General features: G+C 41.7%; 1 protein-coding gene across 1 annotated transcript; it reads left to right on the top strand.

Annotated features, from left to right (window-relative positions):
• Nucleotides 1-37951: 37951 nt before the first annotated feature.
• On the top strand, nt 37952-124561 carry PLPP3 (phospholipid phosphatase 3). Its single transcript, XM_002750869.7, has 6 exons — nt 37952-38620; nt 82226-82383; nt 95703-95980; nt 96374-96431; nt 106704-106880; nt 122638-124561. The coding sequence occupies exons 1-6, from the start codon at nt 38482-38484 to the stop codon at nt 122761-122763; spliced, it is 936 nt and encodes a 311-aa protein (XP_002750915.1). The 5' UTR covers nt 37952-38481; the 3' UTR covers nt 122764-124561.
• The last annotated feature ends 19618 nt before the right edge of the window (nt 124562-144179 follow it).

Below are 144179 nucleotides of genomic sequence, written 5' to 3'. Positions count from 1 at the left end.
CAAATATTTAGGAGCCAGGCAGTAACCTATGGGTATGTCTGTGTGTCTGTATATTTGTGTGATTAATAGCTGTGGATCTGTCATGACAGTCTTCTGTAGTACCAGTGACCACAAAAAACAAAATAAAATAAAAAAGTATTGTATGACTACAATGTTACATAACTATACACCAAGGATATTGTGATAACAAAAAGAACAAGAATACCAAACATGAGTAATTTCCATCATTTGTAGCAAGATTCTGTTTCAGTGAGAAAGATTTCTTGTTCAATATTGTACATTTGTAATGGATCCCAAAATTTTAAAAGCATCTATGACTAACATTTATCCTGGATATATTTCTGCTATTCTCACTATACTATATTTGCAATATTATAGGCAGTTGGCTGTCTCAAAGCAGGCTAACTGTTCTAAAATTAATTATAATGTTGAAGATTTGTATGTGTGAGGGGAGAAAACATAATTGTATAAACCAAGATGATGTTATGCCATTCCCAGGGTGGATAGTTTTATATACTCTAAAATCATGCAAGAAAGCCTACTTTTATAAGTTGGGAAAGGTTTTATAAGTACCAGTGGGATATAAACTTCTTTCCACAAAGACATGTACTCATTCCTTAAGTATCTGCTATTTGTGATCTAAATGAAAAGTATTTTTACAGCTGATTTTTTGCAACAGTTTTTCATTGTACCCTGCAGATGTATTAAAGTGTTTTTATCATGTTGACATCTTATTATAAACAAATCCATTTTATGTTAAACTTAGGTGTTTCTGCCTTGCATGTATTAAGAGGAAGCTAGGGGCTAATTTGCATCAAGGAAGCATCTAACAGTTCCTCCGGGAGTCCCTGTAGACTTTTTTTTTTTTTTTTTTACCAGTTTGAGACCAAATATTTGAGGGGGAGGGGGTCAGAATATAATAATCTAAAATGAAAACAAATTTTTTTTCCTAAAGTTCTCTGAATCAGAAAGAAAATAATGTGTTTAGGATACACTACGCAAATGTATTTGAATTCCTTTGCCAATTCCAAGTGAACCCACAGTCAAACAAATGAAACTTATGGTTGCACAGCTGGAGACTTATTACTTCTTCATTTTATAAATATAAAACCACAGGTGATTGTGAACCAGTTGGTCTGAATTTACACTTATAGCAAATAAGTATGAATTACTTCCTCTACTTTCTCTAGGTACTGAATGGAAGCATTTGTCATAAATTCATCATAGAGTGAATGTATGAGACTGAATATTAAGCCTGAAAATACCCTTTTAAAGGGTCATTTTTGCCCATTCATTCCTTGATGTGTTCCTTTGTCTTTTATTTATTCAGTCATTAAGCAATAAATATTTATTGAGCTCTTTCTGAGAAGTAGGCACTGTGCTAAGTTCTGGGAATACAGTGGCAAATAAACACAGGAGGAGCTCCAAAGACAGTTTCAGATCTTTCTCAGATTTACTCATCCATTTATTCCTGCTTATTTCCAACACATAGTACAATGAAAACAGTCAAACAGACATGAATTTAATTTGCATTTCATCTTCGGTGAGATGTTTAAATTCTCAGAACCTCAGCTTTTATATCTCCTATCAACTGCAAAGAATGATGGATAGTGAATTACAAAGATAACATATAAAACTGCTTGACATTTTGTTCTTCATCTCACCCCAAAAATTGCTGTTCCCTACATATGTTGGCTCCTGGGGGTATAAAGGGATAGGATACAGTTTCCAGCACTGTGCTTAATCGTAGCTAAGAATACAGAGAAAAAACAAATGATGTCCCTACCTTCTGGAAAATTAAATTTATAATAATAATGACTAACATTTGATATATACCAAGCACTGTTCTGAGCACTACAAATGGATGAACTCACATATCCTCACAGTAATGTACGAGACAGGAATTGTAGGCATCATATTTTCTGAATGGGGAAACAGAAGCACAAAAAGTTAACTTTACCAAAGTCACACAAATAGTGAGTTGTAGGGTAGAAGTCAAACCTAGGCTCCCATCTCTGAAACTTGTGTCCTCAATTACCATACCTCACTGCCTCTCAAGGTGAGGCTGTTAAGTACAAGAAACTTACTGACAACTGTTTTGTGAATAGTTTAAGCAGTCAGTGAATGAGAGAAGAAAAATAAGAGGATTTAGTCCATAACATGAAAAACTAATCACATTTTAATAGAAAGAAATGTAATGATAAAGAGAGAGATACTACAGGGCATTTCAGGAAGGTTTTATCGCTCTAGAAAATGATTCTTTCATACATATAGCCCAAACATATTATGTTGGACCTTAAATTATTCCATTTAGCAGAGATACAGAACATACATTTAGAAAAGTAACTAAAAATATTATTGTTTCTGATTTATAAGAGTAATACATACTAATAATAGGAAAATTAATACAAATAGAAAACTATAAAGCAGAAAAATTTTAAAAATCATTCCTAATTTCATCATCCAGAAAAGATAATAACTTCAATATTTAGATATTGTATTGGTCTGTTTTCACACTGCTATAAAATACTACCAGAGACGGGGTAATTTATGAAGGAAAGAGGTTTAATTGACTTACAGTTCCACATGGATGGGAAGGCCTCAGGAAACTTACAATCATGGTAGGAGGCAAAGGAGAAGCAAAGCACATTTTACATGGTAGCAGCAGAGAGAGAGAGCATGCAGGAGAAACTGCCAGATCTCATGAGAACTCCCTCACTATCATGAGAAAAGCATAAGGGAAACTACAAACATTACTGATAAAGATAAGAGACCGGATTATTGAATACAAACATTTAGAAGGAAAACTAAGAAACAGAAAGAAATAACTTCATTATCAACAAAAAGGACGTCCAGAGACCTCATCTGAAAGCCACCAACTACAAAGACCACAGGTAGATAAATCAACAAAGATGGGAAGAAACTAGCACAAAAAGGATGAAAATGCCCAAAACCAGATCGTCTCTCCTCCTCCAAGGGAGCTCCTCACTAGCAAGGGAACAAGGCGGGATGGAGAATGAGTCTGATGAATTGACAGAAACAGGCTTCAGAAGGTGGATAATAATAAACTTCTCTGAGCTAAAAGAACATGTTCAACACAATGCAAAGAAACTAAAAACTTTGAGAAAAGATTTGATGAAATGCTAACGAGAATTAATAGCTTAGAGAGGAATATAAATCAATTGATGAAGCTGAAAATCACAACATGAGAATTTCATGAAGCATATACAAGATTCAATAGCTGAATCGACCAAGCAGAAGAAAGGATATCAGAGATTGAAGATCAACTCAATGAAATAAAATGAGAAGGCAAGATTCAAGAAAAAAGAGTAAAAAGAAGTGAACAAAGCCTCCAAGAAATATGGGATTATGTGAAAAGACCTTATCTACGTTTGATAGGTGTACCTGAATGTGATGGAGAGAATGAATCCAAGCTGGAAAACATTCTTCAGGATATTATCCAGGAGAACTTCCCCAACCTAGCAAGCCAGGCCACCATTCAAGTCCAGGAAATACAGAGAATATTACAAAGATATTCCTCAAGAAGAGCAACCTCAGGGCATATAATCATCAGATTCACTAGGGTTGAAATGAAGGAAAAAATGCTAAGGGCAGCTAGAGAGAAAGGTCAGGTTACACAAAAAGAGAAGCCCATCAGACTCACAGCGGATCTCTCCACAGAAACCATATAAGCCAGAAGAGAGTGGGGACCAATATTCAACATCCTTAAAGAAAAAAACTTTCAACCTAGTATTTCATACCCAACTGCACTAAGCTTCATAAGCAAAGGAGAAAAAAAGTCCTTTATGAACAAGCAATTGCTGAGAGATTTCATCACCACCAGGCCTGCTTTACAAGTGCTCCTGAAAGAAGCACTAAACATAGAAAGGAACAAACAGTACCAGCCACTCCAAAAAGATACCAAATGGTAAAGAGCATCAACACAATGAAGAAACTGCATCAACTAATGGGCAAAACAGCTAGCTAGCATCAAAATTGTAAGATCAAATTCACACATAACAATATTAACCTTATGGGCTAAATTCCCCAATCAAAAGACACAGACTGGCAAATTGGACAAAAAGTCAAAACCCATCAGTGTGCTGTATTCAGGAAACCTATCTCACATGCAAGGATACACATAGGCTCAAAATAAAGGGATGGAGGAAGGTTTACCAAGCAAATGGAGAGCAAAAAAAAAGCAGGAGTTGCAATCCCAATCTCTGATAAAATAGACTTTAAACCAACAAAGATCAAAAGAGACAAAGAAAGTCATTACATAATGGTAAAAGGATCAATGCAACAAGAACAACTAATGATCCTAAATATATACACACCCAATACAGGAGCACCTAGATACATAAAGCAATTTCTTAATGACCTACAAAGAGACTTGGACTTCAACACAATAATAGTGGGAGACTTTAAGACTCCACTGTCAATATTATACAGATCAACAAGACAGAAAATTAACAAGGATATCCAGGACTTGAACTCAGACCTGGGCCAAGCAATTCTAATAGACATTTACAGAACTCTCCATTCCAAATCCACAGAATATACATTCTTCTCACCACCACATCACATCTACTCTAAAATTGACCACATAATTGGAAGTAAATCACTCCTCAGCAAATGCAAAAGAATGGAAATCATAGCAGTCTCTCAGACCACAGGGCAATCAAATTAGAACTCAGAATTCAGAAACTAACTCAGAACCATACAACTTTATGGAAATTGAACAACTGGCTCTTGAATGTCTACTGAATAAATAATGAAATGAAGGCAGAAATAAAGATGTTCTTTGAAACCAGCAAGAATGAAGATAGAATGTACCAGAATCTCCGGGACACATTAAAAGCAGTGTCTAGAGGAAAATTTATAGCAGCAAATTCCCACATGAGAAGCAAGGTCAGATCTAAAATTGACACCCTATCATCAAAATTGAAATAGCTAGAGGAGCAAGATCAAAAAAACACAAAAGCTAGCAGAAGACAAGAAATAACTAAGATCACAGCAGAACTGAAGGAGATAGAAACACAAAAAAACCTTCAAAGAATCAATGAATCCAGGAGCTAGTTTTTTGAAAAGATCAACAAAATAGACAGACCACTAGCCAGATTAATAAAAAAGAAAATGGAGAAGAATCAAATAGATGCAAGAAAACATGATAAAGGGGATATCACCACGGACTCCACAGAAATACAAACCACCATCAGAGATTACTACAAACAACTCTATGCACATAAACCAGTAAGCCTGGAAGAAATGGATAAATTCAGGGCTGGGTGCGGTGGCTCAAGCCTGTAATCCCAGCACTTTGGGAGACCGAGGCAGGTGGATCTCGAGGTCAAGAGATCAAGACCATCCTGGTCAACATGGTGAAACCCTGTCTCTACTAAAAATACAAAAAATTTTACTGGACATGGTGGCTCATGCTTGTAATCCCAGCTGCTCAGGAGGCTGAGGCAGGAGAATTGCCTGAACCCAGGAGACAGAGGTTGCAGTGAGCTGAGATCGCGCCATTGCACTCCAGCCTGGGTAACATCAGCGAAACTCCGTCTCAAAAAAAAAAAAAAAAAAGAAATGGATAAATTCCTGGACACTTGCACCCTCCCAAGCCTAAACCAGGAAGAAGCTGAAACCCTGAATAGACCAATAACAAGGATTGGAGTTGAGGCAGCAATTAATAGCCTACCAACCACAAAAAGCCCAGGTCCAGATGAGTTCACAGCTGAATTCTACCAGACATACAAAGAGGAGCTGGTACCACTCCTTCTGAAACTTTCAAACAATCCAAAAAGAGGGACTCCTTCCCAAATCATTTTATGAGACCACCATCATCCTGATACCAAAACCTGGCAGAGACTCAACAACAAAAAAAGAAAATTTCAGGCCAATATCCATGATGAACATAGATGCAAAAATCTTCAATAAAATACTGGCAAACTGATTGCAACAGCACATCAAAAAGCTTATCCATCACAATCAAGTAGGCTTCATTCTGGGGATGCAAGGCTGGTTCAACATACACAAGTCTATAAATGTAATTCACCACATAAACAGAACCAAAGACAAAAACCACATGATTATCTCAATTGATGCAGAGAAGGCCTTTGACAAAATTCATTAGTCCTTTATGCTAAAAACTCTGAATAAACTAGGTGTCAACTTAACATATCTCAAAATAATAAAAACTATTTACAACAAACCCACAGCCAATATCATACTGAATGGGCAGAAAACTAGAAGCATTACCTTTCAAATTTGGTACTAGACAAGGATGCCCTCTCTCACCACTCCTATTCAATATAGTATTGGAAGTTCTAGCCAGAGCAATCAGGCAAGAAAAAGAAATAAAGCGTATTCACTTAGGAAAGGAGGAAGTCGAATTGACTCTATTTGCAGATGACATGATTGTATATTTAGAAGACTCCATCATCTCAGCCCAGAATCACCCAAAACTGATAAGCAACTTCAGCAAAATCTCAGATATAAAATCAATGTGCAAAAATCACAAGCATTCCTATACACCAATAACAGACTTATGGAGAGCCAAATCAAGAATGAACTGCCATTCACAATTGTTACAAAGAGAATAAAATACCTAGGAATACAACTCACAAAGGATGTAAAGGACCTCTTCAAGGGGAACTACAAACCACTGCTCAACGAAATAAGAGAGGACACAAATAGATGGAGAAACATTCCATGCTCACGGTTAAGAAGAATCAATATTATGAAAATGGCCATACTGCCCAAAGCAATTTATAGATTCAATGCTATTCCTATCAAGCGACCAATGACCTTCTTCACAGAACTGGAAAAAAAACCCTTAAACTTCATATGGAACCAAAAAAGAGCCTACATAACCAAGTTAATTCTAAGCAAAAAGAACAAAGCTGCAGGCATCACACTACCTGATTTCAAACTATACTACAAGGTGACAGTAATCAAAACCGTAATCAAAAAAAAACAGTAATCAAAATAGAGATATAGACTAATGGAACAGAACAGAGGCCTTGGAGGCACCACCACACATCTACAACCATCTGATCTTTGACAAACCTGACAAAAACAAGCAATGGGGAAAGGATTCCTTGTTTAATAAATGGTGCTAGGTAAACTGGCTAGCAGTGTGCAGAAAGCAAGAACTGGACCCCTTCCTACACCTTACACTAAAATTAATTCCAGATGGATTAAAGACTTAAACATAAGATCTAACACCATAAAATCCTTAGAAGAAAACCTAGGCAAAGCCATTCAAAACATAGGTACAGGCAAGGACTTCATGACTAAAACACCAAAAGCATTGGCAACAAAAGCCAAAATAGACAAATGGGATCTAATTAAACTCCAGAGCTTCTACACAGCAAAAGAAACAGTCATTAGAGTGAACCAGCAACCAACAGAATGGGAAAACATTTTTGCAACCTACCCATCTGACAAAGGACTTATATCCAGAGTCTACAAAGAACTAAAACAGATTTACAAGAAAAAAACAAACAAACCCATTCAAAAGTGGGCAAAGGATATGAACAGACACTTTTCAAAAGAAGACATATATGAGGTCAACAAACATATGAAAAAATGCTCATCATCACTGGTCATTAGAGAAATGTAAATCAAAACTATATTGAGATACCATCTCATGCCAATTAGAATGGTGATCATTAAAAAATCTGGAGACAACAGATGCTGGAGAGGATGTGGAGATATAGGAACACTTTTACATTGTTGGTGGGAGTGTAAACTAGTTCAATCATTGTGAAAGACACTGTGGCAATTCCTCAAGGACCAAAAAATAGAAATTCCATTTGACCCAGCAATCCCATTACTGGGTATATATCCAAAGGATTATAAATAGTTCTATTATAAAGACATATGCACATGTATGTTCATTGTGGCACTGTTTACAATAGCAAAGACTTGGAACCAACCTAAATGTCCATTGATGATAGACTGGACAGGGAAAATGTGGAAAATATATACCATGGAATACTATGCAGCCATAAAAACCATGAGTTCATATACTTTGTAGGGACATTGATGAACCTGGAAACCATCATTCTCGGCAAACTGACACAAGAACAGAAAATCAAACACTACCTGTTCTCACTCATAGGCAGATGTTGAACAATGAGAACACATGGACACAGGGAGGGGAGCATCACACTCTGAGGTCTGTTGGGGGGTACTAGGGGAGGAACAGTGGGGGGTAGGGAGTTGGGGAGGGATAACATAGGGAGAAATGCCAGATATAGGTGATGGGGATGGAGGCAGCAAACCACATTGCCATGTATGTACCTATGCAACAATCCTGCATATTCTTCACATGTACCCCAGAATCTAAAGTGCAATTATATAATATATATGAGGGCTGAGCATGGTGGCTCATGCTTGCTCCAGCACTTTGGGAGGCTGAGATGGGAGAATTGCTTAAACCGAGGAGTTCAAACCATCAGTCTCTATAACAAAATGGAAAAAAATAGCTGGACATGGTGAAGTGTGCCTGTATGGCCCAATTACTTGGGAGGCCAAGGCAGGAGGATTGCTTGAGCCAGAGAAGTCGAGGCTGCAGTGAGCTGCTGGGATTGCACCACTGCACTCTAGCCGTGGCAACAGTTCTCTCATCTTTAAAAGACCTCCCTTAATCTCACATTGTCCTCTAGCTATTTCTACACTTCTGTATTTCCTTTCCCAGTTAAATACCTCTGAAGGGAAGGCGTATCTATGTTCTTATCTTCTATTTTCTCCTCAACTGACTTTGAGACCCTGTCTCAAAAAAACAAAACAAAAAAAAACACCTCACATTCTCCTCCAGCTATTTTCTATGCTTCTGTATTTCCTATCCCAGCTAAACTTCTCTGAAGGGAAAGCGGTCTCTATGTTTTCACCTTCTATTTACTTCTCAACTCACTTTGAGACCCTGTCTCACAAAAGAAAAGAAGGGGAAAAAATAAAGGAAAGGGAAAGCAAAAAACCATTAAGAACCCATGAGACATTTCTGCCCTGCTAAGATAATAATTTTAAAATTGTTTCCCTCATGTCTGTCCAAATAAAATCTGAAATTCTCCTGCTATGTAGAAAACATTTTTAAATCTCTGATCACCTCCCCAGCCAAAGAGCTGTCTGTTAATGACTTTAGAAATAGATGAGCTGATTTCCATTTTATCTGTGTTTCTAAAGTATTACTCAACTTCAGTCAAATCAGGTAAGCCATATTCCTAGTTGTAAATTGTATCAGATATTTCTTTGAATGTAGATGTTCTTTGTTCCTTTGAAGGCCTAAGCACTTTTCTGTTGGCTGTTCATTATACTGGTCTCCATTCATTTCAGGGCTTCCTTTGCCTTGCAGCTCGTTCTAGACCCTAGTACAGGCAAGCATCCAGATACGTGCAACCTGGAAGCCCAATAGGTGAACTTACGATCTCATAGACCACAACCAATGAATAACATCTTCCTCTTTTCTATTGCCTCGACCACTAAGTGGGTAGTCCTGAGATACAGCGTGTTCTGGTTCTTAAGAGCATAGCAGTTGGCAGTAACTCACATGACCTCCTCACTTTGACTCTTCCTCCTTCCTTGTCCTTAATTATTCTTTCTTGGGATTGTACTCCCTAATAAAATGAAAGAACATAAACTCACTGCTTCAGACTCTGCTTTTGGAAGATCTGGGCTAAGAGATATGTGAAGTCTTTATTTTGTTGTTTCAGACCTATCTCTTGCAGAGATCAATTTGGATTAATTTACAACACAGGGTGTTAAGTACATAAGAACAATCCTATTGCCCACTGGCAAGTAAAATGAGCCATCAGCACTGTCCAACCATCATACTACATTTCTCCTATAAGCTCACTTTCCTATTCATTGAGATATCTGTTTCACAGAATCTCTATCTCCATCCCTATTACATTCAACTGACAACCACTTTTCAAATTAAATTGAGAAAGTAGAAACCATCAAATGGGCACAGTCTCATAATCTTATCACTAGATCTATGAACCCATCTGTATCTGCCCTCACCTTCTTCTCTCCTGTTTCACCTGATGATGTGTTCTTTCTCTTATGGCTGGCCAGTTCTTCAGTATATATATCTAAGTCCCTTTGCCCTCCTCAGGGGGTTGGTTCTTTGTTTTCCACTTTTTCTCTCACCCTTTCACTCCATTGAATTGTTCCCATCTATATTCAAATACTCTCTCATCTGTAAAAGACCTCCCTTAACCTCACATTCTCCTCCAGCTCTATAACAAAATGGGGGGGAAAAAGAAAAACCTGGACGTGCTGACATGTGCCTGTATGTCCCAGCTACAGTATTTCTATACTTCTGTATTTCCTATCCCAGGTAAACTTCTCTGAAGGGAAAGCTGTATCCACTCTCTCACCTCACTTTCTATTTACTCCTCAACTCATTTTAATTAGGCTTCTGCCTCTGTCACTTCACTGAAACTGCCCTTGCTGAACTTACTAATGACTTCTCTGTTGCTCAATCTAATGGTAATATTTTATGGCTTCATTTTAACTCAGCCTCAAGCAGCAATCAACACAACGATGCACTCTCTCACTTGTATACTTCCTTTCACTGGCTTCCTTTTCACCCCCCTCACACTCACGTGCTGTTATTTCTCTGTCTCCTTTGTGTGCCCCTCCTCTTCTCTCTATTGCTTGCCTCGTCAGTCCTCGATGCTTGGTCTAGGCCTCTCCTGTCCTCATTACATACTTAGGCATTCTGATATACACACATGACTTCAAATTACACCATTTGCAGATGACTCACAAATGTATGGCAACAACTGAGACCTCTCCCTTGACCTTTATTTCCACATAGTGCTTACTAACTTATCTTTGACTATCAAATGCACCTCAGTCTCAGCATGTCTAAAAAGCCAACTCAACCCGGGCAACATAGGGAGACCCTGTCTCTACAAAAATAAAAAGTTAGCTGGGCCTGGTGGCACGTGCCTGTAATCCTAGCTACACCAGAGGCTGAGGCAGGAGGATTGCTTGAGCCTGGGAAGTCAGGGTAGCACTGAGCCATGATCATACCACTGCACTCCAGCCTGGGTGACAGAGTGAAATTCTATCTCAAAAGATTTGAAAAAAAAAATTAAAAAGCCAACTTGGCCAAGTGTGGTGGCTCATGCCTGTAATCCCGGCACTTTGGGAGGCCAAGAAGAGCACACAACCTGAGATCAGGAGTTCTAGACCAGACTAGCCAACATGATGAAACCTTATTTCTATTAAAAATACAAAAATTAGCCAGATGTGGTGGTGGGCATCTGTAATTCCCAGCAACTCAGGAGGCTGAGTCAAGAGAATCCCTTGAACTTGAGTCAGGAAAATCACTTGAACTTGGGAGGCGTAGATTGCAGCGAGCTGAGATTGTGCCATTGCACTCCAGCCTGGGCAACAGAGTGAGACTCCATCTCAAAAAGAAAAAAAAAGAATTATTAAATGGTTTTGTCCACAATACTGATAATGATATAGACAATAATGTCCAGGCTGAGGTGGTCTCAGATGGAGATGAGGAACTTGTTGGGAACTGGAGCAAAGGTGACTCTTGTTATGTTTTAGCAAAGGGACTTGCAGCATTTTGCCTCTGCCCTAAAGATTTGTGGAACTTCAAACTTGAGAGAGATAATTTAAGGTATCTCACAGAAGAAATTTTTAAGCAGTAAAGCATTCAGTAGGTGACTTGGGTGCCGTTAGAGGCATTCAGTTTTATAAGGAAAGCAGAGAATAGAGGTTCAGAAAATCTGCAGCCTAACAGTGCAATAGAAAAGAAAATCCCATTTTCTGAGGAGAAATTCAAGCTGGCTGCAGAAATTTGCATAAGTAATGAGGAACCAAATGTTAAGCTTCAAGACAATGGGGAAAATGTCTCCAAGGCATGACAGAGGTCTTCACAACAGCCCCTTCCATCACAGGCCCAGAAACCTAGGAGGAAAAAGTGATTACAGGGGCTGGACCCAGGGTCCATATGCTGTATACAGCCTAGGGACTTCACTCCCTGCATCTCAGCCACTCCAGCAGTGGCTAAAAGGGGCCAATGTAGCACTCACGCAGTGGTTTCAGAGGGTGTAAGCCCCAAGACTTGGCAGCTTCCACATGGCATTGTGCCTGTGAGTGCACAGAAGTCAAGAATTGGGGTTTGGGAACCTCAGCCTGTATTTCAGAAGTTGTGTGGAAATATCTGAATGCCTGGGAAGAAGTTTGCTGTAGGGGTGGGGCCCTCATGGAGAACCTCTTCTAGGGCAGTACAGAAGGGTAATGTGGCATCAGAGCCCCCACACAGAGTCCCTACTGGGACACTGCCTAGTGGAGCTGTGAGAAGAGGGTCACCATCCTCCAGACACCAGAATGGTAGATCCACTGACAGCTTGCATCTTTGCCTGGAAAAGCCGCAGACACTCAATGTGAGCCCATGAAGGTAGCCAGAAGGGAGGCTGTACCCTGCAAAGCCACAAGGGCAGAACTGCCCAAGGCCATGGGAACCCACCTCTTGCATCAGTGTAAGCTTGATGTGAGATATAAAGTCAAAGGAGATTTGACTGCTCTGCTGAATTTCAGACTTGCAAGGGGTCTGTAGACCTTCTGTCTTCACCAATTTCTCCTATTTGGGATGGCTATATTTACCTAATGCCTGTACCTTCATTGTCTCTAAGAAATAACTAACTTGTTTTGATTTCATAAGCTCGTAGGCAGAAAGGACTTGCCTTGCAGAAAGGATGAGACTTTGGACTATGAACTTTTTCATTAATGCTGAAATGAGTTGAAACTTTGAGGAACTTGTTGGGAAGGCATGACTGGTTTTGAAATGTGAGGACATAAGAGTTGGGTGGGGCCAGGGACAGAATTATATGGTTTGGCTGTGTCCCCACCCAAATCTCATCTTGAATTCTCACATGTTATGGGAGGTTCCCAGTGGGAGATAATTGAATCATAGGGGCAGGTCCTTTTCATGCTGTTCTCATGATAGTAAGTCTCACAAGATCTGATGGTTCTATATGGGGGAGTTTCCCTGCATAAGCTCATTCTTTGCCTGTTGCCATCTATGTAAGATGTGACTTCCTCCTCCTTGCCTTCCACCATGATTCTGAGACTCCCCCAGCCACACAGATCTGTGAGCTCTCTGTTAACCGTTTTCCTTTGTAAATTGCCCAGAGTTGGGTATGTCTTTAACAGTGTGAAAATGGACTAACACAGGCTCCATCTAAAATAAATGAGATGATGGCAAAACACCGAAAACAACACAATGTCCACAATAGGGGATCACAGAAAATGCTATGGCACATTGATATAATAGAGTACCTCACTGATATTTTTTAAAAAGAATAAAAATGTGTCTATATTACCATGCAGTTATCTCCAGGATATATTGATAAGTGTATAAAACAAAATAGAGAACATGTATATATACATATACAGCTGACCCTAGTACAACTTGAGGATTAGAGGTGCTGACTTCCTGCACAGTCAAAAATATGCATATAACTTCTGACTCTCCAAAAACTACTAATAGCCCACTGTTGATCAAAAACCTTGTTGATAATATAAACAGCCAATTAACATAGTTTTTATGTTATATATATTATATACTATACTCTCATAATAAAGTAAGCTAGAGAAAATAAAAGGTTACTAAGAACATCAAAAGGAAGAGAAATAATTTACTATTCACTAGGTGAAAGTGGATCATCATAAAGGCTTCCATCCTGTTCATCTTCACTTTGAGCAGGCTAAGGATGAGGAGGAAGAGGAAGAGTTGATCTTGCTATCCAGGGTTGGCAGAGGCAGAAGAAAATCCATGTATAAGTGGACCCACACAGTTTAAATCCATGTTGCTCAAGGGTCAAAGGTAGTATGTTACTATCTATATAAGAAAAGAAGAGGAGGATTCAAAATACATTAGTATTTGTTCACATTACAAAACGAAATACCAAACCACAGACATTTTGAAGGACTACCAACATAGGAAGGGCGTAAGACTACAATGTAGGTCTGACAAAGTTTTAACCAACCTAATGGGGAGCTCTAGAGTGAAGATTAAGAGTCCTGATTGACTATTAACTGGCCAGGTTATAGTATATTGACTTAGTCTGTTTGGACTGCCATAAGAAAATACCATACACTGGGCAGCTTAAACAACAGAAATGTACTTTCTCACAGTTTTGGAGGTTGGAAAGTTCAAGACTGAGTTCCAGCAGGACTCATTTCCTGGTGAGGGCCCTCTTTCCAGTTTACAGACATCCACCTTCTCGCTTATCCTCACATGGTCTTTCCTCTGAGACAGAGCTATATCTCCAAATACATTCACAGTTTTGGTAGATATGGAATGAGTAACTACAGGACACTAAGTGCCCAGGTGGTAAGAGCAATCCATCATGATCTGGCTCTGTTAGATGCCTCCAAGTCATAAAGTGGGGGTGTCTACCAAATTGTATGACCCAAGTAGCAGAGCTGCTTGGGAGCCCTAACACATTAGGGCTTTAACATATGAATTTTGGGGAACACAAATATTCAGTCCAATACATACATACACTATGTTTAGTCATTTGCTTGAGATTGCCTTGAAAAAGCAGTCTCAGTTCAAAATCCAAAGTGAATCCTGAAGGTGCTGAAACAGGAGACTGTCAACTGACTTTACTCTTTGCAGCTACAGCTGAACAGCAAGCTCTTTCTTGAAGGGAGAGCTGAGTAGTGCACCTTTACGGCCACTACGATCTACCCCTTGTACCATGCAGTCCATTTCTTCTGAGAAAGTATCTGCTCCAGGGTTCTTTTAGAGTTTGAGATATCTGATTATGCAATTTACTTGTGCCCTCTGATCTGGCTTATCCTTGATCCCAGGTGTAATATTTTCCATCATATGATGGATTGCAACTGGGACTGCCCAACTTCACGACTTGGGGGTCTCACAGAGCCAGCTCGTGATGGACTGTTCTTACCACCTGGTCACTTAACCCCTGTAATTACTCATTCTGTATCTATGAGGACCCCGTAACATGCCAGGAACTGGTTTTCAAAAGGCATACAATTCTTTGCTGTAGATGCAATTTCTTTGGTCCGGAAGCCCAACCACCTGAATTGTGATTCTTCTACTAGATCACAAACTCTACATAATTGTTTCCACAATTGGTACTTCCAACACCATAGGGTTTGCCAAACTGTGTGACCCAGGTAGCAGAGCTGCTTACATCACAGCCTGGATCTGCTGTGGAGCCCTTTTCCTATTCCAGGCTCCACTCCAAGCTGACAGGCTTTCATGATACCCCATATGTGATCAGTATTTCTAGGTGTGAAATGTATTGCCTTCAGAACCCGAGGAAGCCTACTAGGCATTGTGCTTCCATATTTATGAAAAGATGCAAGATGCATCAATTTGCGTTTTGCTTTGGAGGACATGTTCTGAAATATGCCTGACCACTGGAGCTCTAAAGACCTTATTGAGGCTGGGTGCGGTGGCTCATGTCTGTAATCCCAGCACTTTGGGAGGCTGAGGCGGGTGGATCAACTGAGGTCAGGGGTTCAAGACCAGCCTGACTAACATCGTGAAACCCTGTGTGTATTAGAAATACAAAAATTATCCAGGTGTAGTGGCAGGTGCCTGTAATCCCAGCTACTCGTGAGGCTGAGGCAGGGGAATCGCTTGAACCCAGGAGGCAGAGGTTGCAGTGAGCCGAAATCACACCAGGGCACTCCAGCCTGGGCAACACACGGAGACCCTATTTCAAAAAAAAATTTTATTAAAATAGCAAGACCCTGAATTATCATAGATTTTATCACCCACCCACTGAAGTACACATATCATATCAGGGCTTCCAATGTGATAGCCACTTCTTGCTCATCCCTCCAAATCAGTATGATGTTATCACAGATTGATGTGATGTTTTGCAGAACATCCAGGAAGTTCGAATCTCTCTGGATTGTTAATATTCAATAGCAGAAGATAATAACCATGGGGGAAAAACTGTGAATGTATATAGTTGTCCATTCCATGTGAATAGATTCTGATCCTTTTTCTTGATTGGGGTAGAAAATAATACACCCTTCAAGGTAATGGATATATGCCATGCACCTGAAGTCATATTAATCTCCTTTAATAAAGATACCATGTCCAGCATTTCAATTGCAATTGGGACTGTTACTTGGTTGTGCTTGCAGTGGTCTATCATCTTTCTCCAGTCCTTAAGGATGCTACAAGTCCGTTCTATCATCCTCACGATATAGTGTTATTATATTGACACTGGGGATAAGGGGAGCAATTTTAGAGACTTCTACTTGGCCTTTCTTACTATTATATTTCTTTGTTTTCTTTTTTTTTTTTTGTGAGATAGTCTCACTCTGTCACCCAGGCTGGAGTGCAGTGGCAGGATCTCAGCTCACTGCAACCTCCGCCTCCAAGGTTCAAGTGATTCTCCTGCTTCAGCATCCCCAGTAGCTGGGATTACAGGTACCCACCATGACACCTGGCTAATTTTTGCATTTTTTAGTGGAGATGGGGTTTCACCATGTTGGCCAGGCTGATCTTGAACTCCTGACCTCAAGTGATCTGCCTGTCTTGGCCTCCCAAAGTGCTGGGAGTACAGGTGTGAGCCACCACGTCTGGTCTATGGATAATCTTTTCCTTCTTCCTTGTATGCCCAGACATTTTGATTGGACGTTAGACCTCGTGATTTTATGATCTCCAATATCTAAATTTTGATGTCTCTGTAAAAAGAATGCTAAGCTGTTTTAAGATCAGCTTGATACTTTTGAGGCTTATTTTAAGTTTCATTAGGGTAAGCCCTGTACTCTGTAACCTTTACTCTAGGACTCGTTGAGTTCTACCACTATGGTATGAGCCTCTTACTACTGTGGTGTGAGCCTTCCCAGGGTTCTATAGTATGCTATAGGTGTTTAATAATATCTCTGTTCTTTAGCTTTTGGTTACTTGAATATCTCTCCACTCTTCTGTGGGTTTTGAGAATCGTTCAGCTTGCAGTTCTTCAGTTATTGTTTTCCAGTCTTATGGAGTTTTACTCTATGTATTCAAAACTTAGTATTCAACAACAGACTCAGTTGGTTCCCATGCAGTTTACTAAAAATCTTTTTCTGTGTGGTCCCCTCTGCTTTTAGCACTCTGCTCTGAAAGTTCCAGCCAACTCAGCCTTCCTAACTTTCTATCTCTTTCTCTCTTCAATTCAGTGAGACATCTGCACTCTATCTCCCTGCATCATAGTCTGTAGACTTCCAAGTAAAAAAATGGGGCAATCATAGGGCTTTTCTCATTTGCTTCCCTCTCCTTAGGGGTCAGAGATTTGTTATGCTTATTGTCAAAATTCTGAAGACAATTGTTTCACATATTTTGTCCATTTTTCTAATTTTTTTAATGGCAGGAGGGCAAGCCCAATACTAGTTATCCCATTATGATGGAAGTAGAAGTTTTGCATAGTAAGTGTTTTGATAGATATAGGCAAATAATCCAACCACAGAGTTCTTAGAGTAGTCTTGCAAATAATACTTTCTAGAGAAAAGAATGCCGCCTCTAAAATAGAAGCCAAAAGGAGAAGGGGAAAAGGATATTTTAGGATATTTTAGATAAGGAAAAAGCATACACAGAGGCAAAGAGGTATCCTAGAAGTATCAAAAATATAGCTGAAGCCTACAGTAAGACTTGCAGAGAAAGGGGGAGAGGAATAAAGAGATTCTTTAGAAGGAAATCAATCACGAATGTTTTCCTTGGTATTTAATATAGCAAAGAGGACTAAAAAAGGATGCTTAATTAAGATACAGGCACTGATTTGAACATTGTAATTTCTTAATCACATTGGAATTGTAAAGTGATGGTTATGACAATTATATAGTAGTGAGGCATATTTATATGTTAAATAAAAATGTCAGAATATAAACATCTGTATATATACTAATATCATAATTATTTTTTAAAACCAGATGCAGAGGAAATAATATCATAAGGAAAAGTACTAAAAAATAATTGGACAAATGTGGTAGAATATGAATAATGGTTGGCCAGGAGTGGGCATGGTGGTATGTGCTGTGATCCTAGCTAATTGAGGGGCTAAGGTGGAAAGATCACTTGAGCCCAGGGGCAGAGTTTGCAGTAAACTGAAATTGCGCCACTGCACTACAGCCTGGGTGACAGAGCAAGACCCTGTCTCAAAATAAAATAAAATAAAGAATAATGGATAGTGAATATCCACTAAAATAAATAAAAATAAAAATAAAGAATAATGAATAATGGTATGATCCTTCTCAGGAAAGAGCACAGACAAAGCACTGAAGTTTCATTGAATTGAAGAGAGAAAGAAATCAGAAGTTAGGGAGGCGGAGCTGGCTGGAATTTTCAGAGCAGAGTACCAAAGCAGAGGGAGCTACACAGAAAACGATTTTCCCTTACTTTTTAATTTTTCAGATACAGACACACTTTGGAGATATTGTAGACCACTACAATAAAGCTACATTTCATTAAGGCAAGACACACAAATTGCTTTTCAGTTATGTTTAGACTATCTGGTAGTCTATTAAGTGTGCAATAGTATGATGTCTAAAAAAGGCATACCTTACTTTAAAAATACTTTATTGGTAAAATCTGCTAATGATCATCTGAGACTTCAGCAAGTTATAATCCTTTTGCTTGTGGAGGGTCTTGCCTCAATGTCAATAGTTGCTGACTGACCAGAGTGGTGGTTGTTCAAGGGTGGGGCGGCTGTGGCAATTTCTTAAAGGTAGACTAGAATGAATTTCACTGCATTGGTTGACTCTTCCTTTCATGAAAGATTTCTCTGTAGTGTGTTATACTATTTGATAGCATTTTACCCACAGAAGAACTTTTAAAACATTGGTGAGATGGCAAGCTATAGTCTCATAAAACGTATTTCTTAAGTAAGACTTCCAAGTCAAAATTACCTCTTAATCCATGGACTGCAGCCTGGATGTTGTATTAGCAGGCATGAAATCAGTGTTCATCTTCTTGTACATCTCCATCAGAGCTCTGGGGTGACTACATGCATTGTCAATAAGAGTAATACTTTGAAAGATTTTTTTTTCTTTCTCAGCAGTAGGCCTTAACAGTGGGCTTAAAATATTCAGTAAGCCATGCTATAAACAGATATGCTGTCAATTAGGCTTTGTTTTTTCCATTTACAGAGCACAGGCAGAGTAGATGTAACATAAATTTTAAGGGCCTTAGGATTTTTTGAATTATAAATGAGCATTGGCTTCAACTTAAAGATACCAGCTGCATTATCCTCTAATGAGAGAGCCAACCTATCCTGAGAAGCTTTGACACCAGACATTGACTTTTCTTCTTTAGCTAGGAAAGTCCTAGATGGCATCTTCTTTAAATAGAAGACTATTTTATCTACACTGAAAATCTGTCATTTTGTGTAGCCACCTTCATCAATGATCTGAGCTAGATTTTCTGAGTAATTTGTACAGCTTCTCCATTAGCACTTGCTGTTTCACCTTGCACTTTTATGTTATGGAGATAGCTTTTTCCTTAAACCTCATCAACGAACCTCTGCTAGCTTTGTACTTTTCTGCAGTTTTCTTACTTCTCTCAACCTTCAAAGACTTAAAGAGAGTTAGGGTCCCGTTCTAGATTAGGCTTTGGGTCAAGGGAATGTTGGAGTTGATTTCCTATTTAGATCATTAAAATGTTTCCTAAATCAGCAATAAGGCTATTTTGCTTTTGTAACATTCGTGTGTTCACTGGAACAGCATTTACAATTTCCTTCATGAGCTTTTCTTTTGCATTTACAACTTGGTGTTTGGTGCAAGAGGCCTCACTGTCAGCCTGTCTCACTTTTTGCCTTGCCTTCCTTGTTAAGCTTAATCATATCTACCCTTTGATTTAAAGTGAGAGACATATGACTCTTCCTTTTGCTTGAACACTTAGAGGCAATTGTAGGGTTATTAACTGGCCTAATTTCAATATTGTTATGTCTCAGAGAATAGGGAGGCCAGAGGAGAAGGAGAGAGGAGAGGCAAATGGCTAGAAAGTGGAGCAGTCAGAACATAATGCAGTATTTATGAAGTTTGCTATCTTATATGGGAATGGTTTGTGGTGGTCCCAAAAGAATTACAATAGTAACATCAAAGATCACTGATCACAGATCATCTTAACAGGTAATAGTAATGAAAACATTTGAGATGTTGTGAGAATACCAAAATGTTACATGAAGACACAAAGTGGGGGCATGCAGTTGGAAAAATGACAGCAATAGGCTTGCTTCCTAGAGGGTTGCCACAAACCTTCCACTGTGAAAGTGTCCCATCTGTGAAGAACAATAAAGTGAAGTGCAGTAAAATGAGGTATGCCTGTATTTGGTGCTTTGATACTAAAAAGGAGGCATTGGAGGAAAATGCCAGTGCATATACATATGTGCATATCTACATTCATACAGGTCTTCCCCTCAGGGCTTCAGTTTTCTCTCTGTAAAGTGGAAATTTTGATAGTATGTCTCTTATTCAGTATGTGAAGTAAATGTAATATAATGTATTTATATAAGCATTTAGCAGCACAGTCCCTAAACCATATTCAGGGCGTTTATTAGTCCATTTTCACACTGCTGAAAAAGACATACTTGAGACTAGGTAATTTATAAAGAAAAAAAAGTTTATTGGACTCACAGTTCCATGTGGCTAGAGTGGCCTCACAATCATGGCAGAAGGTGAAAGGCAGTCTTACATGGCAGCAGACAAGAGAGAATGAGAGCCAATTGAAAGGGGAAAGGCCTTATAAAACCATCAGATCTTGTGAGACTTATTAACTACCATAAGAACAGTGTGGGGAAAATTGGCCCCATGATTCAATTATCTCCCACTAGGTCCCTCCCATAACATGTGGGAATTATGGGAGCTATAATTCAAGATGAGATCTAGGTGGGGACACTGTCAACCCATATCAGTGTGCCACTTTTTTTTTCAACAGGATCACTGTTGCATTCATGTGGGATATTTATTATGCTGTACTATGCAGTATTCCTGGGTCCCAATCACTATGTACATGTAGGAAACCCCAGTCATAGTGACTATGAAAAAATGTTACTTTTCAATAGTTTTAGTTGAAAACCACATGTGAAAGAGTTATGAATTAGAAAGTATAGGAATAGATATATGAAGGTAAGTGTTCTTTCTTGCTGTCAATTCTTTGGTAAAACAGAATCCTTCACATACAAATCAAGATAAAAACAATGTGGTGGTGTGGAAGATGCACAGAACTGGGAATGAGAACACCTGGGATCTTGGTTTTTCTCTATCGTAAGCAAATTCCTTCGTCTCTCTGGGTTAGTTTTCTTCTTGTAGAATGAGGTTGTGGTCCAAGCTACCACCAAGAGTCTTTCTAGCTCCAAGAGTGAATTATTTTTATGCATTGAAGGAATGATTTTTCTGAGGTGCCTTTTTTCTATGTGGCAAAGGTGGACATTCAGACCGGTTTTGCAACTTGTAAGTCACAGAGGGGAGGAATTTAGATTCTATCACCCTTCCTCGAATTTAGATGCAATCAAATAATCCAGAAGTCAACATGACAAAGCCTAGGAAGAATTTAAACAGCCTCTTGAACTTTCGGTTTCGTGTTCTCCTCTTTAGCCCTTTCTGTTTGGAGGAATATGTTTCCTTGAGATAGATGCTACACATCTTTTCTCATCTGTCTGTATTTTAGAAATTTGAGTTTTTAAATAGCTACCAAACTTGAAGAGTTAATCCTTCATTACAGAATAACATTCCTAAAGAGTAGTCAGTCCCATTACGTTGCTGAAATATAAAACACTTACCAAAATTGAGCATTTTATTTAAAACTGTATATGCATTGTTTAATCTGCCAGTAACACTGTAAAACAAATAGTGCTCTCCTCATCTAACAGATGGGGAAAGTCAGGGACGGGGAGCTGAAGTACCTTGCCCACAGTTATCCGTGCTAGTAAGTGGTAAAGTCTGTTTGACTCCAAATTCTTTTTTTTTTTTAATTTTTTATTGGATTTTAGGTTTTGGGGTACATGAGCAGAGCATGTAAGACAGTTGCGTAGGAACACACATGGCAGTGTGCTTTTCTTTCCTTCTCCCCTTCACCCACATTTGGCATTTCTCCCCAGGCTATCCCTCCCCACCTCCCCCTCCCACTGGCCCTCCCCTTTTCCCCCCAATAGACCCCAGTGTTTAGTACTCCCCTTTCTGTGTCCATGTGTTCTCATTTTTCATCACCCACCTATGAGTGAGAATATGCGGTGTTTCATTTTCTGTTCTTGTGTCAGTTTGCTGAGGATGACGTTCTCCAGATTCATCCATGTCCCTACAAACGACACAAACTCATCATTTCTGATTGCTGCATAATATTCCATGGTGTATATGTGCCACATTTTTCCAATCCAGTCTATTATCAATAGCAAAGACCTGGACTCCAAATTCTTAACTGTAACAATGTCAAGGTTAATCAAATGAATCAGTTTGGTACTTCAAGGAGGACAGCCACTCCCTTCCAATAGAGAATTAAAAAACATGCCTATTAAATGTGAGGAAATGTCTAATGTCCTGAAGCATTTTTTCTCCTCTCTCTCTCTCTCTCTCTCTCTTTCTTTCCTCAGCCTCCTAAGTAGGTGGTAAGTAACTGGAACCACGGGCACATGACACACTCCTAGCTAATGTTTTGTGTTTTTGGTAGAGACAGGGTTTCACTATGTTGCCCAAGCTGGTCTCGAACTCCACCCATGTTGGTCTCCCAAACTGCTGAGATTATAGGCTTGACCCACTGTGTCTGGCCAAGATACAGACCTACGTTAATAAAATGACATGAAGAAACTAGGTCAAGGAGGGATGACTCCATATCTAGAGGTATTGCTCTCTCTGTATCTAGTTAGCTGTGCCCTCTCAACTCAGTCTCTTTGGGCAACCTACAGAATGGGAGAAAATTTTTGCAATCTCTCCCTCTGACAAAGGGATAATATCCAGAACCTACAAAGAACTTAAACAAACTGTTTCAGATCACACACTGTATAACTCTATTTACATGAAATGTCCAGAATAGGGAAATCTATGGAGACATAAAGTAGATGAGAAACTACCTAGGGCTAGAGGGTTTGGAGGAAACAGGGAGTGACTGCTAATTGGTACAGCAGTCACTGTGGTTTTTTTAGAGATGATAAAAGTGTTCTAAAATGGGTTGTGGTGATGGTACTCTCTCTGTGCATATACTAAAACCATTGAATTGTATACTATAAGTGGGTCTATTTGATGATATCTGAATTACATTTCTATGTTACATTGCTATAAATCTGTTTTTTAAAGAAGAGAGTAAAGTCATAGAAAGGAGGGGAAAAGACTGGGTGCGGTGGCTCGCACATATAATCCCAGCACTTTGGGAGGCCGAGATGTGCCGATTACAAGGTCAGGAGATGGAGACCATCCTGGCCAACATGGTGAAACCCCATCTCTACTAAAAATACAAAAATTAGCTGAGCATGGTGGCATGCACTTGTAGTCCCAGCTACCCGGGGGGCTGAGGCAGGAGAATTGCTTGAAACTGGGAGGCAGAGGTTGTAGTGAGCTGAGATCGCCCCACTGTACTCCAGCCTGGGAGACAGAGTGAGACTTTGTCTCAAAAAGAAAAAAGAAAAGAAGAAAGGAGAGAAAAAAATAATAAATGGAGTAGTGTATGTTGAGGCCCCATATTGAGAAGGAACTTAATATCAATGAGTTGATAGATATCATATGATATTAGGGAGAATATCCTTAAGGTGTATTAAAAAGTTGGAAAATAAGTCGCAGTTAGATAAGGACCACAGTATGAGCATTTTACATGTTATCAGAAGCCCCCCCCCAAAAGATTTAGAGGGATTTAAGCTAACAAATAACATAATCCAATTTCCATTAAAAAAATTCTGTGGCTGGTGTGGGGAGAATTAGAAGTAGGAAAGTGTAGAGACTGGGAGAACAATTAAAAGTTATTGCAGTGGACTAGGAAGAAAGGATAGTTGAAGCAAAGGCAGATACAAGAGATGGACTTTGGTGTCTATTTTGGGAAAAGAATCAATGAAAGTTTGCAGACTGAGTGGACGTGGACGTAGGGCATGACGGATATGAAAAGATGGCGAGATCCCACTTACTTAGATTGCGAAACCCTGGGGGAAGAGTCGTTTTAGGTGTAGTTCTGGATAAGCTAAATTTGAGATGCGTTTGAAAATAACCAATTAGACACATACATCCATAGTTTGATATATGGTTTAGATTGGGTTTAAATGTTGGCTCTACCATTTACTAGCTATGTGACATTGAAAACCATTATTATTTTTCCTGATTCCGTCATCTGTAAGATGGAAATAACATAACCCACAGTAGCCAACTAATAATCTACTGGCTTATCACAGCTTGTTGGTTAAAGGCACAGGCTCTGAACCTCCAGCTGCCTGCATTTGGAGCCTGGCTCTGTCCTGAGTACAGTTGTATGATCTTGAACAAGTTACTTAATCTTCTTAAGTCTCATCTTCTTAATCCCAAAATGGGATGATAATAATAGCACCTATCTCACATGGTTGTTAAATAAGATACCCATTAAATAATATATGTAAACTGCTTGGGGCTGGCACATGGTAAACAGACGTAAGTGGTAGTTAATGCTATTATCTCACTGGGTTGATATGAAGAGATAATACATATGAAAGGAACCAGCATGTATTAGATATTCAAAGAATGTGACTAAGGTTTCCTTCCTTATTTTTCCCTGAATTTTGTCTTAATTAAACTTTTCACTTGTATTTGAACCAGGTTAACCTGGATATTTTCTCAGTATGGTAAAGCCCAGTAAATTGCCCACCAGTTTAAGATGCAAGATAAAAGCCAATGAATATTGCCACAGGAGGGGAGAATGGAGAAATGGGATGTCTAAGTGGGGAGGGACAATCCAGGTTGGGGAGACAGAAAGCAATTGGCAAATATGAACAGTGAACCAGACTGTATAATTCCTGAGAACAGTGGGGTTGGTTTGGAACATGGGCTGCTATGAGGTGAACTCCCCACAGCTGACCGTTTTGTCTAATGAATAACAATGAAGCAGGCCTCCTCAAATGAGGACACAAATTCAACAGTATCTAAAAGCATCATGCACTCTGCCTGAGACCTTTGTGTGTGTGCCATCCCCACGAGTCCTTGATTCATTCACTCACTTGCTCATTTATTTATTTTCTAATTTATTCAACAAATATTTACCAAGCACCAAGCATCAGGGAGATAGAAGGAGGGAAAAGATGAATGTTCTTAGCTCAGTAGAGTGTGAAAGATAGTGGGGGAAGACAGGAAAGAAACAAACAAGTAGATATATAGTGTCTGATAAATCCTATGGAGAAAAAGAAAGCAAGGGCGTCAGGGGAGATGCAGACATGGTGAGCACAGTAAATATCTGAAGAAGGGGAGCACACCAAAAGAGGGAACATTTCGTGCAAAGGCCCCGCTTATTATGTCTGCATCATTCTTGATTTCATTTTCCCATCCTGCAAAATTTAAGGAAACAGAAACGTTTCATTGGGCTGAGGAAGAAAATGTTCTTAGTATTAGTTTCTAGGGCTGCTGTAACAAATTACCACAAATTGGATAACTTACAACAACAGAAATATGTTAACTTACAGTTCTCAAGGCCAGCAGTCCAAAATCCAGCAGGGCTACATTCCGTCAGGGAGCTTCTGGAAAGGGCCCATTCCTTGCCTCTTTCAGCTTCTAGGGGTTCTATCAGCATTTCTTAATGCATTTCCTTAATCTCTGCCTCTGTCTTCACATGGTCTTCTCTGGGTATCCATGTCTTCTCTTCTGTCTCTTACAAGGACATTTATCCTTGGATTTAGGGCCTATCTGAGAAATTCAGGATGATCTAAAGATCCTCAATGTAATTACATCTTCCAGGACTCCTTTTCAAACAAGGTCCCAGTCACAGATTCTGGCCATTAGGATGTAAACATATCATTTTGGGGGCTACCATTCAGTCCACTACACTCAATAAAGGTGTTTTAGTTCTTGTTTGTCCATGTTATGAGCTTTCTCACATTCCTCATCTTTTTTCTCCAAGTTGAAAAGTTGTCTTTTAGAAGTGTTTTTTCTTTTCCTTTCCTTTCTTTTTTTCTCTCTCTACCTTCCTACCTCCCTCTCTCTCTTTCTCTTTCTGGGAGTGTCTATACAGACATAAGTGAAGTAGATGACTGAGAATTATCTGAGATAGAGACATTCATATGGCCATAGCCATTAATGCAGTTCAAGGGCAAAATCATGTTGGCATTTGTTTGGGAACTGCAATGAGTAAGTAGGTTAAAATTTCAGAATAATTAATTATTTATCTGTTGGCCAAACAGCAAATGGATAACTATAACCAATGTTCACAATTTGGAAAATTGAAGAAATTCTTCTATTTATCTCTTTTCGCATTCATACTCTACGTAGTTAAGTTGCCATTCTTATGCATACCTTCATTTATACTTTTTCTACTTTTTTACAGTTTAAGTCTTTGTTGCAGTATAACATACGTGCAATAGGTACAAAAGCTTTATGTTCACATATTAATTTCAAACTGTTAATTTTTACATATCGGCATACCCATGTAACCATCACACAAATCAGATATTCAGAAGGCTACTTCCCACTTAACAATCCCCTCCCCAAAGATGAGCACTATTCTATCTAGTTCTATCACCATGGACAAGTTACCTGTGTTTGAATTTCTAAAGTGATATAGCAAGCACTCTTGTGTGAATTTATTTATTTATTTATTTTGACATAGGTCTGAAAGATGCATCCAAGCTCTTCTGTGTGGCTGTGGTTTATTTTTTCAGTACTGCATACTATTTCATTGTGTATGACATATATTTATTCTAATTTGTGCTGTTTCCATTTGTGTTATCATGAATAAAGCTGCTATGGACCTTATTGTACAAGTCTTTTGGTAGACATGTGTCCTCATTTTTGCTAGGCATACCCCTAGGAGTGGAATTGTTGGGCCATCAAATAGACATAGGTTTAGTTTTAGTCGATTTTATCCAAGAGTTTTCCAAAGGAGCTATGGCTATTATGTCTCTGGTTGGCCCATAACCTCACTATTTGATATTGTCAAGCTTCTAACTTTTAGCCATTCTGATGGGTATATAGTGGTATGGAGTGGTATTTCACTGTGGTGTTAATTTGCATTTCCCTAATGACTAACGATGTTGAGCACTTTGTCATTGTGTATTGATCATATTGGTCATTTGTGTATCCTCTATTGCTAACTGCCTATTCAAGAATTTTGTCCCCCCTTTTTTTTAAAACAACAACAACAACAACAACACATTTTTGGTTGTTGTGTGTCTTTTTCTTATTGATTTGTAGGAGTTTTTTTATATGCTCTGGATATATGTTCTTTTTTTTTTTTTTGGAGACAGAGTTTCACTCTTGTTACCCAGGCTGGAGTGCAATGGCGCGATCTCGGCTCACCACAACCTCTGCCTCCTGGGTTCAGGCAATTCTCCTGCCTCAGCCTCCCGAGTAGCTGGGACTACAGGCATGCACCACCATGCTAATTTTTTGTATTTTTAGTAGAGACAGGGTTTCACCATGTTGACCAGGATGGTCTCGATCTCTTGACCTTGTGATCCACCCGCCTCAACCTCCCAAAGTGCTGTGAATATATGTTCTTTTAGGGAATATATGTATTGTTCCAATTTGTGGCTTACCTTTTTATTTTCTTAATTTTATGTTTTAGGAGTCAGCAAATTATTTTGTAAAGGGCCAAATAATAAATATTTTAAGTTTTTCAGGTCATGTGGTCTCTATTGCAACTACTCAGCTATGCCATTGTAGTGCAAAAGCAGCTATAGACAATAAGTTACTGAATAAGCATGGCTGTATTCCACTCGAATTTTATTTATGAACACTAAACTTTGAATTTTATATACATTTCACATATCATGAAATATTCTTCTTTTGATTGTTTTTCAACCATGTAAAAATTTAATAATTATTCTTAGTGCACAGATTGCACAAAGAGACTTGACAGGCTGGACTAAGTTTATAGTCTGATATGGTTGGGCTGTGTCCCTACCCAAATTTCCTCATGAGTTGTAATTCCCATAACCCCCATTTGTCATGGGATGGACCAGGTGGAAATAATTGAATCATGGAGGCAGTTTCCTCCAACCCGTTCTCATCATAGTGAGTTAGTTCTCACAAGGTCTGATGGTTTTATAAGGAGCTTCACCAGGTCCCCACTCGATCTGTACTTCTCCTTGCTGCCATCACGTGAAGAAGGATGTGTGTGCTTCCCCTTCAGTCATAATTGTAACTCTCCTGAGGCCTTCCCATCACTGTGGAACTGTGAGGCAATTAAACCTCTTTCCTTTATAATTTACTCAGTCTTGGGTATGTCCTTATAGCAGTGGGAGAACAGACTAATACAAAGTCCATAGTTTGGCAGCTCTGGTGTATTTTATAAATATAAATTATGAATTTTAATGAATTTCAGTGTATCAATCTCTTCTTTGTCATCAGTGTTTTTTTATTCCTATTTAAGAAATGTTTGCCTATTCCAAAATCATGAATATATTATCTTTCATCTTATTCTAGAAGTTACATTTTATTATCCATGCTTATGTCTATGATCCATCTGGGATTAAGTTTTATGAATCATGTAAAATAGAGGTTTCACACATCTGTTTCCATGTACTTAAGTTATTATGCATCTTTTTCAACTTTGCCATGCAACTATGACTTATCTGTTCATTGAAGCTTTCTCTGATACCCTTACCTTGAGCTTGCAACTTTCCTCTAGTCATTCTTTCAACAACTACTGTTTGAATCATTATGTACCATGTTAGGCACATGTTGTGGTTTGTGCCTGAAGAAAATTAGATTTTTCAGAAAACAATTTAAACTTTACAATGAAATATGATAATATTGCAAGTATTTGTTCACATGTTTTTCTAAAAATTAGTTATTTGAAGAAAGAGGTCATAGCATTAATTTGATTATCTCTAGTACCTAGCATAAATCCTAGCAGAGAGAAAATGTGATTATGAAATTTGATGAATGATTAAATGAGCAAATAGATATACATACATATACACTGAATAAATATACACATATATATGGAGTGAGTGTGCATATATATATATATATACACACACAAACATATCACACACACACCCTTCCACTTTTTCCTCCCAGATGCACACAATTAAAGTACCACTTCAGAAACCACTAATCTTTCTCCTGTGCACCTTAAACCAGGTGTCCCCAACCCCCAGGCCACAGATCAGTAGTGGTGTGTAGCCTGTTAGGAACTGGGCTGCATAGCAGGGGGTGAGACACCAGCCAGCAAACAAAGCTTCATCTGTCTTTACAGCTGCTCCCGAGGGCTTATATTACTCCCTGAGCTCCGCCTCCTGTCAGATCATCCATGGCACCAGATCCTTATAAGAGCACAAACCCTACAGTGAACTATGCTTGCAAGGAGGAGAATCCAATGTTTGATGATCTGTCACTGTCTCCTATCACTTCCAAATGGAACTGTCTACTCACAGGAAAACAAGCTTAGGGATCCCAATGCATAATAATAGAAATAAAGTACACAATAAATGTAATGTGTTTGAATTATCTTGAAACCATCCCCCAGCCCCTTCCCTGGTCCATGAAAAAATTGCCTTCCAAAAAACCAGTCCCTGGTGCCAAAAAGGTTGGGACTGCGGCCTTAGACAGACAAAGTTTATTCAGTATAGATTAATGACTAACATCTTAGCCTTTTCACAAGATGGTACCGAAGATGAAGAAGGAAGCTCTTGCCCCTTCTGAAGCTGATGCCAAAGCAAAGGCTTTGGCCACAAAAAAAGAGAAGATCCATACGCCACCCTCTTTCTGGTAGCCCAAGGCGCTGTGGTTCTGGAAGCAGCCCAAATGTCCTTGGATGTGTGGTCCCAGGAGAAACAAGCTTACTCACTCTGCCTCATCAGTTCCACTGACCACGGAGTCAAGAAAACAGAAAACAACATCTCAATCAAGATGGATTGATGCATAACATGATAGATATGTGCTCAAACAAGTATAAGAGGGCTGGGCACAGTAGCTTATGCCTGTAATCCAGCACTTTGGGAGTCCAAGGAAGGCAGATCATGAGATCAGGAGAGAGAGACCATCCTGGTTAACACGACAGTGAAACTCAGTCTCTACTAAAAATACAAAAAATTAGCCAGGCATGGTGGCATGCACCTGTAGTCCCAGCTACTCAGGAGAATTGGGTGGATGTTGTAGTGAACTGAGATTGTGCCACTGCACTCCAGCCTGGGTGACAGAGTGAGACTCTGTCTCAAAAAAAAAAAAAAACAAGCATAATAAAGTATTAATGGTGGATTCTAGAGTGAGCGTATGAATGCTCATGGTAAATTATTTTCAATTTTTCTGTATATTTGAAAATCTTCATAATAAACTATAAAGGAAGTAATGTGTAAAGAGAAAAAAAGAAAACAATGATACACTTGGGTTCATTGTGGATGTCAAAGCCAAAAATAAGCACCACATCAAATAGGCTGTGAAGGAGCTCTATGACACCGACGGGGCCAAAGTCCACACCCTGGTCAGGCCTGCTGGGGAGAAGAAGGCGTATGTTCAATCGCCTCCTGATTTACAATGCCTCGGATGTTACCAACAGAACTGGGACCATCTAAGCTAAGTCCGGCCAGCTAATTCCAAATATTCACCAGAAAATAATAATTTTAAAAATCAAATAATAGGTAATAGGCTGGGCACAGTGGCTCATGCCTGTAATCCCAGCACTTTGGGAGACCAAGGTAGGCATATTACCTGAGGTTGGGAGTTTGAGAGCAGCCTGACCAATATGGAGAACCCCCATCTCTACTAAAAATACAAGATTACCAGGGCATGGTGGTGCATGCCTGTAATCCCAGCTACTCGGGAGGCTGAGGCAGGAGAACGGCTTGAACCTGGGAGGTGGAGGTTACAGTGAGCTGAGTTCACGCCATTGCACTCCAGCCTGGGCAACAAGAGCAAAACTCCATCTCAAAATAATAATAATGATAATAATAATAATAATAATAATAATAATAAAGACTTGATGGCTCCTATCTCAGACTGCCTGGGTTCAAATCACCTGCCTAGGCTCTGTCACCTAGCAGTTAAACAGTTACTTAACTTTCCTGTGCTCCAGTAGCCTCATCTGTAAAATGGAAAAACCTTCCTCACAGGGTTGTTTGGAATTCTAAAGGAGTTAACACTTACAAAGTAATTAACACGTGGCCGGGTGCGGTGGCTCAAGCCTATAATCCCAGCACTTTGGGAGGTCGAGGCGGGTGGATCACGAGGTCAACAGATCGAGACCATTCTGGTCAACAAGGTGAAACCCCGTCTCTACTAAAAATACAAAAATTTTTATATTACAAAAAGCATGCCTGTAACCCCAGCTACTCAGGAGGCTGAGGCAGGAGAATTGCCTGAACCCAGGAGGCGGAGGTTGCGGTGAGCCGAGATTGCGCCATTGCACTCCAGCCTGGGTAACAAGGACAAAACTCCATCTCAATAATAATAATAATAATAATAAAAAACAAGTAAAGCTTCATTGAGTACACACATTTTTGTGTTTTATTCACTGCCTTATCCCTAGCTTATAGAAGAGTTATACATAGCAGATGCTCAATAAATTTCTATTGAATGAATAACCAATATGTGGATAGTCAAAAATCTACTAACTGTTGTCTATTTATTTTATGTGTGCTATAAATTTTCTTTTCTTTTCTTTTTTTTTTTTTTTTTGAGACAGAGTCTAGCTCTGTCGCCAGGTTCCAGGCTGGAGTGCAGTGGCACAATCGCGGCTCACTACAATCTCTCCTCCTGGGTTCAAGTGATTCTGCCTCAGCCTCTCAAGTAGCTGGGACTACAGGTGCAGGCCACCACGCCCAGCTAATTTTTGTATTTTTTGGTAGAGACGGGGTTTCACCATGTTGCCCAGGATGGTCTCGATCTCTTGACCTCGAGACCCACCCGCCTCGGCCTCCCTAAGTGCTGAGATTACAGGCGTGAGCCACCGCGCCTGGTCTATAAAAGTTCTTCTCATTTCAGTCATTCCCATCCCCCAATTACTGCCATTTTCACTTTGGGAGCCATGGCATTTTCCTACGATGACACAAGGTGGCAGCATGAGTCTCCTTTTAAGTTATCAGCCAAGCTCTAGCTTGACCAGTTTTGGAGATTCTCTGAATCATCTTTATTTGCAAGTTCCTCCATCCATTCTAGATTCGTTTTTTTTAATGAACATTATCTGTTTGAATTGCCTAATAAGATCAGCTGTTAATGGCTCTAATTTCTAGCTAAGAGAAGATTACTACTTGTAAAAAGGTACAAAATGTTGACATGAATCCGACTGCTTTTCAGTACTACTACAATTTTGTGTTCTTAAGGCTCCCTTTTTGTAACAAAAAACTGCTTGACAAACTATGAAATCAAATGTGTTTCAGAGACACAAGGTGCAACAATATTGTTCCCTTCCAAGCCTGTAAGAAATTAAAACAAAATACAGCTTCATCTCTGTCTCTTTATTAAAGATATGAAGCTAATTCTTCAGTCCCTCTAAGTTACTCTGTGAATTCACTGTTGAACAGCAGAAATTTCTGAGCACTTTCAGTGTGAGACCTTGTGGGGTAAAGAAAAGAATCGTACTTTAGAAATTAAGAGATCTGAATTCTAGTGGTTCTTGAGGAATCTCCTCACTTCCAACTTTAATCAAATCTCCTATCTTTCCAAGATTCAGTTTTCTTATTTCAAGGATAATAATCTCCGCCTTATCTATTCGAAAATGAGGTCAGTGAATGTAAATAGCATTATAAACTGTAAGAAGTATAACTGTATCATATAAACTGTAAAGCATTATACACTTAACCCTGCATGACCTAATGGCAGAATCATTTTCATTTTACCTATGGGGAAAACCAGTTCTATCCAGTTAAATGAGCTTGCCTCAGTTTTCTCATCTGTAAAATGGGACTAATGATAGCAACTCCACCTACTTCAGTGAGTTGTAAGGATGAAATAAGATAATAGATGTGAAAGTGCTTTTAAAATGAAAGTACTCTCACTTGTACTCTCATGAGATTATTAGCTTAAGCAAATGGCTTTTCTTGGATTTCACAAACAGTTCTGAAGAAAACAATGTATAAGTAAATCGTTCAAGAAAATAAGTATTTTGAGTTATTATTTTCTGAAACCTCAAGAAATTGTATATTTTTTAAAGACAGGAGTTGAGAGGCTGAAGACGTTATTTTATTTAGGGACGGGTGACTACAATTAAATGGTATATTCAAGGTGGTACTTGATACATGCTCTTTAAACAGCTGTATTTAAATGAGGTATTTTGTAGCAATAAAGTGTTCATTGAAAATATTAACATTCAACTTGGCCAGATGCAGTGGTTCACGCCTGTAATCCCAGCACATTGGGAGGCCAAGGTGGGCAAACTGCTTGAGGCCAGGAGTTCAAGACCAGCCTGTGCAACATTGTGAAATCCTGTCTTTACTAAAACTACAAAAATTAGCCAGGTGTGGTGGCCATGCTTGTAATTCCGGCTACTCAGGCGTCTGAGGCACGAGAATCGCTTGAACCCAGGAGGGTTGCCTTGAGCCGAGACTGCACCACTTCATTCCAGCCTGGATGGCGGAACAAGACTCTATCTCAAAGAAAAAACAAAATTAACATTCAAATAATATTTATTGACTGCCTATTGTGTACCTGGCATTTTCAAATGTATTATTTCATTTATAATTTTTAACCTGCCTAAGAACTAGAGAAAAATGTCCGCTCCATTTAAAAGCTGCGGAAACTGAGGTTCAGGGAGGTCATGCAGCTTGCCTCCGGCCAAACATCAGAACCAAGATTTTCCCTCCAAACCCCTGCCCCTTCCTGCCTTTTCTCAGGAGTATTACTGTAGCTGTCTCTGTTCAGTCCTCTGGAAGCACTCGTGATATCAAATCCAACACTTGTAGCAGCAAGCCAGCAATATTTGTTTAGTAAAAACTAGAGGTGGAATGTATATATAACAGTTTGGAAGAATCTGGATAAACAGACGCTTCTTAGCCAAAACATCTATGTCTTCTTAAGTTAATTTTAACGGCTAAGAAACATGGGCTCTTACCTTTTGACTGTACAATTTTATATAAAGGGACTCAGCAACTTTTCTTTCTTTCTATTTTTTTTTTTTTTTTTTTAAGACAGTGTTTCACCATGTTGGTCAGGCTGGTCTTGAACTCCCGACCTCAGGCGATCTGCCCGCCTTGGCCTCCCAAAGTGCTGAGATTACAGGCATAAGCCACCACACCTGGCCTTCAGCTACTTTTCTCTTAAATATTTTCAGATCCAGTTCATACCTTTTCAAAAATAAAAATTATTAATTATTAAATGTTAGGCGTCAAAAGGAGAGAGGAAGAAAATTATGAGGGAACAAGAGCTCTTAGAAATGAAGGCCATTTAAATCTGTTGGGAGTTATCAGGTATTTAAGAATGATGTGCTGTAGTTGCCACACGTAATAAGTTATCTTAAAAAGGCATTTATCCCTGCTGATGTTATAGTGCTTATACAGACCAATTTAATCACTGGATGTCATTTTAATGTGTGAATTTTGGTAAGTTTGTTTGCCAGAAATTCTAATTACTTAATTACCTTGAAATGACACCATTCTAAATTATCAAGTCTGTTCTGTTGCATTTTATTTGGTGGCAAGATTATGCAAGTTTAGGGTTTAAGGCAAAGGGGCCTTCAAATTTATACGTTTGGTTAGGCAGCTTTATTTCCCATTATCTAAAGAATGATATTGACACTATATTTTATTACTTGCTCAAATCAGTTTTATAATAACAAGTATTTGTAGCGGTCCCTTGAAGAGTTATCGAAACATAATACCTGTTTGCATTGAACTACATAAATCAATTAACATTATGATCTTTTAGTTTAAATCAATTAACACTGATCTTTTTTAGCCCCCAGAGCCTTATAAATGAAAATATAAACTCTTATTTAAACATTCGTTTATTTTCTCTTTTATCTGCTTTTAAAATAACAGACATTTTGAGAGAGTCTCCCTCTGTTGCTCAGACTGGAGTGCAGTGTCGTGATTTGGGCTCACTGCAACATCGGTCTTCCCAGTACAAGTGATTATCGTGTCTCAGCCTCTGGGAGTAGCTGGGACTATGGGTCTGTGCCACCACACCCATATTTTTAGTAGAGGTGAGGTTACACCATGTTGGCCAGGCTGGTCTCAGAGGCCTGGCCTGTCTCAGCCTCCCAAAGAGCTGGGATTATAGGCGTGAGCCACCTCGCCCAGCCAGTCTGACTTTTAAGAATATGTTTATTCTTAAACTAATAAAAGTCATTTCACAGATAAGGAAAAGCAGACAGGAAAGACACAAGGAGGTACCTACACAATTCATGTAGTCACTATGTCTTTCTTTGGCTTAGGAATTCACCACTATTTCTTGCAGTATCACGGTCAAGGCTCTCCCCTCAAGGAGTTAACAATCTTTGAGGGACAAATTATGACCACTTGCAAGTAAGAAGAGCCACTATATTCCACTGCACGCGACCTGTCTCATTATTTCACTTTGCAAGTAGTTTCATTATTTGCAAGGTGAATTAATAAAATAGGGTTGTGTCCAGTGGAATATAGTGGCAGTCGGAATGGCACAGATGCTCAAGGTCTTTTAGTGCTCAAAAGAGGAAAAGATCCGCGAGGACTGAAGTTTCAAGAAAGCTTGTTTTTACATTGAAACTCCAAAAGCATGGTTTGGTGACTAAGAATTTCAAGGTCGATTATAATTACAAAGAGGGTTGAGTAGGCAAAGACCCTGGAATCCTGAATTCTTCTTAAAATGTCAATAATTATGACACGGGCCTTGTTTTGTTTCCGCTCTTTTAACATTTCAAGAGAAGGTGTTTCTCAATAAAAAGCTATCTCAAGACTCTGTCTTCTGAACTACCCTGGCTTTTTTACCTGTGCTATTTGAATTGAGAGTGCTGTGTCTGATTTGTGATGCTTCAGCTCCGAAACTGATTGGGAGAGTCAGAGCTTCTTGCTTCCAGAAAATAGCAATGTTGTCTTTCTTCACAAGCCCCACTTACTAACCCGTCCCAACTTGACTTAATTCAGTATGCAGCAAATCCCGTGCTATATACTAGAGAGATGCCGTGGTGCTGATAACCTACATGGCTTGCTAGTTTTTACCATCTAACATCAAATCAGACTGAGATAAGTGTTACAAAAGAGTTACAAGCAAAGTGTTGACAGTGAAGTTACTTCCGTGCAGCAGTCAAGAAAGGACTGAGAGAGGAGGTGACATTTCAGAGGATATTAAAGCAAGACAAGCATTTCTCTAACTAGAGGAGGAAAGGGTATGCCTTATAGGCAGAATGTGTAGGAGAGGAGGGGTGTGGGGTGTGGAGTGTGAAAGGATTGTACCAAAAAGGGCAAGTGGTTGACGGTGGCTGTGTATAGTTATCAAGACCCAAACAAGTCAGTGTAAGAAAGAACATGATTCATGTGATGTATCAAAAACCTACAACTATTTCTATTTCTGGATGCACACAAAGAGGTATCTGGAAAAAAAAATCTATTATTGTCCACTGTGCCCAGCTCCATGCTAGACACCATAGAAGATACAAGGGAAGGCCCTTGCCCTGGAAATGTTTATTCTCTATCTGGAAGAAAGATTAACTCACATACAATAATTAAAAATAAGATGCCAGCCTCTAAGGAAAAGTGTTAGACTGTCTGAAATTCAGGCAGGGAGCATTTTGGCTGCCCTGGAATTCTCCATAGTAGTACAAGTACTCTTGGGGCCAGCAGAGGGGTTGGATGGCCTGGGACTTCTTCACCCAGAAAAAAGGTAATGGCTAACCCTCACGGTGCACTTTCTATGTACTGGGCACTGTTCCAAGAGCTTACACAGATTAACTAAGTTTTCACAGCCACCCTATATGGGCAGGAACAGTGATTATCTCTATTTATGTTTGGGGAAACTGAGGCACGGAGTCACAAGATTCAAATCCAGGAGAAGTGGTTCCGCAATTGTGCAGTCTGTGCAGTCTTTTTCATTTTAGTATTCTCCAAAATCTAGCACAGTACTGGGTGTTAATATCTTAAACAAACATACAAACAAAAAGCCAGTTTCCCTTGAAAATTCTATTTTCAGTGGTTCGGCGCTGTGGCCCACTCCTGTAATCCAGAACTTTGGGAGGCGGAGGCAGGCGGATCACGAGGTCAAGAGATCAAGACCATCCTGGCCAATATGGTGAAACCTCGTCTCTACTAAAATACAAAAATTAGCTGAGCGTGGTGGCGCGCGCCTGTAGTCCCAGCGACTCAGGAAGCTGAGGCCGAAGACTCACTTGAACCCGGTAGGCGGAGGTTGTAGTGAGCCAAGATCGCGCCACTGCACTCCAGCCTGGAGACAGAGCAAGACTCTGCCTCAAAAAAAAAAAAAAAAAAAAAAAAAAAAAAAAAATTAATTAATTAATTAATTAAAAAAAGAAAAGAAAAAGAAAATGATATTTTCAGGATAATTCAAGTCACAATAAAGACCTGAAAACCTCAGTTTGTACGGGAGAAAAAATGCATTTTAGCTGTACAGCCCTAACTTTTGCTTGACCCAAGGCCAGCAAGAAAATGTTTCTTTTTATTTACATAGTTTTTTCCTTTTGCGACAATTTAGTGTTTCTGAACGCTAGGGGCTCCCGGATTCTCTGGTTTGAGAGTAACTTTTCCTTTTATGACTGTTTTTTTTTTTTTTGAAGGGGTGGGGGAAAATGTGGCCTTATTTATCCTACGTCTTAGGCAGCTTAAGGAAGGGGCTGTGCTTTCTGAATCCCATCCGAGCCAAGTAAGGAGGTCCCTCTCTCTCTCTCCCCACCCCACGTCTTCTCTTTTTAAAGGACCTCGTGAAATAAAAGTGCAGAAAACAAACCCAGGCGATCACAGCAGCAGCCGCCTCGGCAGCAGCACCAACAGCAGGAGGAGCAGGAGGATCGGGAGGAGGAGAAGGAGGAGGAGGAGGAGGAGGAGGAGGAAAAGTTGGAGTTAGGGCAGGCGCTCCGGAGTTGCTGGACTCAGCGCAGCTCCCATTCATTAAGGAACCAGCTGCGGAGGAAGGTGGCGGAGCGCCCGCGCTGCCCACTCGCTCGCTCGCGCACTCAGACGCGCGACAGCCAAGCGCGCCCCAAGCAGCGCAGCTCTGCAAAAGTTTCTGCTCGGGATCTGGCTCTCTTCCCCTTGGACTTTCGAACGATTTAGGGTTGAGAGGAAAGCAGAGGCGCACAGGAGGAACAGAAAACACCACCTTCTGCAGTTGGAAGCAGGCAGCCAGGGCTGCACTCTCGCCGCCGCGCCCGGAGCCGGGGCCGACCCGCCACTCTCCGCAGCAGCCTCGGGCCCCTGGGTGTGTGGCTGCGTTGCGGGACGCGAGGCTCGCGCCGCAGCCAGAGCCATGCAAAACTACAAGTACGACAAGGCGATCGTCCCGGAGAGCAAGAACGGCGGCAGCCCGGCGCTCAACAACAACCCGAGGAGGAGCGGCAGCAAGAGGGTGCTGCTCATCTGCCTCGACCTCTTCTGCCTCTTCATGGGTGAGCCCAGCTCCGCTGTCCCTTGGCCCCTCGGCCCTCAGCCCTCGGCGCGCGTCCCAGCCCAGCCCGGGGCCGCGCCGCGCTGTCAGCTCGGCTGGGCCCCCTCAGCCTTCCTGGGGAGCCTTCGCGCCGCCTGTGCCCGAGGCCCCCGCCCTCCTCGATCCCACTGACTTCCAGGCCTGTACTTGAGTGGGTCTGGGCGTGCTTATGCGTTCGTGGGCAACTGTAAACCCCCTCCATAAAAGTCATCTCCAGGCTGGAAGCCCGGGCGGAAACCCGCGGAAGGTGTGGGTTCGTCCTTTTAGCGTAGGGGAAGTTGGTTGCGCCGTGCTCTGGAGCCAGCTTACAGCTGGTCGCCCTCCATCCGAGTGAAATGTATCGTCCGGAGAGCCGGGCTCCTGCCGGGAGCCTAGCTGCCTTCCCGCAGCTCTATGTAAACATCCAACCCTTCCGCCTTTGCTGCCCAGGCTCGCCAGACTGGCAAGCCAGCCTTGTCACTTGCTTCCCTCGTGGAGGCTCTCTCCTCCCCGGGCTTGGTGCTGGGCACGGCTTCAGCAATCACTTGAGTGCCTACTGTGTGCCAGGTGGAGGCTGTTTCACGGGCATCAGTTTTAGCTCGCCCCCGCCCTGACTCGGTGCAGCAGGGGTGAGGAGCCCCATTTCCCTGATGGGCACACTGAGGCACTGGGAAAGCCAGTGCCGTCTTGTTTGGGGACCACACATTTAATTGCACTCCCACAAAGTTGAGTGGTCCACTTCTGTTTTCCAAAGTCGCTGAAACCACAGCTGAAACAGCGGTGGGAGTTAAAGGAATTGGAGTGGGAGGGTGAGGAGGATTTAAGAACTCGGTAGGGGAGGGAGAAAGCGATTCACTCGAATGAACAGGACTTCCAAGGTTGGTGTCAGCCTAGGATTTCTTTTTAAGCGAATCATGGTGTAATGGAAAGCGCACAGTACTCGTCATCAGAACACTACCACTCTTGCCACTTGCTGGGTGTGCCACCTAACTGCCTCAGGGGCCTCAGTTTCCTCAGCAGTTGAATGAGTGGGTTGAAGTAGATGCTCTCCAAGGCCCCTTCCTGCATTAAGAACTCGGATTTGGTCCAGGAGCTGTTCTGCCAGCTCTGCTAACTGAAGAAACATCTGTGTTCCCAATTCAGCTCCCTTAAAAATAGAACTCCTGCACGGAGACTTAAGTCCTCTTTGAAATGGATTTGCCCATGCAGATTTTGCAGACCAGAGACTTCTTAGACTGGAGTTATACCTCCCTGGTGTTCATGACTCTTTCTGTAGCACTCTCTTTACTGTGCAGTGTCCTCTTGATGGTCCATAGCAAAAAAAGATAGGATTCTTAGAGATTACAAATCAATAAGAATGGCCCCCTTCAGATAAGGAGAGACAACTGAAGGTATAATTGTGCTCTGTGGAAGGGAAGAGAGGTCACTACAGGTGGCCCATCCCATTTGCACGTCTCTCAGTATTAATTCAACAGTAAGATGCTATGTAAAGGAATTGTCACTGGGGGGCCTACCTTCCTGAAAGCAGCTGGCTTATTATCATGCGCAGTGGGACAGATTCATACTTATATTAAAGTCTTGTAACCAAGCTGTTGAATTTTTAAAAGACCTTCCCTGGTCCTAGGGGAGTACAAGGAAGCACAAAACACATGGAAGCTGTTTGCTGTAAACTTGCCTGGGAACTCCCAGTGTTTACTCAGTTTGTTTTGTTGGTGGCAGGGTCTTTCTAGACTGCCTGTGCAGGGTACCCTCCTACCTCCTACTTTGTGATTAAGAAAGCAGAGCTAGAACATGCTTGATAGCCTTTGTACAATTTCCTTTCCACCCTTGTAATTTCAGAAGGCAGTCCCAAGAGATGGTGTCTCATGAAAGTGAAAAGGAAAGAGATGTAAAGGAATTTGCAAGAAGACACACCCATCAGCTGTAGTTTAGCCAGGGATGTAAAAACCCAGGATACTCTGTTGTACATTGAAGGTGTAAATAAGGGGTGTGTGTGTGTGCGCATGTGTGTGCACACGCATGTTTCAGTTCTTCATTTGCCCCAACTATCCCATCTCCCCAAAGCTAGTATTCTAATCTGTTTATTATATTTATTCACTGCCAGTCTTATGTTTGAACAAAATGATTTTGTTTATCTCAGAAAAGCAATATGCTGTCAGGACCATGTATTTTTTTATTTTATTTTTTTTGTGTGTGAAACCCCATCTTTAAAAGAAAAAGAAAAATTAGGTTGGGCTCTGCAGCTCACGCCTGTAATCCTAGCACTTTGGAAGTCCGACGTGAGTGGACCATGAGGTCAGAGGTTCGATACTGGCCTCAACTACAGAGTACAACCAGAGGACCATGTATTTTATTATAGAGGCACATACCTCCTTGTTTTAAGGGGTGCCTTGACATTAAAACCATGGCAACAGTCATTTTCAAAGTGACTTGTTGATCAGTGTCTCCCCTGAGCACAGGCCAAATTAAATATCACTAATTAAATGTCTCTCAAACACCTTTAATAGGAAATTTTTTTTGTAGGAGAAATATTTAGGTGAGGTATTTATGCATGAGAATTCTATTTAGCTTCCAGAAGAAAAATTAATAGCACGACATGTGATTTTAATATCCCACACACCACAGTCCTAAAAAAAATTGTTTCTACTTTTTGCCTAAGACCATCAGTATGATTTAATTTTGGTATAGTTTATTGATCATATGGTCTGGATTACAGGGCACTAATATATTTAGAAGAAAGACAGTTTTCTGTTTATTCTCCCACAGGAATATATACCAAGCTTCATCTAGTATCTGGAAAAAATAAAAGCTGATGTGCTGTCAGTGTTATGTAAGTGGAAATATGCAAGTAGTCGAACTTGTTTCATATACCTTTATAGAATGTTACATTCTTGGTGAAAAAAACAAAGGTCCACTCTTGTTTGAAACCAAGAGTCTGGTGTTAAATAACACCAGTGGGAGCTTACCTTTCACTGGACAGCTATTTTTGCCAATTAATTGCTTTTAAATATAGTTACGATCTTTGGCGACAGTTTTTCTGAAATTGATTTTGTTTTCCTTTCAATTAAATAATGTTTATCACCTCCCGGTTTTTGTGCATTGATTGTGGTATGTGGGGTTATGGGAGAAGGACAGACGATTCCCAGGTGAGAAGGGAGGAATAACTATTGTCTTTCTAGGCTCTGTTAGTCCCTTTTTAATATAAATTCATGCATGCACTCTTTAATGCAACCCTCATGAATGATTATCTCCATTTTATAAACCAGAAAACCATGTCTCAGAACAGGGAAGAACAGATTAACACTGAAGTAGATTTGAGTTGATCCCCAATTCTCAGTTTAGCATGAGTGGGGTCCTTTCCCCACCTGAAGAATCTTGAAATTCAGGTTCTCATCAGAAAATTCTGAAGCTCAGTTTGCAGACAGTTCTGCCTCTCAGGATTTCCCAGTTACCCATTTGCACCAAAGCAGGTAAATAAAGTTGGTCCCAGTGTTCTGGTCAGTAACCATGCTATTTAATTTGGTTGCTCCACCATGTTTTGGGATGTTTTTTGACTTCCAATTAAATGGTTGAGGTATAATTCTAGAACTGGTTTTACATATGGGATACATAGAGTCATCATTAATTATTTACTTTTTTTTTTTTTTTTTTTGAGACAGAGTTTCGCTCTTGTTACCCAGGCTGGAGTGCAATGGCGCGATCTCGGCTCACCGCAACCTCCGCCTCCTGGGTTCAAGCAATTCTCCTGCCTCATCCTCCTGAGTAGCTGGGATTACAGGCACGTGCCACTGTGCCCAGCTAATTTTTTGTATTTTTAGTAGAGACGGGGTTTCACCATGTTGACCAGGATGGTCTCGATCTTTTGACCTCATGATCCACCCGCCTCGGCCTCTCAAAGTGCTGGGATTACAGGCGTGAGCCACCATGTCCGGCTATTATTTAGTTTTAATAGTGAGAAAGAGGCAGCATGGTATAGTGAAAAGAGACACTTAGAGTCAGAAGCTTCAGGTTCCAGGTTGGCCAGTGCCACTATCTAGTTGCATTGTGTGGACGAATTGGTTTTCTGTTGGTCTCAGTTTTTTCCCATCTGCAAAATGACTGATTGTGTCTGATGTTGCCATTAAACATGCAGCGACCAATTTCTAGTAGAGGCTTGACATTAGAGACTTGACATATGCTGAACGTCTACCTTATGCATCTGCTCTTCTAAGCTCTTCATTACATATTTTGGCTCTGTGAATCATCACAACTAGAGATGGGAATTATAGTTTTGTACTGCTACTGTACTGTACAGCTTTGGAGAAATTAATTTGAGTTTTCTGAATCTCAGTTTCTTTACCATTTCAAAAAAGGGAAGGAATTAGATAATCTTTCAGTGTCCTCCTAGCTCTAACAATTTTATAAGTCTGGGCTAGCAGATACCGTGATGTGGAAACCTATTCATTGCCTCTCTTGAACTATTTATCACTAATTGAATTAATGTTGAAAATTAGCTTGAGTTGGTGTTAATTCTCCAGACGAGGTAAGCACTGCTTTTACTAAGATTAAGGCAATAGATTGAGAAACTGAGTAGATTTTCCTTGGCTGGATGTGTCCTCTCACCTGCTTCTTGAAATTTACCTACTTTCGTTAATCAACTGGTGAACTGCCTAGCCAACTGTCCTTGATGGATTAAACCAAAGAAGAGGGCCTCGGCTGGGTGCAGTGGCTCACTCCTGTAAACCCAGCACTTTGGGAGGCAAAGACTGGAGGACTGCTTGAGCTCAGGAGTTTGAGATCAGCTTGGGCAATATAGTGAGACTTTGTCTCTACAAATAAAGAAAAAATTAACTGGGTGTGGTGGTGCAACCCTGTAGCTGTAGCCCAGCTTCTTGGGAGGCTGAGGAAGGAGGATACCTTAAGACTAGGAATTGGAGGCTGCAGTGAGCCATGATTGTGTCACTGCACTCCAGCCTGGGATCACTTAGTAGGTGAGCCCTGTTTACTTCTCTAGTATGGTTAAAAACTTCTATTTCTGGCCGGGCGCGGTGGCTCACGCCTATAACCCCAGCACTTTGGGAGGCCGAGGCAGGTGGATCATGAGGTCAAGAGAGCGAGACAATCCTGGTCAACAAGGTGAAACCCCGTCTCTACTAAAAATACAAAAATTAGCTGGGCATGGTGGCGCATGCCTGTAGTCCCAGCTACTCGGGAGGCTGAGGCAGGAGAATTACTTGAACTCAGAAGGTGGAGGTTGCGGTGAGCCGAGATGGTGCCATTGCACTCCAGTCTGAGTAACAACAGCGAAACTCTGTCTCAAAGAAAAAAAAAAAAAACAACTTCTATTACTTCATTGTCCAAAATGGCTAGGGTTTTTTCTTGTTTTTTTTTTTTTCTTCTTCTTCTTAGCTCTTTTCTCTATCTTCCTTAACTTTCTTTTATACTTAAGAGATATACCATGTGGGTAGCTAGCTGCCTTTGTGGGAGACTGCTAAGCCAGAGTTGATGGCTTTTTCTGCTTTTAACTCTTGATTACCTGTCAATTTTAGATTCCTCCTTTACCTTTCCTGTGCAGTTGTTTGGGCTAAGAAGCCCAGTTTGTGACAGCACGATGCGAATGAGACCATAGTCAAGGGCTTCTTCCCTGGGTAGGCAGTTATATCTATGGGAAACCCTGTGCTGTGTGTCAGTTCAATCCAGTACACATCATTTGAGGAATAATACTTTTTTGGGGGTGTTGCCTACTTTGCCAGTATTTCATAAACTCACCTAACATGAGGCCTATCTGCTATGAAATACAGATTCTTGGACTCCTCTCCAGTATATTCAGATTCAGCTGGCTTTGAGCCAGGACCTGGGATTCCGTATTTTATAAAGACTGCTGGTGATTCTTATCATGCCAGTTTTAGAATCACTATGTTGGTTAACAGCTGATGTCTTAAGGGCAATTTAATTACATAATGGGCTTTCGTCCCTGCACTGAATGTTCTGGTAGTTTCTGCGTTGTGAGGTTGTGAGGTTGTCTGTATTTTTGTTTGTTTGTGACTAGTGCACCTGTCTTTTTCAGTTAAGATAATCAAGTTTGCTAGAATTCTTTCAAATGGAAAATTACTTCTGGGCGCAGACCTGAAAGTATCCTGTGACTTTCAGTGCGAAGACTTGGTGTTATTTCTAGTGCCATATTTATGTATTTTCTGTTTTTAAACTGAATTCTATGTAGTTGAAGTTGCCAACCACGTGAACCCTTTGGATAAATAAGGTATTAATTCTAAATACTTTATTTTGAGATATTGAATTTTGTGCATGAGTGCAAGGTAAAGCAGGAATAAATTAGATTCCTAAAGAGAGCCTTTAAAAGATAAAATAAGCTTGGCAAAGTAGTGTGGAAACAATACAAGCTTTTGATTTCCCCAAATCTGTGTTTGAATCCTGACATAAAGCTAACAGCCACCTTTTGCCAAGGTGTGATTTGGGCAAAAATTATTAACCTCCTCCAGGCTTCAGTTTCCTCATCTGTAAAATAAGCAAACCTGGTAACACCTGTTTGTTGTGAATCACAGGTGAGATAATGAATCTGAAAGCGCTCTGAAAAGTTCAAAAGCACATTATCATTATCAGGTAGGAATTATGTTGGTATTGTTCTTCATGTAAGAGTGGAACTTCCATTTTCTTCCCAGTTTTCTTACTCCTCAATGGTTCTATAAAATCATCTTTTTATTTATTGGCAGCAAAGTTGCCTGAACTATATTAAGGAAAAAGATCCTGAGAAGAATCCCAAGAAAAAAACCTAGCAGAGTGGACACAAATGTTTTCCATTAGCTAAAGACAAGCAGTGGCAGGTTTCCTGACCCTTTCTGGGAAAGTCAAAGTGCAGGAATCTCAATAGGCTTTGGTGGTTGCCTTCTCTGACTTTGAAAGGGAGAAGGCCATATCATCTTGAGCGAAAGACAAATATGCCTTACGAAGGGTGGGAGAGAATTTAGAAAAATGGCCTGTTTTAGGGTCAACTCTTACTTCGTGCCATTCAACAGCCCAGAGGAAAACCTAGCTAAAAAGAACAGCAAGGCCAGGCATTGTGGCTCAGCCTGTAATCCTAGCACTTTGGGAGGCTGAGGTGGGCGGATCACCTGAGGTCAGGAGTTCGAGACCAGCATGGCCAATGTGATAAAACCCTGTCTGTACTAAAAATACAAAAATTAGCTGGGCATGGGTAGCACGTGCCTGTAATCTCAGCTACTCCAGAGGCTGAGGCAGGAGAATTGCTGGAACCCAGTTAGCAAAGGCTGCAGTGAGCCAAGATTGTGCCATTGCGCTCTAGGCCTGGTTGACAGAGCGAGACTCTTTCTCCAAAAAGAACAGCAATGATTGGGAATGATCAAAACGCTGGCCATCTAGGGGACCCTAATGTAACTGCTAAGGAAGAAAGGTACTATGCTAGGCTACCATATTTATTATGCAGGCCAGTCATGTGGTATTGAGACTGGATCCATTTTATAGATGAGGGACCTGTAGCTCAGAGACGTTAAGTAACTTGCACAAGTGTACCCAGCTAGAAAGCGGTCACCAGCTTTTCCAGAGCACATGTCCATTTACCTTGCTGCCCATTTTTCTTTTCTTTTTTTAAGACAGAGTTTTGCTCTTGTTACCCAGGCTGGAGTGCAATGGCGCAATCTCGGCTCACCACAACCTCCGCCTCCTGGGTTCAGGCAATTCTCCTGCCTCAGCCTCCTGAGTAGCTGGGATTACAGGCACGCGCCACCATGCCCAGCTAATTTTTTGTATTTTTAGAAGAGACGGGGTTTCACCATGTTGACCAGGATGGTCTCGATCTGTTGACCTCGTGATCCACCTGCCTCGGCCTCCCAAAGTACTGGGATTACAGGCGTGAGCCACCGCACCCGGCCACTGCCCCATATTTCAATGCAGTTAATGTAATCAAGTCAGTCTTTCTCATTTCTTTCCATTTCATTAATTTCAGAATCTTAAGAATATTATTGGGCAGTAGACAGAGTAATACATAAATAATTGCAAAACAGCTTAAAGCATGATGAAAAGCTTCTCTGTAGACATAGACATATGTAGACATAATAAAGAAAATACCATTGGAACAATTCCTCATTGCCTAGATTCATGGAATCTTTAGAATTTGGAATTACCTTGGAGTTTTCATTATCAGCAATATCAAGGTCATTTTTTAATGTCAGTTAGAAATATAGGCCATTTTGAGCTGGCGGAAGGGTGAGAGGTGTGAGGGGAATAGCACAGGCTTTGGAGTCAGAATGGAGTTTGCTCAGTATTATTAGCCATAGAACCCTAGGCAAGTTTACTTAATCTCTGTGAGGCCTCAGTTTCCTCATTTGTGACATGAGGTTCTGTATGCACTGTGATGTGGTGGGGACATGCCTGGTACAACATCTGGCTCATAGAGACACTCAAGAGGTGGTTACTGCTGTCATTATTGTCATCACGTCCTGGTCTGTGCCCTTGGTTCACAAATGGGAACTGGAGGCCTTGGTTGACTAGTAATTGTCCAGTGATAGTGAAAGAGCGAGACCTAGAACCAAGGTCTTGCCTTTATACCATTCTGCTTTTCGGATCCATAATTATTGGCTTGAAATCTGATATTATCCTTGAAATAGAGTTCTCCAAGAGCTCTATTCTCTCTCCCTTGCCTGCGTCAGTAGAAAAAGGAACAAGCCAAACAGGTTTAACTTTTAATCCAAATCAGTGGATGTTAGCTGAGTGAGGCCAAAAATACATAGGGCAAATGTGAAGGACTAAGCAGTGTTTTGATATATTACTTTCTTCAAACTGGTATTTGTTTGTGAAAGTGCTTATTACCAAGATCACTGCTGAATGATTTGAGCTGGGACAGGTGTCTTTTTCAAATGATGATGTATCTCAGGGGAGAAGAAAGAGAATCCATGTTTTTGAAGTTTTTGCTTTTTATTCTATTTATATATTTTTTGCTTTTTAAAAGCCTTGCAACAAACTCTCATGTGACTGAGGATGAAACAGTCTCAGATTTAACAGGTTTATCAATGTCATGCATTCATTGTCAGTGCCAATGTTCAAAAGAAGGCTAGGTCAGGTTCTTGAACATCCTTGTAAAACTATTCTTCCCTTAAGTCTGGATTAAATGATAAATTATGATCTGCACAAAAATTCCCACATTTAAAACAAACCGAACAAAACAACACACATAAGACTCTTTTGGAAACCTTTGAAAGGAACTTGATTTCTGTGTGCTTTGAAAGTATATATTGCAATCAGGGTATTGGTGGTACGTGTGTTTTTGAGGTTTGTCACAAATTAACAAAATTATATGCCTAAGGAGTTTTTCGGAGAAATGCAAATCAGTGTAAGCGCCTTGTCATAATAAGCAGTGTGCTTTGTCATAATAAGCAGAATTATCCCTAAAACACATAATTCACATGATTACACTGACACGAAGGAAGCCATTCTCACTGATAGTTTCTTTATATCTGGCAGTATCAATCAGTATAATTTCTAGACATCCTATTTAATTAAGTCTGTTTATACCTGTCTTTCACATATAAGGCTTGTCTTCTGCAGATGAGCACCTACTATGTGCCAGGCCCCAGAGTTTCCATGGCCTTAAGGCATTCCCAGGCTGGTGAAAGGGAAACAGACTTTTGCCTAATGACAAACACTGTGTAAGTGATGACTTTGGAGTTGTAAGGGAGGGCCTACTCTGGCGGCACAATGAAGGGTAGTGAAGCTTGCCTGAAGATGTGGAGCTGGTTCTTGCAAAATAAGTAATAGCTCACAGGGCAGGAAGGGGGAGAAGGGATTACAGCAGAGTGAAGCACAGGTGCTGAGACTTGGAAGCAGGGACCCATTTGGGAAGAGTGAGTAGCTGGAGGCTGGAATGTAAATATTATGTGTTTGTATTGTAGGGCGTGGAGAAGGGAGGCTGTTGGAGATGAGGCTGGTGAGATAGGTTAGAGCTAGATTATGAAAGGGAACTGGGTATGGCAGGCAGGTAAGGAATTTGAGCTTTATTTTGGCAAACCAGGAGAACAAATAGAGTTTTGTTTTTGTTTTTCTTTTTATTTTGGAAGATTTCATAGAGAAATCTACCACCTAGGAGTGAAATTGCTGGGTCCTATGGTAACTCCACGTTTACCTTTTTGAGGAACTGCCAAAGTGTTTTTTATAGTGGCTGCACCATTTTAGAGATATCTAAAGGCAGCCAGGTGCAGTGGCTCACTCCTGTAATCCCAGCCCTTTGGGAGGCCGAGGTGGGAGGGTCATAAGGTCAGGAGTTTGAGATCAGCCTGACCAACATAGTGAAACCCTGTCTCTACTAAAAATACAAAAAATGTCAGGTGCCTGTAATCCCAGCTACTCAGGAGGCTGAAGCAGGAGAATCACTTGAACCTGGGAGGCAGAGATTGCAGTGAGCGGAGATTGCGCCATTGCACTGAGTGACAGACAGTGCAAGACTCCATCTTGAAAAAAAACAATCTAAGGCTGGTTAAAATATGTAAGAAAAATACAAGAGTTTTATAAAAGATCTTTGGAAGGAACATATGATGAAAGGATTGGAGGAGGGAATTAATCTATTCTTATTCAGGTTTGGGACAGATGACTGGATCTGAGAGTAGGTAAACTGAAGGCAGAGGAGCAAAAGACAAGTGGGGCGGCAAGTACAAACTGAACCAAGGGTGTTGCGGCGGGAGCAGAGAGGACTGGGTAAGAAGGCCATGACAGGTACTTCCTGAACTCCAGGTTACAACTGTGGTGAGGCCAGTCCGTCCAGAAACACTTTAAATGCAGGATTTATAGGAGATTTACAAAATCCATGTAAGATTAGTAAATGCTTCTTTATGTGCATAGCCTTATTGTGAAGATGAGACTATGAGTTATATTCTTTTGTTGTTGTTCTGGATTTTTTTTTTTTTTTTTTTAATTTAAGACAAGGTTTCACCATGTTGATCAGGCTGGTCTTGAACTCCTGACCTCAGGAGATCCGCCTGCTTTGGCCTGCAAAGTGCTTGGATTACAGGCGTGAGCCACCACCACGCCCGGCCTGTTCTGGAATTTTTAAATTTCTCTAATGCCCCTTAAAATAAGTGGGCTATAAATCCTCTAGTTTTAGAGAAAGGATTGTGATGGTATTTTAAAATATCTTTATTGAGATATTCACATACCATGCAATTCATATGTTTAAAGCACACCATTCATTGGTTTTTAGCATCTTCACAGTTAGGTAACCATCATCGCAGCCAATTTTAGAACATTTGTTACTGCAAAAACAAACGATACCCACTAGCAATCACTCCCCATTTTTCCTCCACCTTCCCACATCTTACAGTAACCACAAATTAAATCTCTTTCTCCATAGATTTGCCTGTTCTGAATATTTCATATAAGTATAATCACATAATATGTGGTCTTTCATGACTGTCTTCTTCTGCCTGGCATACTGTTTTTAAGGTTCATTCATATTGTAGTATGTATCCTTACTTCATTTCTTTTTATTGTCAAATAATATTCCATTGTATGGATATACCACATTTCATTTCTACCTTCATCACTTGATGCACATTTGGGTGATTTCCACTGTTTTGCCATTATGAATAGTGCTGCTGTGAATATCCGTGTGAATGTTTTCAGTTCTCTTGGGACTGTACACTGAGGAGTGGAATTCCTGGATCATATAGTAAGTGTATGTTTACCTTTTGGAGGAACTGCCAATCTGTTTTCCATAGTGGCTGCACCGTTTTAGAAATATCTTAAAATTAATACAAATATGTAAGGGAAACTACCAAAATTTTCCTGAAGATTTGGAATTCACATATCCAAAAAACCACTATAGCGTCACTTTGTTTTAAGAGGGATTTTTCTAAAGAAACACATTTTAATCAGTTTAGTGGTGCCACTGGGTTTAAGACGAGTGAGCAGAGAACAATAAGCTGACTGGGAAATAGATGCTGGGTGGTCAGCTAGACCTGCTCACCCACTGAGTAGCACTTCCACAAAGCAGGCTGTGACATATGGACTCTTGTCTCAGCAGAACGAAGAATGGATGTTCAGAGGACCTCAAAAACAGTTAAAAGCGCAAATAGTAAAACCTATATATCCTTAGGATCTGCTTTATAAATTTTTTTTTTTTTTTAGATGGAGTCTAGCTCTGTCACCCAGGCTAGAATGCAGTGGGGTGATCTCGGCTCGCTTCAACCTCTGCCTCCTGGGTTCAAGTGATTCTCCTGCCTCAGCCTCCTGAGTAGCTGGGATTACAGGTGCCATACAGGCCAAGCTAATTTTTGTATTTTTAGTAGAGATGGGGTTTCACTGTGTTGGCCAGGCTGATCATAAATTCCTGACCTCATGATCTGCTTGCCTCAGACTACCAAAGTGCTGGAATTACAAGCATGAGCCACTGCACCTGGCCATGCTTTACAATATTTTAAAGGCATGAAATAGAAACCCATCTATTCAGTTCAATAAGGCTGATTTTTCACCCCTTTACCCCCTCTGGATATGTGGCTGTATATCTATAGTTTTCATCTTAGGAACTAGAATTACCATGTATCTTTTAGACTCACGTGCTGGGTACCAACAAATATAAAAAATATGAGACATAAATACAAATCTTAAATCATGAGTTGAGCTACAAATGCACTAAAAAAATCAAGCTGTAAGTGTGTGAAAAGTAAACCTCAAATATCATAAAAGGGTGAGGAAAAAGAATCCACATTTATTATTTGGTGCTTCACATGATATCTCACTTAAACCTTTTAATAACAGAATAAGGGATATGCTTAAAACCTGGTTTTGCAGCTCAAAGAAGGTAAATGATTTGCCCAAGTTTTTACAGCTGATGTGTATCGGGGCTGGAATTTGGACTTAATCTTGACTAAATGGTGACCATTGCTGACATTTATTGAGTGCTAGCTAGGTACCTCTCACCAGGTTGAGCAGTGTGTGCACATTCTCTTCTTTAATCCTCCCAATGAGCCTATGAAGTACTTGTTACTATTGTCTCCATTTCATAGAATTGAGGTAAGAGGTGAAAAATAACTTACCAAAGGTGGTGCAGTGAGTTTGAGAGGTGGGGTCAGACATCTGCCTGGTGAGGTCGTTCTTTACTACTAGTCCCTACTGCCTGTGTTCTCCACGTGTTTCTGAAGCCCACGCTTTTCTCCACTACTCTATGCTGGCTTTCACATTGTCAACCCCTGAAGCGTCCCCCAAAATGAGTTGGACTGATGATTCCTACCCTGGGTTCTCTGGACCTGTGAAGGTCTTTTAGGTCAATCATGGGGCATCTTCTGTTATTTTCAGTACTTCAAAAACATGTAGGCATACTGAACTTTCACCAGTAATTAACTTGTCAAGTGTAACTCACAGCATCAGCCTCTGGCTAGACCAGTCCAAGTATCAGCATGCTGTGTTTGTGATGTGAATGACAGCTGTGAGTTTACTCTAGTCTTGTTTATTTCTGCTAATCATGAGATGAGACTGGCACTTTTTGTGCTTTGATTAGTAAAAATAAAGACATGATGTCAAATATAGTTCCCTTGGTGAGTACAGATGTCTTCTAGATGTGTCACAGAGGGGGAAGAATTAACCATGAGGGATCTTTGTTGGCGAAAAGGCTGGACACCCTAGAATGGACTATCGGCTCTGAATTTTGAGGCAAGGAAGACCACTGGGTCAGATTCTATAGAAGGCTTTCTAAAGAAAGGATGGACTTTAGCTAGGCCTTTTGTCATTCACATCAGGCAGTGGTAATAGGTCACTCTGTTAGTGACTCCTTTTGTACCTTTGGCTTGGGCTACTGTTTTTGTGGTTTGGGGTAACCTTTGGGTCACATTGAAAGATTTTGAGTTTCTCTGGTTAGTGGCTGCGGATGCAGCTCCTTCATTAAATGCAGTACATGGAACTCTACTAGTAGCCTTTTCCCCGCAAATGCCCCACATTGTTGTAAAGTTAGCAACCACCGACAGGAAGTGGCAGAATGCATCGCAGCCACACAGCAGATTTCATTAGACACTCTCCCAAAGAAGCTGTTCGGGTCAATTTGGCCCCTGTAGGATTCTAGAGAAGAATGGCCTAATCCATTATTTCTCATCGTGACATTTGTCTTGCTGTCACCTTGGCCTTAATGGATGTTTTGATTAGAAGCACAGTGTCTTCATTGGAAGCAACTGCACATATGATCAGAGAGAGGAACTTCCAGCAAGCTGAGATTTTGAAGATATTTCCAAAGTTGTTGCCAACTTACTGGAGAATCTTTTGTTGAGTGAGTTTGTCGTTTAAGTCTGTCTGGAGAGTAGCAGCTCCAGTGACGCCACAGGAGGGGTGGTAGGCTCCACTCACCTTTGTGACAGATTGCTTTGAAAGGTCAGCTGTGTAGATGTTATATGAAAGCAGAATTCCTAGGGACTGGCTGGGAAATACTTGAGTCGAAACATTCAAAATACAGGGGTTTTAATCCGAGGGAAATAATAACCTGTCTTGATTTTAGGTTTAATTTTCCTACGGGTATTAATGGAGTTGAGGGACTTTATAAATAATTATAATTATTTAATTATAATTTTGCCAAAAATTTGTTGTTTGCAGTTGTGCTTGCCCTAGCTTTAAAATCCAAGGATTTAATCAATAATCCCTTTTACTGAACAATTCTACCAAATGATAATGTTTGCATCCGAGAGTTTGAATTTATATATTATTTCTTTTTCTTTTTGTTGAGACAGAGTTTTGCTCTTGTTCACCAGGCTGAAGTGCAATGGTGTGATCTCAGCTTACTGCACCGGAACCTCCACCTCCCGGGTTGAAGCGATTCTCCTGCCTCAGCCTCCCAAGTAGCTGGGATAACCAGCAGGTGCCACCACGCTCGTCTAAGTTTTTATTTTTATTTTGTATTTTTAGTAGAGACAGGTTTCTTCATGTTGGTCAGGCTGGTCTTGAATTCCCAACCTCAAGTGATCTGCCCGTCTCTGCCTCCAAAGTCCTGGGATTACAGGCGTGTGCCACCATGCCTGACCTGAATTTATATATTCTTCCTTGCCTCAGTTAATTTTTCTCATGGTAGATCTCCAGTTACCTAGCCCCTCAAAGCAAGCAAAACATCAATACCACCACATGCAAAATATTATTGTTCACATGTCAGTTGGAAAAAAGCTGAGAAACAAACATTTTGAGCCCTGACAGTATAGTCAGGCACATTCACGAATCTCCTCAAATCATACAAGCCTGAAGGGGAGCTATTCCTCAAACTGATTTTATAGATGAGACAATTGTTATGCGGAGCGATCGAGGGGCTTGCTCAGGATCTTGGTACTAGAAAATGGAGCTTGTGGGGTATGAACCAACCCACACCTATGCTCTTTCTTCCAAGAATCAGGATTGCCATTTGTCTTTTCACTCTTAGTTTCAAGAATGAGCATATGAAGAAAGCGAGCAAGTCAGAAAATTTAAAAATGAAATGATCATGCCTTGTAAAGTGTTCAGATTTGCCTTCAAGTTTAAAGTCTTTTGCCCACTTCAGTATTTTCGCTTTCTTTTTAAATCCCTGGAGAATAGAATTAAACTCCAAACCTTGACACTGGAAGGGAGAGGCAGGAACTTTACTGAATACTTAATATGTGGCAGGCAGTGAGCTAGGGGCTTTTCATATATTATTAACTTGCTTGAATTTCACAACGACTATGAAGGAGGAGGTTGAAGTTCATTTTGTTTTTTTCAGAACTTGGTGAGCAATGTCTATAGCAATCCTCATTGATGGGTTGGTGCCACTCTATTAATAATTCAGCTAATCAGTAGCAGAGGCCATTTACTAGCGTTTTAGGGAAAATGCTTTTCTAGATCTGCTTTGAGTGGTCACTTGGGCCATGCATCCACTTTTACTGAAAATATATCAGTGAGAATCTCAGTTCCAGTACTGGAGAGTCTTAGAAGAAAAGGTCAGAAGCCACAGTAGGAGAATAGTTGGCCAGTTTTCTACAGAAATGGAGTATCTTTTCTGCAGAGGGATAGCAATATCAGATTGTCTTGTTAATTCTTCTTATCAGTGTTCTCCAAAGGAGTTAAAAAGCCAGGGAAATAAAACATTTTGAGTGAAGGAGCCTGCACTTTGGAAAATGCTCCCTGTATTTCCCAGGCTATTGTAGGGCCCCTATTCAGTTGGAATTTCAATGGTGGTGTGATTAGCATGAAAGCAAGTGTATAAAGTAGGTCTTTCTCCTTTTCCGAAAAGAAGTTTTGTGGCATTTCTTTTTCTGAAAGAGTTGGCATGCAGCTTTGACAAACACAGACCCATGGAAAAGTTAAATAGGACTTAGAGCGGGTCCATTTTGTACAGATCCTTCACACTTAGAATGCAGAGCAGCAAAGCAGCTGGCAAGAGGCCCCTCAGACCATAGGAATCATAGCAAGGGCTCTTCCTCCACTGCAGACCAAGGATGAATAGGAAATAACCACAAGACCAATGGGAAAGCATATCCTAGCCTGTTGATCATTTTCTCTGTTACCAGAAAATGACAGATAAGCACATGCCTGGGAGTCTGCTGCCTATCTTATGTTTCTCCCAGTATTGGTGGAGATAAATACAAAGTGCTGAGGGAAAGTCTAAGAAATATAAGAGGTGGAACCTGCCCTAAGGAAGCAGGTGACAAGATGAGAAGATGGATGCACAGATGGAAAAAAACATGGCCAGGTGTCTTGAGCTGATAATTAAATGAGATTTAAAAAATACAGAGTCTAAGAGATAGCTTGATGCTGATCTGGGCTCCAGTCCCAACTTTGCTGTATTAACTGAGTGACCTTGGGCAAAAGTCTCCTACTTTACAAATGATGAAATAGGGATGATGATTTGTTCCCTGCCTACCTCACAGAGCTGTTGAGACCAAATGGTATGGTTTTCCGCAGGTATAGAAGAACACTTTACAACTGCAAACTCACGCTTGTATAATGAATATGATTTGTTTGTTTGTTTGTTTCTGGATGCACTGTCTGTTCTCCATCCTTCCCAATTCGACTACATTTTAGGCACATGCTATCATTTACCCAGATCCAAAAAAATGTCTTTACAGATTTTATTTCTAGGGTGATAGTCTCTCCTCCCCCATGTATTCTTTATGCAGTGAGTATACACCGTCATTTGTTACAACTGCAATCTCAATCACATAGGCCTGTCCCTTCAGAACAGGATTTTCTGCTCTCTTCTCGACTGCAGAATCCATTTCTCAGTGCATTTGAGACCCTTCAGAATCTAACCCCACCAAACCTTTCCATTTCGTGCTTCTCATCCCCTCTACCCCATCCTCCCCTCACCCCTTCACACCCTTCTCCACTCCGGGGCTATTCCAAGTGCTTTTCTACCATGCCATTCTTTCTCTTTGCCTGGTGTGTGCTACTCACCTTTCGAGGTCTCTTCAAATCCTGCCTGCCTCCTCCCTGAAAACTTGCCTGATTTCCTCTGGACAGATTTAGTACTTCTTTGGGTTTCCATAGCACTTTGTATTGACTTGTAATGTAAAAATTTTTGGTTATAGTTTTATATGGTTCTGTCTTAATAGATTTTGAACTCCTTGTACATAATAGGTGCTGAAAATTTTTTATTGAGAAAAAGTATATAGAGATATTTCAGAAAATGTAAACAAGAAGTAAGAAAAATAAAAATTTTGTTGCCTATGATAACATAATCCTGAGGTATGTTATTTCAGCTATTCTATAAATAGCTGAATTATTATTAAGTATAATTATAAAGCTAAACACTGGGTGCTTAAGGCCTGCTTCCTGTCAGTCAGTGTGATGAAATGGAAAAACCCTTTACTTGCTAGAGTTTGTAACAGTCAATAATAAAGTATTAACTAACCTGAGAGAGTTGGGAATGTGTAACTAACTTAAAAGAACAGCTAGGTATTTTACGTTCAATTTTGCATTTATGTAGTATTTTGAACTTGGTCAACAAACAAAATTTGTGCTAACCATGATAGCTTCCATTAAAAAAATTTTTAATACAGCTAGGGCTGTATTTAGAAGGCATGACTTTTTCATCCTCCTCTCTTGCCTTAAATAGGGCTCTGAACAGGGAGAGGAAAACTTCTGAAGAGAAAACATAGGCAAGCTAGGAGGCAAGAAATCTGAGTTTGTCTTAACTTTGTTACTAACTGCTATGGTTTGAATGTCTGTGTTCCTCCAAAATTCACATCCTGAAATCTAATCACCGAGGTGATAGAAGGTGGGGGCTTTAAGAGGTGATTAGGTCATGAGGGCAGAGTGCTCATATGGGAATAGTGCCCCTATAAAATTGGCCTGAGGGAGCTTTTTAGCCCTCCTGCCCTTCCGTCATGTGAGAACATAGCTAGAAGGTACCATCTTTGAAATAGAAAGCAAGTCCTCACCAGACACTGAATCTACTGGCATCTTGATCTTGGACTTCCCAGCCTCCAGAACTGTGAGAAATAAGTTTCTGTTGTTTATAAATTACAGTCAGATGTTTTGTGTCAGCATGAACAGACTAAAACATGACTTTACTGTATCACCTTGGCCACATAACTCTCTCTCTCTCTGTGACTTTGTTGCCTCATCTGTGAAATGTGACAGTGAAATCTTCTAACATGAAAAAGTATTTAGTTTTCTTGTGCAGCTGGGCACTTCCCCTGAAATCTCTGTTCCTTAGAATAAGTTGAAACCAAAAAGGTGAAAGGGAATGGTTTTCTCTTTAAATGTTTTCTGTTTGACCTTCTGTTACTTCAAATGTATTTGGTCTCATTGCTTTTGCCTATTGGAAAACCCTTTAAAAATAATCCCATGGTATGCAGGTTTGTATATTCACCTTTTTAGATATTTATCTGGGTCAGTCTTGCTTCTCACAGTTGTGAGAGGGCTGATACTAAAATACCAAAATATCTGATTCAGAAGAGAAGATAACTAATATAGAGTATCTAATGTGTTCTTGATGTTTCACATGTTTTATTCAAACCCTGCCATAATGCCATGGAATGACTATATTACTCCAGTTTTACAAGTGATAAAACTGGGGCATAGAGGTATTAGAAGTTAACCCAGATCTGTTCTTATTTTAAAACTCAGGTTTTATAATCATTTAATCAGCCCTCACACTTTCATCCTCATCTAGAGGGTACAATCCCTCTAGACCATCTTTTGTTGGTTAACATCAAGCCTTTGCTTATTACTTTCAGTCATGGTGAGTGTATTCCATGGAGGCAGTTCTAATTGTTCAAAAGGCTGTGTTGATATAAAATCAACCTTCCCATAATTTTAACCCAGCATCAACTACGTTTGGTACAATTTTGGTAATTAGTAGCATTAATAATAATATCTATCAATTTTATAATTGAAAGTACCTGAATAAATGATGGTGATGAGTCATTTCAACAAATATGCATTGAGCACCTTTAATGTACCAGGTACTGTGCAGGGTGTTGAGGTCTAATGATGAATGAGGAGTAGTTTCAGTCCTTGAATCTTCTGGAGTAGATGTTGGGCAGGTGCAGTTCTGGAAATACAATGTATACACTGTACAGAGGTAGCCAAGTTCAAGGGATTATTAACCCTTTGTTTGAGAGGCTCTGGAGGAAGGCTTCTGAAAGTGGTAACATCACCGTTGTTTGGACGGACAAGTTAGGAAAATAGTTTAAGGCCGCATTGTCAAGGAAGGGACTGCACTGAAAAATTCCCTTTAGCAGAGTGGTTTCTTTGCCGCAGCTCTGCCTAGTACCAATGACCATCGTTTAGAATAATCTTAGAATACAGGGATGGAGGGACCAAGCATCAAAAGTTTTCTCTTCCTCATCTCCGTTTTCCAGATGAGAAAACTAGGCTCAAACAAATGAACTGTCTTAGAAAATGGGTAAAATATGGAGAAAACAAAACTCTTGCCTTGTGTAGGTTCAAGTTTAAATCCAGTAAATATCATAATTTAAAGCATCCCTTTATACAGTGTATTTGGTTATTTTGCAAATCAGATATTAGTCCCATGTGTGAGTAATCGACAAAGTCATTTAAATCTTGACATAACATTCCAAAGCACAGTAATATATTCTTAGTGTTTAAAAAAAAATTCAAGGCTGGGTGTGTTGGCTCGCACCTGTAATACCACCATCTTGGGAGGCTGAGGTGGGAGGATCACTTGAGCTCAGGAGTTCAAGACCAGCTTGGGCAGCATAGTTAGACCCAGTCTCTTCAAAAAAAAAAAAAAAAAAAAATTAACCATATGATTATATTAAAAGGGAATAACCCCTCGCTTACTGTTCCTCCAAATTCCACTCCCCAGAGGTATCTCCGTTAACAGTTTTTCGTTCCTGCCATCCTTATTTTGAATGCACAGGTCTTCTCATTGACATCCACCTTTATCCATACAGGTCTCCTTTGTTCCTGGAAACAATACACAGAAATCTGTATTCTGGCCTTTGTTCATGCTCTTTCCTCTGCTAAAGCATCCTCTCCTTCTCTGCCTATACAAAGAGTATCCATTCTTTAAGCTGGGTTCTGCTCATGCTACCCCTCTCTGCTCCAACCTGAGGTAATTTCTCCTCCTGATCTCAAGCCATTCCAGCTCTGGCGCTAGTTAGTGACCTTAAACAAGTCACTTGCACTCTGTTGGTTTACATTTTCTTCCTTAGATAATGAGGCAGTTGAATTAAATGGTCTTTCAGAACTGCAGAGGCATCAAGTATAAAAGACTCTAGGACAGTGCCTGATCATCAGAGGTCTTGACTGTGTTGAATTCACCCTGTCACAAGGTGCAAATAGGAGGAAAGACGAAGAGATTTACCACCACTAGTGACCACAATTTTAACCCAGAATCAAAGTTTTTAAAGTTTAGGAGATAGTGGAACATAGTGGAAAGAGGGTATGTCTCAGGGCCAGACAGTTCTGTGTTCCAGTCAGCTCCATCACTTGCTAGCTTATAAACTGCGGCAAGTGTTGTAGTAAACTTGCGTTTCCTCACCTGTAAAATAATAATTTTACTTTACAGGTGATAATAATTTCTACTTTACAGGGTGTCTGAAGATGAAAAAGAAAAGGAAAGAAAGAAAGAAAGACCTCACAGACAGTAGGTGCTTTGACATTAATATACCCTGACCCTCACAGGGAAAATGTGGCACATATACACCATGGAGTATTATGCAGCCATCAAAATCGATGAGTTTGTGTCCTTTGTAGGGACACGGATGAACCTGAAAACCATCATTCTCAGCAAACTGACACAGAACAGAAAATCAAACACTGCATGTTCTCACTTATAGGTGGGTGTTGAACAATGAGGACACATGGACACAGGGAGGGGAGCATCACACACTGGGGTCTGTCAGGGGGAAATAGAGGAGGGACAGTGCGGGGTGGGGAGTTGGGGAGAGATAGAATGAGGAGAAATGCCAGATATAGGTGATGGGGAGGAAGGCAGCAAATCACACTGCCATGTATGTACCTATGCAACAATCTTGCATGTTCTTCACATGTACCCCAAAACCTAAAATGCAATAAAAAAAATATGTATATATACCCTGACCCTTAAGTGTTTAGAAACTTACCTGTCATAAATAATTGGCAAGCTTTGAACAAATAAATGCATAAGAGAGTGCTGTCTGTATTTATAAAACGTGTAAGTACAAAATATGAATTAGACATAGTGTATCTGATCTTTGAAAAGTTACCTTGGAGTCCTGCCAGAGAATCATATGGCAGCTGTACAGATGGAGCTACCTTTCCATTTGTGCTTACTTTTCATTTGTGTGCTTTCCAGTTGGGAAGGAGATGCTGGAAATTTGTCTTTAATGTATTCCAGTGTTGGGAGATTGAGTAGAGCGTATTAACCAATATCATTTAAAGTTGATTAAAACTATCATCTTAATTAAGTACAAGAGAACAAGAAGTTCTCAGTCTTCTGGTAGCAATGAAAGACCAAAGAGTCAATTTGAAGTTATTTTTGCAACTCTTAAAATAATACTCCCTCTCCTCCCTCCCATGAAAAGCGTTTCTTAGCTATAGACATGCCCTCACATTGAGGTTTCTGAAAGCTGTTAAGGACCACAAACCTGCTGGCAAAGCCTTCTGCTGCCAAGGCATCAGAGTTCTCAAAAGCAAAGGGGGTTCAAGCTCAGGATACGCTGATTTGGAAAGAGAGCCCAAACAAAGGGCCTTTTGAGGCAGGAAACTGGCATTTGGCTGCAGCACAGAGCAATATGGGGTTGGAAAAGCACCCTGGGGACTTGCAGAGAAGAAGGACTATGAGATCGATGGAGGAAGTATAAGGTTTCTCCATACAGTGAGGGTTTAGATTTCAAAACCCTCGAAAGTTGGTTTCAGAAGCTATCTTTCCTCTCTCAGCTTCACCAGCATGTCTATAAAATGTGGACTTGACAACATTATATGTCTTTGAGCAGAAAAGGGAAATGATCCATGGAGGTACATACACATTACCATTCTAGTAAAGATGTCTGACTTGAAGGCCAGTGGTTTTCTTACAAGACCCAAGGCAACTGCATTCATTAGTTCGTTCATTCACCCACTTAATCATACATTTATCAATTGCCTAGTATATGCCAAGTTGATATAGCTATGAAGTTAAAAAGATAGGATTCTATCAATTCTGATTCTCAAAGAACTCAAAATCTAGTCAACCAAAACTGGAGGATTGAAGTAAAGGAGACAATCAATCTTTCTTTCCTTCCTTCTCTCTCTCTCTTTCTCTTTCTCCGTTTCCTTCTCTTTCTCTCTCTCTCTCCCTTTCCCTCTCCCTCTCCCTCTCCTCTCCTTTTTTCTTTCTTCTTTCATTTTGTTGGCCAGTCTGGTCTCAAACTCCTGACCTCAAGCAATCTATCCACCTCAGCCTCCTGCAGTGTGGGGATTACAGGCATGAGCCACTGCACCTGTCTGCCCAGTGACAGTCCTTCTTGATAAATACTTCACACTGCGTTCACCTATACATGACCCTCCCTGAACCACCCAAACCAGTTTTTAAATCCGACCTTCCCTGAAGTGAAACTTTTTTTTCTTTTGAGACAGGGTCTCAAAAACCCAAGTCACTTTTGACATTAACATAAAAATTTTGCTTTTTTTCTGAAGGTAAATTCATTTATCATTATTGATGCTTTAAACTATACAACCTAAGATTTGGAAAAGACAGGGAACATCACCCATAATCTACCACAAATACTATTGTCATGTTTCTTTTCACTCATGTTTATTTTCTTTTCTTTTTCTTTTTTTTTTTTTTGAGACGGAGTTTCGCTCTTGTTACCCAGGCTGGAGTGCAGTGGCGCGATCTCGGCTCACCGCAACCTCTGCCTCCTGGGTTCAGGCAATTCTCCTGCTTCAGCCTCCTGAGTAGCTGGGATTACAGGCACGTGCCACCGTGCCCAGCTAATTTTTGTATTTTTAGTAGAGACAGGGTTTCACCATGTTGACCAGGATGGTCTCGATCTCCTGACCTCGTGATCCACCCACCTCGGCCTCTGAAAGTGCTGGGATTACAGGCGTGAGCCACCGTGCCCGGCTTGTGTTTATTTTCTTTCAGGTTTTTAGGTAATATATACATATGATCTTCTATGTTGCTAATAGTCTTCATTATTAATTTTATCATTACTTGATCAATGACCCCTTAACATCATTCAGAATTAAGTATTCCTGTTTCTTTGTGTAATGTCACCTCTATGTGCATCTCTGTGACCAAATTCCCCCATTTTATAGGGACACCAGTCATACAGGGTCAGCTCCTGCCCTAATGATGTCACTTTAACTTGGTTATCTCTATAAAGACCCTATCCCCAAAACTCTGTCTCCAAATTAGTTCATACTCTAAGGTGACCTTCAACACTTCAACATGAATTTGGTGGGAGAGGGCACAATTTACCCATTAAACCTCTTCTCTATACCCTTCAAATTATAAGTGAGGAAATTGAGGCCCAAGCCAAGTAGCTTATTTGAATTTAGGCTTGACTCTAAAATGGTACGTTTTTATCACATCCTGTTTCCTATTCATGAATAGAAAATACTGTGAACCAGGGGAAAAAAATGCCTTCCTTGATCAGAATTTGATTAGTGTGAGACAATGTTTGATGGTTATTAACTGCTAAATTTAACCAAGTTTGGCCAGTTGAAGCCTGCATCATCATATTATTTAAAAATCAGGATAAGCACACACACTAGACTTAGCTAAAATGTTTTACTGAACTTAAAGTATTTGGCTCACACCCACAATCTCAGTGATTTGGGAAGCTGAGGCGGGAGGATTGCTTGAGTTTAGGAGTTCAAGACCAGGCTTGGCAACATAGTGAGACCTTGTTTCTGCAAAAAAATTTAAAAATTAGCTAAGCATGGTGGCTCTTGTTAAGCGTGTTGCACAAATTGTTCCATTCAGGGACACAGTGACCTAGAAGCTAACTGGCATGCCAATAATTCGCTGGTGATTGGACCACATTCCATAGTAAAAGTAGTCAGTATCAGATACTTATCACCAATTTTTCTCTTGCTGCTTCATGTTGGTTTTTTTTTTGAGATTTTTTTTTTTTTAGTGTTTGGCCTTTCTTCTCCTGCGTAAGTGATTATGGCAAATTGCACAAACACCCTAACAGGCACTAAGGAAGGCCAGAACCACCAGTATTACAATAACCAGCTAATGTAGCCAGCCAGCCCATAGTCCTTAGGGCATCCATGTGCACAGGACAGACAAAAGCCCTCATGGAAATTGCTGAGCAGGAGGGATTGGACAGGGCCTGCTCAGCTGCTTTCATGATGGAGGAGTGGAAATGGCAACGGCATTGGTTTCAGCCCTAACTGAGACTGCAGCCTGTGAGTGGTGTCCCTCGAAGTTGTGCAGGGCATGGCCACCTCTGTCCCTTTCTACTAAGTATCATTTGGGAAATTATAACTCCTTTTCTTAATTTCCTCACATGAGGAAAAAATAGAGCATTTGAACTGTGATTGCCACATAGCCCCCACTGCTCCTAAACCCATGCTTTGTTCATTGTAGGTGCTTCATAAATATTTATTGGGAAAAAAATGAATGAAGGGAGAGTGAAAAATACTGTGAAACAGAGATAGGGTTGACCATGAGTGTGAGGTGAACTTGGGGAGTTCCAAGACACATTGTATTTAAACCAGTGTGGAGTGCTAAGAAAATCCCCAGTTATTTTTCTTTAGCTGGAAATAATGAAACATTGAAAAGACATTGGTCTTTTTAAAACTCTCCATAGGCTGTTGTCCCTGCCTGCTTTAAAGGGAGGGAAATACTTTCACACTGAGACAAAGAGCTACCCTAGTCATCTTTCTTTATTCTGATGTATTTTGTAGAGAAGATATGAATAATAACAATACTTTTTTTTACTTTAAGTTCTGGGGTACGTGCACAGATCTTGCAGGATTGTTATATAGGTATACACATGCCATGGTGGTTTGCTGCCTCCATCCCCCTGTCAACTATATTAGGTCTTTCTCCTAATGCTATCCCTCCACTGTTGGTGGGAGTATAAATTAGTTCAACCATTGTGGAATAACAATACTTCCATGGATTGAGTACACTTTATATATGGCACTGTATTTCTAAACTTCTCAGTAACCGGTCAAGATTGGGTCTAGCCTGTTTTAGAGATGTCCTAGAGAGGTTAACAGTCTGCTCAATGTCACAGGGCTTAAAAAAAAAAAAAGGCAGAACCTAAACTCTCTTTTTTCTTTTTGAGAGGAGTCTCACTCTGTCACCCAGGCTGGAGTGCAGTGGCACAATTTTGGCTCACTGCAACCTCTGCCTCTTGGGTTCAAGCAATTCTCTCCCTCAGCCTCCCATGTAGCTGGGATTACAGGTGCCTGCCACCATGACTGGCTGATTTTTGTATTTCACCACGTTGGCCAGGCTGGTCTTAAACTCCTGACCTCATGATCCACCTGCCTCGGCTTCCCAAAGTGCTGGGATTACAGGTATGAACGCCTGGCATAATAAGCTTTAAGCTTTAAACACAAATCCATTTGACCCCAAAGCCTGTGCTTTTTCTGCTATCCATATTCTCAATCACCCACTCAGGTCTCATTTAAAAAAAAAAAAAAAAAAAGCCAAAGCAGGGAGAAAAAGCCAAAGACTTAGTGACTTTCATAATACGTGGTCAACATGTGAAATAAATAATGGATCTCTTTATGGGCCAAGACAACACTTGTCTCTTTCCTTCTTACAGAAGGCACACCATTCCATATTCATAAGAGTAACATTTACTGAGCATGTTTCGTGTGCCCCGCATTGTATGAACCATCTTCACACGCTATTTTATTCCTCCCACCTCGCTGTGAAAGGTTAATCAACTTGTTTTAGATTAAAATTAGGACCCAAGAGTGTCTGACTCCAAAACCCACATGCACAGCAGTATATGTGCTACTGTTTGCCATTGTACATCGATTGCCAGCAGACAGATTGCCCTCCTTTTGCTATTTAGTTTGAATTTATCTTAGGTATGTTCCTGAATCTATGTGTTAGGATAACCTGAAGGAGTCTATGTAGGGAAACTCCAATAATGAGTTTCAGAGAGGTGTTTGAAGGAGAGAGGGAACCAGTGCCAGAAGCTCTTGGAGAGCAGGCAGTGTTTATTTGAGCTGTGCTGTCCAGGACCTGGTGTGGTGTCATGGCTGTGAGCGACCTTAATGTCTCTCATTCAGGGTGGATGAGATGTGTCTAAAAGTGAAGAAGGCTTTTCCTTGGGAAGGCGGTTGGTCACACTTGGGTTAGCAGGAGCCAGCTAATTAAAGGTCCTGTACCCCGGTTTTTCTTCCACATAGCAGGCTAGCAGGGTGAACTTTCTAAAACACGGCCTGGCCATGCCACTCCCTTCCCCAGATATAGTCATATTTTGAATCTCTGCTGGGATACCCACCAAGGTGGAGAGGATAAATATTAACCATTGGTCCTGCTGGCTAGGAAATCAGTCTTGTTTGAAAGCCACACACAAGAATCTTATTTTTAGGGCTGATTAGAGGTCATTTAGGCCAACATTTCTTAGAGAATGCTCTGAAGAACCCAAGTTCTTCTAGGTTGCACATCTCCCTGGTAAAACTTAACAATAAACTCTGATGAAGGCCCTAGGGTGAAATGTCCATGTTGAATTTGCTTTGGGACATGACCAGCCTGTCCAACCTCTTCTCTTTAATAGAAGCTCAGCAAAGAAAAGGGACTTTCTTCCTTCACAGAAGAATCCCACTTGAGCTCCTGAGACCCCCAGCCCAGGACTTTTTCTGCTGTACAGAGGGCCTCCCATTTTACTCCCCTCTTTCAGTTTTTGTCTTTAGGCAGGCCTGAGGCACATATTTTCTCCTGTATCTTGAAGCCATATGTTTCTTAGGCCCTTCTCTTCTAAGATAAGCTGCTGGTGTTTAGCATCTGAAATCATCCTGTTTCTTTCTTAAAGTTGTCCTGGTAAAGATATTGGAAAGCTAAGTTCCCAACTAGGCTGATGAGAAAGGGAGAGGAGAGCTGCAGGTTTGAGTCCTCACAGGGTCCCTGTAGAGGAAGGATCAGTTTTTCTATTAGAACCAGGAGTTCTCTGAGGGCAGAAACCCTGCTTTATTCATCTCAGTATTAGTAACCCCTAGCACTAGTAACCCCTAGAACAGTGGGGTTCTCAGTAAACATTGTATAGTCGGTGTGGTTTAAAATTGTGTTGACTTGGTATATGCATATGTAAATTGCATGTTATGTAAATTATATGTCAATTTTTTTTTAAACCCTTTTATTTAAAAATGAAATTGATTTTAAGTTTCAGAGTAGTGATTCCCAAATCACCTTGGGATAAAATCACTTGGTCTTATTAAAGATCACAGTTCTCATGCCCTTCCCCTGAAATTCTGGTCAAGTAGGTCTGGGAAGAGTCTGGAATCTTTTTTACTTTTTCTTTCTTTTTTTTTTTAATAGGTCTCTCTGATGGTGAATGGCTAAATCTGAAAATCACTGTCCAGAGGATAAGCTTGTTCAATCCCAGTTTTACATTTTGGAGGCAGACATGAAAATATACCGTAGCCTTCAGGTCTGGACCCTTAAAACAAACAAACAAACAAAAACCAGTGTGCATAGGAATACAGAAAGAACACATCCGGAACAGTCAGCCAGTAATACCTTGTGTCAGATGTGAGGGGCTATGGAGAGAAATTATTTGCAAGCCTAATTAGACCTGCTCCCCAGTTCTCAAACCTGCAGCTCTAAGCCTTCTGCTAATTGGCAGTCCCTTAATAGATTAGGACTTGGCATCAGGTTTGCATGTTATTATAAACCACACACAGAAAAACCCAGTGGCTGAGGAACTCCTGCCAAACCCTGGCCTCGGTTTTGTGAGGCTTTTGAAGTGCACTGGTCTTTCAGTATTTTGTATAGTCAGTGCACTGAAAGGCATCAAACCATTTCTTTGGATGGGATTTGTGAAGGGTAAGTTTGTTGAATAATTAATTCCCCAAGACCCATTCTGTCATCTTGATGGACAAGCAGGAGCTCACATATGCTGTTTGCTCTCAGCACTACTTGGAGTATGATGAGAGAGATTGTTTCTCACGGATCCTGTCCCATTCCCAGGCATCTTCTCCTTCCTCTTCCTGCTTTGAGTGGGGAGGGGAGGAGGAAACGTGTGTGCACCTGTTTCAAGGCAGGCTGCTTACCACACCATCTCTTCTGCCATCCTCATGTCAGCCCTTCTAGATGGCAGGAACTGTCTTGAAGATGAGCAAACTAAGGTCCTGAGAATTCACTAATCTAGTGTCACACTGCCACAACTTGGCAGAGGTGGAAGGGACTTGTATCTAGGTCTGCTAACTGCACACCACCAAACCAAACCAAACGCAGAAAGCCATTTTTGATCTTTCTGGTGTTCAATTCATTAACATGGGCTGTGAAATAGTTTTCTGCAATTCACATCGTGCACAGGGATACCTGTGGATAATATATATACTGTAATTGCTTCCCTCCCCCTCACATTATATTATAGAGTTCCCATTCTGAGGTGAGGCTACCCATGACACAGGGCAACATTGTGCAGTGGGTTGGAGAGGGAGGCTGGAGAGTGGGGCTTTGCCAGAGTGCGCAAAGGCCTATGGGTTCCCAAAGCCACAGTCAAGTATTCTTCGGGCCTTTGAGCAATTCCAGGGTCTTGCTCTCCCCTCTTGTCCTTCCAATTAGATTCCAGTTGGGGATTCTTCCACTTCTTTTCAAGGCCACCACCACAAAGGGGGAGCTGTCATGGAAGCTGATATTTCCATGAAAACCTTCCATTTCTCAGAAAAGCATACCAGGCAGCTCTCATGGCAATACCATGGTGAAGGGGAATAATGTTATTTGGCATTTCGCCCTTTAAAAAGTGTATGTTTGGGGGTGGGTGGGAGGAGGAGGATGGGCAGAGAGAACAGTGGGGGCTTTGTAATTTACTGCAGTAGAGGGGTCAGGTGGGCAGGGTTACAAGGGGAGGAGGGGCTTAGAGAAGGCCTGAAGCCCCCTTGGGCTTCGCAGCCCTCTTCCTCCCCTATGCCTGATTCACACGTTTTGAGAGGTTGTAAAGGGGAAGCTGGGGAGTTTTTATGTTTTGATTTGGAAGAGGGACTCTAGACATTCTGTCCCTCTGAGAGAAGCTGGCTCCTTGCTGCTTTGCAAGGATTAAGGGCCTGGCTTCCAGAACCACTGAAGAAACATCCCGGGAACTACCCTTTTCTCTCAGCAGCTGAAAAATGCATTACCCAGCAGTGGCTTCCTGGAGAGTTCTGGCAAATGAGCCTCCCTCTGGAACAATAGGGTTCCTATAGCAAACCACCGAGGAGTTGTTTACTGCAGCCAGTGCTCCCAGTGTATCCGAATGCCTTGCATTTTGTTATTCCCATTCTGGTGGGGGAAGCGGCAGCGCTGCAGGAGCAGCCAAGGGTGGCCCCGGAGTACCTGGATTTCTGTCTACAGGAAGCAACTGCCCAGTCGGTGAGAGGCTCCCCTCCTTAGCTCCAGTCCAAAGCACCAAAAGAAAGAAGATGTGATGGCTTCACAGTTCCACGGAAAGTGAGCTGAACCCAGCATTCCTTTCTGACCTACTTCTCTGTGGCCTTATCACTGGCCTTCATTGCCAATCTTTGTAAAATCAAGCTTTTACCCCATACCTGGAAAGGATCATTGGGCAAGCTAAAGGAGGCGCAGCAATCAAGTTATCAGGAAAGTGTCTAGAAGTAGCTAATGTTAATTCCCACTGCCCATTTTTGCTGATGCCTACTAGTTTGACAGAGCCAAGGGCTACCAAACATTTGTTCCATTTTTATCTGAAGGTCTGCAGATTTGGGGTGTTTTCTGGAGCTGTTCTTTATAAATGAGTGTCCTTGAAGTCCCTATGTCTCTGCTCAGCCAGTCTGCCTTCACAAACCTAAAAGAAAGTGGTGCGTTCCTCAGTTACCCCAGCTGGGGTAAAGGTAGGTGGTGAAGCCCCTCCGTCATATCAAAATGCCACAGAAATGAAACCTTCTTGCTTACAAAATACTCTATACTCCTTGGATAAAGATGAAAACTCTTAAAGTTAAAAAGGTCCGCAAGACACCTGGGAAAACCACCCCTTTCATTTTGTACATGTAGAAAATGAATCCCAGAGAGCAGACAAGGAAGTGTGATCCTGTGATCACACTGGTAGTTGGTGGCAGAACTGAGACTGATGGTAATAATAACATAAGTTATTATTTAACTCCCAAACTGGCTTGTGCAATCTTATTGATATCAGACATTTCTTCATTGAACCAGTAACTAGTGTTGACTTACTTTCCCTGCCAGGATATTGACGGAGCTGACCCAGCTGGGACCACTTGAGCCTCCCGTTACTCAGTAGGCAAAAGGAGCAACCAGTCTGCCTTTACAGAGTAAAATTCTACTCTGCCACACAGAGTAGAATGACTCCAGTGGATTTCAATTTATTTCACTTTACAACAATTCTAGTGATGATTAAAGTAGAAGCCTTTTTTCCCAAGTAAGAAAATTCTTCCGGATTTAACACCATTAACATTTTTAACTGCCAGTTCACTTCCTTCCTAGCGAGCATCTTTTCAGCAACTATTTTAGGAACTAGATGGGCTCCCTCAAAGTACTTTTCTAATTTTTTAAAGGTTGGGAGATAACAACAGTCGAACGAAGCAACAGTTTTGTTAACTTCTTGGGAAGAAAACCTTTTCAGTTCTGGATTTTTTTTTTTTTTTTTTTTTTAGGTATAGCCTTGAATTGGCTATACCAATTGGCATTCAAATGACATGACATTCAAATGACAGCAAAGAGTATTTGAAATTCATTTATAGGATTAGTCAGTAAATAGGTATTGCATGCCAGCTGGCTGCCAGGTCACATGCTGAGGGCATCCTCAGTGCTCTCACTTCAGTAATGCCTCTGTGGAAGTTTTTGTCACATGCTTATGGGTGGTTGTTCCCAGAGTACGAATTTTTAGGGGGGCAGAAACCACATCTTATTAACTTCTGTAGCTCATAATTCTCTCAGTGAGGAGTTTCCCCCTTCAAAGGAGGAATTTTCTCCCTTACTTTCTTGCCACCCATTGCCATTTGGAAAACTCAGTGGGCCATGGAGAAGCCTTAGATGTCTGGGAAAAGAAGTTTGAGTTGTACTTGAATTGGGTGTTTTGTAATGCCGTGTCACTCCCTGGATACTTCTAAAATGAAAATGTAGCCTGTAAGGACAGCACATAGAGAGGAAATCAACTACAAATTAAAAAGTGATTAGTGAGTGTTTAGGCAGAAGGTCAAAGGGATTAGTTTGGACTTCAGACTTTTCGGCTTTCAAGGTTTGTGTTCAGTTACAGAATTACATCCCCGAATTATTTGTGCAGGTGGCAGCTGTCAGATTTGAAGAAAGTTTCTGTGTTTTACAAAAGGAACATTGACAGGGCTGGAATGAGGAGTGTGCTCCCAGGGTGAGGGTTGTCTTATCCACAGCACCCTGGAATGGCTCCAGGCTTGCTAACTGCAAGTGACAGTCCTTGTCTGAGCTGACACAGCCCTATCCAAGTTAGTCCAACCACCTTAGTGAGGAAACCAGTCAAGCTGGTTGATTGGCATCATGTAAACAGCTTGATAATAGATTTTCAGGACTGGGAGGGAAGAGAACTAACCTTTGTAAAATACCTGCCATCTGATATTTCATCCTCATGGCTTTTCAAAGTGGGTATTGGCATCCTCTTTTTATAGTTGAGGCTCAGAGAAGTTAAGCGACTTGCTGAAGATCACATAGAGTGTAAGTGGTAAAACTGGATTTCAAACCTAGGTCTGAGTTGCTTTCTTAAGATCTGTGCTCCTCCTCTTATTCGGAGCTTTCTTTAAGGCAGAAATTCCCGAGAGGATCCTAGCAAATGGGTTAGGGGTGTGCTGAAATGGATCCCATAGCTCTCGGGCAGCTGAGTGGGGTGGGGCATGGCAGCTGAATCACTGAGCAGCAGTCTCCTCAGCTTGCCTGCCCTATAGAGTATTTTCTAATAGTGTCACTATGTGAAAAAGGGTGGAAACTGAAGGTAAGTGTCTTATTCTTAGCCATCTGCCTAACCACCCATCGGAGACTTGAAGCTGGTTAAGTTCCCTCTAAATAATTCCTAATGGAATTGTCTATGCTTTATTAGGATACGTGATACTGTGCTATTTTGGGCGATTGCATTATAAAACAGGATTCGGGATGTGGGATAGATTAGGTTAAGATTTAGAAAGTAGGGAGAAAACGATCCACAAGTCCTAGAGTATATTTGGTAGGGAGCCAGGTCTTGCAGATTTTGGTTTGTTTCCTATACATTTATTAGTACACATTTGTTGAACTCCCACTATATGCCAGGAATCCTTCCTGTGTCAGGGACACAGAGATGAATAACATGAACCCCTTCCTGAGGATCTTAACTAGTGCAGAAGATTTATAGGAAAGGAAAAATGACAATGTTAGACAGTGGGGTCCCTCATCCTTCCCATCTATTAAATGAAAATAAATGACATTAAGATCTCTCATAGTTCTAAACTTTTATCAAGATCTTACTGATATGTGCCTAGCTCGATTTTGAGTAAGATTTATGATACCCACAAATATCTGATGGACTTTAATTTTTAACTCCCTTCTCACCTTGCTCTTATTCTTTAGAATTAGTGAGCTTCTATCAGAATATTGTTTCTGTTTTGATTTTAGATATCGATTGCTTTTGGAAACAGAACTCTTTTTTGTTTTTTTGAGACAAGGTTTCAGTCTTGTTACCCAGGCTGGAGTGCAATGGTGTGATCTCGGCTCACCGCAACCTCCGCCTCCTGGGTTCAGGCAATTCTCCTGCCTCAGCCTCCTGAGTAGCTGGGATTACAGGCACGTGCCACCATGCCCAGCTAATTTTTTGTATTTTTAGTAGAGACGGGGTTTTACCAAGTTGACCAGGATGGTCTCGATCTCTTGACCTCATGATCCACCTCCTTGGCCTCCCAAAGTGCTGGGATTACAGGCTTGAGCCACCACGCCCGGCCCGAAAACAAAACTCTTGATTATCCCATCTAGTATCACTTAGAGGGATATAAGTTGTGTCCACTTGTGTCTTCTGAAGCATAACCATGCAATTTATTAAGATAAGTTGTTTACCTGGCCAGTAAGGTAGTTGTTTGTTTGGCCTAACCACCAGCCTCATGGCGTCAACTTGCTGAGGCCTTTGTAGTTCAGAAAGGCTTTGTTTCAAATCCCTGTTCCTTTTACTGTGTGACCTTTTGCAAGTTACTTAGCTTTTAAGCATTGGTTTTCCCGTAACTAAAATGCAAAAATGAACTACCTTGCCCTGGTAACTTGACATGATCTTTGGGTTTATGATGGAAACATAGATAGGAGATTTAATCTTGAGTTAACATTAAGACATACACATAAATGCACGCACACACACATAACCATATACACACCTATATACATGTCTAATGTGGCCATTACTATGGGAGACATTACAGAATCAAGAGTTATTTCTCTTTTCATAGGTTTATCCAAGCAAGGACACTTACTCTCTACAGCAAGCATAAAGTCAAATGTTTACAGAGCTGGGCAATTAATGTAAATGACTAAAGTGGACCAGTTATAAGAAAATTGACAATGCGAGCTCACTGAGAATGGCAACCCACAGACAGCCTTCATGTCAGGGAGACAGCAGGGAGTGGTGGCTTCTGGAGAACGTGTATGCTGCCTGAAAGAAGAAGGCAGCGACTTATTCTTGCCTGCATTGCCACACACTGTAGAGCTAGTTTAAGAAGTTGGGACTCTGGATGTTATCTACCTGTTATTAAATGTTAACAACTAATTTAAAACATTTTAAACCCTGGGTGGGCAAAGCAGAACATCTCTACAGGCCAAATTTGGCCATGGGCTGCCAGCATGTGTCCTTTGGCCTAGATCGTGGGCCATGTAGCTTGGTAGCATACCTGGAGTGCCCTTGGATTGCCTATCAGCATGATTTTGTTTTGGCAGGGCCTCCAATAATGCTCATCTCTTAGCTTTTGGCACTGCATCTGGCTCCAGCCTTGCCTTTTGACTACCTCGAACTTTGGCCCTCCCTGGTGTCTGATGTCCTGCCAGTCCACATGTTTATTTTTCCACGTGGACGGTGTGTTTTGTGTACACCTGGGTAGCACGGCTTGGATGGGAGGAGTGCACATGCTGACGAATGAATGTTTAGCTGCTGGAAAAATGAATGTTTTTTTCTTTAACCTTATTATAGACTTGCCTCCCATACAGCCTCATGTGATCTTTTGAGAATATGTGGCAGGGTTCCCACTATGATATTTCTTCCCTGTGTCAGGGTGCCGAGTTTTGCTAACCACTGTCAACGCCCCATTTGTCTACCCAGTCCCAAGAAGTCCCTGGAATTAAAGGACTTTATGAGTATGCTTTTCCGTGGAGATTAGATGGCATATGGGAAGTAGCTGGTGGGCCCATGGCTACTGGCATGAGCTTTGGACAGAAATCTGGTCACATCTTACCCCATATAAAAGCTGTTGGTGGCTCCCTGTCACATATAAGAGAAAGAACTAACATATTTTATAAACTATGACTTATTCCTTCTAATCAACTCTTGCGTATTGGGAATTCATATACCAAGTCTTATTGTACAGTGATAAAGTAAAGTTTGGAGAGTTAAAGTGGTTTGCCCAAGGTCATGCAGCAAGCCTGATAGTTGATAGAAGTGGGATATCAAATCTTGTCTGCCTGCCTCATGACTAAATTGGAAAAAAGAAAGAAGCAATTAATCCTGTTAGAGTGGGTTACATGGCTAAGTAAATCCTGTGTAGGAGAGATATTTAAGTCTTGAAGGATAAACAGGAGTTTGCCAGTGGTTTTTTAATTCAGATGTTACAGACATTACTTCATGGAGTTGTTAGGAAGATCAAATGTGATGATTTATGCAAGAGCTCAGAAGTACTTTGCATGGAATGGGACTTACTGCTGTGTCTTAACTCTGGGCAGCCATGTTGCAAATGAATGCCTTTGGGTCATAAGGGAGACTTATGAGGCAGAGAGAGAGTGGCTGGATCTGTATGGTTCCATTTTAACATCTAAAGAGAAACCTTGGTTTCTGCCCTTGTCCAAGGCCAGCATACAAAGTCAAGAGCTTCGTAGCTGACTTTCTAGATTGCTAATATGTGCATAGACATAGTTCATGTGTACTTAGCAATAAAGGCTAACTGGTCCCATCTCTGAATGAATTCTAGAGTCAAACAGTTCTATTACATATCCTGCTTATGCCTCTAATCTGCAGAGTGGATACTGAGACAAATTGCAATCTCCCTGATCCTGGGTCTTCTTGTGTATATCCTAATAATTAATTTAGAAAATTGTTTTGAGAATTAAATCTATTGATGTATCCAAAGCTCCTGGCACATAGTGGGTGCCCAATAAATGTATATTTACTCTCATTCTTACTTAAAGAAGGATCAAAAGGAAGGAGGTCTTGGGAAGTGACTCAGCTTTACCTAAGATAGAAGGATTATGAGTCCTGTTGGCTCTGGTAGTTATGTTTTACTAGAAATAAAACACCTCATTTGCGAAATAAATAATGATGACAAAAGAGGTTTGGAGCTCTTCCAATTAAAGATAGGAACCATGAGTTGCTGGTCAGTTTGTTTTATTTGCAGATGAATGTGGCAACCCTTTAAAAATCCAACTGAAAAGGCCAAAACAGCCGGAGCTGGGGATTTTAAGGAGGCTGATATTAATTATTTTTAAAATAAACTGTTTTCACTGTGAGCACCTTCAAATAAGAAAGGACATCCAAAGGTCTTTTTAACACCCATGGTTAAACTAAAACAGGTTTCTCTTTGTGATGGAAACTGAGACTTTCATGAGGCAGGGAACTCAAGCACTTCAGTATCTTGCTCACCTTTGTTTTCCCCAGCAGCAAACACAGTGCCAGATACCTAGGAAAGATGCATACTTGTTTGTTGAATTGGACTAAAGACCTTGAGTTGGGATCAGGAAACCCAAGCACTAGGCCTAGATCTGCCACTGGTTTCTTCATTTCTACCATATAGTTGCTTTTGGTTCCAACAGTCTTTTTGTGGAGAAAGGGCCTGAACTTCCCAGTACTGAAGAATGAGCAATTGCCAAGGAAGACCTCTAGACCCAGAATATTGCATGTTCACACCAGCCAACAGCAAGTGTTTTTCATGGCAGCCTGTTTCAAAGGTAGAAAAATGCCTTCATAGTAAACTTAATTTTGTCTCATCTGGATTGTGTCCAGTCTAAAAATCTGGACAAATATCGTAAACCAAAGAAAGTTTGCACACTTCTAAGACCAGTAGCAATTAATTACTTTAAAAAGAAGCCCTGTCACTTACAAGCAACACAAATATTTGTATTTTGAGCCTCTAAGTAATAGTTGTGTTGACCATTCTGGCCTTAAGTGATTTAAAAAAATCAGTGAGTGATATTTTAACAGGGAATATGTTTGTAAAGAAAGGGAGGGTCAGGTCATAGAGTAAAAAACTATGAGCCAAAAGACAGACAGACGTGGGTTCAAAACCCAGTGACCAATTTACTCACTTGCCGACCATGGACAAGTTATAAAACTTCTGGCCTCGGTTCTCTGTTGAGCATAAATGAAAATAATAACCCACAACTTTTCATAACTATTGTGGAGATTAAATTAATTAATTCCTAAACTGTAAACTTCTTCAAGGTCCAGGGTCTTCAGCCTATATTTTGAATAGCTGGTCCAAATTGGGACCATTGCTAACTCTGCATTTTAGGTGAACTGACAAACATTTCTGATCCTCAGTTTTTCCATTTGTAAGATGGGTAGACCAGTACCTACTCATAACCCTATACTGTAGGTAAGATGTATAAACTTTTTGTCACAGAGTTCTTTTTTTTTTTTCCGAGACAAGCTCTGGCTCTGTCACCCAGGCTGGAGTGCAGTGGTGCAATCTTGGCTCACTGAAACCTCCATCTTCCAGGCTGAAGTCATCCTCTTACCTCAGCCTCCTGAGTAGCAGAACTACAGGCATGTACCATCACACTTGGCTAATTTTTGTTTTTTTGGTAGAGATGGAATTTCATCATGTTGCCAAGGCTGGTCTTGAACTTATGAGGTCAAGCAATGCAGCCACCTTGGCCTCCCAAAGGGCTAGGATTACAGAAATGAGCCACCACAGCTGGCCTTGTTACAGAGTTCTAATAGCTGCCCAATTCGAGCAATTATGTGATATCAGATGCCTACTTTTTGGGCAACCAGTATTATTTTGTGGTTAGATGTGTAGGCTTTCTGCAGATTGTTAGTTTAATTATTATTCTGGCAGATCCTGGACTTCACTTATTTTATAATGACTGCATATCGGTTGGAGTAGAAAATTGAACAATTCTGGAAAAGGACATGAAGGACTTGGTATGTAGGAGACATAAAAGTCCCTTCCTGGTGCTCTGATTTTGGTCAGGCAAAACTGCAAAGATTCCTTCTTCACCTTTCCCCTCATTCTCTTCTTACCCTCACCAAGGGCTTTCTAAAAGGCACTTTGTGAGAAGGAGGCTGTGTTTAATTTTGTGCAAAGGTGAACTGTGGCTTCAGGGAGAAGGGCTTTGGGGCCAGGTCACTTGGGTAACACTTCCCACATGAGTTTATCAATGGGTGGGCCATGAAAACTTAGTCTGTGTTTTTTTACACTCCACCCCCAAACCACCCAAACTGCCCGTGTTAGTTTTTCAAAGCCAGAGTAGTTTCAAAGGTCTGAACGCAACACAGGGGCCTTTCTTCATGCTTTGATTTTATGCCCATTAAGTGTTTGTCAGTGAGTTCGTATTTCGCCTCCTCTGCAACCTACACATCCCAAGAAATCCCCAGAGGTATAGGAAGTTAATTGATCCTTGATTAAAGGAAGGAGAAATGCTTGGGTCTGGGTCTGGGTCTGCACTCGTCAGATTTTTTTTTGGGGGGGGTCATGCTTTGCAAAAATTTAGTAATGCTCCTTTTATTATGAATAAATTTAAACTCCAGGCTATTGCCTTCAGGGTTTGATGAAATTAGTTGCCTAGCACATGTGTGATACACAGAGAATGTTCTGTGAACATGAGCCAGTGCCGTTGCCTTGATTGTTCTGAACAGTGTCATTTTCATCCAAGGCCATGAGACTTGCTGAGCTTCGATTCATTTACTAATACTCATAGATGATTTCTTCTCTGAAGAATGATTCACTTACTTTATAGAAAGCACCCAAGATCAAGAGTCAGATCATTTGAAACCTGTTCAGTTCCATAACTTACTTGTAGAGTGACTGGTAAGTCACTTTAATCTCTCTGAACCTTAGGGTGGCTTAATGTATTAGTTTTTATGACTGTTTATCCGATTAGCCTTTGGGCCACTTGAAGGTTGAAACTTGGCCTCCTTCATTTCAGTAGACCAGTCAGTGCCTAGATCATGATATGCAGCCAGGTTTGTCAGTCTACAACAGTTTATGTGGGGATCCTCAAGACAGTTTGGGCACATAATAACCGTTTAGTAAACGTTACCTGTTATTGTTATTCTCTGTGCTATTTCCCCCTTTCTTCCCTTCATTCCCTTCATCTCTTTTAGCTCTGTAGCAAACTTCAAAATTGTATTTCTCTAGTAGCCATAAGTTTTGTGACTGCCAGTATTAAAATTCCTAAACTACACTGATTTTTTTATGATTGTACTTAGCCCATGGACTCTAGAAACCCATTCTACTCACATAAGGGTTAACAGAATTCTCCAACCCTCTGTTGGACACCTTAAATGACTAGCAGAATGGTCTTTGTGTCCCTGGTGTACTCTGCATATGTCAGTCATCACATTAGAAATAATTCAGTGTTCATGCTTTTTTGACTGTCTTACAACACTGTGAACTTCTCGCAGGTACTATGATGGATTCATTTCTAGAATCTCAGTGTCTAGCACTAGGAAATTCTCGAAATGAAGTGATAAGGGACTATAGTGGTTGGTAATAAAGATGGTGACGGTATTGGAAATAACGTTTGTTGGAGAATAACTGCCTCTTTGTGTCCTGGAAGGGCAAGGCACAGTGTTATACCTCTTAAGGACTAGCTGCCTAGCTAGGGGAGGAGGGGGATGTTTATGCTTTTCCCATCAACTGAAGGAAATCTGTGATTTCTTTCTTCCTGGATCAAAATCAAGATTTGACTGGCATCACCCTCAATAATACCACAAGTTTTTAGGGGAGACAAAAAAAGCCATTGGGTTTTGTAAATGCCATCTCCATGCCTTTCAAGAAAATAAACAGAACATATTCAGCTCCAACTTCTTGTCTGTTTGTGGTCTTCATCCACATAATCAAAACCGGAAACCCTACCCAAGCCATAGGCAAAGAAAGAGGAAAAAGGATTTGGACTGTTCTCAGTTTAAAAGATGGCAAAGGACTGACCAGACAGACTTTTCTTCCCTTGCCTTCTGTGTGAGGCTTTTTTTCCCTTCTCTTTTGAACATTCACTGGGTGTCCACAGTGTGCTCCAGACTCTATGCTGACATTACTCAATGCTGTTGCCTTGACTTGCTTCTGGACTGATTTTGATGATATGTGTCTTCCCCTACCGGATTGTAAGCTTCTTGAGGGCAGGGTCTGGGTCATCTTTGTATTCCTTGTAATTTAATATATACAGTTAAGACTCAATAAATATGTGTGAATGAATGAATGAATGCTTTCATTTATTATATAATCCCAACCATCCTGACGTTAGATTTCATTCTTCCCATTAAACAGATAAGAAAATGAGTTTTGGAGATGTGAAATAACTTAAGTAGTAGGAAGCAGCGTCAAGGTCATTAACCCAGTTCTGTCTAATTCCAAAGCTCTTTTATATGTGTTTTATTGTCCATAGAAACATATGTTTTACAGGCCTATCATGTGAACACTATTAAAAATAGAAGCTGGAGGCCTAAGAGTGGAGTGCAAATATAAGGAACTTGGGGTCTGTTCCCTTCCTGAGTTTATTAGCAACACTTTGGCTCCTAGGCACCAGAGAGACTGCAGCTCAACTTTTAAATCTCAATATGTGGAACTTTAAAAGCAGCCTGTTAATAAATCATACTGCTGGCTTCTTAGCTACTTTTCATAGCCAACTTGGTTGCTTTTCAAAATGTTTGAGCAGTGGCATGAAGACGGTTCGGGACCATATGAGATCTCTCCCAGGCCCGTAACACCTAAAGATTATTTCTAAGCCAGAACGTTTATCCACTGTCTTTCCCTGCCCCCTCTCTCCATTGTAAAGACAAAGTTTTAAAACCTAATGGCTATTGCCTGTCAGGGCCCCTCTGTGTTTACTTTGAGAAGGTCAGGCACAATACTGCGGTGTGTTGCTGTTCTTTCTTTTCAAAGCACCAGTATGAATTTGATAAAGTAAATTGTTGTTCTAGCAGGAAGCAGTTATGGGTCACAAAATAAATAGCCATAGAATTCAAATAAATCCAAAGAATAAAACCAAATAAATCCATGTGTGTATGCACAGTGATACATAAATACACGTTTTAGAAAGTGAGCATTTTTATCACTGCTGGTCTGGACCAAAGTAATTGAAAAATTGCAGAGTTCATGTTACTTTTTTTTTTTTTTTTTAAAAGGTAGTAAGTCTGGGACTTCAAGCAATATGACATGAATTTAATTATTTTGGAAAAACATTAAAAAGTGGGAATTTATCTTTTAAACAACTGTTTATCTTGGGATTTTTCAGCTAGTGAAATTCACATTTGGATGAAATCAATTTGCAAAGTTAAATTAGGGATTTAAGCATTGGGAGGTGGACTCAGCTACCCTGAATGAGCTCAGCATTCTGAGTCTCTGTTCCCTCCACTTGAAGATGGGTGATAGTGCTTAAGTAATGCTTCAATGAAGAAATGGATATACTAACACATTGTGAGTGTGCAGTCAATAATGGCTGCTATTATCCATTGTGTGTGTGTGTGTGTGTGTTTTACAGTCCAGAAATCTTTATTTAGTTAGTTTTCTTTTCTTTCTTTTTTTTTTGAGACGGAATTTTGGTCTTGTTACCCAGGCTGGAGTGCAATGGCGTGATCTTGGCTCACCGCAACCTCCACCTGTGGGGTTCAGGCAATTCTCCTGCCTCAGCCTCCCGAGTAGCTGGGATTACAGGCACGCGCCACCATGCCCAGCTAATTTTTTGTATTTTTGGTAGAGACGGGGTTTCACCATGTTTACCAGGATGGTCTCGATTTCTTGACCTCGTGATCCACCCGCCTCGGCCTACCAAAGTGCTGGGATTACAGGTGTGAGCCACCGCGCCCGGCCTAGTTTTCTTTAACACCTACTATGCCCTGAATTCATAGGGAATAGGTTCCAGCAGCTCAGGCTCCTTCCCATTGGTTCTTACAAAGTGCGCTTCTCTGAGTGGAGCAGGCTGGCGCTTCAGTTGAACGCAGGTTCCTTTCTCTTTGGCGTCTTTCTTTTTCTGATCGTTTTCCTTCATGTGTTTCAGGAAGCTATCTCAACTCTTGGAGTGCTTAATGTGCTCAATACGCACCTTAAGTCTCTTGGCAAGAGTCTTGCCCTTAACTTGTTTACTGCAATGCCAACAGCATACTGAGGAACACTGTAGACTCCTCCAGTTTCGCCATGGTAACACTTGAGGGCATTCTTTTTTGAACAGTACCCATTCCCTTAGATGTCTGCAATATCACCTTTCTCATAGATTCGCATATACATGGCCAAAGAAACTACTCCGTGATTTCTAAAAGGCCTAGAGGACACCTATCGGGTACCTCTCGTCTTTCTCTTTGTGATCATCATTGTGGCGAATTAGTAAAAGACGGCAGTTCCAGCTGAAAGGCCACTGTGTTTTTTTGTCATCTTCCCTAGTTCCATGACTGTAGAAGAGCTAGTCCTTTAACTTTGCAAAGTGGCATTGGAGCTTCATATTGCAGCCGGGTAGTTTGTGAGGAAGAGGTATTTTGGTCTAAAAGAATAGCATGAACCCACATTCGCTGTGTACTGGTTTCTTGGAGGCTTACTGAAGAGGAGTAGCAGAACACGAAGCTGGAGAGATGTCCTGGTCATGGGAACGCCTAAGGTCGTCTTTAGAGACTTTATTTCACCCTGTGTCATGGGGAGCCACGGAAGAGGCTTTGGCAAGGCTGTGACATGCTCATGGTCCAAGCTCCTCAGGAAGCAAACTGGCAGCTATATATAGGAGGCAGTGGGGGCCATGAGACTGATTAGCAGGCTCTTGTAGCATCCAAACAAGAGTTATCATGGGCCTTTGCTTCCTGAGTCAAGGTTTTGAGGGACTTTTCTTGGCAGGTGGGGGTATCCATTTGCCATGACCTTTGAGAGAACAGGATCTGAGCTGACCACCGATAACCAGCAGCAGCTGCAAGAGCCACTTGGTGCTCCTGGGTGCCCTGGGCCCCCTATCCAGGTCTGCAGGCAGCAGGGCCAAGCTCAGCGCTGCTCACTCTTATTGGAAGCTCTCTGAACAGTGAAAGAAAAGTCTGGAAAATGACATTCATGAAACAGCTACTATGTGCCAGGCACTGTGCTAGAGGTTGTGGGTGCATTGATCTCCTTTAGTCGTCACCACAGCTCATTTTACTGTGGGAAAAAGCTGGGGCCCAGGAAGAGGAGTGGGAACCAGGGTTCGCATCACTAGGAAGTGCTGCATCTGGGCTTCACATCCAGGTTTTTTGACTCCAAGGCCTTCACTACCCCAGGCAGTACAGCCTTTGTGAACTTCTCAAAGGGGAAATAGTTAAGAGCTAAGAAATGAATGTCCTCGGAGGCATAAAGGGGTTTCATTCGATTTGGGGCTACATTAGTAAATGTTACAATTCAGGCTTTAATTTTTAGCAGAGTATTGTAGAACAGTGGGAAAACCCCTGCTCTGGCTCTTTCACTGCCTACCTCTGAGCTCTTGGGCAAGAGAAGAGGATAATGAGGATAATGACTCTCTCCTCACAGGGGTGTGGAAAGGAGGAAGGGGATGTGCATGGCAAAAGCTCTCTATAGGCTGTAGATCTCTACAAATGGAAGAAATGATTATTACTCTTAGTGTTATCTGGGGTGGTCTTTGCTTGGGGTTCCTCTTTGGCTTTCTTGCATTGATGTTTCCCGCTTTCCTTTTTTTTTTTCCTGGTACATGCCGTGGTTCCACCTGGACCAGCGGGCCTCCCCTTCCTCATTATCGAGACAAGCACCATCAAGCCTTACCACCGAGGGTTTTACTGCAATGATGAGAGCATCAAGTACCCACTGAAAACTGGCGAGACAATAAATGACGCTGTGCTGTGCGCCGTGGGGATCGTCATTGCCATCCTCGCGGTAAGTGTCTGGACTCTGCTATGGTGGATCCTGTCTGACTTCTTCCTGTATTGCCATATGATAGAATGTCTGAGCCAACAGAAACTTATACCAAGTAGAAGCCAACTTTCTCTGGCCTGTATTTAGTTAGCCAAGAAGGAAGGTATAAGTGCTATTGTGGATGTATTTCACCATTATATGGATGGGAGAGTTAAATGACATACTCAAAGTCTACAGCTACAAAAAATTCGGGTTCAGCTGTGCCTGGCTGATTTCAAAGCCCCCTTTCCAATTCGAAGACTTACAGTTCAGGACGGCTAATCTGTCTAAATGAACTGCTCAAGGGGATAGGCAGTTAGCTTATCTTGCCTACTCTGGATCAAATGTAAGCTGCTGATGTCACATGTACCACATTTCATGTAGTTTTCTTTTGACTTGCCCACTCTGGAGGCTGGTTGTAAACTTTGAGACCCCTCTTTGTTTTTTAATAACATCGTAAACCAGGCACACAATCAACAGCTTGAATTTGGGGAGGGGGAAGGGAGGCTAGTAGAATTCTTTCCAACCTTTAAAAGAAAAACAGTCCATTGGCAACTGTAGTAGTTTCTTAAAGGTGGACTAAGGATCTTTGTGTTCAGAAACTGAAAAATGAAAGGTCTAGTTTTCCTATGTGTTCCAAATTGACAGTTGTGGGCTTGAGTTCTCTAGGAAGAATGGCTTTCCCTGAAAAAGGTGTTTGTCATGGAAGGCAAATAAATTACACAGTATCATGTACTGAGGTTTGAACAGGTGTTTTTGAAAGCTGGAGGATCAGTTCACTGAATGCTTCAAAGGAACCCACTAGACCCAAGAGTGCAGTGAGATAAGAAAAGCACAGCAACAGGAATGTCACACGCTTGTCACTCTCTGTGGCATTATTCCCAGCTTGCCTAGTGGGCTGCTCCAAGGTACAGGGCAGTGGAAAGAGACCCCTGTGAGAGTCTCTCCTAGCTATGTGAATTAGGTGGATCATTGATTTCTCTCTCATTTTCCTCATCTGTAAAATGAGATTGCTGTTTGGATTCCCTCGGGGATCGCTGTAGGAATCAAATGAATGCCATAATGCCTCGAATTGCACTTTGGAGCAGTGGGCTCACTGGACCGTGCAGAGTCTTTTAGCTGGGAGTGGTTCTGGTTTGCTGACCTGGCCCCAGGATGGGCAAAGGAAAATGCTAAAGTAGCTTCTTTGGAGTTTATATGTCTCCTCCCATCCTTCCTTCCTCAAGCAAAGCTTCAGGTCAGCAGCTCTTCGCTTGCTGCTTGCCAAGGCCAATCCCTTTCTCCTTAAGGGATGCCAGCATTTTTCAGAAAAATGTGCTTTTGAGAACTTCTTGCCCCTTTCCTTGTGTCATGTTGATATTTTAATTACTGTGCTTTCTGACCTCCCAGGTTTTCTTGAGACAGTCATGTGCCGTGGCTTTGTTATGCAATGAGCAACTATATTGCCTCCCCAAGCCGTACAATGGCAGCAAAATGAGTTAGATGGTGCTTTCCTATAGCTCCAGAGAAACATAAGCAAAGAAATTACTGCAATAATTGTTATCTCTTGTCCAGTGCTACTGTGTATGGGAGAGAGACATGAACAATCTGGATGCATTTCACCCTTGAAGAAACTTCAAGAGCTAGGTATTCTTACGGTCTTCAGTTTAGCATAGGATTAAAGACACATGCCTTGGTTCAGACCCGAACCCCTCTGCTGTGGACCAAGTGGCAAATGAACCTCATGGTGCCTCAGGAGAGACATCTGTTACATGGAGATAGCATGTCTAATTACTGAGGTTTTGAGAATTAAATGAGCTAATGTATATGAAGTAACTCAATGCCTGATACACATGGTATGCCCAGGAAATGTTAGTCATTTTTATTTTAAGGGTGTAAACAGAATAAAAAAATAGTGAAGTGACAGCCAGACATTATATGTGGCAAAAATATAGTCAGGAAAGGAACCCCAGCCTCAGCTACACATCTCCCACTCTTTTCTTGTAGTTATTTAATTAGAACCCAGGTCTCTTGACTCTTACTCCTCTTTGCAATAGGACTTTTTTACCTCTTGGTCCAACTGCTGTTGCATTTCAGCTGGAGGCACATGTGAACTGGGGGCTCCTAATGAAGCCTACTAGCCTGTTTACCTGTCATAACTACCAAGGGTACTCCCAGAAAAAGTAAAAACAAAGACCTCAGAGGTGGAGGGAATAAATTACTTTTTTATGCTCAGTTCTGGAAAAGCCAGGGAATTTAAATTTAACAACAGCAACGATGACGATGACACATATCCCACTTTCTCAGCTGGCCCCATTCAGAACCCAGTTCTGATGAGAGGGCAGGAGTGACAGTCATGGAGGGTGGAGGGCCCCAGAGTTGGAAGTTGAACCATCATCCTGCTATCTTGAACATTCTCCTGCTGAATGTCAGGTTTGTTTAAAACAGCAAGAGAGGCCATGACTGATTTGGATGCCCCTGCTTCCATTTGGATGATCCCCACAACAAAGGAATGGAATGGCAGTGGAGTAGACCAGTGTGGTTTAGGGATGCAAATCATCAGGCGTTATGGAGAAAGCAGACACCTTTCAATGGCAGGAGATATGGAAAAACCTAGTCATGCTGACCTCTTTTTCAGATGTATCTCAGATTCTGGAAATATAGCATAATAGGAATTCCTTCCAAATCCACAAAGCAATGGTTCCTATCCCTGCCTTACAAAGGCTTAATGACTCTAGCAGCAATAAGACTAGGAGCAAATAGTAAAATATCATCTCCTATCTCTCAATTTTGTCTTGCACTCTATTACAAAGAGTATCATGGGCAAAGATTTAAAATTGGAAGCAATGCTAAGTATTCATTTTGAATACACATGGGCTCAGTGCTTGCTTCGCTCAGACCCTAAAGGGGTTTATACAGATTCTTAATATCTAGGAATTGGGCCAGGTGCAGTGGCTCATGCCTGTAATCCCAGCACTTTGGGAGGCTGAGGTGGGCGGATCATGAGGTCAGGAGTTCGAGACCAGTCTGGCCAAAACCCCATCTCTACTAAAAATACAAAAATTAGCTGGCATGGTGGGGTGCACTTACAGCCCCAGCTACTCTGGAGGCTGAGGCAGAAGAGTCGCTTGAACCTGAGAGGCGAAGGTTGCAGTGAGCTGAGATTGTGCCACTGCACTACAGCCTGGGTGACAGAGGGAGATTTCATCTCAAAAAACAAAAGAAAAGAAAAAAACTAGGAATTGATGCATGGTTGAGTCATGGGTGAATCCCCTTCTCTCCCTAGCCGTAAAACTGCTACCCTGCTTGAATCTGACTTCCGTAACAATATTCCTAGCTAGAGAAAAAAAATCAAACTTTGGCATCATTTGCCTTAGGTTCACATCCCAACTTTCCGGCTTACTCATTCTGTGATTTGCCCTTCACCCACAGAAGAGCCATTGGACCCCTTGGAGCTATACTTTCCCTTTCTATAAATTGGTCACAATAGTTCACCAAAGCTAGAGGCTTGTTTTGGTTGTCAAATCGCGTGAATGATGTGTGTGATGAGAATGAATCATCTTTCATATTTCTGCAGTGTTGTACAGTTTATAGTGTGGCTTTTATGTGCATGCTCTTCTTTGTGTGTGGTAGAAGAACAGAATCCTGGGAGGTGGATTCTTGCAGCTAAGTCAACTGGGGTTCAAGGATATCAAGTGACTCTCTCATAACTAAGTAGCGCCATGGCCAGACCCGGAGTCCTCTGAATTCTGTTGCTGTCTTCTGCAGCCTACCTTCCTTCCATAATTACTTATCAAGTGCCTCTGATGTGTCAGATGCTGGGGACACAGTGATGAACCTCAGCCCAGCCAGCTGCTTGTATCTCTTGTCATGAAATGTAGCAACTGCCCCATTTCGAGCAGGCAAATAACACCTTTAATACATACTGTCTCAGGCTGGGCATGGTGGCTCATGCCTGTAATCCCAGCACTCAGGGAGGCCAAGGTGGGTGGATCACTTGAGGTCAGGAGTCTGAGACCTGCCTGGTCAACATGGTGAAACCCCGTTTCTACTAAAAATATGAAAATTAGCTGGGCATGGTGGTACGCACCTGTAGTCCCAGCTACTTGGGAGGCTGAGGCAGAAGAGCTGCTTGAATCCAGGAAATGGATGTTGCAGTGAGCCAAGATAGCACCACTGCACTCCAGCCTGGGTGACAGGGCGAGACTCCATCTCAAAAAAAAAAAAAGTCTATACAATAGGTTGCTGAAGACAGAGGCCAGGTCTTTTCCTCTGTGCACAAGGTAAGTACTTTCTTCGGGAAGCATTCCTTAGCTGTCTCCTCTCCCACCTTCCAAAGGTCAGAGAGAACTCTGGGCCCACCTCTGTGGCTGCAGTCACTGGCTGATTGTCATATCTGTTTACTTGTCTATTTCTTGGCTACCCTGTTACCTGCACAGGGGAGAGATAGATCTGACCTGATTTGGTATTGCTAGTGTGAGGCATAGACCTTGGTGCTCAATATATGTTTGTGAAAAATCACTGAAGAGGCCATAAACTGGGGGCAGAAAACCAAAAGCATTAGGCCAAAAGATATCAGAGGATTCACGGAGCAGAGAAAAATGTCCTGTTTTCTTCTTTAAAATCTCAACTATGCACCAGGAGGCACATGGGAACACGCTCTGTACCACATGCTAATTTCTTGCTGGAGAGACAAGAAGAAGAGCTTAGTACCTGCAAGACTTGTTTATTCAGTATCAGGCTTCACTTTGCCCACATCTGGACTTCATTAGTTCCTCCCCACCCCTCCATCTCCCTTTATCTACAAGAGCCCTGCCAAGAAAACAAGGTTCCCCAACATTGCCTCCTCATTAAAGGCTAGTCGAGTTTTCAACTCTGAGAAAAGTGCAGTATGCTGGCCCACTGGTGCGTTAGTGGGAGACCCAGTCTCCCAGTTTACAATCCGCTACATCTGTGCAATTACCAAGACCACCAACAGAGAGAGGCCACATTAATCCTTCAACTGTGTTGTCCTCTGATCAGATGGCTACAGAGTTCTTTTGAGACCTTCTTATCCCTGGGGGAACAGGGAGGGGGAATCTATTTGTGATTTAACAAACACAGGCATGGAGATTGCACTAAATTGTCATTTGTTCCCCTTCTCCACCACCTGCACTCACTCTCATGTCCTGGAAGAAGTGAGAACAGCAGGAATTCTTCCTTAGTTAGGTGTAGCTCATAGGGATTCATGACTATTTGAAAAATGTATCTAATATGAAGGTGATGATATTCTCCATTTGAAGTGATAACGTTTAAGAGGCCGAGAAATACTTCCTGTGAGGGGCAGGGTGTGTTGGGGATGGGGTGGAGAATCAAATAACATTTATGAGCTATTTAATGGACCAGAAACTCATGTCTTATCTTAAATCCTCTTCAACAGCTATGTGAAATTGGTATTATTTACTGCATTTGACAAATGAGGGAGGACATTGAGGCTTATAAGGGTGAAGTGACTAGCCTGAGGTTACTCTGCTTAGTGAAGGGGGGATCAGGAATTAAAACCTAGGTCTGTTTGGCTTTCAAGCCTAAGTGCTTTAACAGACGCTAATGAAGGCCTGCTCTGGCCTGTGCTATGGAGCGTGCCCTTTATTTAGTTAGCTATAAAAGCTTTTAGTTGCTGGGCTTGGAGAGCTCAATGTTTGGAAGAAGACAAAACATCTAGACCACTGGGCAGATGACTGCCTAAGAGTGACAGTGTGCATCAGTGGTTTGTATGATGGTGATCACATACGGTGTGTAGAAGGTGCTGGGTGATGCCTCCCTTACAACAAGCAGGCTTCGTGATAGGCACCTTGGCCTATAAGGTGATGTGTAAGATACAAATCTTGCTGTTGGATCTTATGGTCTAAAAATTCAAGGCAAGTGCAAGACTGACTACAGGATTAGACCCTCAAGGAAAAGAAAGCATTAGTCTGAGAATAAGAAGAGAGTCAGGGCAGTACACAGAGTACGGAGGTGGGTACTAGGGAGGGGAGAGCTTCCAGGACAAAACGTATCAAATGCTGCAGATTGTTGGAGGTCTAAAGAGTTCAGAGGAAGAGCACTAAGGGCTGAGGCTTATGCCAAGGCTTCATCATCATCATCATTCACAGAGCGCTCATCCCATGTAATTTTCACAACAACCCTGCTTTCGGTTTTGTCATCATCTTCGTTTCTATAGATGAAGTCAGAGAGCTCAGTTGTACAAGACTCGTAAGTCAAAGAGCCAAACTCTAACCCAGTGCACTAGTTGGCACTTCAGCTCTACTTTAAGGGATGAGTGAGATTTTCATCTGAGAGACTGGCCCTCTAGGCAGAAGGAGTTGCTTCAGCAATTTCAGAGACTTCAAAACAATGAAGTGTTTTTAGGAAAGGTGGAGCAGACCTGTTTGGCTGGATGAATGGAATATAAGGTAGTAGACGAGGCTACAGTAGGAAAAGAAGACTGTGGCAAGATCATGAAGATCCCTAAATGCTGAGGAATTTTTACTCCAGTTAATTGGCTAGAGGTTGATGAGAGTATTTTAAGTGAGCCTGGTCAATTCTCTATCCAAGGTAAGGATGAGGCCTGAACCACGCTGGTGGCAATGCAAGGGAAATAGAGAGAAAAAGATAGTTGCGGAAGACCTTGCAAAAGTTGGATGGACCACGGGATAAGGGAGAGGAGGGAGTCTAAAAGGGAAGAGAAGTGATGTTTGGGACAGCAGTGGGAATGGGTGTGACCTTAGGACTTGGTTAATTTGACATGCTAATAACATCTCCAGTTGGGAGAGTTAGCAGATGATTGAAATTGAGTCAATTAGGGGAAAGGGGTAAGATAAAGCTAGAGAGAGAGATGCCCTTTGAAGCAGCTGAGATCCCAGCAGAAAGCTAGGAACATAATCCTAGGAAAGACACACATTTATTGGGTAGAAGCCAGATGTAGAACCACTAAAAGAAGGAGAAATACATTTAGAAATAGGAACAAAAGCATGGTGGTGTGATAATAAGGAAACCTAGGAAATTCAGGGTTAAAAAAGGGTAAGAGGTTGCAGTAGGCATGCTGCAGAAAGAGCAGCCAGGAGATTCTTGCATGGACTGGCAGAGTTGGGTATTCAGGAGGCCCATGGCTCTAAGCCCTGACTTTCGGGAAAATAATGATGCTTTATGTCTCATACACTCTTCTTTATGAGACTTGTAGGCACAGGGCAGCCACTGCTGATTTCAACCATAAATAGCTTCTGTAGCCCATCTCTGGCCTCTTTGCTGTCTTTATTCTAGATATCGGAGTTTTGATTTACCCATAAAGCCCAGAAATTACACTGGTGTCTTCATTACCTCTGTGTCTTCATTACCTTTCCCAGACGGCGAGGCACTGATCTCCTGAAAAAGGCTGAAGATGATAACCAAGTGACAGAAGAATCAGAGATTAAATTTCCGATCAACTATTTCTATTTAGCTGCATTTTATTGCAGTAGATAGAGCAATCAGCTCCAGAAAAAATACAGCCATACATCTGTCTACATCCTTAGAAACAGAACCCAGATACATTATATTTTTCCTTTCCCTTGGGACTGAGAGCTAAAGTGAGAAATGTGATTCCCCCTTTATGATTCTCCATCATCAACGGTTTGTTGAATTAATCTTTTCTGGGCAGAAAGAAGTTCACTAACTTATGTAACTGAGATGTAGAAGAATAAAGACCCTCTGTGGCTAGCAGGAACTGAGAGGTGCAGGTGCCTTTCAAGATGACAGGCCCTTACTGGGTGTTCTGTGAACATCTGTCTCTCTGGAAACATACATACTACTGCCTAGTAGGACTTCTAAGAGAAAGCGAGCTTGATGCTATTGGGAACAGCGCAGGAATTAGAATGAGGAAGTCCCAGCTTCAGTGATAGTCTTCTTGCTGTCTCATTTTTATCAAGTGATTCACTGCCCTTTCAGGCCTTCAGCATACTCATTTATATAAGCGTTGGTAATAATTTAGTAATTCATAGGGTGCTGTGAGAAGCAAACAGTAAAGCGGATGTGAAAGTGCTTTGTAAGCTTTAAGTACTAAACAAATATTATTATGTAAGCAGATCAGAGTATAGGAAAGTTTGTCCTTCATACTCAGATGGAAGATGTGTTCTCAGTCTCTGAAAGAGAGATTGTTAGGATGCTGTGCAAAAATATTAGTTTTCTTGGGATTATTTATAAATAGAGTGTAGTGTTAAAAATAACACAAACCAGTAGAGTAGGATTGTCCCTTCTGCTTTGGGTTTAGACTTTGCTTCTGTCTTGATCTGCTGTAAAAGTCATACTAGGCTGGGCACGGTGGCTCATGCCTGTAATCCCAGCACTTTGGGAGGTGGAGGCTGGTGGATCACCTGAGGTCAGGAGTTCGAGACCAACCTGGCTGGCCAACATGGCGAAACCCCGACTCTATATTAAAAAAAAAGAAAGAAAAAAAGGTGTAAAAAAAAGAGAGACATACTAGATAAAATGATCAAAAACAATGTCATCCCTACACACATTTTCTGGTCCTACCCTGGAGGGGTGGTGCTTCTGAACTCTTTGGTTAGGTATGGTATCGTCCAAGGGGCTCTTGGAAGAGATATTCTCTACAATACGTGTTTTTGTGGTTGTTGTTTTGTTTTATTGTTTTCCCCTTCTCCAATGGAGGGAGAAAAAAGTTAACGTTTGGAGGTCTCTCCTGCTAGGTACCCGGTGATTGACATATCACCTTATCTAATTCCCTGATAATCCTGCCAGGTAGATATTATTAACCTTATTTTATAGATGAGGACACTGTAAGCCCAGAGAGGTAAAGTCACGTGCCTAAGGCAATAGGCAAGATTCAGGTTTTTCTGGCTACACATTGTTGCTTCTTTCACCACCTCGTGCTCTATCCTTTTCCAAAAGTCTGTCCTAATTTTTCTTCATATTTCCTCTCCGTAACAGTTAACTATTTGTGAATATGTGGACAGTTGAGCTCTTTTTCACCAGAAAAGACAGGAAGAGGAGCTGTCTTGGAGCTGGAGCCAACCTCTCTGCAAACTACAGCCGAAGGACTGATCCCTTTCTGTCCCCTTGTAGCTTAATTGCAGTGCTTTCCCATTTTATTAGTTTCCAGATTCTGTGCCAAGTGCTTTAAAAGGCAGGTAGGGGAGAATTCTCTGCTTGCCTGGCAGCCTGCCATCAGCCCTAGAATCTGTTGCTTGCTGTTTCAGAAAGGGATCAACATTGAAGGCATTTTCTCAGCAGTACAATTTACATATCAGAACCTTGCTGACTGAGGCAGAAATGAGGGCTCTGGGGGCACGAGTCTGGGAGTGTGGACAGACCCTTTGTAGGGGGAGGGGGAGGGGATAATTTATTTTATTACCCAGGAATAAAAACATTGTGAGTAATGAATAAAGTCCGAAAGCAGTAAATTTAGGACTCTAGAGTTAGGTGCGTAACGTGTTGGAGAACAATTTAAGCCTTCGCCTCGTCTGTAGAGGTGAGGTTTTCAGGCTGCCTTTCACAGCCCAAGTTTCATTAAATAGACTTTTAAGGGTTAGGATTACAAGAAGCCAAGTCCGGCTGGTTCATAATGATGATTTATGGCTGTGTTGTCGACTCCCCGACCCTTCTGTACAAGGGGATGGAGAAAATACATAATTTGTTGCTCATTAACTCCAAAATCTGTCAAGGCTGCCCCAGAAGCCATGTGGTCCTGGAGTCATGTGTCTGCTAAGTGGCTTCAGCCTGGCTCTCGCCTTAAAAACCTGCAATTGCTCTTCTACAGTGGAAACTGGTTTTAATAATGATAGAAATAATGAAACTATCTCACTGTAGTGTGCTGTGGGTCTTTGAACTTAAGAGTCAGAATACCTGGGCTCTACTCTCAACTCTGTCACTTACCAGCCTCAAATCCTTCAGAAAAGTCACTGTCTCCCAGAGCCTTAGTATCTCCATGCGTGGGATGGGATATCTTCTTCACAGATAAGATTAAATGAAATTACAGTACAAAATAAATGTAAGAGATGGCTGCTGTTAACATTGTTATTAAGAATTTGAGGTACCGCAAAATGTCCTTTTCATTTCCTTGTCTTCCTATGAGTGAAGGAAACATTTTACTTTGCAATTTACTTTCTTAAGAGTGTGGCCAGGCACGGTGTCTCTTGCCTGTAATCCCAGCACTTTGGGAGGCCGAGGCAGGCGGATCACAAGGTCAAGAGATTGAGACCATCCTGGCCAACATAGTGAAACCCTGTCTCTACTAAAATATAAAAAGTAGCTGAGCATGGTAGCGCACATCTGTAGTCCCAGCTACTTGGAAGGCCGAGGCAGGAGAATCACTTGAACCTGGGAGGTGGAGGATTCAGTGAGCCGAGATCGTGCCACTGCAATCCAGCCTGGTGCCTGGTGACAGAGCAAGACTCTGTCTCAAAAAAAAAAAAAGAGTGTGGCACTAAAAATGGAAGTTTTAGAATTATGGAATATTTGAGCTGAAAAGAATCCTTACATTGTAATCAAACCCCTTCTCCCTAACATGACGAGCAGAAAGGTGACTCATCTGAGATTAATCAGTAAATTCATGCAAGAGATGCTAATTTGCTGTGGAAACTCACATGTTCTCAGCATCAAACAGGAAATTGTGTTGACTGATCCTCCGGCCACGCCTGCTTAGAAACAGTTCCTTAATCTGTAGCAGTGGCTGGTTCAGGGAACGGGGGAGCAATCCCAGGTCAGAGATTTTGCCTGGGGCCTTGGTTCTGCTCCCTGCTTGTGGTGTCATCTCTGAGCAAGTAACTTTCCTCTGCTGTTGCTTATTACCTATGCTTGGTTAGCAGGCTAGTGGTGGATGATGGACATAGCCCAGGGGAGTTGAGAAAAATGTCATTGCAGTTATGAAGTAATAAATCAGAATCTAGCGCCCTCATTTTGCAAATGGAGAAACCAATTTATCCCAAATTCACTAAACAAGTTGGGACTTGAACCTGGGCTACTTGACTCCTAGTTCAGTGCTCTTCCCCTGCATATAAAGTCTCATATAATTTATAAATAAGGAAGAATAAAAAGGAGTAACAGAACACGATTGTGGTAATAAACATCTGGAACTTGTTTGTCTGTGAGGTTACATAGGGTAAATGTATAAACAGGTTCAAAAGGGGAATTAGATCATGAATGGTAGGAAAGAATGCTGGGCAGGGAGTCAGTGCACCTGGGTTTAATCTTTAGATGCGAGCTAATTTGGACCTAAGTTTCTTCTAAATATAATGGTCTCTTTCATTAATGAATTGCCATGCTTCTCCGAATTTAATCTCTGCAACGTGTTATCAAAGCGTTCTCGGTAACATTTAGGGGATATTTCCAATTTTCTAATAAGGCAACTCTAACGACTACCGTTCTGCTCCCTTTCATTCGTTTGTTCCTTCAATTGATAGTCTTTGAGCATCTATGCAGGGTCACATACTAGTTTTGCTCTCTCAGGAAATGGCTGTGCCAAGATGCTGGCTAGAGTGGCCTTTGACTATGTTCCTCTAATACGAAATTGTACTCAGTATTATCTGGGAAAACAAAATGTAGCTCTTACATATAAAACATTTATAAACACAGAGTTCACTGTGTCAACGTTGGCAGTGATAGTTGCTGTTCTTACTGCTGCACCTGTTTGTCCCTGAGCCCAGCTGGTGTTTCCTTCCTACATGGTCGTCCTTCCCCAGACTTTGGAGCCCTCGAGGACCTTGATCAGACCTCATGCCTTCTTCCCCTATAAAAGAATAATGGGAGCCTTTGCAAAGGAGTGTCCGGATATGCCAGCCTATTGCTTCCCTTGTGGTTGTGCACATGCTCTCTGCCCTCTGAAAGGGCAAGTGTAGCTCATCATCCTGTCCTGGGAGGAAGTGTGAAGAGACTTTTGTGGTGAGTGATAAGCTGACCATCACTGCCTCTGGGCTGTGGTTACAACCAGGAAGTAGCTGTGGCTAGACTGTAGAGTTAAGACAAAGGCAGCAGGGTATGTGATTCTACACATCATAGCTGTTTACCTTACAGAGCATCAGCTGTCAGCCATTCTTGATGTAAATGATGTGAAGACAGCTATGTTAAGCATCAGGATTTCATGACATAAAGAATATAAAAGCAATGTCTGGTATATAGTAGGTAACCAGTAGTTGGTGAATTGTTTTTAGTAGTGATAAATCTCCTCTAAGCATCATTTCATAGATACAGTATGAAAATCAAGAATGATTTGAGAATGATCTTCAGGATCAGATGTCAAGAGATTGAGACCATCCTGATCAACATAGTGAAACCCTGTCTCTACTAAAAATACAAAAAATTAGCTGGGCATGGTGGCACGTGCCTGTAATCCCAGCTACTCAGGAGGCTGAGGCAGGAGAATTGCCTGAACCCAGGAGGCGGAGGTTTTGGTGAGCCGAGATCGCGCCACTGCACTCCAGCCTGGGTAACAAGAGCCAAACTCTGTCTCAAAAAAAAAAAAAAAAGACAGCATAGGCTGACTGGAGGAAATTCACAAACACTGACGGACATCATACTGCAAGTTTCTTAGTTTATAGACTGGTGTCCCATTCACTACACTATGCTTCTACAGAGCAAAATAAAAGCACTACTTTCTATGATCCAGGTCATTTCCCATTAATGTTGTCCTATTTGAACCAACAACTAACTACAAAGGTGTGCACCCTTCGTTTATGGAGCCGGAGGCTAAAGCTTGGAGGGCGTAGATTATTGCTGAAGGACACCAGATTGGCGACAGAATCTGGATTCCCCAGGACTTAACCATGGTGTATTCACCTGTTCATATAGAAACCCTCCCCATGGCCAACGTCAGCACGAGGCTGAGGCCCTTACTAGAGTCAGGTCGTTGTCGGTGATCCTTTACCCCCAATCCCAGAATCCTGAGATTTGCTCAGACCCTGTGACATCATAGTTACCCTTAACTTTGTCCTTGATTCTTCATTTAGTATTTCTTTTATATGGTTAAGTTCTTATTTGTCTCTCCCTTAAAAAAAAAAAAAAAAAATATATATATATATATATATATATATATATATATGTATATATACACACACACATATAGACATATAAATACATTTGGTTGTATATTTTTACAAAGGTATTACATGGTCATATTGGGTTTAAAAAACCCAACTATGTTAGCACTTTGATCTTTCCTTCTGTTCATATTTGTGTCTGTATATTTCATAAGTAGAAAATTAGGACACTCCTTTGCAAATACTGAATATTCTCCTATGTCATTAAATATCCTTTACGGCATCAGTGTTGATGAGGAGTCTTGATATTACCTAATTCCCCTATTGGATTCCTTTTAGATCATCACCGGAGAATTCTACCGGATCTATTACCTGAAGAAGTCACGATCGACGATTCAGAACCCCTACGTGGCAGCACTCTATAAGCAAGTGGGCTGCTTTCTCTTTGGCTGTGCCATCAGCCAGTCTTTCACAGACATTGCCAAAGTGTCCATAGGGCGCCTGCGTCCTCACTTCTTGAGTGTCTGCAACCCTGATTTCAGCCAGATCAACTGCTCTGAAGGCTACATTCAGAACTACAGATGCAGAGGCGATGACAGCAAAGTCCAGGAAGCCAGGTGAGACACCACCTCCCCATGGCCAGAGCGTGGACCCCTTCGATATAGTGCAGCTCAGTGAGCACCTCCTAGCTGGGCTCTGGCTTAGATGGGTGAATAAGGCATAGCTCCTATTCTTGAGGAACTCACAGTCAGATGATTGAGATGGATATGTAAATCAATACTTCTGGTAAGAGCACTGGTAAGTCCATTCATTCATTCTTTTGTTTATTCATGAATTCATGGGTGCCTGCTATGCTCCAGGCATGAGTCCGAAGCGCTACCAGGGATGCAAAAATGAACAGGGAATAGTGCCTGCTCTAAAGGTTACAGTCTAGGGAGGGAAGAGAGACAGACAAGTGTGTATCAGGGATGTGAATATGGCCCTCTCATGGCCCTCTCTTGCTCTTGCAGGAAATCCTTCTTCTCTGGACATGCCTCCTTCTCCATGTACACCATGCTGTATTTGGTGGTAAGTACCCACCCTTTGATTTGAACAGTGCTCAGCCCCAGCTTCAATCCCTTCTGATATGATAGCTCTCAAAAGAGTTAGGGGCACGACATCACTGTGAAATCCTTGAAAAAGAGGTTAGTTAGAAAAGTTAGGTGTGAATCTAAGCTCTGCCACTGCCTTAGCAGAAGTTATTTTACTTTCCAGTTTTTTCCCCCATTTTTCAAATAAAAATAGTATTTGCCATAGCTGCCTGATAAGCATGATGGATGCATTTTGAAATTTTAAAGTGATAAAGCCACTTGTGCGAGGTTGGTACAAGAGTAAATGAGGTTTTTGTCATTACAAAAACCCTTGGACTACATTACTTTAATGGTGAAAACCACAATTACTCTTGCACCAACCTAAATATAACATTTTAGGGTGCCAGCACTGTTTTTGGAAAATCTATTGTGGGAAAAGATTGGTAAGTGAGGCTCAGCGAATTAGAGTGAACTGCCAAAATGTACTTAAACACCAGGACTCTTGCTCAAGCCCAAGCCTTCTGGTAAAATTTTTGCAACATTCACCATGTCAGTCCTTCGGATTCTACTGAAGGAAGGGCTTTAAGGATTATCATTACCTAAGTATTTAGAATAATTTTGAGTTTTGCAAAATACTTCTGCTCTGTGAGAACGCATGACTTCATAACAACATTGTGAAGTACACAGTCCATGCCCCATTTCTCAAATCCACAGACCAAGGACCAGAGAGGATAAGCAGCATGTTTAAGTTCCTTCAAACAGTGGGGGAACCATGATTTGCTTCCCATGTTGCTCTTCTCATGGCCGTGTCTGCTCTGATTTCCTGCAGGCTGTTGGGCAACGCAGGTGAAGTGCCCTGTTCGCCTCCAGACAGAGGGCTGGTCTGTTTTTCTTTGTCAGTTACACGTGGGCTTCCCTGCCTTTCCTCTCCCCTTGAATGAGGTCTGAGTGTGCCAAGGCACTTCCTGCTTTCAGCCGCTTTGGTGGAGTTCAGAGTGAGAAGGTGCTGAGAGGTCAGACATGGCTCAGAGGAGCACAAACTGTTTGGAAAAAGGGCATTTTTATTTCAACTTATTTAAAAAGCATAATTAGGAGTTGGGAAAAACAACAGAGAGGTTGTTTCATTTTTGTTTTTTTTTTTTCCACAATCCTTTCCAAGTGTAGAGGCCTCTAAACTAAGCCAACATTGGCTTCCCATTACCAAGGATCAGAGCTGAAAGATGGACCCCAACCTATGACAACATTAAACATGAGTTTTACGTGTTCATGAATAGCACTTCCCTCCATTCTTCATCTTTTTGTTTTTGTTTTCCTCTTATAAAGGAAAATTCAGCAAAGATACTTAGGTTCCTGCTCCATGTGTATATTTTACCCAGGGCTGGAAACAATTTTAAAAATGTAATTTCGGTGTTTTTATAAAAGTGCTTAGAAGAACCGGGTATGTGTTCGTTTTTTTCATGTCTCTTCATTTTATTCCAAGAGAAAAATACTGGATTGTTTTGAAGCCAGCATTGTGCACTGTGGCCTTCACAGCTGTACAACAGGTGAAGATGCTGACACGCTTTGGGTGCCTTCTCTGTGCCTGGCACCATATCTACTTACTCTATGACATTTGGTTCTCAGTGACCTGAAGAAGTGTGTTTTGATTATCCTCTCCAACTTGAATCTAAGATGTTTAGTTACAAAAGTTCCACTTGACAGTGGAAGACAGAGACAGTCAGTAAGAGACAGAAAAGTTATTTGCACTTTGGGAGGCCGAGGCGGGCGGATCACGAGGTCAAGAGATTGAGACCATCCTGGCCAACATGGTGAAACCCCATCTCTACTAAAAATACAAAAAAAAATAGCTGGGTGTGGTGGTGTGCACCTGTAGTCCCAGCTACCTGGGAGGCTGAGGCAGGAGAATTGCTGTTAGGTCAATGAATAAATTTTGCCAAATGATGAGCTTGGAAAAACCATGCCTCAAATACCAAATTATCTCTGGGCACAGAAGCTTAAGGGTGAGGTTAAGGCTTGTTAGAGATTAATGCAAGTTCTAATTTAAAAAAATACACAAACCCACAGCATATATAAGCATAAACTATGCTTTCTACCTCTGAGCCCTGGCCTGAACCCCAGAGGACCACATCTGGATTGACCCTGAACCTCCTTGCTCAGAGGTTGAGGAGACATGCTATCTGGATAAAATGCCAACACGAGGGCAGACGCCAATTCATACAGCACCCCTGGTGTCTCCTCTGTTGGGCTGGGTGCTCTGCTACCTTTTGGGGATATTGAGATGAATAAGACCTGGGTCCCACCCTTAAGGAACTCACCTGTGCATCCAACATTCAGCCTTTGGTATATACTTAGTGAGGGACTATTATGCGCCAAGCCCCATGCTAGGAGTGGGAATGGGGAGCTGGTTACATCCTTGCATAATGTACTCTAGAGAAGCAGTAGGCAATGTCCTACTTTGGTACATTGGCTGGTACATAATAGTCTTGTACATTGTCCAGCAGGGACAAGGGGATGTGTAGATTATATTATGGACTCTCAGAATTGTGTCCCCTATGCTAACCTGGAGCAGGGGGTGGCAGTAGAGGTAGTCACATGAAGAAAGAGGAGACTGGAAGAACTACATGTGTGAAGGTGAAAAGGAGGATGGCGATTTGGAGAACTGAAGGTATTCAGTTCAGTTCAGCTGGGATGGCTGGTAGGAACCAGGGAATTGAGGGCACACTTAGAAGTTGAAAATACCTTTGGGATCATCAGTCCCAGCTCCTCATTTTGCAGGTTGGATTAGGCAGCACTTTGTGTTAAGGCCTTACCTTAGCTGCTGTTCTCTCCCCTCTCCTGGAAATCTGCACCTTGTCCCCTCACCTTCTTTAGGTCCCTTTCCAGAAGGCTTTCCTGACTCCCCTGTTTAAAATGACGGACCCCTCCTCTGATACTGTTCTCCCTATTCCCCTTTGCAGCCTTACTTCTCACCATCTGACATACTATATATTTACGTGCTTGTTTGTTTCTTCTAACTAAATTATAAATTCTGGCTGGGTACAATGGTTCATGCCTGTAATCCCAGCACTTTGGGAGGCTAAGGCAGGAGGATCGCATGAGCCCAGGAGTTCAGGATCAGCCTGGGCAACATAGTGAGACCCCATTTCTATTAAAAAAATTATTTAAAAAAGATGGTTAATTCTCGAGGGAGAGTTTTTTGGTCTCTTAGATTCACTGCTATGTCCTATTTCCTAAAACAATGCCTGACACCTGGTAAGTGTACAATGAATATTTGATGAATGAATGAGTGAATTTCAGTTCTTCTGACACTCTTGGGCCATCCTCCTTTCCATTCCAATCAGAAATTTCCTTGTTTCCTCATCACAGGCTTAATAGATTGCTAAGGGCCTGTGTAGTGTAGGGAACGTCTTTGCCGAACTCTTTCTCTATTAATTCTTACTGTGCTGTCCCACGAGAATTGTTTGTGTGTCAGAGGGTTTGTTGGGTGCCAAGGAAATGGGGAAGTGGCTGTGCTCTGACAGCCCTTTCTCTGGGCCATGCTTGTTAGTCATTGAGGTTTTATTCTGCATGTTTGGTGCCCTGGAACTCGGAATCTGGTATGCCCACAAGGTGTACCCACAGATCCTGGGAGTGGCCATGGAAACTCCTGGCGGGAGCAAGATTGTTGTTTCCAAAGGGAATAAACCACTGCACCATATGTTTTCCTTTTTCTCCCTATAACATTAATTTACCTTGCCACACATCCATCTGTTTCTGAGTACCTGTTCTGTGCCAGACCCTGTGTGAGTGCCTGGGGACACCAAAAGAGCTCATAATTGTGTGTGGAAAGCCAGAGAAGTAAATAGTGGCGAAACAGCTGGTTGCGTTCTCTGCTTAGGGGTGGACGAGGGGATGGAAGCGGCTCTCACCTCTACTACGAGGTATACTGAGTCAGCTCTTAGACTCACTTGAGTGTCAGATCAGGTGAGAGATTGTTCCACTCTGACTCTCAGAAAAACTGTATACTTGTGTTTTGAATGTGGGGGTTGATGGAAGTATGTGCAGGTGAATTAGAGGAGCCTGAAGTTCCAGATGTTGTCCTTTGGTGTAGTGCCCTCAAACTTCTGCTTTTCTCTAAAGACAGAGGTTCAATATAAAAAGACTAAGACTTGGTGTGAAGCAGTAATTTTATACGGAAGCCAGGTAGTTCTGTGATTAGAGCACAGACTCAGAAAGAGGCAAATATACTAAATGTACATCATATCTTTCAGTTACCTTCAGCAAGTACCACGACCTCTTTTAGCTTTGATTTCTGCATCTGTAGAATGGACCCAGTGGTATCCACCTAATACGATTACTGTGAAAATTGGAGGTAATGTAACTTAAAGCACCTGGCCCAGGCTCTGGAACAGTGCTCATCAAGATGGTAGTTTTCTGGCCAGGTGCAGTGGCTCACGCCTATAATCCCAGCACTTTGGGAGGCCAAGGCGGGTGGATCATGAGGTCAAGAGATCGAGACCATCCTGGTCAACAAGGATCTCTACTAAAAATACAAAAATTAGCTGGGCATGGTAGTGCACTCCTGTAGTCCCAGCTACTTGGGAGGGTGAGGCAGGAGAATTGCTTGAACCCAGAAGGCGGAGGTTGCGGTGAGCCGAGATCGTGCCATTACACTCCAGTCTGGGTAACAGCGAAACTCCGTCTCAAAAAAAAAAAAAAGATGGTAGTTTTCTTTCCTCCCTCTGATAGTGACAGAAGACAAGATGTGATTTTTTCTAAAGGAGGAGAAAAGTCAATAGAAAATTATTTTGTCCTGAAAGTAAAGAACATTCCAGAAAGAAATTCTAGTTCTATGCTATGTTTGCAAGCCACCCACCAGGCACATGAATCAGAGCCCAGTGAGAGTCATAGAGGAGATTAGAGAAGGGAGAAAGTTTCTCACTGGGTGTCAGTGGTCTGGACTGGCTTCCAGGAAGAGGGTAGGCAGAGACCTAAGGAAGGACAAAAGCCTCCCTTTCACTCTTAGCAGAGCTGTCCCAAGAGCAATGGAAATGAAGTGAGAGGACAGTACAGACCTGTTCCCCCAGTATGCAAATTATGTAATGAAACACAAATGACTTAGCAAGAACGAGAGTGTGACTCACTCACTCACCTGACTCTGCTGGTTCAGACCAGAGGAGTGGCCTCAAATTCGGTCCTTTCTAAGGAGGTTTTATTGGAATTCCACAAGACGCTGGTTCTGAAGCTAGGACAAGGAAGGAGAAGAGAACTCCACTGACAGAGTGAGTTCTACATGCCAGGACTTACATACATAATTTAGGGATATGGGAAACAGACATACAACTTTCTTTTTATCATATCCAAAATCAGCAGTTTGTTTATTTTAGCAACTGAAAGCAAAATCTTAGTACAAGAAAAGGTCTTTAAGATTATGTGCTGTTTTAGTGAATGGACTTTTTAATATCTGTGTCTTTCACAGAGTCTTGAATAGGTGCTTCTAACATTTTAAAAAATAAACAAATCTTCTTTACACCATATATAAGAAAAAAGAAATTCACAGAAACAGAGTGACTTATCCAGAGCCATACAGCTTGTATGTAGCAGAGAGAAGATTCCAATCTAGTTGCTCTGGCTGCAAATCATTTTCTGCAGTGTCATACTGGTGCTTGGGAAGTAGTTTCAGAGGGCTGATTCTCTAGCCCAGAGGCCTTCACGCAGATGGGGAAGTGAACACAGAATGTCAGCAATAGATGAGAGAAGGTCAAGTTGATTTAGGCTTTCAGGTTTTGTCCAGCTCTATTTACCCTTTCAGGGCACCTAGGACCTTACTAAACCTCCATAGGCATTCTGATCTGGGAAAGTATGTTTTGGTCCAGAATAGGGGGATGTCATCCTTTATCAGCAGGGTTTGATTTCCTTTCTTCGATAAATTTTACCTGTCTCCTGCGGAGTAGGAATGAATGGATTCTCCAGAGTTACTTGCCCCCCAGCTCTAGAATGTACTCACTGATCCTAGTGAGGCCCAAACCTCTGACCTGGGGTGGCTCATGTGAACTGGGCTCTACCCTGGCAAAATCCAATCCATTTAGCAGCAGTGAAATTGGAGTGGGGTGGAGAAGGTCATTGGATCCTTTCATCAATCTCAAAGCCTGTTGCCGCCAGTTTACTTCTCATATCAGATGTAGCCACTGTTATGAAAGGTCCTTGTGCAATCTCATTCTCAACTCCTCTTTGTTGTTTTGGTGAAATTGCCATATTTCAGGATGCTTTTCAGAAATCCAGGTTACCCTTTTGCCCTGGTGAATGACATTGAGTAAATATCATTCATCAGGGCAAAAGGGTAACCTGGATTTCTGAAAAGTGTCCTGAGTGCCCGTCCTGTGCCAGACAGGTTCCTTTCCATGTTGTGTCCTTTGATCCTGGCAACCCAGAGAAGGATATACTATTCTACCTATTTTATAGATGAGGAGACTGAGGCTTATAGAAGTCAGCTGACCACACACTTAGTAAGTGACAAAGCCAGAATTGGAATCAGAGCTATTGTACCCCAAAACGCACTTTACTATTGCACTGATTTCCCCAAAAACCCCAGCTGCAGACACCAGGATCAGTCCTGACCTCAAAGCATTCCTCCATAACTGTGTTAGTTACTGATGGTTATCGGGGAACAAGCTCCCATCTGCTTACTGTGATTCCATGTCTGACTGCTTCCCAAAGGCATTCTTTTTCCTTGGCCCCCTACTCCTTTCTCATTCATAAGCACTCCCTTCCTTTCTGGAGCTATTGTGATGACTGGTCTTTTCCTCTCTTCTTGTATTAAGCTCCAACCTTAAGTATCTGAATCAGTGGAAGGCGAGATGTGGGCTTTGTCCGGTTGGGAAACACGCCCTTCCTCTGCCCCACCCTTGGTTTCCAAGGCCTGTGACCTCAGCCTACATGCAGGGTCAGGGGTAATGGCTGGAGGTCTTGTAACAAGCATTTTCTGAGGACCTACAGATTTTTCAGCAAGGGAAGTTAGAAAATCTTGCCACACCAAATTAAGAAATATGGTTAAACAATAAAATCACCTATTTATTGAGTAGCATTTCATGCCATCCTCTACGTTATCAACCAAACTGGACCATAGCCTCTGAAAGAGTGATTGCTACACTTAGTTTATATGTGAGAAAATGGAGGCTCTGGGAGGTTTTCCTGATTAAAATCTGTGCTCTGGCCGGGCACGGTGGCTCCTGCCTGTAATCCCAGCACAGGCCAAGGCAGGTGGATCATGGATCATGAAGTCAGGAGTTCAAGACCAGCCTGGCCAAACGGTGAAACGCTGTCTCTACTAAAACAACAAAAATTAGCTAGGTGTGGTGGCAGATGCCTATAATCCCAGCTACTCAGGTGGCTGAGGCAGGAGAATCACTTGAACTCAGGTTGCAGAGGTTACAGAGAGCCGAGATCATACCATTGCACACCAGCCTGAGCAACAGAGTAAGACTCTTTCTCAGGAAATGAAATAAAATAATAAAATAAAATCTGTGTTCTGTTATGCTCCCCACCCTTGTCCACTGCCAAGAATAGCTGAAGGAAGGTCAAACATACTGAGCACACTGCAAGTGGACGATTCCTTGTTCCTTGAATTTGCCATTGTCCTGAAGACTTGTGTTGAGTTAGAGCTAGAACAACACCTTCTTCATCCCCATTTCTAAAAGGAAGCGTCTTTTCATTCAAGGTTATAGAGTCCATGATAGGTCATTAAGGGAGAAGTCTTTGGCCTATACCTCTGATCCACCAACGGTGGTATTGCCTACAGCAACCCAGTCTTGCCTGGAGCTCTTCAAAAGCACCAAGAGTTGGTACTCAGTGCTTTGCATGAAATAATTTCATTTTCCCCATTGCTTACAGTAATATTTTCCACTTGTGATTCCAATTGGTAGGTGTTTTTTGAAAATAGCGATTAAAGGTCAAATAAGTATTTTTTCCTGCAGGACTTCTCAGAGGCTTTAGTAATCTTATAAGCATGATACATGACAAAAATAAGGATTTAGTATAGAACATTCATCTGCCTTTTTTGAAGAAGCCCTTAATATTCGGTGGAATATGGTTTGGGAAAGACCGGCCTGCTGAGTAAAGTCTGGGTTGCTTAGTTTGACCAAAAGCCCCCTGTGAACTAGGCCTTCCTTGTCCCTGTAGCCCTATTTCTCATCACTGCACACCCCACTTCCCCAACACCCTCTTCTCCAGCTATACTGAACGATTTCAAGTTTTGGGGAACTTCTATGGCAGGCCTCTGAGCCTCTGCCTGGAATATATATCCTCACTCCTGTCCTCTTAAATCTCAGCAAATACTCATTTACCTTTAGGATTTAGGTCAAGTCCCCTTTGAATTACTAAATGATCCTGGCCTCTAGCTTCTTTCATAGCTCCTATAAAACACATGAGCACACTTATTTGTTTTCTTGTATTCCCTAGCTGTCTGCTCTATACGTCAGGATTTATAACTTCTCATTTTTCTTTGTCTTTAGCAGTTTTCATAGTGCTTAGCTTCTTTCTTTTCTAAAAAAATTTAACTCTTCAGATCTTTTTAGGATATCTATGGCAATCTAATAATATTTGCATGTCAACTTCTAAATTTAAAAGTTGAATATTCTTCTAAGTAAAGTTCTCGCTTTCTGTCTCTTCAAATTGTCCTTTCCCTCCTTTATTCCATAAAGGCTCTGTGCAATCTTCTTTTACATCTTTAACTGATTATCATTTATAAATGAGAAAACCATTTTTTTTTTTTAATCACTTGCTTGGCAGGCAACAACCTCAGTGCAATCTTTTGTCAGTATTCTTATTTTTTCCTCTTAGGTTTTTCCAACAATACAGTTACATAATTTCAAAATGATTGTAAAGTTGTCTGCTGTCTTCCATGCCTGCTTATTTGAAATAGTTGAGGATGTGATTCTGGGATCTTCCACTGTTCTGTCTCCTCAAGACTGGCCACTGGCTTGCTCTTTCCTCGCCAGCAAGGGAAGGTGTCCATTTGTCCCAGGAAGGACAAACTCATGTCTTCATCACTGCCGCAGGTCTATCTTTAGGCCATCAGCATCCTCCCCTGCCCTTTCTCCCCTTCTCCTGCTTTGATTTGTAGTCGGAAGTTCCTCTTGTCCATTTGCCTCTTCCCCCTCATTTCCCAAGTTCCCACAGGAACCTGGAAATAGGTTGTGCCCAGAGGTTAGAACGGAAACTGCAGCAAGATAACTGACGGGACAATACCCAGTTGACGTCATTTCAACTACTTTGCTTCAGCTAGAGGTGTTTTTTTTTTTTTTAATCTTCCATTTTTCTTCAGGTTACTCTTCTGCTCCACCCTGTCTAGTGTCTGTCAACCTCTATTTGAAAGTTCCCCGGCATTGTCCTGTTGGTTTATGTGTTTCCTTATATTCTATTGCAATAGCCACAGTTCTAAGTGGTGTCCTTTGATAGAGTTGCTTTCTTCTGAAGCAGAAGCATCTCGCTGGGGATATAATAACTTCCCCTTATCATTGCATATTTCATTTCCATGCTGAGACCAGGTAGTGTAGGGATTACATAGCCATAATCCCCAGGGAAATACACAAATGTGTTAAGTAAATTGTCATCAATTGTAAAAAAAAAAAAAAGAAACCTTTACTAGCCCTGGTTACTGTTCTTTAATGATTAGTTTCAGTCAAGAGGAAGATAAAGTTCCTACCATGTAGCAGTGTGCTAAGCCATTTCTGTATATTATTTTGCTGAGCTTTCCCTAGTTTATCTCCCTAGATAAACTCTATTTTTCCTGTTTTTTAGTGCGAGAACTAAGGCTTAACATTTATTTATTTATTTATGCAGAGTTTCACTCTGTTGCCCAGACTGAAGTGCAGTGGCATAGTCTGGCCTCACTGCAACCTCTACCTCCTGGGTTCAAGTGATTCTCCTGCCTCCGCCTCCCAATTAGCTGAGATTACAGGCATACACCACTACACCCAGATAATTTTTGTATTTTTAGTAGAGATGGGGTTTCACTATGTTGGCCAGGCTGGTCTCAAACTCCTGACCTTAGGCGATCTGCCCTCCTTGGCCTCCCAAAGTGCTGGGATTACAGGAATGAGCCACCGTGCCTAGCCAGGCTCAGCATTTAAATAACTGGCTTGAGGTCATGTCCAAATTGTTCTATCTACAACATGTCGCCCAAGGTCCAGATGGTTCCAGTTCATAGAAATGTAGTGTGTGTCCCCTGAGGATATAATGCATGCGAATGGGGAGTCACTTCATGTCTGTTCCTTTTGTCTCCTTTCTCCAGCTATACCTGCAGGCCCGCTTCACTTGGCGAGGAGCCCGCCTGCTCCGGCCCCTCCTGCAGTTCACCTTGATCATGATGGCCTTCTACACAGGACTGTCCCGCGTATCAGACCACAAGCACCATCCCAGTGATGTGCTGGCAGGATTTGCACAAGGAGCCCTGGTGGCTTGCTGCATAGTAAGTAGCATCTTGTCCTCAGTATGCAAGTGGAGCCCTGGACTGTTGCTTGTTAAATGTTTCCAGCTCAGTGACTAAAGCTAGAGAGCCCTCGTTCCTGTTCTCTGCTTGGTGTCTGAAGAGAAACTCGGCTTTAGGACTCCTTCAGTAAAATGAGAATAATTCCTGCTTCTTCCCAGCCTGTGAGTCTTGATCCAATAGGGTCTATAAATCTTCTCTATAAATACAGAGGGTTTGGGCTCATAGAATGTTGCAGTTGGAAGACAGCTGAGGTATTGTCCTCAGCTTGCTCATGTTATAGCTGAGGACATTTAGAGAAGAAGTTTACCCAAGGTCTTGTGTCAGCAGGTCGTGCTTAGTGTCATGCTAAGTCTGTTGACCCAGTAGCAAGATCTAAGTCTCCTGACTTGAGCACTCACATGCTGCTTTGGTGGACACTCAGTACGCGGTGGGACTTCTCAGCTTCTTGCAAAATGCCTCCTCTTCCCTCTGTGACATTTTGGGTGACTCAGACAGACCGTAAAGTCAGTGTTGATTGGAGAAGAGGAAATTTTCTGAAGGCTAAGCCCTCTCCCAGCCTCAGAGCTCTGTACATCAAGTCATAGACTTCCTAGGGACAACTTGGGATGGACCATATACTGATTTGCCCCAAATGAATGGATTACCTTTTCACATACTTCATCTCTGACTCCAAGGGAAGGTAGGATAAGTCATTCCACTTCGGAGCCTCCATCTGTTGGTGCTGCTTTTCCTGCCTGCTAAGTGTTTTGAGGGGCTTATTCAACAAACATGACTGAGCACCTACTTTGATGTTGAGCCTTCCTGGGCCCTACTGAGGGGACCTCACCTCAGTCCAGCAGGAATCCCAGAATACAATAATGGCTGGATGTGTAAGCACCACACATGTAAGGTGTATTGTTATTAGTATTATCCTTGCTCACTCACAGTAAGGATTATGAACAATAGAGAGATCTAAACCAGCTTTTTATTATTTCCTGGTTTCTGAGGCTGGCTGCAGGCTCCTGTCTCCCTATGCAGCCTCTCCCCGAATCCTCTGTAATAGCACTTAACACTCTAGATTGAAACTGTCCATGGATATCTTCCTTTACACTGTAAGTTCTTGGGGGCAGGGGACCATATGTAATAGAATACTATGTTACTCTCCCTGTCTTACCAAGGTCTCTCAGATCCCAGCTTAGACTGAGTAAATGTGTGCTTAACAAGCAAAAGCCCAGAATCAATGAGTTGACCTTTCTTGAGAACAATGTAGAGAGTATTATCTTGAAGGTATAGGGATGAATAAGGCTCAGCCCTCCCAAGGATATCCCATTTTAGCTCCTCTCACAACCAGGCCTAAGCACAGGAGCTCAGTGCTATGGGGGCTGTCATAGTGACATGTGCAGGGGGCTTCCACAGGCAGGGAAGCACCTGGCTCCATGTGCAAGGGTTAAGAAGAGGGAGAAGCAGTTGCAGCATTCAGAGCGAGCACTGTGAAGAACGCAGCATGTGAACTGCCTGCCAGCCTTTGACATGGGAATCCCAGCCTACTGGATAGGCTGTTTTAATGGCTTTCTTCCTTACTTTCTTTTTCTTCTTTCTTTTGAAAAGTAAAGGCCGGGGAGTGGTGGCTCGTGTCTGATTCCAGCACTTTGGGAGGTTGAGGCAGATGGATCACAAGGTCAGGAGTTTGAGACAAGCCTTGCCTGGCCAATATGGTGAAACCCTGTCTCTACTAAAAACTACAAAAATTAGTTGGGCATGGTTGTGCATGCCTGTAGCCCAGCTACTTGGGAAGCTGAGGCATGAGAACCACTTGAGCCGGGGAAGCAGAGGTTGCAGTGAGCCAAGATTGCACCACTGCACTCCAGCCTGGCAACAAAGTAAGACTCCCTATCAAAAAAAAAACTAACGAAAAAACGTAAATGCCAGAAGGGAGAGAAACTGGGGGAGCAAACCGTTAATGAGAGCAGCTGTCACTGACTCACTTGTTCTCCGGTGCCTGGCCCTTTAATGTGAGGTGACAGTTGGGGGTGGGCATTTGCACTGAAGGGTAACCCTTTGCTGACCATGCCTTTCTGAGCTTTGCTCTCAGCAGTAGGACAGCCTGCAGGGGTCTGCTGTGTGGTTCCTTCTTGGCGCCACTGCCCTAATTAGAGTCCCCTGCAACCCTAGTTGAAAAAATTAAAAGGTGAGGATGTCCTTACTAGCCCTCCTCTCTTTTATATCCTAAAACACGGGCCATGAGCAATTAGACAGAGTGTTCGGGAGGACTGTGGCTTATGTTCAAGAAGTAAAAGGAGGGCTCTGACTTGTGTCCTGTTTGGCTCTCACTGATTGTAGCATAGTATAGGAATTTGATCCTAGCGTTTACAAAGCACCTACTCTTACAGCTAGTACTGTTCTGATACTTTACCCGTTGTCTTCTTTCGGCCACATTAAGCCATTGTACTACAGCCGTTTTACAGAAGTAACTAGGCTCAGAGAGGTAACTAAAGTCATCCAGGGTCGAAGAGCTAATAGACAGCTGCCTCACGATTCTCATGGACCCACAGCTCTGCCTCTGCACTCTGCAAGGAGAGGGGAGTCCCTGAAGCTGAAGGCCCTGCAGTTAACCTGAACCAGAAGCTGCACCGTTAGCTGCTTAAAGATTGTCATTTGATTGTGTCACAGGGTCCTTCCTAACCCTTTGGGTGGATACAGTTATTGCTTTGAGTTTGAAAGCCTGTTTGACAATGTAAAGATGGTTAAGAAAGGGGTGATAAATGTCTTTCCCCGCCTTTTGCCCACTCACCTGTGAACGTGCAAGAACAGGGACTCAATCTTACTTATCATTTTTCTCCAAATGCCTAAACACCCAGCCTTGTGTTCAGTGGGACTTGATGGTCCTGATTGGCTTGGAATCGTAGCACTGAGAGATTCATTTCACTGAAGCTATCTGAGAGGCCTGGGCAGGGAAGTGCCTGGAAGCTGTGGTCATTCAGCATAAACGTTTGGGAATGTTCAGTTGGGAGAAAAGAAGGTAGTGTCTTTTCTAGTCATAAGCTCCCAGGATTCTGTGGTCCTGGGTTTGATTGTGAGGGAGACTGAAGCAAAGCTCAGGACCCCGGATTGAGCGGAGATGGGTAGATCTGTGAGGAGGTGTGGGGAACCAGAGACCATGTGATGAAGATGCCAGGTGCCCGGGAGAGGGACTGTGAGGAGGATGATGGGCAGCTGCCTCATGGGTTTTGCAGCTTTATCAGGGTTGTGCAAGGTAGCTGTTATGTGCTCAGCAGGAGTCTGTGGCCTCTGCTCTGCTTGCGCCGCATTGCAGAACTTTTCCACGAACCAGGGCTGCTGTCCCAGTGAATCCCAGGAAGGACCAAATTCTCTTCTAACTCATGACTATGGCTGTTTTGAATGGTTTTTGAAACAGAAACATTACCTGAGGTTAGGATGATGGAGAAAGAGCAGCACGTATGGCACAAAAGATATTGCATGATCTGCAAAGAAAACACAGAATCCGCTATTCCACTCTGCCAGATAACCTCCTGGGCCAAGCCTCTGTGGACTCCCCATTAACTGAGTGTAATCGTGGCTAACATTTACTGAGAGCCCAGACACTCAGAAGGTAGCAGAGCTGGAGTTGACCCCAGACAGCCTGACACAGAGCTGGCACTCCAAGACCCAGGCTTCGGCAGGCCTCCTGTCATCTCTCCACCCCCGTCACCTCCTGGCATGTCACACATTTCAATATTTTCCAGCACCTGAGTTTCTATATGAGATAGCTGTTCCCTTTGATGGAACACAGTTCCAGTTTCACCTGTGGAAACCTTCTGTATTAGTTGCCTCTGGCTGCTGTAACAAATTACCACAAATTTAGTGGCTTAAAAGAATGCAAATTTATTTTCTTACAGTTCTGGAAGTTGGAAGTTGGAAATGGGTCTCACTGAGCTAAAAACAAGGTGTTGGCAGGGCTGTGTTCCATCTAGAGGATCTAAGGGGAGATTTGTTTCCTTGCTTTTCCTAGCTTTCCGGAGCTACCTGAGTTCTTTGGCTCATGGCCCCATTTTCCATTGTCAAAACCAGCAGCATAGAATCTTCACTTCTCTGTCTCTTTCACACACACACACACACACACACACACACACACACACACACACACTTTCTCTGTCCTCTCCATCCATTTTCACATCTTCCTCTTGACTTTGGTCCTTTTACCTCCTTCTTTTAAGGATGCTGAGACCACCTTGATAACCCTGGATGATCTCTCCATCTCAAGATCTTAATCCCATTTTGTCATGTAGTATCATTAATTGCTTATGGGACTTAGGATGTGGGCATCTTTGGGGGACATTGTTCAGCTTCCCACAACTTCCCTGGTCCGTGAAGACACTATTGTCTCACTTCCTTCCAGTCCCCCGTGGCCCTTTGTACTTTCTTCCTGCCGTGGCTTTAGGCCCAATCTATTCACTGCCTGTTCATATGTCTGTCTCCTCAGCTAGACTGTGGGTGCCATAGTAGCAGAATCCATGGCGTAATCTTCTGATTATTTATCCTCAGTGCCTGATACAGTGGCTGACACAATAGGTGCTTGATCAGCGTTTGGTAAGTGGTGAATGATGAATTAGCTTGTGGCTTCAGGCCAGACACTTCCCTTCTGGGCCTAGTCTCCTCACCTGTGAGTTGAATCTAGAGGCCTTGTAGCTCCATGATCTCTTTGCACAGACATTGTACGGCACAGCTGACTTTGTAGTAACTGGCTGAGGTATATAGCGCATTACCCTAGAATGTTGGTTTCATTATTGCAGAGCCTTGGGCAACAGGCATGACGGCCAGGCACTCTTACCTAGGTCTATTGAGGGTAGATCCTGTCACAGCAGGCAGACTTGTCTAGACAAAAATCACATGCCAAATGGAAGTAAGTCTGGTTTCCTCCTCCATTGCTTACTAATTGAATGCTTTCCAGAAAGGGAAGACAATGGAAACCAGCACAGCCAGAAAACCTACACAGTGTCATGGACTCAACACAAAGACATAAGCATTTAGGGTCACATAGGCCTGCCTGCACACCTTCAGAGATCTGGACAGAGGTACACAGGACAAAGGAGACAGCCACAGCCCAGATAGACCACAAGGTGCATGGGCAGACTCAGTCGCACCCAGATATACAGACATCCATTCTGTCTGTCTCGCCAGAACTCAGAACCACAGACACACAAACAGACGAATAAAAAAACACAGGCTCATAGTAGCTCTCCCAGCCCCCTCCCTCCTACACACTCACTAAGTCACGCCTACCAGAGATGTGAACTCTACAGTTGAACTCACCCAGGTACTAGGATGAAGGAACAGACACCGGTTCATTTCCTGTCTGGTGACAACTTGCATATCTGGTCACCTCCTCCCTGACCCTCTAACAGATGGCAAATTAGAGGCCCCTGGGAGGGGTCAGGGGAGAGCCCGGCTGCCATTGCTGTGGGTTCAGCAGAGGAAGCAGCTGCTCATGAATTTCATAAATACACAGCAGAGCCTTTCCTGGTTTTCCTCTTCCCGGGGGTGTGGCTCCGCTCGCTCTATGCTGCTATCTTCCTCCAGATGTAGGGAAGGGCGAGGGCATTCTTTGTCTCTGCCCCAGTGAAGTGACCTTGGGAAAAGACATCAGCAAGAATGCCAGTGTGAAGAAGAGTTCACCAATGACTGCCCATGCAAAAGGAAACTGCAGGGCAGAGAGAGGGCAGGACATGCCCAAGGACACACAGTAGCAGAGTAGGAACCGAGTCCCCAGTTTATAGATTCCATCTAAAGGACTAAACAGTAAACTCCAAGCATGCTTGGCCATGAATTTGCAAGATTTCTTCCTTCTCTAACAGGAGAGAGTCCCCTCTATTCCCTTCTGATTTACGCCGGTGCAGCCTGGGCACAAGGGAATGGATGAAGTGAGCTTTCAGACCTCTTCTGGCCCTGCACAAGCCTAGCTCCTTGCCCAGTAGGCCCTGAGGGTAATGTGACTTTGCCACTGCTGGCCCCTGCTCTTATGCAGGCAGAAACGTGGATGTGGGAGAGAGAAAGAAGCAAATAAATAAACTTCGGCCGCCAATAGATAATGACAGTATCTTTGTAGTGCTCTACCACTGTCCAAAGTACAGTTGACCTTGAACAGCATGGGTACTAGAGGGTCCGACCCCCAGCACAATAAAAAGTTCGAATGTAACTTTGGACTCCCTCACCTCAAAACTTAAAACTACTAACAGCTTACTGTTGACTGGAAGTCTTACTGATAACATAAACAGTCAATTAACACGTATTTTGTATGTTTTATGTATCATATGCAGTATTCTTACAATAAAGTAAGCTAGAGAAAAGAAAATTTATCAAGAAAATTATAAGGAAAAGGAAATGTATTTACTGTGCGTTAGGTGGAAGTGATCACCATAAAAGCCTTCATCCTGGTTGTTTCCATGTTGAGGAGGCTCACAAGGAGGGGAAAGAGGAGGGGTTGGTCTTACTGTCTCAGGATTGGCAGAGGCAGAAGAAAACTTGTGTATAAGTGGAGCTGTGCAGTTTAAGCCCATGTTATTCAAGGATCAACTGTACTTTTAGAACTTCCTTTCTTACTCCCCTGCTAAGATGGATGGGCTGACAAAGTAGAGGCTCAGAGAGGGAAGTTTTATTTCTGCCACTGGCTAGGTAGGCTGTTAGGGTAAGTCACTTCACCTCTCCGCCACCTTTTCCAATCCCGTGAGGTGGGAATGATTAATCCCCACCTGATTTTTGAATTGAGGATTCAGTGAATTAAAGATGCATTATGCTTGGCACATATAACATATTGATTGTGATTTGTGCATTAAGTACCATACTTTCTTCAAAGACTCAGAGCTAAAAGACGTTGGTCCTTAAAGAGCTTATATAGTGCAGTAGCTTTCCAAGACTTGATCACCATCTATAATAAGAAATATATTTTATATCATAACCCAATAGAGGTATTCATACATTACTAAAACAAATATTTCATAAAATAAGACTTGCCCTTACTGTGTGAGACATTCTAATATTTTCTATTAACCTTCAAAAATGCTGGTAGTGACCACACAGTCCGTTGATTTTGTAACTTGCTAATGGTTTGAGAATGATCTAGTAGGAACAGACATGTAAACAGACAAGTATGATAGAAAGGCACGGCTGCTGGGATGGGATACACTACTGAGGACAGTGGGGTTACAACAGAAGGGGTGATTAATTATTCTTGAGGGTATTGGAAGACTAGAATGAATTTTTAGAATAGGTAATTCTTTTAAAATGAGTGGCCATTTGCTATAGATACAAAAGATAAAAAAAAAGGAATTCCGCGTAGAAGGAATGACACAAAGACATAGAGATGGGTGAGAACTTGATATGTTTTGTGCCCCTAGCAATACAGAACAATGGAACTTGTGGGATAATAGGCAGAGGTGACCTCAATGAATAGTAGCCCCCTCTTCCCTTTCAGCTTCAAAATTGGCTGGTTTCTGGGAATGGGAACCCCTGCCTTTGTCAAGCCTCAGTCATCCTTGGGTACCACGTTCCTACGCTCCAACTCCTACTGGATCTAGTACCCCATAGACAAAGCTGTCAGTCCCCTGGGTCCTCCTTAAAATAGTCATAGGCTCCCTAATAGCCTATGAATATTTTTCTGGAAGGTTTCTTGGCACAGATTCCTGTTCTCCATCAGAATTGCCCACAACTTTCTTTAAAGAAAGAGGGGGTGTGGGTGGGCGGGTCTTGCTATATTGCCCAGCTGGCCTCAAATTCTTCGGCACAAACCATCCTCCCACCTCAGCTTCCTGACTAGCCGGGACCACAGGCACACAGCAGCATGCTCCGCAAAATTGCTCTCATCTTTCTTTGCTCCTCTAAACCTTCTTTGTTCGTTTTGTGGGACTAATTTCTTTCACATTCCTCAGTAGCAGTGATGATCCTTAATTGTGATAACCAAGGTGGGATTTGAATAGTTCTTCATAAGGCTGGATGCGTGGTGGCTTATGCTTGTAATCCCAGCACTTTAGGAGGCCGAGGTGGGCAGATTCTTGAGGTCAGGAGTTCAAGACCGGGCTGACCAACATCCCGTCTCTACTAAAAAAAAATACAAAAATTGGCCAGGTGTAGTGGCATATGCCTGTAATCCCAGATACTCGGAGGCTGAGGCACTAGAATGCTTGGACCTGGGAGGTGGAGATTGCAGTGACTGGAGATTGTGTACTGCACTCCTGCCTGAGCAACAGAGCGAGATTCTGCTCAAAATAAAGAAATGAATGAATGAGTAGTCCTTCATAGCTACAAAGTGTTTTTACATATATTCTGTGTAAGCCTTACAGAAATCATGGGTAGGTAGATTTTAATTTTTTAATTTTATTATTTTTCTTTCTTTTTTTTTTACTTTTTATAAATAGATACAGGGTTTCTCCATGTTGGTCAGGCTGGACTTGAACTCCCGACTTCAGGTGATCCATCCACCTTGGCCTCCCAAAGGCTGGGATTACAGGCGTGAGCTACCGCACCGGCCATGGTGGATTTTTAAAATAACATTTGCACGCAAATACAAGGCAGACACATCATCTGCAACTGTAAAAGCTTTTTATCTTGTATAAATTCAAGACAAGTGTGCCAGCTTGGGTCACATAGCAATAGAGATTTGGAGACTATATTTTGTCTGACTCCCAATATCACACTCTTTTTCGCCTCATCATTTTCCGTCTCACATATACTAGGAAATCACTCAATAGAAGTGCTCACATACTCCCAGGGCACAAAGCTGCTAAAAGCCTTTTATTGAGGTCAAAAAATAATGATTGCAATTGGGTAATTCCATCTAATCAAAACACAAGGCTGCCAAAGATGGGTTTTCTTTAGATAGCACTTACTCTACTTAGGACCTAAGGCTGAGCCAGGTCCCAAGGCTTTCTCCTCCAAAGAAAGTGATTCCTTCCTTAATCCATGAGATTGTTCAGTATGGTAGACCAGAAAGCTAAAAGGAAACTCCAAGGCCAAAGCACATGGGAATGCATGCCAAAGAAGGAACAGCCATGGTCTTTATGCTCACATGCTGCGATGGACCAGCTCTATTGAGAGCTACAATTTCTGGGCTCTGAACACAGAGATGACTCAACTCAGTCTATGCCCTTGAGTAGCTTGTTCTAGAAGGGGAAATATGACACAGCGTTTAAAGCGTCACGTCTCAAAGCCTATGGCCTAATACTAAGACAGAAGGTTCTTAAAAGTTCAATATGGGTACTAAAGAGAGAAGATAAGGGTGGTTCAAGGAAGGTAATGTGCCCAGTGTACAGACGAGAAAGCTGATCTTAAAAAGAAGATTACAGATTGTCAGCCGGGAGCAGTGGCTCACACCCGTAATCCCAGCACTTTGGGAGGCCAAGGTGGGTGGATCGCGAGGTCAGGTGTTGGAGACCAGCCTGACCAACATGGTGAAACCCTGTCTCTATTAAAAATACAAAAATTAGCCAGGCCTGTTGGTGCATGCCTGTAATCCCAGCTACTCTGGAGGCTGAGGCAGGAGAAGCTGAGCTGAGACGTGCCACTGCACTCCATCCTGAGGGACAGAGTGAGACTCCATCTCAAAAATGATTATAGACTGTCTAAGACACACACTCATACAATGGCAGATCTAGGATTTGAACCCATCATTCATCTCCACAGAATGTCCGCTAATGGATTTTTAACTGTACTCTGTATAACAAATAACTGTAGTGTTTGCTAAAATGCAGATTCCAAGCAACACTCTCAGTAGGTCTTGGATGGCCCCAGGAATCTGCTATTTCTGGAAGCTCCCAGGTGATTCTGAAACAGATGGTTTGAGGACAGCATCCTAGGAAATACCAGAAGAGATGACTCTGTTTTCTTGTGGTTCTAAGATTCTAAAATTATTTTGCTTTTATAGTTAATCTACCCTTTGCCAGCATTTTGGCTCAATGTGTTATATAAGGATGGGATTCCTGTTATCAAGGAACTCACTTACTTCAAGGGCTCCAGGAGCAGTTCAAGGGTAATTTTGTTGTCATAATCTGCCCTTGACAAAATTCACAAAATGACCCTCAAAATTTGCTGGTTCAGCCATTCCTAGCAATGAAAGTAGGAACCTGGCTACCTACCAGACTTCTCGTTTCTGGTGTATTTGGTTCTTGGTAACCTCTAGGCAGGCAGCACCCCAGCAGGGCTGAACTGTGTGTGCTCCATGGGAAGCTGACATTTCCGGAGTGTGAATACTGGCAGTAAGACATTGAAAGCATCTTCTTCTTTGAGTGTGCCAACTCTTGGCCAAAGATAGCCCTAGAAATTATAGGACTCAGAGAGCAGATTCTGTTTGTCCTATGGAAAACTCCCATCAGCATATGGTCTCCACATCCAGCTAGAATGTGTCAGATTTCACATGTTCATTCATTTTCTCAACCACTCTTCACCCCCCCCCTTTTTCTTTTTCTAGTTTGTTTTTTATCTGCTTATCACAGTGAATGGGGTTCTTACAGCTTAGAGTTGCCTTGTTTGTGTGTACTCTTGCTCTTGAAGGAAGGGGCTACATTGTCCACAGTGCTTGGGCAAATTAAATCATCTTCCACTCTGGGATCACAGAACAGTTTACTCCTTTTGACTCAGGAGGAGGTCAGAGTCACTTCCTTGTAGATAAAGCCATAGAAACAGAAAGCAGATTGATGGTTACCAGGGACTGGGGAGAGGAGGGAATGGGACATAACTAGTTTGTGGAATTTTTATTTTGGGTTAATGAATTGTCCTGGAATTAGATAAAAGTGTTGGTCACAGAACACTATAAAGTACTAAATGCCACTGGGGGGAAAAATCACTCCCCCAGTACAATGTCAGAGGCAGAGGAAAGAAGAGTTACATATATATATATATATATTTTTTTTTTTCCTAGCATAGTTACCCAAATTTTAAGAGTTTTTATGAGAATATGTACCAGGATTTCTAGAGTTGAAAAAAGAACTAGAAAGAAAAACATTGCCTCCTCCGCACGCATACCCACCCCAAACACATACACACCACCCCTACCACCTGCGTTCCTATCCTCAACATTTCCAAAGCCATCTCTTCTTGTTTGTCTTTACTGTATAGGCGTTGTTTGGGCCTCATCCTCTCCTAGACTCCACAGTCCCCGCCTCCAGACTCACTACATCCTTTCTGACTCCATCTCCCCATTAGTTACCAACATGATCTTAATGCAAGTCTTTCCAACGTGTTGCTTCCTCACTTGAGACTTGACAATGATTCCTAGAGCCAAAAGGATGAGATCTGAACTGCTTAACGTGTCTCAGGAGGCTTTTCAATAGCTAGTCCCCTCCTCTCCAGCCTCTTTGACTGCTCCATGTTAGGTATACTGAGCTTCCTACAGCTCCTGGATGTGCTGTACTCCCTTTCTCCTGTGCCTTTGCACACGCCATTCCCTTTGCCTGTAACAACATCCTAGCATTCACTGCTTGGTTAACTCCTCCTCATCCTTCAAAGCTAAGATCAAATAGACATCCTTTAGGAGAAGTCTTCTAAGGCTTGCTTCCCCCCGCCTTCAGTCTGGGTTAAATGCCATGTCCTCTTTGCTTCTTCAACACCCTGGCTTCCCTCCATCATAATCCTTAATATGCTGTATTGTGGTCATCTGTTAACCTGGCTCTCTAACTCACTGGCCTATAAATTCCTGGAGGGTAAAAGACTTATGTCTTATGTATATTCATCTTCATATTTTTGGAGTTTAACACACGGCAGGAATCAATAAGTACTTATTGATTGCATTCATTCATTTTCAGAAAAAAAAGGAGGTAATTTATAAAGTTCAAAGATTTGGAGAGATGGAATTGAAAACAAATGTTCTGCGCATTATAACTTAGATCTCTTCCTGGTGCTTAGGGTACAGTTTTGCTTGTTTGCTGAGACTGTATTTATTGTCTAATGTGTCCTTTTGCACAATAGAGATCTATGGAGTAGGATTGTGGGCTGGGAGTGGGTTTATTCCATAGACCTAAGACAGCTACTTAATTTCCATAGACCCTTCCCAGCCCGGGCCTCTGGGTTTTCTTTCTGGGTGGAGATCATCTTTTGTAGGAAATGGAACTGCTCCAAACCAAGAAGCTTTTACTTTTACTAGCTCTTTTTGTGCTCTGCTGTTCAAATATTAGGAAGATTGAGCCCTGTTTCAGTCTTGACAGTATTATGTTTCATAAGCCCTCAGAAAAGTGTTTGTGTAACCTCAAGTCATGCTGAAAGTGAAATACAGCTTAAATTGGGATGCTGCTGGACCTTACTCAACTTTTCGCCTCCCCACTTGGCTCTGTGCAGAGCGTATTTGAGTATGTGGTTCCCCCTCAAGTCCGTAGGAGTTGTATTGTCAATAAGGTCCGAGGCCAGAGTGCTTGCTTTCTAGTAAGTAGAGAGAATTTTTGAAATTCAACGACAAACATGTATTAAGCCCTTGTTGTGTATAAGGCTTAAAGCTAAGTGCCTGGGGTGATTCAGGGTGATTAGGGATAGGGTTACATCTTCCAGAAGCCTCCCATCTAGGAAGAGAGGCCAATAAGCAAAGTTCTGGACACATGGGAGAGCATGGCTTTCTCTGGATCCAGTAACTACTTTGGTATCCAGATCATTAAAGAACGGAATGCCTCTTATTGAACTATGTAGCAGTCACAGGTTTAGATCTTCTCGAGTTCATTGTTGTCTTTAATCTTTATATGATTCCTATCTTGCAGTTAGGAAATGGAAACCCTAAGATGGAGTGACTGTGAGCTCAGAAAATTAGATTGGGAGATAAGCCAGGGGATCGAGGTGGTAGATTGTTCAAGATCTTAAAGGGGAAGGTGTTTTCTGGGGATGGGGGAACTGTCCCCTGCTATATTTGTCCCTGGCAGATGGAGGGATTCTGGGAGAAAGATTTTTAAGAAATTAGGCCTGTACGACTTATTTTCATGAATCTAGCTGCTAAGCTGGAATAAGTGAAGTTAAAAGTAGTGATGGGCCAAGGAGGATGGATCATGAGGTCAAGAATGTGAGGCAAAGGAGGGTGGATCACTAGGTCAAGAGTTTAAGAACAGCCTAGCCAGCATGGTGAAACCCCATCTCTACTAAAAATACAAAACGTAGCCTGGTGTGGTGGCACACACCTGTAATCCCGGCTACTGAGGAGGCTGAGGCAGGAGAATCACTTAAACCCGGTTGGCAGAGGTTGCAGTGAGACTCAAAAAAAAAAAAGGTAAAAATGTAGTGATGGAAGGATTTATCAAAACCTCTTCCTCCCAGACAAAGTTAAGGATAAAGGAGAGGATAATTTTGAGCTAGAGATGAGGACATTGCTGTCTGCACATCTCAGATGATAACACCATTTTAGTACAAAAAGAAGTAAGTCCACTAGGGGAGATAAGGAAAATGTGGGGCTGGGGTGGGGGCTGGGGCTGGGGTGGAGAAGGGTTGAAAAGTTTAATTATCTTCACATAGAGCTTTAATCGAGTCTGTTTCCTTATACTGAGGGCACTTGAAAACATTTTCCCAAACCAACTACAGAGAATTTTCTGGCAGGGGAGCCTAGAGCCTACTGGCAGGCTGTGCACAGATCTTTTCTTTCCTGATTCTCAAGTTTGACTCTGACTGGAAGACAAATCTTTTGGTACCACGGTTCTCACCTCCTGACAAAAGAAAGGGAGAAGAGAATTAATTTTTTCCCCTTGCAAAGTGGTAAATCTAATAGCTCTCAAATTGTGAATGTATTAAGATGTTACACTTCTTTTTTTTTGAGATGAGAGTCTCGCTTTGTCACCAGGCTGGAGTGCAGTGGTACAATCTCAGCTCACTGCATCCTCTACCGCCCTGGTTCAAGCCTGCCTCAGCCTCCTGAGTAGCTGGTATTACCAGCACGCATCACAATGCCCAGTTAATTTTTGTATTTTTAACAGAGACAGGGTTTTACCATGTTGGCCAGGATGGTCTCTATCTCTTGACCTCGTGATTTACCCGCCTGGCCCTCCCAAAGTGCTGGGATTACAGGCGTGAGCCACCGCGTCCAGCCTGATTTTACACTTCTTGACTAATATTTCATTTTCTTGTAGTAGCATAGAAATACCCTAGCTTTCTTTTTTTAGCAACAAAATACTACTTATTAAATGTTTTGGTAGGTAATATATGTCATGGGTACAAAATCAAAAGGTACGACAGGTTTCACAGTGACCAGTAAACGTCTGTTCACCTTTGTCTTCTGGCCACCTGCTTCCCCGCTCTTGAGGTAACCAGCATCACCAGTTTCTTACCGTGATTTTTATAGCACAGAAGGGACATTGTGAAAATCAGTTTAACAAATAATTCAACTCTGTACTGTGGCCAGAACCTGGATTTCTAGAGCCTTCGTTTTGGCAAATCTTATTAAAAACTTCATTTTCTTGCCTGTAATGTGGCCAGAGTGAAGCCACGATGCTGTCATTAGTAATGAGCACATTACCATCTGCAGGACAAAGACTCTTCAATTCAGAAAGCTGTTGGACATAGGAACTTTGATAGTATTTTAGGCCCTATTTTGAAAGCCAGCCATGTTTCCTATTAAATTACGTGACTGATAGCTGCCACTTATGGTTACTTAGTAAAAACTCCTGTTGCTAAACGGCCCAAATGGATGTCTGTGTATTCACTTTACCATTAATACAATGTACAAATTTTCCTTACTCCAGTAGCTCATCAAGTCCTTGGATCTTTCATCATAAGCTCACTGAGGCAGGAACTATGCCTGAGCCATCCTCACAGCTTTGCAAGTGGCGTTCAATAAATGTTTCTCAAGTCTTCTAAGAAAGACTCAGTGAGGTCACATCCCCATGAGGAAAAAGAATGCTGGGAATACGTGATAGGAGATTTTTCATTAACCTTTCTTCCAGGTTAGTTGCTGACTTTTTTGGCAATGAGAACCTGGTTTCTTGACCCCCATCAAATAGTTGCTATCACCGGGTTTTCAAGAAAAGTAGTTGCCACTGCCTGACTTCAACTGTTGCTGATAGGAGTTCATGTTGGCTGATCTTTTTTGGTTACACCCTGGATTCCTTTGTGAGAAAAGGGAAAGTAGTGTGAATTAATGACTGTAACTAATTATGATCTACTTCCTTTGTTTAGGAACTTATCTTTCATTGCTATTTGTTTGCCTTGAGAAATAAGGAATTATGGGTTGCTGATGTGGGCACTGGACCTGAGAGTCCTTAGAAGTGGATTCTACTGGGCTGGATGCAGTGGCTCATGCCTGTGATCCCAGCACCTTGGGAGGCTGAGGCGGGTGGATCACCTGAGGTCGGGAATTAGAGACCAGCCAGACCAACATGGAGAAACCCCATCTCTACTAAAAATTCTAAATTAGCCAGGTGTGGTGGTGCGTGCCTGTAATCCCAACTACTCAGGTGGCTGAGGCAGGAGAATGACTTGAACCTGGGAGGCGGAGGTTGTGGTTAGCCGAGATCGCACCATTGCACTCCAGCCTGGGCAACAAGAGTGAAACTCTGTCTCAAAAAAAAAAGTGGATTCTGCTGAACCGGTGTTCTGCAACCTGGGCATGTCACGGCCTTTTCCCAGGCCTCAGTTTCCCTATCTATGTAGTAAGACTTGATGATATGATCTCTATTGTCCTTCCCTATTCAAAGAGTTATGATCTGGGGCCACTTTTCCTAAAGTCTGTGCTCCTCTGACCTTCCTTTTCCCACTGTACCCAGACCTCACACATCAGTTACTAACTTTAATCTCTGTTTTGTGCTTCTAGGTTTTCTTCGTGTCTGACCTCTTCAAAACTAAGACGACGCTATCCCTGCCTGCCCCCACTATCCGGAAGGAAATCCTTTCACCTGTGGACATTATTGACAGGAACAATCACCACAACATGGTGTAGGTGCCGCCCACCTCCTGAGCTGTTTCTGTAAAATGACTGCTGACAGCAACTTCTTGCTGCTCTCCAATCTCATCAGACAGTAGAATGTAGGGAAAAACTTTTGCCCGACTGATTTTTAAAAAGAAAAAACAAATGTTTTACTTTGTGGCCTTCCAGAATAGGTAGTATTCACCTATGTGGAAACACAGCAAACTAACACCAAGTGCCGGAGTCTTGAATGTGGAATTGGTTCGAGTGTTCATGTTCTAGTGAACACGGCCTGTTCAGGAACAAACACTAAAATGATTTGAGTAGAGGCTGCTGGTCACCTTTGTGACCTGAGGAATCCCAGGCCTGTGAGAAAAGCAAAAATTCACATTGTAGCACACAATGCCAGAAATAGCACTGAATTGAGAAAATAGCCATTGCGGGGCTGCCCTCTTGAGTCTCTCTGTCCATCCCATTCTATTCTGTACTGTGACTTTAGTTCAGGAAGTTTTGTTTTGTTGTTTAAATAGAAGGAAAGAGCAAGTTTGCTCAGTCAAGTGATCAGATCCTGAATCCAGATTCCCAGTCCTAAGACCTTATCACCTTCCCTGCCCATAGGCCAACAACTGTAGTTCCTCACATTAGTGATTAGCGGACTCTTTGTGGATGAATGAATTTCACAAATAGCACAATTTCAGAAGAAATCGAGGGCACGGGCCCTCACTTTTCTTCTTTTGACGCATCATCCTGTGATGTTGAAATGTCAATTGCAGGATGCTGATGTTGTGCGCATCAATCACCGGGCACTTGCACACTCTTAGAAACAGTTCGACTTCAGTTACTGCCTTGAAATCCTTGCTGCGGGCCCACCAGGATTTCCTGTGAGGGCCCAGGGATGAGCAAGGCATGGTCTGCCACCAGCTGATGGAAAGCAGCCTTCTGTACAACAGATGGGAGAGTGAAGGGGGCAGAATGAAAACCGAACCAACCTTTTGGCTGTTGCAAATCAGAAGGAGCCAGAGTAGCAGGCAGTCTCATGCCTGAGGGGCTACCCTTCAGGATGACAGAGATGAGGGTCTTTGTAGGAGTTGCTCTTGCTAAGCTGTGTAAAGCACTATTGTCTTGGGGTTGACCCCTAGGGCAGTTCTTGGTAGGTTCTGCTGGGCAGAACATATGGGTTAAATCTCGGTAGAGAGTTTTCCTCATCCTCTATCCATAAGTGTCCTTCCATGCAAGGTCCCACTCTAGGTGGTAGACAGGGACCCCTTCTACTGAACCTTTGAGGAAAGGAGGAAGGAAGAAATGCATTAATAGATCTTGGATGCAGACCTTTTAAAGGGTTACATGTAACCATATGGATCAACCACATGCACATCCTGTAGTAATACAGAATCCGTCCTTTCATTTCAACTTATAGCAAGCTATGATTTTTATATATAAATATTATATAAATAATGTATAAAACATTAAAAGTTAACTATGTAAAATATTATTTCTGAAACAATTTTAGCTATATCCACTATGATTATAAACTGTGTCTCGACCTGTGTTATTTACATTAGCTGCTTTAAAAAGCATTGAGTTAATTTTTTAAAAAATATCAACTAAAGTATCATAGTTCTGTGGTAGACATTGTTTTATAATGAAAGAAATAACTGCAACTAGAGAAAACTGTATAAAAACATTAAATTGTCAGTATTTTTGTAAGGTTCCATTTTGTAAAGAGAATAATATTCAAAGACTTTTGTAGCATACAAAGTGAAAACTTGTATCTGCGAAACTATACTCGTATTAAATGTGCTTTTTAAATAAAAGCTCGTAACACAACTAATTAAGGATTACAAGCCTGGAGTGTTTGAGAGATGTCTGTCTCAGGTGTGTGGGAAGGAGGAAGAATCAAGGGCTGGCCTCTTTGAGTGGGCTTGCCTCATCTCAGGGCACCAACTCCTGATTTTTTCAGTGGGGAATGTGGTGGTCATAGGATAGATATGGATGTCTGCCCTGCTCTTTCATCTCTGAAAGTCTATTTGCAGAATGAGGCCCTGGCTCTACTCTCATCTCAGTCTATTCTAAATAATTTTTGTATTCTAAAGGGGATTTTTCCATCAGGGAGGTAGGAGCTGTGGGAACCCCAAAGGCAGATAAGCAGCCTTCACTCTAGATAAGGTGTGCTGCGGGAGCTTACCGAGAGAATCCTGTACACAGCTCACATCAAAGGAAGGCACGTGCACCGCTGAGAATGGCGTGGGGCTCCTGCTTCTCTTCCTTATGTTTCTTCTGCAACCTGGAAGAAAAGGGGAAGCTAGAAATTCACATTTATCAAACACCTGTGTGACAGAGATTTCTGCCTATTTGTTCTGCCTGATCTTCACAGCAGTTCTTATTTTGAGAAATAAGGAATATAAGGAATGCAAACATGAAACAATTTGTCTAAGATCCTAGAGCAGTAAATTGTAGGATAGGTCTTATAATAATTTGCTATGGCGGCTACAACAAATTATCACAAACTTGAAACAACGTAGATAGATGTATTGTCTACAATCTTGGAGACTAGGGGAGACGCTGTTTCCTTGCCTTTTCAATCATTAGAGGTCACCCACTTGCCCTGGCTTGTGGCCCTCTTCCTCCATGTTCAAAGCCAGCAACATTGGGCTGAGTCCTCCCTCTGCTATCTCTTTGGTTCTCCTCTTCTGCCTTCCCTTTCACATGTAAGGACCCTCCCTGGTACTTACACGGGGCTGCTCATAATCTAGGATAATCACCCAATATTAAAGTCAGCTTACTGCAAACTTAATTTAGTCTGTTGCCTTAATTCCTCTTTGCCATGGAACATATATTCACAGATGCCAGGGATTTAAGACATGCAATATTTGGGGAACCATTGTTCGGAGTACCATAGTTCACCCTTTGGCCCTCAAAAGATTTACATTCATCCCATATGAAAAAGAGATCACCCTATCCCCAGATTCCCTAAAGGCCTGGCATATGGCAGCATCAAGTCAAAATCCTAAATCTTAATGACTTAAAAATCCCAAATCTCATTATCTAAACTAACCCATTCAAATTAGGTAAAGAGGGGGCTCCATGTTTAATCCACCCTGGAATACAGTTTTTCTCTCTGAACCTGTGAAACTTAAGTTATCTGCTTCCTAAATTCAGTGGTGGGACAGGCATAGGATAATACTTACAGGCTTTTCTATTTAAAGAGGGAGAAAAATAGAAGGAAAAAAAGAATTCATCAATCCCAAACAACTTCAAATTCAGCCAGGGACCAGGCATGATGGCTCACCCATACCTGTAATCCCAGCACTTTGCGAGGCCAAGGCAGGCAGATCACTTGAGGTCAGGAGTTCAAGACCAGTCTGGCCAATATGGTAAAACCACGTCTGTACTAAAAATACAAAAAAAATTAGCTGGGTGTGGTGGTGCACGCCTTTAATCCCAGCTACTCTGGAGGCTGAAGCAGGAGAATCACTTGAAGCCAGGAAGCAAAGGTTGCAGTGAGCCAAAATCATACCACTGCACTCCAGCCTGGTCAACAGAGCAAGACTCTGTCTTAAAAAAAAAAAAAAAAAATCTAGCCAGGGAAGCTCCATTTGGCTTCAAGAATTGGAAATAGACCCAAGTATGCCTCCTTTCTTGCCACCAAGGTCAGCCTGCTCTTTGCTACTACGTAAATCAACTACCTCCAGTCCCTAGAATAGCTCAGCAATTTCACATTTTTCTGTAAGTGGTGATGTCTCATTGGGTCCCAAAATGTAGCTAGGAAGATCTTTAAGGACAGAGTCCAAATTTTCACTTCAAATCTGAAGAACCAATGTCCAGAGGGACAGAACAACTCTTGTTGGTGGGGGTGGGAGAGGGAAGGTACCCAGGGAGTGGAGGGACTGGTGAGACCAGAGCCCAAGCCTTATGATCCTAGTCCTCACATCTTTCCATTTTACCTTCCAACAGTACTTGACAAACCAAACTCCAGAAGTAGCCCCGTTTCATGGGGACCTCCGGGAACAGTGAAGCTGCATGCTCTTGTGAGGAGCAGTATGATGTGGAGAAGGAAACAAGCACCTGGGGACTCAGACCCAGATTGCAGCCTTGGCTCTGCCACTTACTGGCTAGGTGATGTGACTTTGGACAAGTTTCTTAACCTCTCTGAACCTTGGGTTATTGCTCAGTAAAGACGAGATTCTTCTTTGTTCATGGCATTCTGTGAGCCTTGAATTGCTTCTTTAACTGTTTTTCGTGGACTAACAACATTTGTATCCCTGGAGAGCTTGGTAGAAATATAGACCTAGAAGACCCCTGCCCCACCCCAACCTACAGAATCAGAATCTTCCTTTGGGCAAGATCCCTAGGATTCACATACACAGTAAAGTTGGAGAAATACCCCTACTCTTTGCTTCTTAAACTTGCAGACTCTGTTCAGGTGTGCTGCCCCCCAGCCACACTCCTCCAGGGTTTGGCTCAGAGCATGCTGGGTGCAGACATCAGTAACCTCAGCTTAATGTACCAAAATTGCATATATAAAGGTCTGTATCAGGACTGTCAGATTCTCATGGGTAGAAGCAAGTCTTATCCTCTGCAAATCCTGCATTTCTGCCTGGCACTGAATAGTTCCCGGCAATTTTGAACCAATTAATAATCATCCAGGTCAAAAAGTCATATGACTCTTGGTAACCATCCAATTAAACGGGCCACAGGGTATAGAGAATTGCAAAACATTGACGCTGTTAGGAATTAATGAGGACTTAAATTTTCTCTGAGGTAGAGATAGAAAAAAGAAAACAAAAAAGGAAAAACTTTAACAGCTCTAAATCTGCACTAGATTTCTGCCAGTTAGAATGAATTCATACATTTATTCATTTACTCTAAAATATTGCCAAAGAAACTTTTAAGTACAAAATCCTGACCTGGGTACTTTCATGAGGTCTGCTTCATTTAAATGTTTAAAAACAACAGTTAAAGTAGATATAATTGGGAGGAAATAGAGAAGCTGGTTGATAAGTACAAAAATACAATTGATAGAAGACATAAGTTCTAATATTGCATAGGATGTTAGAGAAATTGTAGTTAACAATAATTTATTGTATATTTCAAAATAACTAGAAGAGAAGAATTGCAATTTTCCCAACATAAAGAAAAGATAAATGTTTTAGGTGATGGGTATTCCCATTACCCTAATTTGATCATTGTACATGACATACATGTATCAAGTATCACTTGTACTCCAAATATTTGTACAACTATGATATATCAATAAAAATATACAAAAGAGGCTGGGCATGGTGGCTTATGCCTGTAATCCCAGCATTTTGCGGCGGCCGAGGCTCGCCTGAGGTCCGGAGTTCAAGACCAGCCTGATTAACATGGAAAAACCCTATCTCTACTAAAAATAGTAAAAAATTAGGCAGGCGTGGTGGCACATGCCTATAATCCCAGCTACACAGGTGGCTGAGGTAGGAGAATCACTTCAAACTGGGAGGTAGAGGATGGGGTGAGCCAAGATTGCTCCATTGCACTCCAGCCTGGGCAACAAGAGCAAAACTCTGTCTCAAAACACACACACACACACACACACACACACACACACACACAAAACAAAAGAAAGAATATAGCTATGAATAGTCTCCTTTTACTGAGTGAGAAACTGAAACTGTTAAGAATCTTGTTTTAGTTCACACATCTAATACAGGATAGATCTGGGATTCTGATCTAAACGACTTCAGTTGTCTGTTGACTAATATTTATTCATCACTTCCTGTGTACCAGACACTGGCAAACACTGGAAGTAGAACAGTAGATAAAATGGAATGCCAGCTTCAAGGAGCTTATGGTCTAAAGGGGAATACAAACAGTCAGATTACAAATATGTAAGTAAGAACTGGGATGAGAGTTCTGAAGGAAGAAGGCAGGAGGAGCTACGAGAGCTCTCAGCAGGAGGACCTGCTATTGAGAAGGACTTCCCCCGAGATCCACCTAGGGCTAATGCCTGGTTACAGCACTGACCCAACAAAGCCTGACTCAACAAAATGAAGGAAAAGAGCCCGGCCTTTCATGAGCCTAAAGCCTAGAATGTAGGTCTAGTAAATAAGGAGTAAATAATCACAGTAGTGTGATGGTGAGGAGAGGGCTTTATGAAGCGCTGTGGCCTGGAAGAGGTCAGAAAGACCTCGAAGTTCTTCCTGGTGGATCTGCTCCCTACCCTGTGTAGGCATCCCTTCTAGAAAATCTGACTCTGACAAGAAATGTGAGATGTGTTTGTTTTTGCATAAACCCCTCTAATATGGTTTGGCTTTGTCCTCACCCAAATCTCATCTTGAATTCCCATGTGTTGTGAGAGAAAGCCAGTGGGATGTGACTGAATTATGGGGGCGGGTCTTTCCTGCACTGTTCTCATGATAGTGAATAAGTGTCACAAGATCAGATGGTTTTATGAAGGGGAGTTTCCCTGCACAAGCTCTCTTCTCTTGTCTGCTGCCATGTGATATGTGCCTTTCACCTTCAGCTATGATTGTGAGGCCTCCACAGACATGTGGAACCCTAAGTTTCATAAGCCTCTTTCTTTTGTAAATTGTTCAGTCTCAGGTAGGTCTTTATCAGCATTGTGAAAATGAGCTAATACAGTAAATTGGCACCAGTCAAGTGGGGTGCTGCTGATCTTCCAGGTCTCCTTTTTTTTCTTTTTGAGGTGGAGTCTCGCTCTGACGTTCAGGCTAGAGTACAGTGGCACAATCTCAGGTCACTGTCACCTCTGCCTCCCAAGTTCAAGCAATTCTTCTGCCTCAGCCTCCCAAATAGCTGGGATTACAGGCACGGACCACTACACCTGGCTAATTTTTTATATTTTAGTAGAGACGGGGTTTCACCATGTTGGCCAGGCTGGTCTCAAACTCCTAACCTCAGGTGATCCACCACCTCAGCCTTTCCAGATCTTCTAAAAGAAGACAGCAAATAAGTGAATTATCAGAGATAAATATTAGTATCCGGGAGGCTTTGGTAGGAGGCTTATTCTTTTCATTCTCAAACTGTGTAAACAATAAGAAAAAGGGAGACAATCTATTTTTAAAACTTCTTAACAGGATATAAGAATAAGAGATAAACATATAAAAGCATGCTCAACTTTTTAGCCATGGGAAAATGCAAATTAAAATTACGATGAAATATCATTGCATACCTATGACATTCTTGTCTAAATTTAAAAAACAGAAAACGAAAAACAGCCATAGTGCCAAGTGTTGGTGTAGATGTGAAACAATTGGAACTCTCATTCACTGCTGGTGGGTATGTACATTTCTACAATCACTTTGAAAAACGTTGCCAGTATCTACTAAAGCCAAAAATACACATACCCTCTTCTCCAGAAACTTCACTCCTGAAATATATATCCAACAGAAGGAAATATGTGTGCTCAAGATATGTACAAGAGTGCTTATAACAGCACTGTCCAAAACTGGAACAAACCCAAGTCTCCATCCACAATTGAGCACCAATTAAATTATGGAATTAAATGTTCACATGAAGAATACCATCTAGCAATAAAAACCAACAAACTCTTGCACATACAACAATAGGAATGATTTGCACAAAAAAATATCAAATAAATAAAACCTGACACAAAACAATACATACTATAGGGGCTCATTTTAATAAAGTTCAAAACAGGCAAAACTCATCAATGGTGATAGAACTCTGATTGGTGATTACCTTTGGAGCTGCACGTTGACTGGGAGAAGACTTGATCTGGGTGGAGGTCGCTGTGTGAAAATGTATGAAGCTGCATACTTATGATTTATGCGCTTGTCTTTTTGTATGTCATACTTCATTGAAAAGTAGAAATGAGGGAAGCTTGTATAAACAAAATGTTTAAACACCAAAGGAAAAAGGAGACTGATAGTATGTCAGCATATTACCTCTTAAATAGCTTTCAAATCCATCCCTGACCTCTAATTTATGCCAGGCCTCATTAATTCTTTCTTAACCTATGGCAAACAGCCTTCTTACCAGGTCTTCCTGCCTCCATTTACCCTCTGCTAAGACCGCCTCCACTCACAGGCTGGGGGACCTTTCCAAAGCACAAATCTAACCATGTCGCTCACTTGCTTAGGGAATAAAATGCTTAGCATAGAATTTATTCTTATTTTTAAATTTTATTTTATTTTGAAATACACTATAACACAGAGAATAACATGAGACCCCTGTGTCTACCATTCAGCTCTAACAAATTAGCATTGCACCCTATTTTTCTTGATCAAATGTTGTTGTTATACAATAAGCCATGAAGGTACCATTTAAGCCCAGTCCCTCTATTCCACACAGTCCCTCCCCCAGCTAACCATTAGCCTGAATTTTGGTATGTGTATGTGTCTTTTAAATTCAGGTTTTCTTACTTGATCCAAAATATGTATGCATCCACGTACAATATAAAGAACTAATTGTGAGTTGTAAATGTTTATCTATGTAGATATTATTAAAGAAGTATGCATTTTTACAACATATTCTGATTATTCTATGTTGTGTTTTGCAGTGTATATGAGATGGCACAGAGATCTGGTGTGGTTTATTTTAGCCACTGTGTGGTGTCATTATATATGAATAAATCATAATTTACTCATTCATTATAATATTGATGGACATTTAGATTGTTTCCCATTTTTCACTATTACAAACAATGAAGTAACAGAGACCCTGTGTTTTGTCCTTATCCAAGTCAGAGTGTCTTAGTCTCAATAGACTTACAAATGGAATCACTGTATGGTAGAATATATACATCTTGGCTTTATTAATAAATAGTGCTCTCCAAAACAGTTGTCTCAAATCTGTGGTTTTAGCAGCAGCATCTGAGATTGATGACAATTGATTTCCATTCTCAACTATTTGAAAGTATGACAAAGTTATTGTTATACTTTTAAATTCAAACAGCCTGATAAGGATGAATAAGAAAAATCTCTTTGGGTTTTAATTTTCATTTTTAACACTAAATAGGTTGCAGTTGTATGGTTTATAATTTTGTATCGTGAGCTTGTCTATAGCAGGGCTTGTGTTTTTTCTGGGAATCCCACGTGGCCTGATCTCTAGAAGGCAGTTTTGTGTTTGCTCTTGACAGGAAGGAGACACAGGGGCTTCTCTGGCCCTGTGCTAGGCAAATCTAATCATGCCATTCTCTTTCAAAACACTCCACAGAAAATTTTCAAAAAATAGTTCAAACAGCTTGGATAGGTACATAACACTGAATGATTTGGCCTCTACTTCTCCAACTTCAGCCTGAAGGTATTGCTTAGGTTTTTATTGTCGTTGTTGTTTTGAGAAAGAGTCTTGCTCTGTAGCCCAGGCTGGAGTGCAGTGGTGCAACCTGGGCTCACGGCAACCTCTTCCTACCAGGTTCATGGATTCTCATGCCTTAGCCTCCTAAGTAGCTGAGATTACAAGCACGTTCCACCACGCCTGGCTAATTTTTGTATTTTTTTGTATTTTTAGTAGAGACAGGGTTTTACTATGTTGGCCAGGCTGGTCTGGAACTCTTAGCCTCAAGTGATCTGCCCATCAGGCATGAGCTACTGCACTCAGCCTTACTTTGCTTCTATACTCCCCTTTTCTTTCTGATATATCTGGTCCTATATTAATAAGAAGAGAAAGTTGTTTTTCTATTTTTTTAAATTTGTTTTGTTGTTTTGTTTTCTGGAGAAGGTAGCACTGGATTAGCTAAGTCTGCCATGTTATTAGATATGGGACTTCAGGCCAGGCACTATGGCTCATGCCTATAATCCCAGCACTTTGGAAGGCAGAGGTGGGAGGATCACCTGAGGTCAGGGGTTCAAGACCAGCCTGGCCAACTTGATAAAACCCCATCTGTATTAAAAATACAAAAATTAGCCAGTGTGGTACACATTTGTAATGCCAGCTACTCAGGAGGCTGAGGCAGGAGAATCACTTGAACTCAGAGGTGGTGGTTGCAGTGAGTGGATATTGCACCGTCATACTCCACTGGTCAGACAGAGCAAGACTCTGTCTCAAAAACAAAGATTTGGAATTTCAGATTAGATTCCTTTTATGATCTGGAATTTGCCTATCTCTCTACCACTATTTCTTTCAACATGCCTTTCCTTGAGCCCAGCCTGAAATTCCAAATCTAATAACATGGCAGACTTAGCTAACCCAGAGCTACCTTCTCCAGAATACAAATCTCCTTTCCTTTTGTCCCCTAAAATCCAGCCATGCTGAACTACTTGGAGTTTTCCCAAACTCATACCACTTTGCTTTGGCATATATATTACTTCTTCCTAGTCCTCTTCAAGGATCAGATCCACCTCCACCTTCACTGGGAAAACTGAGCTCTGAATTAGATTAGATGGCTTTGCTGGCCTTCTACTTCTTTCTTGCTCTGTAATTGACTCATCTATCTATCTATCTATCTATCTATCTATCTATCTATCTATCTATCATCTATCTATTATCTATCATCTATCTATTATCTATCTATCTATCTATCTATCTATCTATCTATCTATCTATCTATCTATCTATCATCTATCCATTATCTATCATCTATCTATTATCTATCTATCTATCTATCTATCTATCTATCTATCTATCTATCTATCTATCTTATATCTATCATCTATCATCTCATCTATTGACTGTGAATCCCTTGAGGGAAATGACAAAGTCTCTTTTTCCCAACTTTTATTTTAAATTCAGGTGTACCCGTGCAGATTTGTTACCTGGTATATTGCATGATGCTGAGGTTTAAGGTACAAATGATTCCATCTCTCAGATAATGAGCAGAGTACACAATAGTTTGTTTTTCAAATTTTGCCCTCTTCTATCCCTGCCTGCTTTAGTTGTCCTCAGTGTCTGTTGCTGCCATCCTCACATTCATGAGTATTCAATGTTTAGCTCCCACATATAAGTGAGATGTGATATTTAGTTTTCTATTCTTGCATTAGTAACTTAGGATAGTGACCTCCAGCTGCATCCATTTGCTGCAAAGAAGATGATCACATTTTTAATAGCTGCATACTATTCCATGGTGTATATGTATCACATTTTCTTTATCCAGTCCACCATTGATGGGTATCTGGGTTGATTCCATGTCGTTGCTATTGTGAATAGTGCTACAATAAACATGTGAATGCATGTGTCTTTTTGGTAGAAAGATTTGTTTTCTTTTGGATATATACTCAGTATTGGGATTGCTGGGTTGGATAGTAGCTCTGTTTTTAAGTTATTTGAGAAATCTCCAGGCTGCTTTCCACAGTGGCTGAACTAATTTACATTCCTACCCACAGTGTATAAGTGCTCCCTTTTCTCCACAGCATTGCCAACATCTGTTATGGTTTTTTTCTTTTTTTTGACTTTTTACTAATAGCCATTCTGACTGGTATGAGATAGTTATCTCATTGTAGTTTTGACTTACATTTCTCTGATGATTAGTGATGCTGAACCTTTTCTTGTATGCTTGTTGGTCACCTGTGTGTCTTCTTTTGAGAAGTGTCTGTTTACATCCACTTTTTAATGGGGTTATTTGTTTTTTCTTGTTAAGTTGTTTAAGTTCCTTGTATATTCTGGATATTAGGCCTTTGTCAGATGCATAGTTTGTGAGTATTTTCTCCTGTTCTGTGGATTATCTCCTGTTGATCATTTCTTTTTGTTGTGCAGCAATTCTATAGTTCAATTAGGTCCAGCTTGTCAATTTTTGTTTTTGTTATGATTGCTTCTGAAGACTTTGTCATCAATTCTCTCCCAAGGCCAATGTCCAGGAGGTGCTTCTTAGATTTTCTTCCATGATTCCTATAGTTTGGAGTCTTACATTTAAATCTTTAATGCATCTTGGGTATGGTGAAAGGTAGGGGTCCAGTTTCATTCTTCTACATACGGCTAACCAGCTATCCCAGCACCACTTACTGAATAAGGAGTCCTTTCTCCATTGCTTATTTTTGTCAACTTTTTTGACCAGTTGACTGTATGTGTGCGACTTTATTTCTGGTCAGTGACAATGTCTTATCCTTCATTGTTTCCTTAGGCTAGACCATAGTGGCTGGCACAGAGTAGGCACTTGTTAAACATTTTTTGATTGAATAGATGACTGTAGAGTCCCCCCTTTTTATATGCAGAAGTGTATGTGTACATTATGTTATTATACGTGAGAATGTGTATATGCATTTGTAACTATATGATGATTGGATATCCATGCTTTGTGTGTGTGTGTTTAAGTATACGTGTGTAAGTGTATGTTCACTCTGCTTCTCCTGAGTGGGTGACACAAACTATTAGGTGGCATTTGTGGAGATGCTGCATGCAATGTTTGTGGTGAAAGTGGAGAAGGGAAATAAAGGATAATTGCCACTTTGGTGGCCAAACCGTGGAATATGTGGTCTAAACAGCTCTCATTCAGAAACTCTTGCTATGAAAGGTGCCTGCTGGGGAGGTGGGGGAGGGTGACAGAATGTTTTGTATGTAAGTAAACGCTACACTGCTTTTGGGTTCAGAATGTTGGGAGGATGGGGTGGAATGAGTTTTGACACAAATGGACTGCCTTGGTGGACAATGGTTCCCAAAGACTTGATCTCTTCAAATCCAATTAACGTTTATGCGCCATGTTTTCACTTTTCATTTTCTCTTTAATCCTTTGAGGCCAGTTCCTGCTGGATGCAGGGTTCTCTTTCTATCCCATTAAGTCTCTGTCTTCTATTTTTGTGGGTTTTTCCTCTTATTCTCTGGCACTTGCAGGCAAACAGAAACTTACAGCTGGCATTCTCTTTCTGCTTGATTCATGGGACGCTGTCTGGGTCCACCTTTATTGGCAGAGGGATTTCATAACCACGATGATCTGTCTGCTTAGCTGGAAGACCCCAACATGAATCAAGACATCAGAGGAAATGAGTGGTGATCCTCCAAGAAGACAAGCTCATGAAGTCATCATCAGTGACCGCAAAGGAAATTAAGGAAAACCAAGGTCAGAGTTGTAAGAGTACAATCGGTGTTTGTTTATTCATTTATCATTCATTCAATAAAAATTCACTGGATCTGACATTAAAAATTAAACATAATTCCTTCCCTTAAGAAATCTGGAGTCTAACCAGCAAGATTGACATATGGACAAAAAGAAAGACAAAGGTAAGCCCAGGATGCTATGAAAAACCCAGATAAGATGAATCTAAAATACAGGAAGATCAGAGAGGAAGCAATGGCACTAATAAAGTGAGATAAACTTGATTTTAAATCTCCTCTTTACCACTTAACTACATAAGCCACCTACTAATTAAGTATCCATTTCTTCAGTTGGACATGGGACATAATAATACCTAAGCAGAATGGTGGTGATGATTAAATAAAGTGATTTTTTAAGCATAGAAATTAACTCAGTGTAAGCATTTAAATGGAGGATATTTTATTATATATTTTATATAGATGACGCTTAATGCTAAATTTTGAAATAACAAGTAGAAATTGGCTAGATAAAGCAAACGAAGCCAGGTGTTCCAGACAACGAACAAAACATCATCCAAAGGTCTGACACGTTCATGAGCTGTTATGCAGTTTGAGGTGCTTGAGGTAAAGGGCTCATGTGTAGAAGTGGTAGAAGCTGAAGTCAGAGTAAATAGAGGACAAATCACACAGGATATCTACCTAAGAAGTCTCAATTATTTTCTGAAATCTATATTTAGAGAGCTTGAAAAGAGAATAACATGTTTAGATTTGCATTTTTAAGAAGTTATTTTGAGGCAAGTTAGCAAACTTACTAAGAACCTTCTATAATTTGAATTTGATCTAATAATTTTACTTCTAGAAATGTATCATAAGGAAATAATCAGAGATTAAGAAAAAAATTATGTGCAAGAATTGAAACATTTTATAACAATGAAATTGCAAACAATGTAAATGTTAAATAATTTGGAAATGATCAAATGAATTATGAGATAGTCAATTGATGTAATATTTTAAAGAATTCAAATGTATTCAACAACATTTAAAGGTATAGAAAAGCATTCATAATAAAATGTCAACAAAAAAATTCAAAGCCTCAATACAATGACTCAGTTTGGGTTTAAAAGAGAGAAAGAAAGAAAAAGAAATATCTGTATGCACAGCCAAACTATTAGAAAAAACGGTACAAAACTTTTTTTTAAAACTGTATTTACTTCTGTATAGTGGAATTATTGGTGATTTTGCTTTTTTCAAGTTTTTCTGCATTTTCTATATTAGAATTAATGTGTAGCTTTTACAAATTAATAAAATGTATTTTAAAATGATAACCCTCATAGGTGTTCTGCAGAATAGATTGAAAAATGGTTTACATAGGAGAGACAGAACGAAATAAACAATTAGATGACTATTGTAATAATTCAGGGGAGAAGTGATGAGATTTTTAGCCAAGGCATGCCCAGATATGCAGAAGGTATGGAGAAGGAGATATGGATTCTAGAATAGAGTTGAAAAGACATCACCACCTATTGGATACAGGTGAAAAAGAACAAATCAAGTATGTTGCCCATGTTACTGTCTTGTCTTTCTCCTAGACTTGGTGGAGTTTGTACGATCTAAGAGAGAAAGGGAAAAGAGGGAAAGGGCAGTTTGAAGGAGAAAGTGGTAGAAATCATTTCTGTTTTGGATATGTTGAACTAGAGGTGTTTCTGGGATCTTGAGCTGGACAAATCCAGTAAAGAGTTGGATAAATTGGTCTGAAGTTCATTATTCATACATTCATTCAAATACATTTATTGAGCATCTACTATGTGCCAGACAAATACAAATTGAGAGTTGAGTTTGGACACACAGCAATGTACAAAACAGAGTAACACTTGCATTCCAGTTTGGACCTGGAAATTTCAGCTCACAGTAGACATCTGGGCTGGAGATAGGCTTTTAGGAGTCAACAACTCAGAGATAGTACGGGGAGAAAGCCTTGAGAGTGGATGAAACAGATGGCCCAGACATCTGTAAAATAAGAAGAGTGGGTTTAGTTTGGAACAAGTTCAGACAGGCTATTTCTTTCTATAGCTCAAGGATTGAACTGCTTTGTTAAATTTCTGCAAACCCCTTAACTATGATAACTACTTTCTGATCATACTCAATTCCCATCCTAGCTACCCCTTCTGTGAGAGGTGAACAAATCACTGTCTCTCTCCTAGACTTGGTTGCCACATTTCTAAACTAAGGATATGATAACTTTAACCTGCTTCAATACGATTTTCCCGTCTCAGGGCCTCTGCTCTCTCTGTGTCTTCTGCCTAGCATGCTCTTCCCCTCCTTGGTTCCTTCTTGTCATTCTTATCTATTCTCAACTAACACTTCTGCAGAAAAGACTTTCCTGATCTTCCCTGTATAAAGCAGGAAGAACCCAAACCCATAAGACTCCAGAGCCCTATTTTAATCATTTTTTTTCTGATATTTCTCTTATTGTTATTTTTACTTGTTATTGGTTTCTCTAACCCCCAACTAGAATGTGTTACAAGAGTATGGATCAAGCTTGTTTCGTTCGTTGTTTTAGTTCTGTCTCCTAGAACAGAAGCTGACACATAGTAAGTAGGAATAATTTGGGGATTATTTTAAATTTGAATTTTGTATTATTTGAATAATTTTAAACAAATGAATAAGACCAGCTTTAGGAGTAAACATTAAAAAACAATTATTGAGCATTTCTAGGTGCCAAGCACCTTGTTAAAGACTGATGATACAAAAAGAAGTCACAGTTATTTCTCGTTTGCAGACAGCTTTACATCTCATGAGAGTTACAGACACATATGCAGCCCTTATAAGGGGGCCCTTGTCAGGGAGTGAATTGGTGCAGGGAAGGATCTGAAGATGTGTTTGTATTCATGGAGTCTGGAACTAGGTAGTCTTGGGGTTCTAAATTGGAATGCTAGGATTTGGGATTAAGGTGCAAACTTGATATTCTGACCCACAGGCTCAAGTGATGAATTAAAAGATGGAATAAAAGAGTGGACCTCCTTTTAAATCTTTGCTGGATTGTGAGCTTTTTATCTTTCTTGTTCATATTGTCCATCCAGAAATGTGTATACACAAACGTAGTAGATAATAAATATTTGTTGAATAAACAAAAGCCTCATTTCAGAGTGAAATAAAATTCATACTTGGTATATACATATAATTCAGCCACACAAAGGATATAAATTTTGGCACGTTACTGCATGAATGAACTTTGAAAACATTTGTTTAGTAAAGTAAGCCAGTCACCAAAAAGACAAATACTATATGAGTTTCCTTATATGAGATATCTAGAATAGCCAAACTCATAGAAACAGAAAGTAGAATGGTGGTTGCCAAGGGCTGGGGAAGTTATCATTTAATGGGATTAGGGTTGCATTTTGCAAGATAAAAAATCTGAGATGGGTTGCACAACAAAGTGAATATGCTTAACACTACCCAACTGTACACTTAAAAATGGTTAAGATGGTTATTTTTATGTTTTACTATGCTTAACAATAATAATGATAAAATTCAGTGTGTGGCTGATGATTTAGCTGCACCTGGATCTTATATGTAAATTTATATTGAACATTTTTAGATGCAATTTACAAATGTGTGTTAGAGTATACAATTTTTCTTTTCTTTCTTTCTTTTTTTTTTTTTCTGAGATGGAGCCCTTGCTCTGTTGCCCAAGGTAGAGTGCAGTGGTGCGATCTTGGCTCGCTGCAACCTCTGCCTCCCGGGTTCATGCAATTCTCCTGCCTCGGCCTTCCGAGTAGTTGGGATTACAGATGCCTGCCACCACGTTCAGTGAATTTTTGTATTTTTATTAAAGCCAGCGTTTCATCTTGTTGGCCAGGCTGGTCTCGAACTCCTGATCTTGTGATTCACCCATCTTGGCCTCCCAAAGTGCAGGGATTACAGGCGTGACCCATTGTGCCCCGCCAGAGTACACGATTTTTCAAAATCCTCTTCTGCAGGTAGGTGAACCAAACAAGTTTGAAGCCCCTTAGCATACACAATTGTTGAAGAGCTGACGGTAACTGGGAGCTGAGAAATGGGTAAGTAGCTGGAGAAAGACGGGGAGCCAAAAGAGACTCTTGTTTCTGGTTTGCTTTTGTTTCTAAGATGGAGGAGAATGATCCAGATAGAGGAAAACTGATGGTACAAGAGAGAGGAGTTCTGGAGGCTTGTCAGAGCTGTGAAGGGCTTGGGCATGGAATGCAAGTGGAGGTTCTGCCTGTGGCAGGGCAAGACTGCTTTCAGGCGAAATCACAGGTCGGAGGACAGGCAGGATGGCCACCAGACAAGCCATACTGCAAAACAGGTGGGTGCCTGCGGAGAGCTTGGAGAAGTTCTAGTCTGACTGCATCTATTTCTTCAGTAAAATAGCAACAAGGTTAGCGGCAGTGAGGAAGATGGGGGAGCAGGGGTTGGGAGTTGGGAAAAGAGAAAATGTAAAATATTTGTTTAGAAGAGTGGAAGAGAATCCACTGAGAAAATGTAGGGATGTGAGGCGGCATTAATCACCACCCACTTGGGATTGGTGTCAAGAATTTATTAGGCAGAGTCAGCAAGGTTATGTGCCTTGCCGGGCAGACGCAAGTGAGGGTGGACAAGAATTGAATTTAACCAGCTCGGGGTTTGGCAGGTGCATACACCTATGGGTGCGAGTGGCAAGGGAGTTTAGACCAAATAATTAAAATGCCCGAACATGGATTTTATACTTAGGAAGCAGAGCAGCGAAGGCATAGGGATGGGTTGGGGGCAGTGAAAAGGTGGGTAGGATCCACGGATTGCTGAGTCCCTATGGGTCGTTGAATGCTGCAGTTGGAGTGTTGACTTTTATTTTGTAGATTTCAGCATATGTGTATATGCTGACATTATATATTACATGTTATAATATGTATGCTATATATGTTATATATTATATGTGTTATGTGCATGTATACACACATAGTCCCAGAGAAAGTTAAACTTAACCTGGTCATATATACACTATACATATAAAATACGTATATACACATATGTATGTATACACACACAGACATGTAGATACAAATATATACGTATGTATATATCAAAATATACACACATATTTTTAATTTCATATACATTTCCCCTCCCCTCCAAGAGCCCTTTGTGACCCCTGACTTCCCTCTTTAGCAGCCCCCCAATGGTCCGTGGATGGAACACCTCCCTGCGTTTTCGGAGGACTTCAGCGCACGTGGTTTCTTTCCCGGCTGCAGCAGCCCGCTCGGTGAGTTTCCTCCCAGATTTGGCCCGGGGCCCTCCCGCCGGGGCTCGGCCGGGGCTGCGGGTCCCGGCGGTCCTTTCATCCTGGAGGAGAGAAAGCGGAGATAGGAAGCTCCCGCGCTCGGGCGGGGCCTGGACCCCGGGCCCGGGGAGGCTCAGAGGCCCCTGGAGGTGAACACGCCTCGGCCGTTCCTCCGCGGCGGGGCTGCTCCCGACGCTCTGCGTCTCGGGCCGGGACTCAGCCTGCGAGGTCCGACGGCAGCACTGGCGGCTGCCGGGAGGGGCTCATTGTTCCGCCGGCCGCTTTGACTTCTTTCTCTGCTTTTCATCTCAGGCCGGGACGGTTTAGAATGTAAATACGGGCTGCTTTTGTGCTGTGCGTTTGTCTGGGAGCCCTGCGTTTGTTTGGGGTGAGATCACGGCAAAGGGGTTTTGTTTGGCTTTCTAAATTCTTCTGGGGAGAGCAAAAGCTGGAGGAGCGCTGGGAGCAGAAGGCCTCCGAGGCGGGGAGGCGGGGCAGGTACCGGCCCAATGGGGGCTGCTCTCGGCTTCTGCTGGCCTGGTTGGGAAAGGAACCGGGTCAGAAGGGTGTTAGACATTAACTCCTTGTGGCGTGGAGGATGGGGCGTTGGGGGTTTCCAAGCTGCTCAACCCAGAACATGCAGCCCGCTACCACTTTATATTTCGTGCTTCCCTTGTGCCACACCCTGGGTACATTTCCGAAGCCAAAGGTGACGCGCAACCCTCTCACGTGACTGCGTGACTGCATCTAAGTGTCCTCTGCCAGCAGTGGTATTCGGGCACTTCATCCTCAGGACCCTGTGTGGTAGATATCACTGTCTCTATTTTGTAGATGAGGCAATAGAGACTTAGAACTTGAAGTTGTGATAACCTAATGAGTCTCCCTAAATGTTTCTGTATGCCAGTAACCCTCACTGACCTGGTGAATACGATGCATGAGAGGGTTCAAAATTAATTAAGTTCATCTGACTTGTCTTCACCACTAGCTAAGGTGTCTCTGAGGACTTGACTTCCAGAAGGAATATTTGGAAGGAAGATTTCCACTATGGAAGAAAGCACTGGATAGATTTCAGGAGGTTTACGGGGCTCAAGCTAGCTCTGCCACTTACTGGCTGTTTGTCTCTGGAGAAGTCAGTTCACGTTTCTAGGCCTCACTCATCATTCATTCATTCATTTACTCTGTCATTCAGTAAATATTCCTTGATCCCCTCCTGTGGGCCTGGCATGGTACTGATGTCTGAGAACTTCTAACCAGACAGCCCCTGCTGTGGAAGAACTCACCATCTTGAGAGGAAAAGAGACAAGTCCAGAGATTGTGAGTGGACTCCAAACTATTCTGGGGTATGAACAAAGATCCCCAGAGGAACTTGTCAACAGGACCACAGTTAGCTCTGCTGGAGCCTTTGTGAAAATTTGAAAAAGGCACTCATTTTTGTGGGTGACTGTCGCTCCATGGCAGGATGTCCACGTTGGCAAGCAGAGCACAAGTGGAGATGTTTTGCCCTTAGTCGTCCCCGAGGCTGGTTGCTCTTGCCTGGTAAGGCGTCTGTAGCCCAGAATGCCAAGATTGAGACATAAAGGTCCAATAGAGGCTAAGGTGGAGGAGCGCACTTCAGGCTGAGGGAAAAAAAGTGCAAAAACTGCAGGGTTGGCCAGATGTGGTGGCTCACGCCTATAATCCCATCATTTTGGGAGGCCGAGGCGGGTGGATCACGAGGTCAAGAGATCGAGACCATCCTGGTCAACGAGGTGAAACCCCGTCTCTACTAAAAATACAAAAATTAGCAAGGCATGGTGGTGCGCGCCTGTAGTCCCAGCTACTCAGTAGGCTGAGGCAGGAGAATTGCTTGAACCCAGAAGGCAGAGGTTGCAGTGAGCCGAGATCCTGCCATTGCACTTCAGTCTGGGTAACAGCGAAACTCCGTCTCAGAAAAAAAAAAAACAACAAAAACCCTGCAGGCTTGGGAAAAAAAAAAAAAACCTGCAGGCTTGGGGAAGAGCCTCTCATACCTGGGCACCTGCATGGGGTTCAATGTGATTATAGTCAGTGGCATATGGGAAAAGGGAAGACAGATGAGATTAGGAAGATTGATGAGGGCCGTTCATTACTCATTCATTTTTAAATTTTTTTTTTTGAGACAGAATCTTGTTCTGTCACCAAGTGTCAGGCGGGAGTGCAGTGGTGCCATCTTGTCTCATTGCAATCTCCGCCTCTTGTGTTCAAGCAATTCTTCTGCCGCAGCCTCCTAGGTAGCTGGGACTACAGGCACACGCCACCACGCCCAGCTAATTTCTTTGTATTTTTAGTAGAGACGGGGTTTCACCATGTTGGCCAGGATAGTCTTGATCTCTTGACCTCGTGATCTGCCTGCCTCGGCCTCCCAAACTGCTGGGATTACAGGCTTGAGCCACCTCGCCTGGCCTCATTACTCATTCATTAAATAAACATGTATTGAACATCATTCCAAGTTGAGTGTTGCAAACACTGGGAAATAGCAGTGGACAAAATAGATAAAATCTGCCCTTGAAAGTTTCACATTCTGGTGAGATCATGATGGGCCTCCAGCTATAAGCAGGGCATATTAATTTCTGTCCAGTGTTCCTTTTAACATTATAGGAGTCACCAAATGATATAATGCATGCAAAAGCCCTTTAACAATTGGGAACATCTGGATTATTCCTATGCATAATCACTTTTAATTATAATCTGAGTGACCGACACTAATGCCTACGAATTTGGAAGCCTGTTCTTGACACCAGGCATCTACCAGACCCTTCCTTCTGGAAAGAAAACACCTTTAGTCATGATGCTACAGGAACTGTCTAGGTTAGCTGAGATGGCTGGCTGGTCCCTGACTTTCTGGGCCTGTTTGGGAATTTACCAGCTCATCCCCAGGGTATGTATGGTACCTGGTGTGGTTAAAGGCTTTTTCTTTTCTGAGTGAAATACAGATGGAGATAAGACAGCTATTACGAGCAAAAGGGAAGCCCTCTCAGGCCAGGCGCAGTGGCTTACACCTGTAATCCCAGCACTTTGGGAGGCTGCAGCAGGTGGATCACAAAGTCAGGAGTTCAAGACCAGCCTGGCCAACATGGTAAAAACCCATCTCTAATAAAAATACAAAAAAAAAAAAAAAAAAAAAAAATTAGCCAGATGTGGTGGCAGGCATCTGTAATCACAGCTACTTGAGAGGCTGAGGCAGGAAAATTGCTTGAACCTGGGAGACGGAGGTTGCAGCGAGCTGAGA

This window comes from Callithrix jacchus, chromosome 7 (genome assembly GCF_049354715.1).
Source record: "Callithrix jacchus isolate 240 chromosome 7, calJac240_pri, whole genome shotgun sequence".
Classification (NCBI taxonomy): domain Eukaryota; kingdom Metazoa; phylum Chordata; class Mammalia; order Primates; family Cebidae; genus Callithrix; species Callithrix jacchus.
Note: the sequence above shows the minus strand (reverse complement) of the source record. Positions and strands in the feature narration are given on the sequence as shown.

Coding starts and splice junctions, on each gene's coding strand:
- PLPP3 (XM_002750869.7), top strand. CDS start 38,482: ATGCAAAACTACAAGTACGACAAGGCGATCGTCCCGGAGAGCAAGAAC. Junction 38,621..82,225: donor CCTCTTCTGCCTCTTCATGG/GTGAGCCCAGCT, acceptor CACCTGGACCAG/CGGGCCTCCCCTTCCTCATT. Junction 106,881..122,637: donor CCCTGGTGGCTTGCTGCATA/GTAAGTAGCATC, acceptor TTGTGCTTCTAG/GTTTTCTTCGTGTCTGACCT.